The 144,179-nt window shown below is 35.1% G+C and overlaps 1 protein-coding gene across 3 annotated transcripts; it reads left to right on the top strand.

Moving 5' to 3' along the window:
• Positions 1–25,134: 25,134 nt before the first annotated feature.
• Positions 25,135–115,658, top strand: Pcdh17 (protocadherin 17). 3 transcript variants are annotated; one of them, XM_057786087.1, is made up of 5 exons: positions 25,135–29,940; positions 59,704–59,762; positions 59,896–60,068; positions 99,764–99,847; positions 113,273–115,658. In XM_057786087.1, exons 1-5 carry the CDS (start codon positions 27,586–27,588, stop codon positions 113,953–113,955), a joined length of 3,354 nt encoding a protein of 1,117 aa, XP_057642070.1. In that variant the 5' UTR covers positions 25,135–27,585; the 3' UTR covers positions 113,956–115,658. The 3 variants fall into 3 exon arrangements, with proteins under 3 accessions (XP_057642070.1, XP_057642068.1, XP_057642069.1); XM_057786085.1 differs by having other exon boundaries at positions 25,135–30,150; XM_057786086.1 differs by lacking the exon at positions 99,764–99,847 and having other exon boundaries at positions 25,135–30,150.
• The last annotated feature ends 28,521 nt before the right edge of the window (positions 115,659–144,179 follow it).

The following is a 144,179-nucleotide window of genomic DNA, read 5'->3' as shown; positions in this document are numbered from 1 at the left end:
GATATATTTCTGAAATTTAATCTTATTAAATGAAGCAGTTTTGCATCTTTACTTTTTAAAACACAGTGTAACCTCTAAATAGTAATTTTGACTCCTTTGTGACAAGTATATTGCATTTCATGTTTAGATTACATCTGAGTCTGCCCTTCCTGGGTCTTCCAAAATGAAATTTATTTCAATTTCAAGAACACAAAATCAATTCAAATAAAAGAATAAATTTTATTATTTCTCTTTTATTTTTCTTCATAGGCGTGTTAAAAGAGCAGAATTTGTTGGCTACTGATAGAGCTGTCTCAGAATAGTGGTTTCCATTTTTGAATTTTCTCATCTTTCAATTCATGTAATTATTCTTGAAAGTGTTGTTGGAAAGACTGAATGATAAACTTACTTTTAAGTTATATAGCAATAAGCATATGTATATAATATATGCATATGTATATAAACTATCATCAATCCATATCACCTCTTTATATATATAGTTTTATATATAAATTTATATATATAAATTATTGTTATTCTAGTATTGTGTCTTCTCTCTTAATTTTGCATACCATTCTGCACCTTGCTATATTTAAATTCTACTTAATTATATTATGGACGTTTTGACTTTGTATAGAGCATTTTCATAGATATTCCCTCAGAAAGTCTGGCAAGTAGGAGTCCATTATAGTTCCAGTGTGTTTGCTCCCAAACATAGAGAAGATAGGGCCAGGTCTATACAGTTTTTCAGTAGACTCCATCTTTCACCATTATGGGGATAACACAATTTCCTTTTAAAATTTTGTGATTTTTTTTCCAGTAACTATAAAATGACTCAATATAAAATATAAGGTAAGTCTTTAATGCTATTTCTAGAAAATAATTTCTTTAGTACATTTGGGAAAAGACAATAAACAAAATAAAATAAAAATTTAAAAAGACACTTTGGGTATGAGAACAATGTTTATAGACTCCAGTAGAGATTATACCAGCTTAGAAAGTTAGTGCTTATAGATTCTCCTCCAATTGCTATGACGTCGGTAACACTGAGTAATTAGCTGGGTTTCCAGTACCAGGAATAGTTTCCCTCTTGTCAAGTGGATCTTTAGTCCAATTAGTGACGAGTTACCCACAGATAAGTATAGTCTTCACCTGTCATCAAGGAAAATTCTCATTTGAAGAGATAGGGGCCACTGCAAGCAAACAAACCAAAAGAAAAAGAAACACAATCCAACAAAATATGGAGTGATGGAACCTAGTCCCAGTGGATACACCTAAAAACACTCTGGCCCCTAGTGCTCAAGGAACATCGTGAAAGATGGGGTCAAAGGATTGTAAGAGCCAGATGGCCAGGAACTTTGCTGTGAGAGCAGTTTCCAAGTAACATTAGAAGATACACACATAAAGATTCACCAACACGACCACCCAAACACGAGCTGAACAAAAATGTCACCAAAATCATGCCAACCCCAAGGGGAAAACCCCCTGAGGCCCCAACTCCACTCAAAGAACTCCAGGCACCTGAGGATAGCTGAGAACTGAAGAGTCAGCCTTCTCCAGGGACAAACATACCAATTAGTTGTCTAGTGCCAAATAGATGGCCCTGAAAATATTATACAAGTAACATGTGGGCTGAATAAGTTATATTTTGAAATATATATGTATGTATATATGTGTTTATAAGCATGAATTAATGACTAGTTAAAAAGAAGACCATGCCACGCGTTTGAAGGAGGGCAGAAGGATATGTGGGACTGTTTGGAGGGAGAAAAGGAAAGTGACAGATATTTTAATTATTTATATCTCAAAATTTTCTGAAGAAGATATTTTGGTAGGATTATAGCACATTTTTGCTAACTGGCAAGACAAAATGAATTGCAACATGTTCCATTCTTTTACTTATTTATTTATTTATTTATTTTTATTTTTCGAGACAGGGTTTCTCCATAGCTTTTTTTTGTTTGTTTTTTTTTTTGTATAATCTTTTTTTTCCTTTTTATTTATTTTTTATTCTTTTTTAATTAAAATTTCCACCTGCTCCCCGTTTCCCATCTCCCTCCCCTCCTCCCAAATATTGCCCCCTCCCCCCACTCCCATCCCCCTATCCCCACTCCTCTTCTCCTCCCCCCACACCATTCCCCCTCCCTCTCGATACTGAAGAGCAGTCCAAATTCTCTGCCCTGCGGGAAGACGAAGGTCTTCTATCTACGTCCAGGAAGGTGAGCGTCTAAACAGGCTAAGCTCCCACAAAGCCAGTTCATGTATTAGGATCGAAGCCTAGTGCCATTGTCCTTGGCTTCTCATCTGCCTTCATTGTCCGCCATGCTCAGAGAGTCCAGAATCAACCCATGTTTATTCAGTCCCAGACCAGCTGGCCTTGGTGGGCTCCCAATAGATCAGTTCCACTGTCACAGTGGGTGGGTGCATCCCTCGTGGTCCTGATTTCCTTGCTCATCTTCTCCCTCCTTCTGCTCCTCACTTGGACCTTAAGAGCTCAGACCGTTGCTCCAAATTGAGACTCTGTCTCTACCTCAATCCATCGCCAGATGAAGGTTCTAAGGTGATATGCAAGATATTCATCAGTATAGGATAGGGTCATTTCAGGTTCCCTCTCCTTAGTTGCCCAAGGTACCAGCTGGGAACATATAAGTATCTGTTCAACTATGTTCATAGCAGCATTGTTTGTAATAGCCAAAACCTGGAAACAACCTAGATGCCCTTCAATGGAGGAATGGATGAAGAAAATGTGGAATATATACATATTAGAGTACTACTCAGCAGTAAAAAACAATGACTTCTCGAATTTTGCGTGCAAATGGATGGAAATAGAAAACACTATCCTGAGTGAGGTATCCCAGACCCAAAAAGAGAAACATGGGATGTACTCACTCATAATCGGTTTCTAGCCATAAATAAAAGACATTAAGCATATAATTTGTGATCCTAGAGAAGTTAAATAAGAAAGTGAACCCAAAGAAAATCATATAGTCATCCGCATGGAGAGGGGAAGTAGACAAGATTGCAGGGCAAAAACTGGGAACTTGCGGGTGAGATGGCATGGGGCAAAGGGGAAATAGGATGAGAAACATGAGAAGGGGAGGATGGGAGGAGCTCGGGGGACTGGGATGGTTGGGATATAGGAAGGGAGGATACGGGAGCAGCGAAGTATATATCCTATCTAAGGGAGCCATCTTAGGGTTGGCAAGAGACTTGACTCTTGAGGGGTTCGCAGGTGTCCAGGAATATGTTCTCCATAGCTTTTTGGTTCCTGTCCTGGAACTAGCTCTTGTAGACCAGGCTGGCCTTGAACTCACAGAGATCCGCAAGTCTCTGCCTCCTGAGTGCTGGGATTAAAGGCGTGCGCCACCAATGCCCGGCAACATGTTCCATTCTTCAGTGCTTCATACTCTCTGTTCATACAATCAAGTGTTTGGAAGCTGCTTTACTACTTCTAAGGCCATGCACTGAGCTCAGCTGCATAGTGCACACTGCTGATGAAGTAATGGGTAAGCTGACTTCCGTTTTCAGGCCAATTAGTTTTATTCTGTTCACAGACCATAACTCTAACCTAAGGCAAATTGTACTAAAATTAAATGTCTTCTCTTATAAGGCACCCAGAATTGGAATATGTGATTCTTCTATCACAACTAAAGAAAAATCTCAGTATCCACTTTTGTGAAGATCTAGCAACTGTAGTATCACACAACTCATCTTACGTAAATGCAGCACATTAGAATAAAATAAATTGTTTTGCTAAATGTCCATACATTTTGTCAGATTATTTTTAGAAGGATTAGTTTACTGCTATTAAAAATCAGTCTGAATCCTTTTAATTTATTTAATCCCTTAAACATAAATAACACTTGTTTAAATTCTTCTAGTCACATAAATGAGTGTCAGCTTTTACTACAGATATCTTACCTAAATCCAGAGCTCTTACAAAAAAGAAAAAAAGTTAAATTTCCATTCTATTCCCCCTGGGTCCACAAATGAGATATTGTTTGAACTCCTAGTTCAGTTTCTCTTCAGCATTGAGCTTGATGGATGTTCTCTAGCTCCAGCCATGGTGTGAGTGAGGTTTATGATTCCCACCGGGTGTGGAGCCTTTAAAACAGCACGTATACCCTCCACCACTAGTTAGCCCCTAGAAGTCTGACTGTACATTTGAAAACACCTGACAAATCATCACAATTAACAGCCTTCAAACTGCCCATCCAACAGCAACTGGCTCAACACGCCATCTGTTATTTTTCCTTCAGAAGCCTCCAGTCCATTTATCTAAGGCAGGCATTAACATTGAAAATGGTCTTCCTTTTTAAGATGTGTTATAGACTGATGCAGTAAAGCTTTTGTTTTTAATTATCAACAATTACTATGATGCAATATAATTTTGTGGTACTCAGGGCCCTTTAGAAATCAAAAGGAATCCAACTTAAACAGTAATTAATGTCTAATGACGAGTCACAAAAGGCACTATTTAATTAGAAAGTTCTACTCTTTGATTACACCTCCTCATACATTCTACTGATCACAAACTCTTGTTGGAAAAAAGGAATATAATTGGGGACATAGTCTATTGTCTCTCTGAAATGACACCTGAAAATTACATGAAGTGGCTCTGGTGTGCTCAGAACTTGGAAAATCATATTAAGACACATTTTATTAGTTATTTTATCTTTCGTCATCAACCTTTAGAGCATTATTTTTCAGTAAATAATATCTGAGGAATAAATTAAAGATAAAATAAAATGCACAAAAATTTAGCCTATTATTAAGAATATTTTAAGTAGTATATTTCTTACAGTTGAATTTAAAGAATAACTTTATCTTTACAAAATCAATAAAAAAAACTGGCATAAAATGCAATATTGCTTCACTTCGTTATGATATATTTGGGGCTTATTATTAGATCAAAACATGTAAAAAATGCATTCTTGCCGGGCAGTCGTGGTGCATGCCTTAATCCCAGCACTCAGAAGGCAGAAGCAAGTGGATCTCTGGATTTGAGGCCAGCCTGACGTACAGAGAGTTCCAGGACACCCAGAGATATACAGAGAAACCCTGTCTTGAAAAACAAAGCAACAAAATAGAAAATAAACTTACGTTTTCTAAAATCTCATATTCCATATTCTGCTCCATTGAGTTCCACTTATTTATTTCATTATCAGAATCTAATATTTAATTGCAGGAATGTTAAATGTAGACAGCAAAAATGTCTTATTTTATTTATATTACCAAACCTAGGTATATTCCTAAACAGACATGGCAGAAGCCTGCTGGAATATTCCTGGAAGTCTCTACTGTCAAGCAATATACTCAGTTTCATGACAAGGATCTAAACCAGACACTATGCAGAAGCACAGCAATCAAGTGTTAATGTTACTAACAGGCAGGTTAATAAATTTAGTTATTTGGGTGCTGCATACTCTAGAAATATTTTTATCCATAGCCCACAGATTTCAGCCTTATCTCAGTTACTGTTCGAGCGTCACCTCTTAATCTGATCACAACAGCCAGACTAAAATACAGATTTAAGGAAATCTCAAGGAGAAGATTGACAGCTCTAAAGCAGTGGCTGCTGCTTCCTACGTGAGGCACTAGATGGGCATCATTTCCCTTAATGTAGCAATTAGATCATGCACTGGATCATAGTTTAAGTGAAAAACCGATGCAGCACACGCATGACAGAAAATGTCTGAACAACAGAATATACAAATATTGCTATTATACTGATTAAAACTATCTGAAGTGCAATTAAACTTTTTAGCAGCAAATACATTTGCCTAATAAAATGCACCATAGAATGATTTTAATATTAAGATAAAGCTAATGAATACAGAAATAATGTTTTCTTCAGTCTTTCTCTTAAAACAGGAAAAGTAGTTGATTAATTGACACGGCATAACTTTAAATATCTTAACACAGCATCAAGTCACTTATATGTATAGCTTACATACATAAAGCACTGTGCTAAAATTGGTGGGACTGATTGTTTAGTAACAAATGGAATTAACTTTATGGGGATAATTGAAACAATAAAGCAAGCTAAAAAGAATATTACAGTATGATTCAAATTTTATTGTTTGATAATATGAATTTAAATTTTGTTACTTGATCTAGATATGTCCCTGTATTAGATACTATTTTTGTCTCTATGACCTAACCAAAACAACAAAAATGTCTTGTAGCAAGAGGGGTCTATTGGGGTTCACCATTTGAATTGTTGGAATCCTTCAAAGCAAGGAAGGTATGGTGACTGAAGGAAGTACAGGATATGGCAATAGGAAGGTATGATATTTGCTGCATTCCAGCTGGGCATGCATTGGAACCACGAGAGTACAATAGACTATCAAGACCCACCTCTGAGGGATCCACTTTCAGTGAGTTCTGAGCTATTTCTTCCATAACCTCCAAACAGTGCCACCAACTGTGTGCAAAATTTTCTAACTTGTGAGACTGTGGATGATAGGTACTTCATACTAACCCATAATTGTCCTTGATAATATTTTTCAAATTAAGAATTCTTATAAATTTTTAGGTATTACAGATAACTTTTATCTACTGCTATCTTTTCAATTCTTAAACATGTCCATGATTTCTCTTTATTGTTATAAATGCTATTTTGAGGGATATTATTTCCATACCTTCTAGTTGGATATACCTAATTAGTAATATATAGTCATTTTGACATAACTAATTAATTTCTTCCAAGTTAATCTCATTTTTACATTTTTCAAATGTGTAAATATTTTCTAAATTTTTCAAATTTCAATATTTAAAAATTAAAGCATTACACATATATATGTCTATATATATCGTATACAGTAAAGGAGTGAGTTACATAGGTGACAATATATTTTTTGACATATTTTCATCTTGCATATTCATTCCAAAGAACAGTGTTTTCATGTTAATGACATGATAAGTATCTCACTATGTGGAAAATGAATTCTATAGCAATATCATAATATAATATATTTTTCTTGGTAACTAGTGTTATAAAAAGGCAATAACTAGAACCAGATGTGGTGCATACACCTACAGTCTCAGCATTCAGAAGTGAAAAATCAGGCAAATATTTTTTGAGTTAAAGGGCAATCTGGTTTACATATGGAATTCCAGCAAAGTCTATATATTGAAACACTGTTGAAAAGAAAGAAGAATCTATGAATGAAACACACTCTTAAATATGTTATTAATAATTTATATCAAGACATGCAAATTATGAGACTAATATAAATTATTAATTTTATTCTGTACCCTAAAAATAAAAAAATGAGCTATAAAACAATATTGTGATTTATAACATCAGAGCAACATCCAAACAGTATTATAACTTTAATGATTTTTATTAAATAAGCCTTCTTTTAACAAATTCTCTCTAAAAACTCCAGAGGAAAACCAATATTCACTAGTGTTTTGGAATAAGTTTAACTAGTTTAAGTGATTACTGTTAGCTAGTTTAAGTGATAAATTTTGATCATATGTCTATTATATAGTCAGCTAAACATAAATATTAGCTGCATATGTATCAAGTATCTCTCAAAATAGTGTATGAAATTACTCTTAAAATCATCCAGGAAACATTCAACAAAAGTACAACAAGAAATTCCCTGCACAATACAGAACGACATGTCAGTTCCTCCCACCAAAATATGCAATTGCCAGAAGAATATTGGTGTTATTTGGTATATATTTTCTTCAAAGAAAATACTAATATTTCATTCAATGGATGCCAAATTTCTAAATTTTTTAAATTTTTAAACACTCACTGGTAGATGTAATAACCAAGAGACTAGCCAGTGCAAGCAAATTGGATCAGAGAGAAAACTCAGTAGTAGAGAGCTCACCTGATCTTTTATGGAGCCTGGATTCAGTCCTCAGTGCTGAAAATAAACAGAAAATACTCAACATATAAATTACTTTATTTTTTATCCTGTATCTGTTATGAGGATATCTTTAAAATTCTTATATGCTCACAGTACCTGTATTTGTAAATATTTACCAACAAAAGGATAAAAATTGGTTACAATTTGTGAAAATTTCCCTATTATCTGATCCCCACAGAAATGGAAGAGGAAATTGGATATTTTGTTAGCATTTTTGAGAAAATAGTTTTTGTGGTGTTGGCTAACTTGTTTAAAACTAAACATAATCAATAGAATCATTATTACTCTGAACAGCTCACCTATATGCTGTCCCAAGATCATTAGAAAACTATAGGTCATATAGAAATGCCAGTGACCTTTGGACTGACAATGATTCCCCAAAGGCCAAAGACCATTTAATAAATATTCCAACACCAGTCATAAGTAGTTCTCTTTTTTGTTGTTTTTGTTTGTTTGAGAGATTTTCAAAATATTATATGCTAAGGCTACTGCTCTTGTTTGTACATGGGAGATGGAAGGTAAACACCTATTGCTGAGGACACCATGTACTTTAGACATAGGGTATTTAGGCCCCTCAGGTGGAACTGACTCAAATAGTTCCTCTTAGAAAAGTAGTTTTTTAGTACCAGAAGGTACAATGCAAGCTTCCAAAACAACCAACGGTTCTATGTAGCTGTGATTCCTATAAACCACAACAATGACCATTATGACACAATAACCCTAAGGGGCAACAATGGTATGCATATCTTGGTAGCAACCAACAGCTCTCTAATTGGACTTAAAGACCTGCTCAACAGGAAAGAAATCATTCCTGGTGCTGGAAACCTAGCCAACTACCAAAGGCTATTGAAGTCAGGAATTTAAAAACATCTTACCCTCAACCCATCCTATGGCAGTTAGGAAGAGAGGGAGGGTCTTGTCTTTGTTGTTCTGTTGATTTTGTAGGTTTATTCCTTAATATTTATTCCTAAGTTTTATTGTTCAGTAAATGATAAAAAAAAAAAAAATCTGACATCCATTCTGGGGCTTTAAATCACACCTTAGGCAGAAAAACTACCACAGCTGTGCCACCCTTCCACACCTGCTGGCCTATTGGTCTGGCACCAACCTTGTACAGCACTGTACACCTCATACTGAGCCCCAGTCACAAGGCTGTCTCAACCACACTGGGTCCTGCCCTCTGCAGTTAATGGTAGACCAAACAGTCCTATCCTATGCTGCATTCTGGCAGTGTGAATTTCTCCTACTAGTTTTCTTACATTAAATTTTCAGACAGTTCACACTCTTTCCCACATGGCACATGAGCAGCCATATGAATAGGTCTCCAGCCTGAATATAAAATTAGCAAAGCTTGGGACACCCCAAGCATCTCTGCCTATGTTGTCAGCATTATAAGATGTGGTAAAATCCTTGGGAATTTTTAAATGGGGAATTAAATATTGCAGTGAACCGCTTGTTCATCCCAGCCACCTGGCTAGCTTAGCCCCAAATAACCACATGGAAATTGAATTTTAGAAACAGGTTCATCTATTTTTATATATGTAATTTTGGGCATAAGTCTGAATCAGATAACTAAAAAATAAGTTTGTGTACCACAATAATAAAAATTTGTTATTTAATAGATTGTGGTCCTTTAACATTTCTGATATCTGATACATTTGACCTTTAAATTGTTCACGTTTTCCACAATGAACCTATATCATTCATAACAACAGCTTTTAAAGGATGTTGAAGACCCACCCACAATGATTAATACACCCGGATTGTGTTAAAGGCACAAAGCTGACAAAAACCAACCTTGACAAATGATCAACCTTGAGCTAAAAACTGCTCAAGACAACTTCAAGTAGTTAGCTAAGGTGGTCCATCCTCTTAGACTACTCCAGTTGGGACTTTAGGTGAGCCTTGTACCCTCCTATGATACTGAGACTTGACAACAACTAGCTCTCCCAGAATTTGATCTTTATCTCAATTTTTCAGGATCTTCTAAAGATGCCATTGCCAACAGACAACAGTAAGTAATCTTAAAAACATAACGCCATATTCCCAAGAACTGGTTGGTGTTTTTTGGTCATTTGATGGATATTTGTAATCATTTAGGGAGTTTGGTTACAAGTCATTTTTAGTCATGATCAAGGAGGACACTAAGCAAAGAAAATAAGATTTAGGGATTTCATTCTGAAAAGAAAAAGAGGGATACAAAAATTCAAAGATTAAAAAGGACAGATCATTGATTCTATTTTAAATTAAAAATAACTATTATTAATCTCTAATATTTCAAATTGATACAGATTTTTGCATATTTACTTCAAAGTTAAAATTATTTTGCTATTCTGTATATGTGTCTACTCTTCTTTAAGATATTTTTGTATATTGATACAAATTTAGGTTATTTTGTTGTACTTTATATATATTTCTAGTCTTATTTAAGGTATTGAACCTACACAACACATTTTAAAAATGTAATGTAAAGTTTTACTCCTTGAAAGATATTTAGGATAGAAAAAAACCACTGGTTAATAGTCAGATAAATATCAAACATATATGTTTTCAAGGTCATACAGAGATATATTTTAGATATATAGGTAGATGATCTTCAAACACTTCAAAGACCTACAGAATATGGCATTTCAAAATGCTTTATTAACATGAGTTTTTTTGATAGTGAGACGTGTGCTCTTGATAGCACAATTAACTACAAAAAAAGAATCATGGGCATTGTAGAACTTTTAATTGCAGTTTACTTTCCTAGTAGCAAAAACTAGCCATTTGGACAAAAACAAACAAACAAACAAACAAACAAAAAAAAAACCTACCCTTGCTTTGACTTCTGACAGTGTGCTATCCAAACAGAACCAGCAGGACACAAATATGTGACTCCTGAACTTTGCCAAGACAGAGTAGGACAGTCCTTTCAAAAATTTCCTGCTTTACTGAAAAGTTTGTCAGATTCTAGGCCTGTAGGCCAAATATGGATGTTCCACATTACAGAGGAAACTTGGGTGACTGTTCAGGCATTCAGATGTTTTTGTCATTTGGATTGCTTGTTCTGCACTTTCTGTTCACTCAAGTAATATTATATCCCTTTGATGTGGTTAAGGACTAGATAGCTATAGAGTTATCCTGTTTCATGATAGAAAGTTATTTAAGTACAAAACTCTAGACTCATTAAGAAAGGATAGTTAATGGAGTATTTTCTCTGAATTTGCCAGATATTAATGGACTGCAAATTAGAAATGTAATTCTAACTTGATAATTATTCTTTTTGTATATAGCTTCATTTTGTTAAAGTAAATACCTTTCCTTTCTGTTTAGACAACACCTGATAATTGTTCTTATTAAATATAGTTTTACTACATTATAGTTAAAACTCTTGCCGGGCGGTGGTGGCACATGCATTTAATCCCAGCACTTGGGAGGCAGAGGCAGGAGGATCTCTGTGCGTTCGAGGCCAGCCTGTTCTACAAGAGCTAGTTCCAGGACAGGAACCAAAAAGCTAGGAGAAACCTTGTCTCGAAACATAAAAAAATAAAATAAAATAAAAAAAAAACCTCTTCCTTGTTATTTAGACAAAATGGGGAAATATTGGCGGAGATTACCTGGGATCAAAGGGAAAAGTTTACACTCAGTTGACTGCGATAGGCCATTGTGTTCTCTGACCAACTAAGAGGATAAAGAGAGGCACACAGGGAAGGAAGATGTGGGGCCAAAGGGTCGCATGTTCTCTTGGGTTCAGGATATAGAAAGGGAGGATTATGTCTCACTTGCTCTGTGGGATTTTTCAACTTTATTCCTTAATATTTATCCTCAAGTTTTATTTTCAATAAATGATAAAAACCAACATACATATATGTAACAAGAATTAATGAAATATAAGAGGTCATGAATTCAATGGAGAGCAAGGAAAGGTATATTGGAGGGTTTAGAGGGATGAAAGTGAAAGGGGAAACAATGCAATTTTATTATAATCTCAGAAAGGTTAAAAGATTTCTAAAATAGTGCCAGTGACTCTCCGGTATTTTATTATATAGCATAATGTTATTTACAGATCATTGTTGAATGTATTTATTAGCTCATCCAGAAATGTGCATTGTAGGTCCACACAAAATCATCTTTGTTGAAAATATACTAAATCCAGTTGAATACATGCCAGATAATTTTCAATTTGACATATGTGAGGACATTTTGCCAATGAATTTTATGGATTACCACTATTTAACATGAAAAATATTATTTTGTTAACTATAGTTTTAATCTTATTGATATACATAGGTAAATCATGAGGTATTCCAACTTGACATATAAAACAAACATAACAATTTGTTGTTTCTACAGAAAAAAAAGATGTGAAATTTAACACATAACTTTTTGGGAATGTAAAACTACAACATACTAATTCATATGTATTTTTTGTATTGGCCCATAAATTAGTAAATACATTTATTTCTCATTACTTCCTTTCTTAAGACTACTTAAAGAAGTATTATTCAGGAGACTATACCAAGAAAGCCATTATTCTTCTTGAGGTCATTGTTTATTTATTCTCCATCTAATTGTGGGAAATAAGAGAAAGTAGTAAAAAGCAATCAGCTACTTGTAGAACTCTATAATTTTGAGATTAAAGAGAAATCAGTGAAATATATTTTTTCTATAATAAGAAGAAAAGTCTTAAGCAACAATAAAAACAAAGGTTGTCTATAGAAAGTAGCAGTTTAACAGAAATAAAGGTTTTAGTGATGAAATATCATTATAAATTTGTTTTCATGCTTTAACATGAATTAATATGACCAATAATACAACACTTAATAGAACTGATGCTATTGAGAAGTACCACACTACAATGTCATTCAGACAATTATCATTAAACATATTTGGTACTGTTATTTTTTTAATGTATTGCTGTATGTATACAAGCTTTAAGAATATTTTAACATCTTTAACAATTGTTATGTTATATAAATTTAATTTTAACTTATTAAGTTTATTGCTACATAAGTGAAATATCATTATGTGACTATTATAAAAATTTCTTATGCAATTATTTTGCAACTAGACTGTATAGACCCTAGACTGTACATCCCCATAGGGTGTCCAGAACCCAATCTATGGAATATTCTCATATGGTACATTGTGTGAAGAAAAAAATGAATGTTTCAAATATAATTAAGATTAAAATATTGAAATATCATTATTAAAATTGATTGAAAGTCTTAATGCGAACCTCTAGAAGCACAAAAATTTCTTGTACTGAAGGTCAGTGACATTCGGAGCAGAAGTATTTCAATTTCTGTCTTGTGAGAGAACAGATTTTGCCAGTTTAAGCATCCAGGACACCACAGATCCCCAGAAGGCAATTGAAAAACTCTCCTCACTTTATGACCACCAATATGTGAATTTAAGCATATTGGCTCATATCAATCCTGCCCTGTAAGTTTAAACCTCATCTGCTAAGTCAAAAAAGAAATTAATCATCTTCTTTTCTTAATCACTGCTCTTAGGGTCACTCATGGTAGTTTTTCTTTTCCTATTACAGATAATTCTACATGTCTTGAATTTTAAGAGTTTAAAGTTTTATGTTAAATATTTCGCACTGTTAGGATGAGGGATTTAGAACAGGATTCTCTTTTGTAGGAGATAAGGCTGTTAGTATAAGTTACTAAAGGAATTGTTCAGAAAGTATCACCATCAGCCATACAGGTACATCGGGAAGAACTACAGAAATTTTCATCCTTCTGTTGTTTGAATAGGAAAAGGCATAAACATAGAAGCACACAAAGTTCTCAAAAAGGCTGCATCATTCTATGATTCTGGGGACACAAGGACTGTTGAAATGAGTTTTGTACAGTGAAATCATGAAGAAAATGTACGTAATCCACAAAAATAAAATTGATTTTAAGTGATAGAGTTCCTGGGATATTAAAAGACTTTGGATTCTTCCATGCTTGCCCTAAGACTGTATGCACAAATCAAGTAACAAGGGATTGATGCTTCAAGTCTTGCTCTTCTCATCAAATATCAGTGCTGCCTACAAAGCTCACTTGGCCAAAATATAACAGACTTTTCCTGTGTTGATTGGTCAGTTTGTATTATTGACAACTGCAGTCAACTGTGTACCACCACCCAGAATGAAAATTGATACTTCCTTCAGAATTCTTAAATTCCATCATTAAAAGAATGTATCTATGTTAGTTTTTATATTTTATCTGGTACCCAATAAATTATTGTAGTTTACATGACTGGACATATTTTAATCTCTTATCAAATTTTGATGTTCAGTTTTTCATAGTTATACATTTTTCCAACTCTATTGTTTTCTGCCTTTAGAATTTCCTTTATATAGTCCTATACTTTGGTGATAAAAAGCACACAATTGTCTTTGTATTTGTTTTCCTTCTCATCTTCCCGTTCTTTCGAATTGAAGAAAGCACATAAATACTACAACGCTTTCTGATCACTCTTATATGCTACTTCTGTTAAGGTGTCTATTATGTCCCCATCCTTTTCCTAGCCCTTTCCATCCTCAGATTCATGTTTTGGTTGACTTTGAACTATGAGGTTAGTTGTAAACTATTCAGTGTAATCGGGCTACCCTTATCACTGCAGGGCTGATAACGACTTGAGACTAACAGAAACACCAATGGGTACAGAACTAAAGGCAATGACTCCACATGTTCCTTTTAAAACTATATCAAGTTAGCAGTATTACAGAATTATGTTCCCTCCTAGTTCCCGTAACCTCCCCCACAACGGATAATTTTTAATATGTTTACAGTATGAAGCATGAATTCTGTCTGTGAGGATGGTTTCAAACATAACCTGAGTGTGTTTGGTTACCCTATAATATCTGTGTCACTGTTTAATGAGTCACCAAATCATTCCTGGAAAGTTAGAATTTTACTTTATAAGAGTCGTGGCTGGCTAAGTACCTTGGGGCTTTTTTTTTTCCCCAGAAATCCTCATACCCACATAATGGTATCCTGTTCCTGACACTGGCATTTTATTTTTGCAATATCTTTCTGATATTGTTCTGCATCTACTGTGGTTTTAAAATTTGTAGGTCTGGTGTTTTAAATTTTATATTATTGTTCTTTCATAAATGCTAGTTGCTCCTTCCACTTATTCTCTATCTCTAGAATCATTTTGAAAATAACACTTGCAGTGGTTAGATTATGTAAACATCACACAAACTAAAAACACCTGATAAGAGGGAACATCAACAGAAGAATTGCTACTATCAGATTAGCCACAAGCAGGTCTGTGGGAGTGGATTCTCTTGATTAATGGTTGATGTAGGATGGTCCAGCACACTGTGAGTGATACCAGCCCTGGGCATGTGATCTGCACAGTATAAAAAAGCAAGCTGAGCAAGCCACTTGGAGTAACACAGTAAGCAGAGTTCTTTAATACCCTCTGCTAAAGTTTCTGCCTCCAGTTCCCTGACTTGAGCACCTGCTCCTACTTTCTTTGTTGATGGACTTTGACATAAAAGTCTATTATAAATAAACCCCCTTTTCTTCAAGCTTGTTTTGGTTAGTGACTTATCAAAGAAATTAGTGTTGGGGTGAGGTTTTTTCCCCTTTGCCCCAGTACAAAGTAAAATGTTCTTACTTAATTGTACTAATCCCCTTAACAATTACATCTTCTCTTTTTAGCATAAGCCATGGATTCAACACTGTGGTTCCTAGTGTTCCTAGTCTCTCCATACTATGCACTTCTATTTTTTTGTTCCACTTCCTTTACTTGATAGACCTGCATAAACATTATCAGTAATAATTTACATAGATTTAGTATTATGTTGTCTTGAATTGTCTTACATACAATGGGAGAAGATACCATCCACTAATTTTCAATTTAGCCTTAGGTAAGTTTTTAGGAAGGAAAAAAGCAACCAGTTTATTTGCATAAATAACACACAAGTGGTCTCTATTACAATTACTAATGAAACCTGTTGTCGGGGTTTCTGTCCTGTCCAGTTCCCACAATCGTTAAGTTCCAAAGAAATCACACAGAGGTCTACATTAGTTATAAACTGATTGGCCCATTAGCTCAGGCTTCTTATTAACTCTTATAACTTACATTAGCCCAATATTCTTGTCTATGCTAGTCACGTGGCTCGGTACCTTATTCAGCGAGGCAGTCACATCTTATTTCTTCTGTGGCTGGGTGAGGACTGCAGAAAAGGATTTCTTTTTATCCAGAATTCTCCTTCTCTCATTGACCTGCCTCTACTTCCTATCTGGTTGTCCAGCCTATACTTCCTGCCTGACTACTGGCCAATCAGCGTTTATTTAAAATATAATTGACAGAATACAGACCATTATCCCACAGTACTTTTGAGCTGGGCCTTTATAGTCTACCTTGTTCAGAGCATCACTCTCATCCAGATTGACATGAGAATGCCACAGTGATCCCTGCTTATAACAATCAACCACTTTTCCAGTCCAAAGTTCCAAAAACCCTTCCTCATGCCTCAAAACAATTAACATTAACTCTCTGCTACCAACTTCTATATGAATGACTTTTTTTTCTGAAGTCAATACCATGACAAAAAACAACAAGTAGATGAGTATATTTTGGCGTATAATTTCAGAAGAATGAATCATCAAAGAAAGCATGGCAGCAAAAGATAAGAATTGTATCCAGAGATGAGAAATCCTATCTTTATCCAAAAGCACAAAGCAGAGAAAGTTAAGTGGAAGTACAAACCTCTCTTCCAGTGACATACTTTCTCCAGTGTGGTTGTTGTAATTTAGAAAAAGCAACAGGAGAGGGAAAGATGTCATGCGACAGAGTTCAGATGGAAGGGTTTTTATTAGGTGAAAGTGAGTGGGAAAAGGGGAGAGGGAAGAGAGAAGTCAGACCTCTGGGGACAGAAGTGACAGAAAAGAAGAGAGAAGAGAGAGAGAGAGAGAGAGAGAGAGAGAGAGAGAGAGAGAGAGAGAGACAGACAAAGACAGAGAGAGAAAAAAAGAGAGATGGGAGTTGGGCAGGGTCCTTTAAAGGGGAACATAGTGAATGTGCACAGGTGGTGCTCTTAGTGGCTACAACTGAGGCTGTATACCCCAAGGTCAGTCCAGTACAGATGTCTGAATACTAACAGTGGCTGTACCATCTCTCCACAAAACATCACCAATAAGGAACTTGGTGTTCAAATGTTAAAAGCAATGGGGAAATTTTCTCCTTAAAACCACCACACTGGCTTTATTTTTTTATAAGGATTTACTTATATTTCTGTCTTAATTCTGCCTCATAAGAGAATATGTTTTAGATCCTCAATACCTGGCCTTTATAACATATTTTTCTGCAAAGATCCATGTAACTTTTTCATCTTTATAGAACAAGTTAGCACACTTCAGATTCTGGTCAAATATAAATAAAAACAAGGACACATGTCTCCATCATGGTTCATAGAACTACCAGGAAAATATGTACTCGCCCTATTACCAAAACACCTGCTCCTTTATTTTTATTTTGTAACTTGAAATTAATATCTAATTTTTCCCCAGTCTTTCTCCCTTCTAGTCCAGGGAATGTTTATAAGGATTCAAGACTTGATAGATATGCCTCTATCTATACTTTTTATGCCTCTAATCTTAAATCACTGTTAGCTCTGCAAGTGTGTCACTGATATTCTTATCCTAGGAATGGCGAATCTTCTTTGCCTTTGTTTTAGGAGCAAGATGTGAGATGGAAAAAAAAAGAAAAGAAAAGAAAGCATAGCTACACTGTCACCTATTTAGTTTGAAATAAAAGAAAGGACTTGGATGTTGATTGATGTTACATATTTTCTCTATGAATAGATAAGCTTAAAGTCAAGTGTTTTGTCTTCCTTTTCATGAATTAAAACAAGTTAATTATGTTTTGTGTGTTTCATTTTTGTATATGGTTGTGTACCATTTGGATACATGTATTGCAAAAGCAGGCCAAAAAAAAGGACATTAGACCCCCCTGGAACTGGAGTTATAGAATGTTCTTAGCCACTGTATAGGTTTTGAGATATGAGTCCAGATCCTCGGAAAAAGAAGTTGGTGTTCTTAACATGTGAGCCATATTTCTCGCACCTTTCTTAAATTATTCTTTTTACCTTAACTCAGTTGTAGTGAATTAATATTCAAAAAGTCAAAGAGCTTTATAATACACTGATCAGAATTCTGTGTGCTAAAATGACTCCCATTCATTTATTTTGTTTTCTGAACAATCTGGTAAACAATTTTAATGATTAGGCTCACTGTGAAAAATGCTTTAAATGTGTTTTCATATGTAAAAACCCTGCAAAATGTATACATTGAATTTCCATGCACCCTGTTGTTTCTTGAACAAACCCATGACACAAGAATCTAGTTACAAATTTTAGGACAGTGCTGGTCTACATTTCTTCAAATGCTGAAACATGAAATAAACTTCTACATCTTCACAATTGATCATACTCTTGTCTGCTCACATTATCTGGATATATAGAATTATACAGTCCTTCTTCCATCCATGTGAAGAAGAAAGATCTCTGTCTCTCAACAGATATGATGCTATAGCTAGCATCCCAGAGTACTAAAGTGAAAAACTGTAGGCTAGGCAAGCACTTTTGTCCCTCACTGTGTCACATAACTTCTAATTTATTATATATTTTCTACTACTGAGGAGATTCCTGGTCATAGTATAAGAAAATAAAAACCAAATTTTTAATTCTTTGACATATGCTTCATCTAGTGCCACACATTATACAAATTTTCCTCTCTTAAGACCTTGATATTAGCAGAGCAAAGATGCTGTATATTTATGTACTTACTTATCTATTTATTTGAGAGTGGGTACCAAATAAAAATGTGCAGGCAACACTGATCATGTTGTAAAAGTCATAGCTATCTTCCTGCCTCAGCCACGTGAGTGACGGGATGATAGGTATAAGTCAACATGCCTGATTTAAAGACAGCTTTTGATAATTTTCTAAAACTATAGTGATGTTTGCATATAATGCTTATGCCCATCAAGTATATGTGATTCTTCCAGTGTTTGTATAGATATTTGTACAATCCAAATTAGAGATTTCCACCATATTTATTAGGAAGGGGTTCTATAGCAGTCTGTGGATTCCTGAATGGGTCTTTGTCACAACATTGTTTGATTACCACTGCTCTTATTGATAAGCTTTCAAAAGATCATTAATTCACATTTGTACCAATGTCACAGCTGTGTAATAAATGTTATTTTTATTATATCTTTCATTTTATGGCCTTCTCTATTCCTATACCATCAGGAAAGGGAAAGTAGATTTCTCAGGCTCATCTAACTATAATCAATATATTTCTAAATTTAATCTCTATTGTTTTGAGAAGAATCGCCAATATAGTTTTTCTTCAATATGTTTATACTCAAACATATTAATCTTTTCAGTCACTTCTGTATTTACAATCATCACATATCAAACTTCTAAATACTATTTTGTATGACAAATAAAGATATTTCACTCATATTTTAATCAAAGTTGGAGGTACACCCTTCAGTGTTTAATTAAAATTGGAGGTCATTCCATTTCTACCAGGATGGGTAATTTGTAAATGGTTCATGGCCTTTTCCCTGAATATTATCATTCAAAAGGGTATGGACCATCTTGAAATTTCTGAGTTCAGAAGCTCCAAAAAAAAAAAAAAAAATCAATTCAACCTCAGTGATTTTTAATGATGTTTCATTGCATTGATTTATTTAACGTGATTTCAAAACTATCACTCAGGAAAACCCAGGAAGTATTTTCCGGCTATGGACTTGTTTTTGAACAAGAAGAAAGCTAAATAGAGGTGCTTTATGTAAGCAAAACGTGTCCTGTGTCCAGAGTTACAGACAATAACTGTCTGACAGCTCTCGGGTTGCAACTGAAATATTTCTAGCCTTTTAAAAGATGAAAGAGTATGCGTAGTTCACTAAAAGGGGAATTTACATAAAGAGGCCACAATTACCCAAGTAGGACCTTGTCGCAGGAACTTGAGAAGGTTAACCATTTTAAAGGTAATTAAAATGCAGAGGATTTGTAGAACATGTCTTTGTTTTCCTAAGAGCTCAGCTACTTCTCGCATGGATCTCTGTATGATAGCTATATAACAAGCAGGTTAAATATCTCAGGATAATGGAGAAAACGTGTGAGCCCTTAGCACCAGTGCTGATCTGAAGCAGCTGGTGCCGGCCTCACCTGAAAGGCAGGCCCTGTGACACAGCATTTTGAAACATCTTTTCAGGTCACCACTGTAAAACTGACTCTGAGGAAAGAGTGCCACCTACTGAACCGAATTTCCCAGGTCCCCTCCAAGGGCCGATTTCCCAACCTCCTTCAACCCTGCCCTAGCATGTTTAACTCTGAAAAATAATGAGATTGCGGCACAGTGCGTGAAATCATAAAAGCATCTTTTTTTTTTTTTTCAGTGTCAAACCAATTTAATGATATAGCAGTAACATCTATAAATTAACTATTTCACTCAAAAGCTCTGCATTTTAAAACGTAATACACCAATATTAAACAAATCTAATTTTTCTAGGCAGCAAATTTTCCAAATACCCGAATGTCTCTCAAAGTGACCACAAGGGGGAGCTAGTATGTAACTTCTTGTGGGGCAGGACAGTTGAGCTTATGGAATTAATGTATCCTGTTCTTTTTGGCCGGCAAGACAGAAAAGGATATAAATATGCCAGCCACTTTTAAAAGTAACATTACCTTCATTTCAACAAGTTCTCTTAGTGTTAAATGTTAACATACAGAATTTAAGCTAGTCCTCAGCTTTATATGCATTAATATATTTAATATGGAGTAACATTTTGAGATTGCTCCACATCAGTACATTCATATACATTAATATATATTTTAAGTGTGACTTAGTTTACCTACTTACACATACGTACATACACACTTAAATACACACACACACCTTGAACACATATAAATACTCATGAAGAAAAAGAGACATTTTATATTAAATAACTTTTTAAAATAAATAATAAAATTCTCATCTTTAAATTTTGAATTAGTCTCTGAATAATTTAAAATATTTGCCCTAAGATCTGTTAGAGTTTCTCGATTGATAATTGATTATTATTTTTTTCTGACTTAAAAATTTTAAGGAAAATATATAAATGCAAGTCGTAAGTTTGCTTCATTCATGTGCAAATTGTGAACTAATGCCTCACAGGTTCACCTTGTAAGTCTTTGGGCTTAGCTCTAGAGCTTCATTGTTATCATATTGCAGTAAAGAAGGTACATACACCTGAATATGCTTTCATACCATCACAGCTAATAACAAAAATATTATTTAGAAAAAATTTTAAATATAGGATTTTTACTTTACCCATACTTCTTAATAGCAGCATTTCATAATTTTAATAAAATACAAAGTCTTAGAAGTTTTTGCCTTACTATCTTTATATAAATTTTCAACACTTCTAGAATTTATTGTAAATGAGAGAATTCTTTCAAAATATAAAGCATTTCATCTAAAATATAAAATTTACAGTTAATTTACATCACTTGTTCTAATTAGTATTCATCACAAAGTAGGAGAATGTTGAGTAGGGACATTTTATCATTCATTAAAAGACAACGCTTTGATTAAAAGTCAGCCAACAGTCAGCAAGAGTATAAGAAGGGAACCCTACCTTTAAGAGATGAAGAACATTAGCTAAAGATACAGTACTTCATTCTTCAGAGAATTGAAATTTGATTGGAGCTTGGTTTTCTAGTACCTAACCCTTCTGTCATTAAATTTAGTTTGAAATATGTCATACATTAAAAAAAAACTATGAAACCAGAAAGTAAAATGATAGAGACAAAATTATTTTTTAAAAAAGATATTTTACTCATGTAAATAGTGGCTTCAGAGAAAGAAGAAGCTTCTTCTTTTTTCTTAAGAGTTATGTACTATTAAACTCAAAATTATAGCCAAGCAGGAAAAGTTACAGGTGACTGCCACACTAGTGGTTCTGGCTACAGGAATAAACTCTTGAAACTGCGTCTTTAACACCTAATTATGCATTTTTAAACAGTGTCTCTGAGCCAGTTAAATAAATTGTACAAAAACTCCATGAAATCCTATTTTAAGACTTTCCTTCAATACTGTAAAGTCAATTGTTTGAGTAACATTGCAGCCTTTGCTCTTCTTTACTGGTCTGTAAAATTAACACGCAATACTTCTATTTGAAGTCATTATGACACATCAATCAATTACCTTTGCATTCATCTGACCTACACTACTTTATTATTTAACAAAATGTTAAGTCCTTTGTGTGTTCTTGCATAGATTCTAAATAAGCATACGAGATCTTTAGACGATCAGCATACATGCATTTCAAGAGAGAAGGATAAAACATTGGCTTCAGATTCAATCTGCTTTGAAAATACAAACAGTGATTATCATCCAAGGTGCTCCTGTGAAACCTGAGATTGCTTTGCTATCTAGACATCATCAAAGTCCTGCCAACTTAGCATGGTGGCATGTGTAACTTGTATAGCTCCCCCCCCCCCACACTGCCTAATACATCATCTCTTTTTTTCCTAATTGAGCTCAGTATTTTAAGAATAGTTAATAAGGAATCCTTATATAAATATATGGTGAACACAAAACATACATAAGGGGAGGAAAAGGACAGACTTTGACAACTGTTAAAGATTGTTTAAGTTAAATGTGGTTATCACAAAGGATCGAAAGCAAGACAAATGAAACTGAGATATCAGTCAGTCCTATTTCTGGTTTAAAATGCAGTATTTAAGAAAATAAAGATAAAAAAATAGTTACTTAGGATACCAGTCAGTATTCTACAACCATATTCAATTCTAGAGGCACATGAAATATGATTCCTATGTTTCTTTTTTTCTTGGCCAGGTGCCCTAAGGCTTTCACCATATGCATGTAGTTCTTTCAGCAAACACTAGGGGGCAGCGTGGCATAATTACTCCTAAGGGGGGTTGCAGCAAACACAAGCTTCTGAAGAGGAATATTTTTCACCTCATAAAGTTCTTTCTTAGACACTGTGTTTCTAGTATTCCTTCAACTGCATAGATTTATGTTGAATTGAGCCTAATCAATACACTATCATAACCTTCCTTGGAATTGTTTGATGTTTTGTTTTTGCATTATGGTAAAATCCAAAGATAGCTCATTTCTATGTAATTAAAATAACTTTAGAATGGTCCTTTGGAAAAGGTATTTTGCAGTGTTCCCGAGGACAGAGCTAAGAGTTACAGCTTTTGTTTAGTTTTGCAAGGCCCTGGTGTTTATCCTTAAAGCTGGAGCGGGCTGAGGAGAGACAGAAGTAAAAAATAACGATTGCTAGATGAATGTCTGAATGTGTGATCACCACTCTTTATGGCAGCTTCTGCTTTGAACGATTTGAAGCTTCAACTTCTAAAGCCCATGTTTTCGACCAACAGCATTATTAACCCCAGAGACATAAAGCTCAGGCTGTACAAGGCTGTGTGGTTAAAAGACCACTTAGCAAAGCAGCCTAGGTTTTAGCAAGGCTGAGCCCCTATTAAGTAAAAATGTATATATGATAAACTACCTATTTAGAAAAGACAATACAGGAGCATCTTATAATTTGAAGGGCTCACTAAAAAAGAACTCTTTGAATTTTTGAGCTGTTGATCTCCCAAGGGTGTGGTAAATTTGGAAAGAGACCAGATTGCAAAATCAGACTATAGGTTATCTCCTTGAAGCTCCGGGAAATTAATAGCTCCTCTGCCTGAATCTTTAAGCAATTATCCCCAAAACAATCTCCAGAACTTTCTTGTAATTGGTCTGGATTTGATTTTCTTTGAAATCCTGAATGATTCATGTTACAGATTTGTACGTTAGTCATTCACAATTTATAAATGGCAACTTAACTTCAGTATTTATGAATTACAATCAATACTCCAGCAATCAAAACACTCACCTTCTCTATTTCAATGCATCAGTTTCCTTTTTTTTTCAGACTGTCAGATCACAGGCAAACCGGTCTTGACTCGTGGACGTTTGTGATAGTAGTTTAGGCAAAAGCAACTTTTGAGACTGAGTTGTAGAAGATGAGGAATTTAAAGCCAGGGCTGTGTGTGTGTGTGTGTGTGTGTTTATAAAACAGGCATCTTTGAATCATTGATCCCCTAGTGATGTAAATTCTTGCCTAACAGTTCCTTTTTTTATACTTAAGAGATTTTATAAATGACTATTTGATTTGGAAAAATTATCATATTGCTATTCGGAAGTTTAGTAAGATGAACAGAAGTGAACCAGATAACAAAGCTACTGAGTGTTGAGGGACTTTAGGGTATATTCAGTGTGGGCTGTGATAGATGGCTGAAGGGTAGAACCCTAAATAATGTTTAGCAGATTTCAGTTTCATGAAACTGCAAAACATGTCTTGAGAGACGCTTTTTTCCCTCCGAGGAGACACTGCCTCTCTCTCCACCGGCGTCTGCTTTTCTTCTGAAACACTTTCATAATCAAGTGACTTTCCTTGCATGGGTGCCTGGGGACCGCGGGGATTTCTCTGAGGATGGGCAAAGTTACATATTGATTACTGTTGCTTGGGGCGTGTTTGCTCCCTAGCTAGCTGGCACAGTCGGCTCTCCAGCACTGGACTTCACAGGCACTCACTGAAATACACATGGAACTGTGCGAAAACGCGTACACACACACACACACACACACACACACACACGGGCACGCGCGCGCACACACACTCCGCACCTCCTTCAGATGACTGGACGAGGAGTCAGAAAACCTGCAACTCCCTTGGCCTGCGTGTGTGTGTGTGCGTGCGTGCGTGTGTGCATGTGTGTGTGCGTGTGTGTGTGTAAGCTGACGATGTGTGTTCGAACGTGTGTGAACAGAAATGCAGCAGGAAGACCGCAGCTACCTCACTCTGCAAAGTATGCGGTGTTTCTCAAGCCTGACTGTGTATCCGATCCCCAAATAAAATCGAGTCACTGTCCAACTTTTTTTTTTTTTCTTCCTAGAGAAAGACAGCCGAGCTGCCGCGCCCTGTAGCTAAGGCCCGGGCGAGCGTTGGCTCAGAGACTTACAAGGCGCGGGCTCTGCTGGCCGCAGAGCTCTCGCGTCGGACGATGCTAGTCAATGACTCTAAAGCGCTGGGACTTATAGCCCCGCCCCCGCCCGCCGTTTCTCCACCTCCCATTGGGCGTGGACCGAGGAGGCAGGGCCTGGCTCCCCGCGCGGATTGGCTGGCAGAGAATCAGTATCAATGTTTAAGCGGCGGCGTGAGGTGAATAGAGTCAGTCAGCAAGAGACGCTGGGGAGAGAATCCGGACTGCGAGCCCGGCGGCTGCCGCAGCGGCGGAGGGCAGCCCGGAGACGCTACTCCAACTGTTGAATTGAATTTTCACCTTCCATTTCCTCCGCGCCTTGGCTGGCGGAGATGGATTTATTCGGTTTGAAATCGGCACGTCTTTCTCAGGCTTTGGGGTGATTCTGAGAGGCGCCAGACTGAAAGAGACCACCCGTGACTGAAAAAAATAATAATAATAAGGAGGATTTAGAAAGAAAAAGAAAAAAAAAAAACCTCCACAACAGACTGCACAATTAGCTATGCACACCGATTGCTGGACTTTGTGAATAGAGACCTCTGGGAGGAAAATCTTGAACTGTGATCTTGGGCTAAGCCGTGAATCATTACTGGAAACGTGTTTTTCCCCCCTAAGACTGAGAGATTTGGGGGCATCTCACGCCTAACCAAGGTTTTTTTTTAAACAAACAAACAAACAAATAAATATTCGTAAGCAAAGCAGACGCCTTGTTTTGCAGAGCCTCGGACACCGGCCGAAAGAGGTAGAGTAAAGTGCTGCTGGGTTCAGCTTTGCCTTCCTCCCCCGCTCTCTTTTTCTCCTTTTCTCTGCCCCCACCCCCTATGAATCCAGCTTTTTTTTTTTTTTTAATTTTTTTTCTATTGAGTGAGTCAGAGAAAGCGTTAGGAAGAAGCCGCAACTAATGTCTGTGAAGGGAGGCCCGTGAGGGCAGAGTGAATACGATTCGTTCCGCTGCTTCTGACTCATCCGGCAGATCAGAACACCTGCATTTCTGGATGTGTCCTGCCCCTATACCGAGGCGCCTGGAGAAGCAGAAATAATGTGTAGATCGAGCCGTTCCTAACCTCCCTTTGGTGGTGGAGGTACTTTCCCCCGGGTGGGCGCCCTGGCAGAACCCCGGTGGCCGCAGCTCCTCACCCTCTGCCCTCCCCAAGCCGATCAGAGACCGTGAGAGCCAGGCTGCAGAATGCATCACGCCAAACCTTGATGTGTTCCCTCCACCCTACGCCTCCCGTTTAAAATCATAATAATAGTAATAATAATAAGGGGGTTAAAAACCCGCACTTTATTTTCCACTCTTGTTCCTCGCCAAGGTTTTCCTTGCTAGATGAAAAGGACTGGGAGGCTGGGCCACTGGAAGGAGATGCTGAATAGAAAGAAAAGAGCCACTTGACAGCCCAGCCCTGTGAATGCAGAGACTGTTTCCCTTCTAGCGAGAGACAGGGCGAGTGTGTGTGCTAGGGCTGGGAGGATTGCTTCCCCCTCCTTTCTATTCTGCCCTCCCCCCTTCAGATCTGCACGTCTAACCATGAGTTGCCTGTTGATTTCCTTTCGCCTGGCAAGAGAAGCAAACTGGAATTAAACTTGCTTGCAGGAAGAGGATGGGATGGTAGTGGCTGCTCCGGGCTTGGCGTAGATACACCAGAGTGTTCGACGAACCAAGGCGGAGATATAGCACTATATTTTCTCCTCCCAATAGGCTCTCGCCGCAAATGCTGATCAGGCTGTGGCTTTTTTGATTTTGTGGGAGAGCCTTCTCCGAGGAAGAGAGGGAGGAGCTTGGTAGGGGGAGGAAACTACAAATCGGGACACTAGGGGTTTTTTTTTTTTTTTTGCGCTGCATTTCCTCTCCTCCCTTTGACTGCTCGGAAAGGAGAGAGAGAAAGAAAAAAAAGAAAAGAAAAAAAGACTTGGCTCGGAGATGCAGTCCGCTGCCGCCGCCACTGCCTAAACCAGAAATGCAAGATTAGATCTTTAAATGCAGCAATACACTGCCTGAAAGCCGACCATCCTGCACAACGAGCAGACATTTCTCTGCGTTCCAGGGGAAGCCTCAAATATAACTATGTATCTGTGACTCTCTCTTCGTCCCTATTCATTCCCATCAATTTCCTCACCGATTACGAGTAACTAAGGATTCCACTTTCCGATTTGCCTGGAGACACACCTCCCTAAGCCCTCCCCCAACCCGATTCGAAGAGTATATTCTGTAGGCTACCAGAGGGAGTGGATTTTGCAGCGCCTAGCGGGAGCGAAGAAAACCCACCAATTCTTCAGCTCATTATCATCTCTCCCAGACTCTATTTCCTTCTTATCGCCAGCATCATCACGCAAGTTTGAGCCTTCTGAAGTCCAGGCGGAAGAGACAAAGCCTTGGGCTCACCCTTAGCCTTAGGAAGCCGCCGCCTAGCTCCGAGCTGCTGCAGCCTCGCTGCGCGGCTGCTTCTCACCCAATGCGAATGCTGTAGATCAACAGGTTCGGGCAACTTGAGCGGAATAAGGAGAGACTGGTGCCGCAGCCCGGGTGCGGAGGGAAGGAAGGACTCCCAGACTTGTGGCTCGCTCTGAGCTCCGACGCTCCGCCCCGGTTCCAGACTGGCGCGCACCCACCAGCTCGCACCTCCAGTCCGGCTGCTCCTGCTCCCACCCCACCGGTCTGGGATGTACCTTTCCATCTGTTGCTGCTTTCTCCTGTGGGCCCCTGCTCTGACACTCAAAAACCTCAACTACTCAGTGCCAGAAGAGCAAGGGGCCGGCACGGTGATAGGCAACATAGGAAAAGATGCCCGACTGCAACCCGGGCTTCCGCCGGCTGAGCGCGGTAGCGGCGGCGGGCGAGGCAAGTCGGGCAGCTACCGGGTGCTGGAGAACTCCGCACCGCACCTGCTGGACGTGGACGCCGACAGCGGGCTCCTGTACACCAAGCAGCGCATCGACCGTGAGTCCTTGTGCCGCCACAATGCCAAGTGCCAGCTGTCCCTAGAGGTGTTCGCTAATGACAAGGAGATCTGCATGATCAAGGTAGAGATACAGGACATCAACGACAATGCTCCCTCTTTCCCCTCGGATCAGATCGAAATGGACATCTCAGAGAACGCGGCACCCGGAACCCGCTTCCCCCTTACTAGCGCACACGACCCAGACGCTGGCGAGAACGGTCTCCGCACCTATCTGCTCACCCGCGATGATCATGGCCTCTTTGCACTGGACGTCAAGTCTCGCGGCGACGGCACCAAGTTCCCTGAGCTGGTCATCCAAAAAGCTTTGGACCGCGAGCTGCAGAACCACCACACTCTGGTGCTGACTGCCCTGGATGGCGGAGAGCCTCCGCGCTCCGCCACGGTGCAGATCAATGTGAAGGTGATCGATTCTAATGACAACAGTCCAGTCTTCGAGGCTCCGTCATACTTGGTGGAACTGCCCGAGAACGCACCCCTGGGCACCGTGGTCATTGATCTGAATGCCACCGATGCTGATGAAGGTCCCAACGGAGAAGTGTTGTACTCCTTCAGCAGCTATGTGCCCGACCGCGTGCGGGAGCTCTTCTCCATTGATCCCAAAACCGGCCTTATCCGCGTTAAGGGCAACTTGGACTATGAGGAGAATGGTATGTTGGAGATCGACGTGCAGGCCAGAGACCTAGGTCCTAACCCAATTCCAGCCCACTGCAAGGTCACAGTCAAGCTTATCGACCGCAACGACAACGCGCCGTCCATTGGTTTCGTCTCCGTGCGGCAGGGGGCGCTGAGCGAGGCCGCCCCGCCTGGCACAGTCATCGCCCTGGTTCGGGTCACTGACCGAGACTCAGGCAAGAATGGGCAGCTGCAGTGTAGGGTACTAGGTGGAGGAGGGACTGGCAGTGGAGGCAGCTTGGGGGGTCCCGGTTCGGTCCCCTTCAAGCTTGAAGAGAACTATGACAACTTCTACACTGTGGTTACTGACCGTCAGCTGGACCGCGAGACACAGGACGAGTATAATGTGACTATCCTGGCCAGGGACGGGGGATCCCCTCCACTCAACTCCACCAAGTCTTTCGCTGTCAAGATTCTAGATGAGAACGACAACCCTCCTCGTTTCACCAAAGGTTTGTACGTCCTCCAAGTGCATGAGAACAACATTCCAGGAGAATACCTCGGTTCAGTGCTCGCCCAAGATCCCGACCTGGGACAGAATGGGACAGTGTCCTACTCCATTCTCCCCTCGCACATTGGCGACGTGTCAATCTACACCTATGTGTCCGTGAACCCCACTAATGGGGCCATATATGCCCTGCGCTCCTTTAACTATGAACAAACGAAGGCTTTTGAATTCAAGGTACTGGCTAAGGACTCCGGGGCGCCAGCACACTTGGAGAGCAACGCCACGGTGAGGGTGACAGTGTTAGACGTGAATGACAACGCTCCAGTGATTGTGCTGCCCACTCTACAGAACGACACAGCTGAGCTGCAGGTCCCGCGAAATGCTGGCCTGGGCTACCTAGTAAGCACAGTGCGCGCCCTGGACAGTGACTTTGGAGAGAGCGGGCGCCTCACATATGAGATTGTGGATGGCAACGACGACCACCTGTTTGAGATTGATCCATCCAGCGGCGAGATCCGCACGCTGCACCCCTTCTGGGAAGATGTGACCCCCGTGGTGGAGCTTGTAGTGAAGGTGACCGATCATGGCAAGCCCACCCTGTCCGCGGTGGCCAAACTCATCATTCGTTCAGTGAGCGGCTCTCTGCCTGAAGGGGTACCGCGAGTGAATGGGGAGCAGCACCACTGGGACATGTCGCTGCCTCTCATAGTAACTCTAAGCACGATTTCTATCATCCTCCTAGCGGCCATGATCACCATAGCTGTCAAGTGCAAACGGGAAAACAAGGAGATTCGCACTTACAACTGCCGCATCGCCGAGTACAGCCACCCACAGCTAGGCGGGGGGAAGGGCAAGAAGAAGAAAATCAACAAAAACGATATCATGCTGGTGCAGAGCGAGGTGGAGGAGAGGAACGCCATGAACGTCATGAACGTGGTGAGCAGTCCCTCCCTGGCCACCTCCCCCATGTACTTCGACTACCAAACCCGCCTGCCCCTCAGCTCGCCCCGGTCAGAGGTGATGTATCTTAAGCCAGCCTCCAACAACCTGACTGTCCCGCAGGGGCACGCAGGCTGCCACACCAGCTTCACCGGACAAGGGACTAATTCGAGCGAGACCCCTGCCACTCGGATGTCCATAATTCAGGTAGGAGACTTTTAGGGTAAAGGGGACTTCACTTGAAAGCTGTTGGGAGTGCCCTCCCAAGACCTTTGAATAGCAGAAAGCCACATACATGGCCAGCAGCAATGTGTCTGGGGTGGCTAGTAGTTAACTCAACATGGTTCACACCCTTGTCCCTGTGAGCACAGTATTTCCTATTCAGAATCCCTCCTGTGCAAATACTTTAAAATAAATGCCTTACCTCCACGGCATTTTTAAAGTTTATTTTTTACAGATTTTAAAATGATTACAACTGTTAATATTTATACTTCATTCTATCTACAGGACATTTCTTTCCATAATAAGATTCTTATGGTAGAATAAAAAAGTAATTCTCTGGAATGATTTTTCTTCTATTAAAATCTTATGAAATTACTATCCCAAACTGGAGTTAACTTCTGGAGTACAGAATAGTCCCCAAGAAGTACTCGGAATCAACTTGAACAAAGTTTCACCCCCCAGAAATCAGTCTTATACTTTGAAAGTGTTTTAGAGACTTCATCCCCACTTATTCCTTAACTAAACTCTCAGTTGAGGCTTTGGAAGTGTGGCTGACATTCTAAAGTGCTTTGTACGTGTTAGGCACAGTGATCAGGAAACATCTTTGAAAGAATCTCTCTAGTCCCAGTTTCCTTGTAAATTTCCCGTAGTAAATAGGTAATGAACTGTCTACTCCAAAGACTCATAAGGTCATGTTTAGGCTATTGATGACAGGGGATGTAGTTGTACTGAATCCTACATTACTTGTTTCTATTTTTGAAACATATAATTTTAACATAAAATGAAAATAAAATCATTGCCAAAAGCATAGGCATTGATTCCTTTAAAAAAAAAAAAAAGATGACTGGTGTGATGGTCTAGTCACCGTCTGGCTTCCTTTATTCACTACTGAGTGGTATCACGTAGAAATTAATTCTTGGTTATCATAATATTTATAAGCATGTGTTGTTGTAAATTACCCCAAATGAGCAATGCTTGAATTTTCAATTCAGCTTAATCAAAAGTGACACCTGAGGTGGAAGTTACTTTGAAGCAAATGGACAGTCACCTGTCCATATTGTTATGCGGAAAAGTTATTATTGTCCAAATAGAGTGTTGAAGCCCTTTATAGCCCTGCTAATGTAAATCTCCGATGTCCTCATACTTAACAGAAGATATTGCCCATGACAGCAAAGTGAACCAGACTCATCAGGGATGGTGCTGTTGACTAATGAAGTATCAAGTTCCACCTTGTATAGTATTCACTGTATATGGATAATTTTGTAACCATGGATTTAAAGTTTATATAAAACATGAAAGAAATTCTCAACTCTAAAACCTTGGCTGCTAAGAATGTCTTTCTCTAATTGTGTGAAATTGATATTTATGATCACTAACATCTCTACAGAGGGAACTATGATATAATGCTTATTTATAGATGTGCTATAGTCATTTTGGAAGTGTAAATATATTGTATAGCTTTTCTCTATTTATGCACGGGCAAGGTTGTCACAAAGGGCTAGGATTTAATCGTCTACTTTAAGTGCTGTATCTTGCATTCTCATCTAGTTTCCAGCATTAAAACATATCATCAAGTCAAGTTGGTACTTTAAAACTCTCAACAAGTCTGGATTCTCAGCCAGACAAGTGGAGAAGACTCTTGAATAGAAATATCCAAAGCTTTGGAGAGAGGTGGTGCTTATACTGTGTTAACAACATTGCCCTTGAAGCTGGTCTTTGGTTATGGGTGGTAGTCATAACGTCTCCCTAAGAGTAAAACTCATGCCAAGAAAATTGCAAAAACTATCCAACCCCTTACATAATTTAATCAGAAAATAGAAAACTGGCTCAGTATCTTTTACTTTTAAATTTTAATCTATTCCACTAAAGTACAAAATGAACTTTAGAGCTTACATTTTTCCCCCAAAGAGTCTTACTTTCTCTTAAAAATATCTCAATGAAATATCTCAATGTAAAAAGTTAACAGTTATTTCCTATTTCATTAAAGGATAAAGTATAAAATCCTGATTAATGAATCTCCTTGGAAATGAACAATATTGATATTATGAAAACCATAATAAATTAGCCAGTCGCTATGCCCCCCTTTCTTTGCCTTAACAATTGTACTGCAAACACCTTTTGCTCAGAGGAATTATGAAAATCTACAGGAATCCCATTTGTCAGTGTGTGCATAATTTAACCTGAAGAATAAATATGCTACTAATTTCATGTCTCTTTCTAGAGGTATATTCTTATTCCACAAAATCAAGTTGGACCAACAGCCAGTAGCTCTGTTTTATCTTTATTTTCCAGTACCTTGCATGGCGTTTTGAAGGTGCATAGTGTTCATTTATGAACGGGTTATTTATGAAAGTTTCATAGCTGTGCTTTGTACAAGATAATATGAAATATAGGAACTTTGGAGCTGTAAGCCTCCCATTACAGTTAAAGCAAAAACTGGCTTAAGTCTGAAAGTATTTTGTTCGCCAAACCTAAGGTTTATACTTGCAGTTTTTGTTTCATCGTAGGTGCATGTATACTTATTAACAAAGAGTTGTGAAAAGATATTTTATTTTTATTAAACTTGGTGGATTTGTACAAATAAAATCAGGTTGTAAAGTGTTTAGACTTATAGACATGTTTCAAAAAAAAATCCTTAACAGCACAGGAGTCATAGTATTAAAGTGACAGTGAAAATTGTGTTTATTTTAAGGTGTAGATATTGTTTTGAAGAATAGAAACACAGATTTTTAGTAGGTAAGATAAACTATTGTATAAACATAACATCATTTTCCATTGCAGTTTTTCCATGTGTATTATTTCATGGGGAGATGTAAAATATAGCATTAACATAGAAATATTTACCAGTTCTGAATGATTGCTATCGTGGCTTACTAAGAACAAGCCCACCCTTGTAATAGCAGGGGTAAGGGAGATGAAGGCAGGAAATCAGTCAATCAGAAGTTCGAAGTCATTCTTGGTTATACCCAGAGTTTGAAGCTAGCCTGAGATATATGAGCCCTTGCCTTGTGGAAAAAAAAAAATAGTAAGTTAAGTCTCTGGAGATTTCTCAACAGGTGTTTTCAGTGAAGTCCTCACTGAGAAGAAAGGAAAAGGCAGTGACATCTTTTTGATAATAGGGTCCCCTGGATTTTGCCCTGTTTCTTTTTATTTTAGATATCTGTGCACTCCTACAGGACCTACTAAAGTCAGTTTTAATATAGTCTCATAGAAGAAAGTATACCAGCCCAGAAAAATTTTTTCCTAAAATAAAATTTCAAAACCATGTAATTTTACAAATCAACCTAAAAAAATAATCATGCCCATTCACTTCGGAGCTCTCATGAAAAAGCAATAAAGTTCATTTGAAACTTTAAAGCTTATGACAGAATTATAGCAAATATGAATTAAGCACAATATTGAATGTAAATGAAGTAAATAGGGATATGGTAAGTGCCTAAAGCTAGCCCAAATACGTAAAATTGAGATTGAGTTGCAAAAGAACAAGATACCATAAAGAGTTAACTGTATCTTAGAAAAGATGAAGGTTGAAGAGTCTTCAATAATGATGACATCCACTGTCTGTCCTTCTTCCCCTCTTTTCTAACAGGAGATTCTCGAATGTAGATTCCTGTTCATATGAGTCCCCAGGCCCACACAAACTCTTTCATGGCCTGTATTCCCTTAAATTAATGATTTCAGCAAAAGATCCACAGTATAAATATTTTTTTCTGTCACTTCAAATTTTGAAGATATTTTGCTTCAATTTTCATGCTAAGAAGGTAACACTTGATTAATCTCCCGCAGTCATCACTCTTCATAAAGTATATAATCCTTACTTATGAGGATTATGTTGGATTGAGCAGGAAAAGGGTTGGCACTGTCATACTGCTTATCTCCTGAGATATTTTGCGCTTTTCTTTTTTCCCCCTCAAAGATTGCTCAAAACATTGGAAGATTAATTTCTACTTTAGTTTAATGAGCAAGCATACACTATCAAACATCTATGCTTCCTTATGCATTGAAAATACATGGAGTATTAAACAATCTAAAATCTAGCCAAGTATTAAGTGTTTGAAATCTCTTTGTTGGAGAGTTTAAGTTTTTTGTAAAGTCCTAAACTTACTACTAGTGTTCCTATTTAAAAGCCAATATTATTTTTAAGTATGTGTGCTTCTGTGGATACTTGGCCTCCAATGTAAACGTGTATGCATTTCTCTATTCCCCAAAAAGGAAAACAAACACTACAAAACTAGAAGACACAGAAATTTATTTTTAATATCAGGTGGCATAAAGTAAGAAGTAAGAAGTTTATTTCCTAAGATTTCAACAAATTTTCCAAAATGACAGTCAAGTGGATCATCCTCAGACTAAAATGAAAATTCATTACATTTTGATTGATTGTAGAACCAATTCAATTCTTTATTTTACTTCACTTGTGTGGGTGAGTCATGTTATTTTGATACATAGTGTTATGTGCACACTTACATCAAAGATTTTGAAGTTATACCCTTAACACCTTTTCTTATATAAAATTGTATGTTATAAGATAAAAATATGGCCTGAAATCTTACCTCAGCTTTTCAATTTTTTTTTTTTAAAAACAATTTGAATTCCTTGAAACAGAAATAACCATTAATTATATTGTTCACTCGCAAAAAGTTCTGTCTATTAAGTCCGGGTTATAATAGGTAATGTGTAGTCTTCACAAACTTGCAGTGCCTAGAAATAGCTTTATGTGTGCATTTAAAATAATTACTCCTAAAATAACCCCAAACTATCACCTCAGTGAAATAATTATGCTTATTTTAAGAGGGAAAACATTCAACTTTTGGGGGTGAAGGTTAAGTGTGGTGTTTAAGTGCAGTGTCTTACTACATCATGAGGCAGCACTATTGCCAGGTCTGCGATCTGAAATTTCTCATTGTGAGTACTATTTATGTAATGTAGTGCAACAGAAATGCATAAGCGGTGTTAATGAGTTTAAAATATCTGAAGATATTAAAATTAATAAAAGTCTACTTGCCTTTAGTAAGGCTGGCTCTGCCTATGCTTATTAAAATTTGAAGAAATAAACTTTTGGGGAAAGTAGTTATATCTATACTTATGCATTTATTATTATCTATGCATCTGAATATATTCAATACCTAATATGTATAAAACATACAAGCACAAATATCTCATTTTATAGATGTTAATTCAAAGCAATTCACTCTATAAAGTACAGCTAGTACCTATATTTCCCTGTGAAAATATGGCATGATAATTTAAAGCTCATGCGGATTAGGGAAAGTAAAAACAAAAGTCAGGTAAATGTTGTTGGGTACTTTGGGGACTGGTGGGGTGGCTGGAAACGTTAAAAACATATGGTGTAAGGTTGATGATGAAAGACCAAGAGAAAGAAGTCACTACAGCTGGGCTCAGGCCAGTGAGGAAATGAAACTTAACTCCCTGAAGCAGGGAAGTCTTGCAATACACTCAATAGTGGGTACATTCTTACAAATGCACCTTCTAATTATGATATTAGTCATTGCTCTAGAATGTATTCCCCTAGGTAATATGTCTGTTTAATAAATCCCACAGGGCATTCCCTTAAAGTCAGATCTTAGTAAAGCATTAGTGAAGTGATTTCTTTGGATTAAATTCCTTCAACCAATGATATATAATTGTTGGAGAAAAGCATACAGTTCATTTTTTACTTATCATTTTGATGATAGCGTGACTTCTGCCACCCACTTACAAGACACTTTCGAAGTTCATCAGACCTACACTAATCTATTGTCAACCTACTTTAGTAAAGGAGACTTTGACATGAATTCCCCTCAATGGCAGCATACAGTATTTTACTGCAAGTCATAGCTTTCACCGCTAGCTTTGACAGTGATGTATTGCTATCCTTTGGTCTCTGGAAATAAATCATCTATAATAAAGAAGTCCTTAATGGCATCAACATTCTCACTGTGACTAAGCAGAAATATGCTCTTGCTTCTTTGCCGCTGCAGAGGAACCAGCTGAGCATTTTTTGCACAGCATTAAGAGAAAAACTCCCAGCAAGATATAAATGCAAGTTATCGCTTTACAGGAGGCATGTTTCATTTACATGCCCTGCATCCTAATAGACTATGAGGCTGTTTTCAGGTAGTGTTAAAGGGAATTTGTTGATATACATGTGACACAGTATTGTTTATCTGTTCTGGACTTACTGACATTCTGATTACTGGTATGTGTAGGCCTTGCTCTGGATCTATTCCAGACAGTTTTATTGTAGTGAAATGGTTCTTATGGTTCATTGAGCATCTACCATAACTGTGCTGAATATGATTGGCACGTTTGCATATATTTATTCAAAAAATAAGGCAGTTAAACAGCATAATTATGAGAAAATGAATCATGACAATAAAAGACTATTTAAGTTAACAAGCTTTGTGATCAAAGAATAAATACAGGTTGGAAAAATGAAACGTTATATGTAAATAATCTACATAAATAGACTTTAGTCTGATTAGAAGAATGGATTATATTAAAATACTGATTTTAGGAATGCATTTTATTCAGGCATCTTGAAATAGCTCATGACCAATGTTATCTTATTTTCTTTATATTTAAATTTTATGAAATAGTCTCATCAACCATATTAATGCTAAATAAAATTGGTATAATAAAGATAATATAATTTTAAAGATCCTGCTTGATTCAAAAAATACTCTGCCAAAGCAATATTTAATACTTTTAAACTTGTAATATCTTTATTGATTTTTAATTACTGGAGCGCATTAAAGTGACTATTTAAAGGACAATTTCTTGTTTACTTCTTTTATCAGCTAAAAGCCAAAGCTTTTAAATTTGATTTCAAGTTTCAATGGTATACATTCAAAATTGTTTGTAGATATTGACTGTTATTTGTAAGCATTTCTTTTTATGGTTATAAATCATGCTAATAAATGTGTAGGTGATAGTGTTATTTTCTAAAAGGTTCCATTGCAATTTCAACAGCATTCACATATAAAACATGAAATAAAACTTGAGAACTGACCAAATAACTCATGTCCACTGCATAACTATGGTGCTATATACTTGTATCTTTCATCTTTATTTTCATATAATAATTTAAAACATAGTTAATATGTAAGCTATAAATATATACACCTATCATTTTTGCCTGAACTCTTATGATTATATGGGCACATACAATTTTAATATACTCCAGTGAATCTCAACCCAACATTAAAGTTTGATTGTATCCTAAATTAATTTCTGTATAAATTATTTTATTGCTTAAAGGGATCCAGGGATCATAAAGCTCTGTTATTCTTATAATCATAATCTAGACCATCTTTTTAGCAAATTCATAAATTTGTTCTTCCATTTTAAATATTCTTATCCATTTTTTCTCCCTTAATATATAACAGTTTTTCAAACCATTGTTCTCAATATAAATGCCTTTGCTAGAGCTGTTTAGTTTTCAAACACATTATTTGATCACACTCCCATAAGATTATTGTATGACTGAATATTCAATGTTATATTTTGCTGCAGCAGCAGCACAAAAATTGAGTATAGAATTAAGCTACTTTTCATACAGAAAACAAATAATTTCCACTCATGTATGAAGTGGCACTGTGTGCTTCTTATCAGTGATTTATTTTAGTAGATGCTGTAATAATAAGAAATTAAGAAATTTGAGTCAGTTGCCTATAAACTTACCAACAACGTACTAAGAAAACTATCTCACGTCTTTGTTTTGAAAGATAAGAGAATTGGCTTTTATTTAAAGGAGTTGTTTTCTAACCCCAGCCTGACAATTCCTTAATGATACATATTTTCAAAATTGTTAGTCACACAAATATTCTGACAACTTTTAAAATGGGTTGCTTTGAATACTAGGGTTACATTGTGAAAAACTGAAATATATCATTTAAATTTTGGTGATCTCTTTCTTGGCCTTGTTTTCTAGGTTATTTTGCAGTCTTTCATATACGCTAGGAAAGTTTGTCCAAGATAAACTAGTTGCACCAAGAACAAACGTAGATGCATAATAAGTCACCAGAAAAAGTTTTCCACCTTTATTATCATTTTCATTGTGCTTAAATAAAGGATTACAGAAAAAGTCATCTCAACACTTTTTCATGGAAATTATTTGGTTGTTTGCTTAATTTTATTACCACTTGAATCTTTGCACGGCCTTATGTTGTAATAACAATCTCCCTCACTTTTTTTTTTTAAATCTCAAATTGGAATCTGACCTCATTACTTCAAAATACTGTCATTTAAGAAGTCAAATTTCAAGATATACTTGACATTTACCAGGCATTGAATATGAGAAATGCTTCTGTAAACTAAGAAAAGAGTTAAATTATTCTATGGAATTAACTTATACCTAGAATATTGTGCAGAATTGTTGAGAGCAGATATGTATGAAAACAGAAAACAGTTCAGAAGTAAACAGCGCTAATCTTGCACCTTTAATGATATCATGTCATTGTTACTAGTGTTTGGGTCCTGATCTTTGGATGAAAACTGTTAGTTATACCTAGGTGATAATAAGTTTGAAAAGAAGACGTGATCCTTTTAAACAAACCAACACTTAGTGCAATTTTTAAGAGTTGTTATTAGAGGACTGTTCTAAGATGTCGTCCTGATATCCGATGTGCTGATATCAAATGCCTGAATAGTGAGAAATGAAGACAAGATGAGGAATGCATTTAAGTTTTTTTTTCTTTCCGATTTTGAGCAAGAGACTTTCCTTTTTCTGTTTTTTAAAATAATCAAGACAATTACACAGTAATCTGGGTTAGAATGCTTGCCCAGTTCCCCATCTTCAAACCCAATTTGTTACCACCTGTGGCTATTTCTATTAAAAAAAAAAAAGAAACATAATTACTATGAGTCTCAGCAGTCTTAGAGTAAGTTTTTGCAATTACAATACCTCCCTTGGGCAGATGTGTGAAAACGGTAGATTAATTCCTGCCAGGATTTTTCTCTTCCTTGTGCGATTTTAGGTTTGGTGTCTACTTATTAGAGTGAGTGTTTGCTCTGGATAAAGGTCATGTCAGTGTTTCTGTAGCAAATCTCCAGAAATAAAGATCCACAAATCAGCCATTAAATTTTGCCCTAGGCAAAAAGCTGACATGTAACAACTCAGAAATGGAGTGGATAATATGCTTCCGTTCCTGTCCTTCCAGGCCTAAGTTAGGTTTGAAGTAACACAGTAAGAATATCCTGCTGTCCCGAGAAACAGAATCAAAGCCTAATCAAGTGAGTAGAAGCTGTGGTGGAAATTTTACTTTATGCTTGCTCCCAAAGGCTCCCTGAAACCTGAGAGTTTAAAAGACTGATAATAAAGATATTAGAACTCAAGTATTAACAACTTCTTTCTTTCCATCCATATCTTTCCTGCAGAAGTGGTGGTGCTGGGTAAACCCTGTTCTTGATAAACACCTAATTGATCTAAACACAGCTTAGTGAATTCTTTTAAATTCCAGCAGACTTACATGTCTGCTTCAACATTAGAATAATAATATTCAATTAATTTATCTTGTCCAGGTAGAAGAATACTTGATGATAGGTACCAAATCTATATTTTATGACTATATTTGATAGAGCCCATACAGTGTATGATATAAATATAAAATTTAAAAATTGGTATTTTTTTGTAATGAAATCAAAACTTCTTTACTTAAGAAGTTTCCAACAATCACCAATTTTATATGTTAAAGCTTGAACAATAAATATCTAGTCTATAATACATATGTACATATATACATAAGAAGATAAATTATATATGGGAATAGAAATAATATTGAATGATAAATAATTTGAGGGCAATATATTTTGACAGTTTTGTTTTATTTTGTTACTTTTTAAATAAAAGAATTAAGAACTTTTATGTGTTTACACAGATATATTGCAAACTCATAGAGGAAAGTTGGTGTTCAAAGGTTGCAGTTTTTATTCACACCAAGCTTTCTTAGTATTTCTTAATACTATTTATAGTATACATACATACACATGCATTTGTATATGGAATTCAAAGAGACAACAGTGTTGATTATCACTTATTTAAATATTTCTTATTCTTTGCTATAATTTACATAGCATTACAATTATGCCAGTGTTACATGAATTTACTAAAGCTATCTCCATCTAGTTGTAATCAATTAATAATCTGAAATAATCATTTTGTTTATATTTTGAGGTGCTCACACGCAAATACTTTCCTAAATAATTTTTAAATAAGATGAAGTAATGGTTAAACTATAAACATCTATTCGGAATGGCAGAGGTATAATTTTATGGTTTATTGCTTTGGTTAGTACATGATGTCTGTCATTTGATAATTTAAATGGAAAATTATATTAAAATTATCAAATATGCATAAAGTAAGCTCAGAAAAATGTTCACAAAATTTCAGATTCTGCTCACTATGTAGGTGCGGATGTAAATTTTATGCTTATATTAAAAACCATTTATAGGAATTTCATGCTGCCTATTTTCATCTTGTTATTTAACTCTCAGTCACAGCATACACTTCTTTGATTCATAATCACTAATTCAAGGAATAAATTGTAAAATGGTTTTAAAGTTTAAAACTAATTATTTTATGCTATCTTAAAACTTAATTGTTATCCATCTGAGTTCTGTTTGCAAGGTTCATATCAAATCATAAGGGGGTTTGACAAAATAAAAGCTACAAGAAAATTGAATTTTCAAATCATGTTAAAAGTTCATTTAGGACTGAGGGTATATCTTAGTTGTAGAATAGTTTCCTAGCATGCAAGGCCTTTGGTGTAACCTCTAAGCATGAAAAATAAATATATTGTCATGTGTACTTAACAAGAGTACTAGAACAGAAAGTAAAAGAAAATAATGAAAATGGACATATAATTATAATTTTAATGTTTTTGGTATATTTTAAATTTCATACAGATGGCAGAGACTCCTTGGAAGATTAAATTAATAGTTTTAAATATTGCAGGAGGCAAGCCTGCAGATAGTGAACACTCACTGTTGACATTTATGTCCACACTTCTCTAAACATTGTGATCCAAGTCTATCTATGAATTCATTCTTCAACATTGGCCTTTTGGAAAAAAAGCGCATTGACAGTCATCTTACTGAAGGCAGACAACTCAGATGGGTGCTGCCAGGAAGCCTGTTTTCTTTGTTATTCCAAGAGGATTGAAGCAAGTGTTTTACCTAACACTCTAGACCAGAAACCAGACCTGTCGTAACCTCTCCATGTTTTATTCATTTCTCTCTATATGTCTTTTCCTTAAGACATTTCACATATATATTCACACAAACTTTTTAACAAGAATATAGCTGAGTTATCTTCTATATCTGCTAATTCTAATGATTTGGGGAGTACCGGAAACTTTATAAGAACACATGTTTTCAATCATTTGTCAATTTTTTTCACAAGATTTATAATTTTAAAGTTGTCATCTCCTTAACAACAGTGAAAAGCTTTTAATCATTTGGAACTGTCCTTTAAGACACCTATATGGGCATGACTGCAATCTTATTACTTGGACAGTAGAGGCAAGAACATCCCAAGGTTTAGGCTAGGCTGAGTTACAGACTTAGACGTTTTCTCAGCCAGTGTCTGTAGATCTACCTCTGTGCTACAGCACATTTCTAGCATGTCCAAGCCCTTGAGTTCCATCCCTAGCCTCAAGAAAAAAGAAGTGCATAATAACGAGGTAGTTGTATGGAAGTATTGCTTTTGCCTAACATGACAGTTCTTCTCATCTTTGGCATGTTGATCTTTTTTTCTATGACTTTCCAGGGGAACATATGTATTTCATTTATCTTTTAAAGTTTCTTGCATATTTAAATCTATGGAATGCTTTCTATTTGAAGTTCATATATATATAATGACAAAACATGATGGTATTTATCACTAGAGTAGCGTAGCTGAATTATGTTTGTAACAGAGATTGATGTAGTTAATTTTTCAATATAGAGATTAATATATACAGATCGAATTAAAGAGTTTCTTGTATTTTATTTTGATATACACTTAAGTAGACCAGAAAATTTAGAATGTTAATTAGAATAAACAATTTCTCCATTTTTAATATCTAGAAAAGAGTATACATTTTAAAAATAAAATGTTGATTTTTCTTTATATGAAAGCAATAAAATAAATTTTACAATAGGAGTCCCCCTTTTTAATCCTTCCAGCAGGAATGTGTACTAAAAGATAATTGACGACACCCCCATGCAACCTGCCACATGAAAAAAAATTAGGATGTTTACATTAAATTTTGCTTTTTAGTAAACTTTTCTGTTTACAGCTATGCATATCAGTTCATACCAGCATATTCATTTATGATACGAAGAAAGAAAATCCTTTTTAAATTTTGTCAAACATTTCCTACTTTTTAACTTGAAATTTCCCATTGAGTTTCAGTATGCATAAATTTAGTGTTTACATGAAACATTCATGATTTTAATGTAGAAATGAAATTTTCAAGGAAATGTCGGTCCTTTAAGAACATTGTAGTGTGGGTTTGGAATTTCAGGATGGATAATGACACGCTGAAATGGGAAAGAGAAGGAAAGGGTTCCTGGTTCAGTGTCCCCTGGAAATATACTGATTTGAGAAGTGGTTAATTGCAATCCCCCATCATCTTGTTAGGACATTAGGGTGCAATCAGCATAGCTCGGAAAGACATTGACAATCCAATCTTTAGCTTTCATTGCGCCCATCTGCTCGCAGGAAATGTCATTAGAAATTTGAGCCCATGACCTTTCGCTTCCATTTGAACTACAGATTCAGAGCTGGTGTTTTCACATTGAACACTTTATGAAAATTTGGTGAGCACTCTTCCCTCCATGCTTCTAACCTAATTACCTTTTTTTAAAAACTGCTAAACTAAAATCAAATTTAATGACCTGGTGTTTATTTGACGAAGAATTCACAAAGTTGTTCCATCACTCGCCTGGTTAAAAGCAGTTGGTGCTCCTCCTCATGAAGGTCTCTATTAACTAACAGGACTGCTCGAATTGTGTCTGGCATTTTATGACAGACCTCCGCTTCTCTTTAATCATTCTCTGGCTCCATGACTACCTTAATTTATGCTTAAAACATTTAACTACAATAAAATTGCACGCTAACGCCTATGAAAAAAAATCTATTTAGTAATTTATGTAGTTATCATGAGTTTTGAAATTTTACTCCCCCTTGGCCTTTTTTGTCACCATACATAGGATAGTACAGAAACTTCCTAGATTACTTTTGTTTCCTCACTTAGAAGGAAGAAGCATGATAAAATTATGTGCCTATCATAAGAAGTGAATTATACAAATCGATGAAGATTTCCTGTCAACATGCACGCACTTCTTTGCTCAGTGAAATCCATCTAACTTGGAGAAGACTCCTGATAAGATAGGTGATTTTTTTTTCAGTCCATGAGATCAAATTTCTGAAATATTTATATAGTGGCAAGCCAGCTGTACACAGTTTAACCTTATAATCCCATTTCACAGCTTTTCTAAATCCTTCAAAACTTGTTAAGTTAGAGGTTGATTGTTTTGGCAGCCTATCCCCAATAATAGGCAGATATTTCTTATTTACAAACTTGCCCTGTTAATGTAATCCGATATATTAGATCATGGAGATACTGAAACAGGAGATTCCATTCAAGGGATAACTGACATGGAAGCTTCCTATAAAGCTTTTTAAGTTTGGTATTTATTGACTGCATAATATCAAGAGAACACATATCACAAGTGGAATATGTAAATGTTTTGGATGGCATGCTACTACCTTTTATTGTGAAGTGGTTATGGCTCAGATCCCTTGTACTCTTATCATAATCTTGATATAAGCCACGTAAGACCAGGCATCTGCTCTTTAAAATATTCCTTTCCGCGTCCTATCAATGGGAAAGCGTACTGTCATTTGACATGTGGAAGTATTTTAAATGCGCTCGTCTGGATTTTTTAAATGAATAGAGGCAATGCAGAGTAATGTAATAATGTGTCATGATTTTCATTGTGCATATTTACTGGCTCTGCAATAATGGAAAACAAGCTCATTGCTATGCTTTTAGCTTGAGCTATTATGCACTATGGTCCTCATGCTCCATTTTGGTATTTCTGTGATTCTGTTTCCTCAAAGAAATGGTATCAGGATTCTCAAACTTAATGAGATTAGGGTATGTGTTTCATTTTTTTTAATGAAAAAGGCCTAGCATTTATAAACTCATTATGCTTGAAACAACGCATGTACTTGCAGAGAGAAGAAAACCTTATTTTTCAACCTGTATATGACAACTCTAATTTCCCTATTTTGACGAAAAGTCAGGAGAAAGTAGGCTCTGTGGAAAATATTTCCTGCTGTCTTATTTCTTTTTGAGAAAATTGTGTAAACTGTGTTGTGTGTTCTTCCAAAGAAAAGTATAGAGTACTACTAAGAAATTGACAAATTAAAATATGAAATATTAGTTTTAAAACCCATTGAGAACTTCGAGAAGTAGGGGTGAGATATCCATTTATTAGATTTCAGGCTCCGACTTTTGTAAGATGATACATCTACTCCACTAGGAGTTTTGTTTCTAGACCTGCATTGTTCAGACTCGGGTACTTACTAGCAATCTTATGTGCCCAGATTTTAACTACTCTGTCACTGAACTGGATCCTGTAAAATTCCTCGTGGGATGGATGTCCTACACATGAAAATGGGACTAGGTTCTCCTTTTCTGCATAGGCTTGACTAAGTCTTTGAAAGATTGTCTATCCAGAGAAACTTCCTCTAAGGAACACACACTTAGCTATCATAGAGCCCTAATACGCCAACTACATGACTTTCTCCTGAAGTAATTTTCCATTGTTGATAGTTTTCAGTGTCTCCACGTTTCTTTAAACAAAACTAACTCCTCCAATTTAATGAGAAAATCTTACTGTAAAAATTCTACTTAAAAGCCAGGCAGTGGTGAAGCACGCCTTTAATCCCAGCACTCGGGAGGCAGAGGCAGGCGGATCTCTGGGAGTTCGAGACCAGCCTGGTCTACAAGAGCTAGTTCCAGGACAGGCACCAAAGCTACAGAGAAACCCTGTCTCGAAAAACCAAAAAAAAAAAAAAAAAAAAAAAAAATTTTACTTAAAACAACTTACTAAAATTGCTTCTGGAATATACTGAGGTTTCATTACATAATTGTCAACTGAAAATAGAACAGGTTTCATCGTTATTTTCAATTACCTCTAATTTGCTATTCTGACACTAAAGACTACCACTAGCCTCTTATTGTATAAATCTACAGTTTCTTTTGCATTACAAAAATCCACGGGACTCAAATCTAAACAGATTTAAGATTATCTGTATTTTTTTATTGATCCTTCTTATTGCGAATTGACATTTCCCCTGTTGAGAGGTTACTATGTTCACTATTGAGCTGTTGTGCCAGTCCTTGATGGGATGAAAAAATACAAAAAAAAAAAAATGCCTTTTAACATTTATAATGTGAAAGATTTTTAAGGTTTAGGTATGGCCTAGTACAAGGATATAGGGAAGGGACTAATTTCTACTTTATACAAATGCACGTGTTCACAGACAACTTGATTTTTTAATGTATGCTCTGAGTGTATTATATTAAATTGTGGGTGTCTTATAATTGTATGAATAAGGCACAAGCTTCTTTCCATGTTGAAAATGCAGTTTTTTATTGTCTCTCAATAGGGGAATTCTGGGTCAGTCAATGGATATGATTCATTTCATCAGTTACTCTCCATAGACAGATTGTTTACAATGAAGTTCTATTCCCATGATTCCTCCTTTAAAAACATACAGCTCTGAAGTCTAGCCATGGTGCTTCCTTGTTTATGATTTATTTTTGTTTTCTTATGAACTATAACAACATTTTCTCTTCTTATGGTGGATAGAACAATAAAGTTTAATATGATCATGCGTATTAGGAAGCACATTTTCCATACTAACTAGATATTATAGAAATATTAACACATACCACTCTATTCTCAAAAATGATAAAACAACTCTGAGCATCTAAACCTCAAGGAAGAATTATGCAGACATAATTAATAAAAAAGTGACATTACAGTTGACCTAAATCCTAGCAACCATATAAGAGAAAATCAATAATTCATATCATATAAGAAGTTTATTTCAGAACACTTGTGACTAATGTATTAACTTTACTGAAATAATTTGCTGCATTGCAAATACTCATTTTTATATTCCCTAAGTTATGATGTGTCTTTTTTGCTTTGTTTTATAAATAAATATTTTAGGAAAGTAACTAATTTTTTTTAAAAAAAAAAAGACATTGCTTAATTTGGATTCCAGATATCTCAGTTTTCTTAAGCTAATATTAAATGTTGAAGGGAAATAAAATATGTAAGTTTTCTTAATAAACTATTTTCTGTTCTTTAAACAAGGAGGCCTTGAGGGGATAGAAGGTTCACAACATGTCAAAACAGACATTTCTGCGAAAGAATTATAAAACAGCGAATATTAAAAGTATCAGTACAAGAACTAGAAAATTTCTCAGTGGATAAACTGCTTTCTGATCAAGCATGCAGACCTTAGTGTACATCCCTGGTACCCAGGTATAATACCACATGTGACACTTAATGGTACCTGCATTCCCAGCTCTGTTTAGACAGACGAGGGAGAGGTAATGGTGACTGTTGGCCACTCAAACCTAGATGAATCAGGGAGCTTCAGGTACAGTGAATGAACTTCTCTAGAAATACAATGTGGAGAGTTATTGAGCAAGACACTTAGCATACTGGCTTTAACACACAGGCATACACAAACTTGCACAAACCCATGGATACACATTCACTTAAAAATCAAATTTAAAAATAAGATTGCATTTGAAGTCATTCAAATGCCTTTTCTTATTTATAAATTGAAATTTGAAGGTTTTATCAACATGTATACAGGAAGTTCAGCATATTATAAAATTATTTAGCATATTATTTTCAAGAGCATATATGATCAGAATACAATACAGTGTGGATAACTGGTGCTAACTCAAGTGAACCCCTGAGCCTCAGATCAATTTGGAGGAAAATTCTTTACCTCATTTACACACAGTACATTGAACATTTCCAGAACTGGTGTAGAGCACAGGGCCATGGCTTCCTTCTCTAGCTTGCCTTGTATAGTAGAAGTAGTTTCAAATTGGAAACTCCAGAAACAGTCTGTGCTTGTCATTTTTACTCACAGAATTGCTTATTGTTCTTTAAGTCTTATCCAAACTGACATTTTTATACATGGTCATTCAAAGCATAATCATTATAGGAGCAAAGTCATTTGATACTGCTTAGCGCCTGGTATTGGAAAAGAAGAGACGCTTGATCAACAATTATCAACTGGAAAAGAATCATAAGCCCATAAAATACAAATAAACATGATAAATATAAAAGAGCAAAATAGAATAGTAAGTTTAGTACACATAAAAATCAGATGAGTCGTGTATGACATGAGGAATTAAAAGAAATTTAATTCACATTTACTTATAGTGGCTTCAGTCAACTCCACAGAAAGCATTTTCCACTATAAAAAAGCAAGGATAATATCCTTATTGTTACTCCAGGTGAGGATGAGTGGAAATGTTGGACTTGGAGGGGGTTGCTGTACCGTGGTATGATCACCTTGTCAAGCAGGAGAGGAAGTATAGCATCAAAAGAACACACCATGGATGTGAGACAGTGCATTCTTTGAAGTAAGAGAGCTGAGAGCTGTGTCACTGGTGGAAGAGACACAAAAACCCAGTTACTTACGCTTATCATAAGAGTTCTCTAGAGGAATTTGTAATATACTTCAGGAAGCCTGGTGTGTCTAAGTGCATTTTATTTTCAGGTGTTCCCATGGTGGTACTATTTGTCTGGTTTTAAGTACTTCAGAATTGAACATAAACATGCAACAAATCAGCAAACACTGGCTTCCACTTTAAAAATATAAGCAGTTCTTTCAGTCAGGTGCTTTTCAAATGTACACACGATGAGGAACATCTATATCCAAGAGAGAAAAAAGTTATTTATTTTTGTTTTTCTTGGCTATAACCTAACTAAAATAGTGTAAACATCAACATTTCATACCATTTTTAAGTACAGAAAGATATGCTAAATACTTCAATTAACTAAGAATTGAGATATATCTAAAACATTTTTTTCCTGAAGGCTAGATGATTAACCCTTTTGGGTATGTGATTAAAGCAGTCTCTTGTCATGACTCTGTTCTATTACTGAAGCATAAAGGTAGCCATAGGCAGCTTGGGATTACATGGACATGGCAGTATTCTGATAGAATTTTGCTTTTAAAAGGGCAAAGAGCCATAAGTTAAAGGCTATTGTAAGGTACCAATGACTCAGCAATCTTGATGTTTTTAGTTGTTTGTTCTGTTTGAAGTTGTGTATCTGTAAATAACTTAAACCATGTTAATTCTGAAAAGTTTTCAACTGTTTCAACAAAGTGAAACTAGCAGCTTAAAATTCTAAGCCAGAGTTTCAATGATTTGAGCAACTGTTTTAGTAAGTAATTATCATATCAGGACAGTTCTTCCCTTGGAGGAAGAAATTTCTTGGAAAAAAATAACCAGGTAAAGTAAAATCTGCACACTCTTAGGATTGGATATTTAGATGACAGGGTGATAAAAAGCAAGATACTTCAATTTTTTCCTTAACAATATCAGTATTAGCAGTAAACTTGATTTTAATTTCATTATGAGTCCCTAACTAGAAGAGACAGTTCCTTTTGAATGATACACAATGAATTTTACGCTTACTATTATACTTAATAGAAAAATGATATCCTATTAATTCCAGGATACTATATCCTAGTAATATCCCATGAACACTTAGTAAAGTCTGGAAATCTGGAAATATTCCTTGTTTTGTAGACTCCTTCCTAAACAAAAGTCCACCATTGCTTGTATATTTTATCTCCATATTCTTCTATTCTGTCTTAAATTGCTCTTGTCTTGAACCAGAAATTCATTCTTATGGATCAACATTTTGAAAATTCAAAATTCTGCATCCCTTGTGGGACTTGTTTTTGCTTTACAGAAAAATTATCTTTGAAATCCATAAAAAGATTGAAGACTTTATATTACTCATAAGTATTTACTAACCGTGGTAAAATGCATTAATTCCCTCTGCATATGCAGAGTTAGACAAAGGAAAATAAACAGAAATCCATGTACCAATTTCACATTGAATTCCCTCTCTTATTTATTTATTTACTTACTTAAATAAGAATTGAAATTCACCTGTAATGGTGATAACATGAGTTGATGATACAAAATTACACAGAAAAAGAATTCTCCCATTTACTTTTTTCTCTCAGTTACAAAATGCACCCTTATCAGAACAATAATTGACATTATCTATTGACTGATAATTTAATATCCTGTTTCATAAGACGACTGAACTATATTACCTTCTTAACACTTTTACCTTTGGTATCATGATGAAATAAGCAGATAAAATCTGCTCTCCTTTTTAATTATATTTTTGCTTGGGAATTTTATATAATTACTGGTTAAACCTTATGTTTTAAACTTGATTTGTATTTCTAAGGTAAGTGCTTAGAATTGCCCATACTGACAATTTGTTTCAGTACAATGTTGGTAGGCAATTACATGGTTAAGCCTAATACATGCATTTGAGTTTTGATAATAAAACGGCCTTTTAAATTACTAGTCAGAGGAAAACAATCTAGTTATGAGAATTTTGTATATATCTATATATGCATTCAATATATGAAAACACTTTAACATGAAAGGCAGAGGCACTTTTTAAGGATGATAACAGTACTATTTTGCTTAGTGTATAGTAGTATTTTTAAAAGACCTTTAAGGCAAGTTACATTAATTTCTCATTAGCTTGTTTCTAAAAATATTGAGATGGCTCATTATTTCCCATCCTTATCTGAGGGAGACAGCACAGAACTGGAGAGTCACGGCAAGTCTCTGCCAAGTGTCACTGCGTAGAAATGAATTGGGTAGATGACAGGCGACTCCCTGGCAGTCCCTTAGCAGCAGTTTCTCTGTTTAAAATGAATGTGGACAATAACTCCAGTGTGTCTACTCTGGCAATTGAGATGGATGAATAATAAACACCCAATAATACTGTTTCGTAGATCCTAACATGAGACAGCATTCCTAATCCACCACTGCCAAATGTAGAAAAAAATACTCCAGAAAACACTCAAACTCAGTGTCATAGGGTTTACAAGCATCTTCACATTTCCTAAGTGAATTAGATGACTGAAAACTGGTTTGAATCTCTAATTCAGCTCATAAAATGTTTCTGGCCAAATACATTAAAATTAACTAATTCTGATTTTAAGAAAATGCTTATCTATCAAAAGATTTAACATTCATAGAGGTGATAAGTAAAATAATATAACGTATTTATCACCCTCACTTTTCCTGTCTCTGCATGCCTCGATGCCACCGGAAGAAGCTTTTTCAGAATTACAGTACCTTTCTACTATTTCGCATATAATGTTTGAGTGCTTAGTCCTGCAGGCTCAGTTGTAGAGAACCCAGTTTATGTGTCACTTCTAGAGGAAAGCACCCTTAAGTTCTCTTTACAGAGATGGAAAGAACGCAGGCAGGGAAGAACCCAGTCTCTAGAGACTGAGCAATAAAAAAAAGGCAGAATAGAGCAGATGCTGAACTTCCCCTGTCACCTGGACTGCAATTACAAAGGAAGAAGAAGGTCTTCAGAGTGTATTGAATGGAGGAAGGAGAGTGCTAGAAGAGGAACCATTAAATCTGGTTTTGTTTCTTCCATAAGACAGCCAGTAACAGCAAATGTTATACCACTGGCAAGGAAGAAGCACTCCTAGCCTTTAGTGGTGGATCAGTGTCCCTGCGTTCTAGGACTCAAATCAGCAAACCTGTAAAGGGAATGAGTTACATTCTCTGCGCTGTATCTGTCTTTAGATAACAAAATAGCACCCATCTTACCTTTCCAGTATCTCAATTTTACTCTTGTCAAGGATGATCTTCTTAAAGGTTTATAAATTGCATAATTAAATTCTGGCACCTAAATTATTAAAGTTATCAGTGTCATTTATAGAACAGTTAACATTTGCGGAGGGTTTTAACACAGCACCATATTACCTTAAACTAGGCTAAGTCATCCTCACTGAGCAGTCGATGCAAAGTTCTTTTACGGGGTTAAACCATTCCTGTTTTCTTACCTTAAAGAACACAGGCTTTTGCTTAGCATGGTAAAAGTATCCAGTGTTTTATTACCCCTTTAGTAAGAAAGCACAAACGTCTACCACACCATATTTGTGTAAAATGTATTATTCTGAAAACTACTGATAAATGTAGTTATTGCCGTACCTCCTGCACTTTAGAAATTCCAAAGCCATGGGTCCTGTCAGATAACTTTATAAGTAGTGGCTTAAAATGCTGTTGCCTGCTTCAGCAATGTAGAAAGAACTGCACCATATATTCTGTCGAAGGCAAAGCTATCAGAAGGAAAGTCTGTATGAAAAGACTGAAAATGAATTATTTCCCTCTTAAGGCTCCCTGGTGTTTAGTTTGCTGCAAAAAGAATGCTTGTTAGCAGTGTGGAAAGCAGTGCCTTTGTATTAAAGGAAGCATTCAACTTGTTTTGTTTCCAAACCCTTGGCATCAATGTGTACAATCCACCTCGTGTCCCCCATTCAAAGGAATTTTTCAAACTTTCGCTCCCTTGTGACTGAATCCTGAGCATCTAAATTTCACCGCACCTCCAGCGGGATTTAGCTGTGTGCAGAGAGCCACTGGCTTGCAGCAAACGTATGATATGTTGCCTCAACCCCCAGTTAGTTTGTGAAATAAGTTGATTTCTTTATCGTGTTTACCCAGAGTGAAAGACCTACTTTTTTTCACTTACGATTTCATTTTCTGTATCCAGAGTCTAAATGGACAGTCAGCTCATGTGTATTTATCAGAACACAGAAGTCAGTAGAGATGTCAATCTCCCCCAAGTAATCAATAAGTAAAATCTAATTCCATTCAATTTGTAAAAGGAGTCCCTGTAGATACAAGCATGGTAATTCTTAAATTTGTATGGAAACACACTTGAACTAGATGAGCAAAAACAATTTCAGAAAAGAAATCTCAAGATGGAGTCCCACTGCTGTATTGAAACTATACTAATAAGGACACCTCAGCTTTATCCCAAGAATGGAAACAGAGATCAATGGACCAAAAGAGACTGCACAAAAGTCAGCCTGCACAAATATGGCAAATTGATTTTTGACAAAAAATGCAACGTCGATTCAATAGGACATCAGTGGAAATAGGCCTTGATCAACACTTCACAATTTTTACACACACACATGAACACGCACATGCACACGCACACACACAAACACAAACACAGAAAGAGAGAGAAACAGAGAACGAATCACAGATCTTTGCATAAAGCCTTGAACTATAAAAGTCCGGAAGAAAAAAACAAAAATATCTTCATTATTTTTAAGCAGAACTTTCAGACATTACTAAAAAGCAAGGTCCAGAGAAGCTAGAAAAGAACTTTGTTAAATTATAATTGTTAGTTTTGCTAACGACACTTGATGATATTTAAAGACAGGCCACTGACTTGGGGGATACTTATATTATTACAATGAACTCTCAAAATTAAATGACCAGGCCAGGGGGTGGTGTCATACACCTTTAACCCAGCACTCTGGAGGAAGAGGCAGGTGGATCTCTTTGAGTTCAAGGCTAGGCTGGTCTATAAGAGCTAGTTCCAGGACAGACTTCAAAGCTACAGAGAAACCATTTCTCAAAAAACCAAAATAAATAAATAGATGGATAGATACATGAAAAGATAATAAAAAAATTAGAAAAATCCATTCATCGTATTTTATCCATAACCTATATGCATATGAAATGTAACATCTATAATTAGCAATAAGGAGATTCTACTTAAATTCAATTTAAGCATTACTACATGGTCCCTTTACTATATAAAATGTTGAACAGCAATTAACCAATATATTTTATACTCTTTTAAAATTGCAAATATATATAGTTATTCTGGAGAATATATGTTAATTTCTTATAAAATTAAATATATTTTTTAATTCCTAAAATTTTTGCCTCCAGATTTTCCCCTCATCAATATTATAATTACAAATATTTGCATGTGAATATTTGTAGAACATTTTCTCCCAAACTAAAATCAAGCCAGATATCATACAGGGAAATAAACAGCTAGATGTATGTAAAATAAAATAGTTTTTAATTTATTACACTTATTTGTGCCTGTGTTTGTGTGTGTGTAGTTGTGTGTGCACATACATGGTCAAGCTTGTGTTTATGTGTCGGGAAGGGGACAACTTGTAGGAGCTAGTACCCTCCTTTTCCCATTTTTTTCCTTAGGGAAAAAATCTTTAGGCAGCATTTTTAGCTACTGAGCCATCTTGCTTTACTGAAATATTATTTTTTAATAATAAATGAACTACCAATGCAATAAATTAGGTTGAGGTAAGAAAAAAAAACCTAGTTTCCCGATATTGTAAATCATTTGATTTCATTTGTAAAATGTTACTATTATATATAGTATATAATTATGGAGACAAGATCAGTAGTTGTAGGTGAGCAGAAGTGGTCAGGAAGAACAAGAAGAAACTAGAGTGATGCTCAGCTTACTTGCTTGAAGCTACAGATGCTTAAGAATTCATAGAACTATGTGCTCCTGCAAACTTTCATATTGCAGTATAGTAAGTGAGAAGCAAGTGATAACAGCCGGTGCATATCTAGTATCATCATCTGGATAGGTTGTCTGGTGAGGTCGTTTCTTGCTCTGTAGTGGATGATTATACAATTGCACATTATTTGAGTGAACATTCTCAGTGCAGAGTATTTCTGTTTGTGCCTTTTAAAAAGCTGCTGAGTCAAATGCTAAAATCTGTGATGAGAGCCCATATTAATTTGGACAGAAGGCAAGTGTGAGACATAAAGATCGATCTAACAACGTCAGCAAATCAAACAGCTCTAAGATACTCACCTTAAGGTCGTACAGGGATAGAACCTTTAAGCAGAAAACAAACAGAGCTGAAACGTGGAATGCTGAGAGTCATCTTAGGAAGGGGAACATTTTCCAAGTGAATAATGTCTTATAAAATGGCCTCTGCTTTCGGAAATAATTTAGTAGCATATGCTTGTAAGCATTTAAAAATATTTAATGTAAATGTCTGAAGTTTACTGTGCATGCAGAACATTGTCAAGATAATATAATTTGCAACTTTGACAGTGTTACAAGACTAATGCTGTTTAGAGTGCATGGCTACAGTGTTTTATACAAGAATATATGTACCGATTTCTTAGGTAAATGATAAAATTTCCAGTATAATATTTTAATTATTTTAAATACAATTTATAATGTAACAATGAAGGGAATAATAATGAACATGAATTTGGATAAAATTATAAACTAACCTTGTATTCTGTAAAATAGTTTTAAGATGAATAAAACAAAGAGCACACTGTTTGATTGTAATCTCTAATTAATATTTTTTAAAAATCAGGATACTAGTCTTGAGATATGCCCCTGCAAAAAGAAGGGAGAAGAATCATGTGAGCTTTGGGAAACTGGGTTCTGCTGGAAGCTTTCACCACCATTCACACCATATTTGTAAATATTGTTGGAAAGAAATCTGGTGTTATTGTAGTCACATTTTGTTCATCAAATATAAAACAATATTCCCCATGCTTTGTTAGCCAGAATAATTATATACTAACCACAGTGAGTTACCCTTTCCTATTAAGAGGATGATTTTTGAAAACTGAGGCAGGTTATTTCTGGGGACCTTTGGAGGGGACTTAATTGTCCCCGCAAATTGGAAACTATTAGTATTTTCTTGATGGCCTCATACCTTCCTCTTTTTTCTTAACCAAGTGGAAAGCTTGTGAACCTAAGTCCATTTCTCAGATCAAAGTACATGTCACTAGTACTTAGCTGATATCGTAGGTTGCACAAAAAGAAAAATCTAGCCTTCAAAAATCTATAAGCAACAATATCTGAAATTAGAGACATAATTTCATGGTTCTAACATAAATGGGAAAAATCATATTGAGCCAAAAACCAAGTAATAAAATCAATATTTGAGGTGAGAAAATTTCTGGGATTTAGTAAGGACCTTATAAAAATGTAAAGATTAAAAAATATAAAACCATAATGAAACTAAGACCCTACTTAAATTTTTTTTTTTTTTTTTGGTTTTTCGAGACAGGGTTTCTCTGTGGTTTTGGAGTCTGTCCTGGAACTAGCTCTTGTAGACCAGGCTGGTCTCGAACTCACAGAGATCCGCCTGCCTCTGCCTCCCGAGTGCTGGGATTAAAGGCGTGCGCCACCACCGCCCGGGCCTACTTAAATTTTGAGCTCTATCTTTTTTCCTCACCTTAATCTCAACCCTGAAGGAGAAAAAGACATAAAAGAAGACTCCATGTGGAAATTATAAAATAATATTATAAAATTATAAAAGTTTCTAGATTAAAAAATATGCTAGTTGTTATCTGGAGAGAAGTCTCAATAGTTAAGTGAATTTTTGCTCTTGCAGAGGACCCTTATTAGGTTTCCAGCTCCGACATGGTGGCTCATAACCATCTGTAACTCCAGTTTCACAGAATCCTATGCTTTCTTCTGATTTGTGGCAGGCGTGTATATGGCAAAACACTCATCTACGTTATATAAAATAAGTAAACGAGGAGGGTTCCTATTGCAGACGCGCCTCGTCTGTCCATCTAATTCTGAGACCATATTATCACTTTTTTTTTAATGCTCCACATACGTGTATCAAACAAATACTTTAAATATGTATTTTGTTAGTATATATCATAGGGTGCTAAAAGATCATTTTGTTTGTGAAATTGGTTGTGAATAATCCATTATAAAACCAAAAAAAAAATGATCAGTTTTTTATGACATTCTAGAATAAAGTCACCAGGCACAAGTCATTTATTAACTTCAGGGAGTTCAGTTTGTCTAATGTTTTACTCCATCTTAGCTAAACATAAATACAATAATATTGCCTGAAAACATTTTATCTTTTCTTGAATGATCTTTATTTATGTTACATGCCTTACTGAATTTGGTAGGTATTTCAGTTCAGTGATAACCAGGAGATGTGAAAGTTAATCTTATTGCCTGGGAGAAAAGCTTTCACATCATTTTATATGTATGCGACTATAAAGTATAAGGTATATTCATATGTTATATTCGTGTTAAGAACACAACATATAATATATCTGCTCTGTTATTGCAATATATTGATTTTTTTACATTCATATTAATTATGATATAATTATATAGATGTTGATTCATATATTCATTAGATTTTATTAATTTATTAATATATTAGACAGTCATGATTCCCAATTAACGCAAGTGAGGAACATTTTCACACTTACTGAGAAATTTTATAATTGATGTTGATTATTTGATGTTTTCAGAATTTCCATTTATGATAGTAACATAAAATTTTTTCTCCCCGCTTTTGTGATCAACTTGAAGTTCACGTCTAAGATGGATGACATATTTTCTTTCACAATAAAATTTTACTCATTTCGGCCAACATGATTAAGTTTTCCTGTATACACTTTTCAGGCTTCTTTGTTTTGTTTTTCATTTAGGATTTCTGCTTCTTAATGAAGCTAGGATAAACATGCCTTAGAAGGTTGTTTAACTTAGGCATAGCACGTTTTATAAACATGATTTGTTGATGCCATGTACTTTGGTGAGTACATGAATATTATATTCTGCCACATTTAATCAGTCTAAGTGTTTGATTTCTTAGGTGTATTGATTTGTTTATATATTCTAAATGTAAAGTATTATTGTTACAAAAACTAAAAATAGCCATACGAAAAGAAAAAAATGCAAGTCATATTCAGTTTTTTTTTTTTTTTTTTAACTTCAGATCTGTTTTGTTATGACACAATACTGACGGGCTCTGCGGAGAGTTCGAGAGCTGTAAAGTTAAAGGCCTGAGCTCATTTTCATCTCTTCTAAGATTTAAAAGCTTAGAACCATTCCTGTATAAACTGGAACGCAAATTTTAAAGTCCTTTATATGGAAGAGAGTCTCTGTCTAAAGTTAATGATGATGATACTTCTGACTTAATTTTTTTTTCTTTCACAGGAAAATACTTTTGTTTTATAGGCAGACGATTTTAAATGAATTTTCAGTCACCCCCAAGCATTTACAGTCTATATTAAACCTGTGTGTTCTTTTAGAGTGAATTAGTTGTATGTTTGTATAAAAGCCAAAAGACTACTCTGTGCTAATTATACAGAAACTAATACAGTCTCTTCCTTCCCAAGTTACTTTAATGAATAAGTAGACATCATTCCTAAACATTTGCACTTTTTTTCTGATAAAATTGTAAGCTTCTAATTTTGCAGCTTTTAAAGCTCTGGAATTATAAGCAATGCATTCTCTGTCTTTTCTTTTCTTTCTTTCCCTTCCTCTCTCCTTTGCCTCCTTCCTACATACTTTTCTTTCTCATTTCCTTTTCTCCAGTTTTCTCCAGTTTGTCCCCTCTGCTTTTTCTTTTTATCTTGTTCTTTCCCTCACCAAATCATATTTTCTCTCCCTTCCTTTTGTTTCTCCTCCTTCCTCTAAACTTTTGTAGGTAATAGTACAGATGAGTTGTGTTCACACGCACCAATGCATGCATTTATGAACACACAATTTTTTATAATCCTTTATTCAAAGGGAGAATGGATTTTCAGAAGCTGTCCTTAAGATGAGAGAAGAAAAGTTTTCTGTCTTTATCCTATGAATCACTAAACAGGAATCACACTTTAGTTTCACCTAATTAAAACCATTGGAGTCATAATGCTATTTAGAGTGACACTTGTATTTTCTAACTAACTTCCAATTTTACTTTACTCTTTTCCTTTATTCTTAACATACTGGACTCTGTCATTCTGAAGCCTTTTGAAATTATTATATCTCCTTTTTTTTCTGGCAGCAATAATTAACTGGATACAGATTTTCACCATCTTAAATAACAAACTCTATTTTATGAAGTTTATACTATTCTCAAGTTTGTGGATACTCTTAGAATTAGCCAGTACATTTGCAAATATTGTGCCATCTCTTTAGTTTAACCATATTTATTTTACTGGGAGGAAAAGTTTCCTAGAAGTTGTTAGTTTGTCATTATGGGAGTAAAGTGAAGATGCTCCACTGAATCCAGATTCAGGTACATGTTGGTGACAACTACAGGCCTCTGATTGTTCTCTAAGCCCAGTTAGAGTGAAACATGAATCTACCCAGTTCACCTAATCTTGCATGTAGCTTATAAAGGTCACTGTGAGAATCATCAAAATAAGATGGTTACAGATGAGAAAAATTGTGAGTCTCTTTTAATAATCTCATTATAGGCAGACAAACTTTAAAATATTTCCATCAATTTTCCTCAACCCTTTTTATTTTTCCCAGTAACACTTCCTATAAAAAAATAAGTTCAATTGTTGCATAGTAAGCAAAACAAAAACAAAGGTAAATGAAGATTTCCTACTCTTTTTAAGTAGGTTTATTGATAAAGAAATCGTATATTTCACTGCACTGAGCCTTACCTTGGCCCTCTTCTTTCATGGGTTGCATGCTCCGCATGTCTGATACTTGTATGCTGGACGGTCTTGTACTAACCCTTCGCTGCCCCAGCACCTAACTGTGTGATATGAAGGAATGTAGAAAACAGGAGAAGCATTGTCACTAAGTCAGCTGCGCGAAGAAGTAACGCGTGTGAATGTACAGTATCGGGAAATCTATGAAAGATCCAGTCTATTTCTCCCAAAAGACTCTGTTCCAAGATACAAGGAGAATTCAGTTCTTGTTGGCAGACCTCCATGTCAGTTTGGAAGCAGTAAAAAAAACGACAAGACAGGCTTTTCAATGTCTTTACCCTTAACACTTAAGTAACTTTAAACATTTTTTATTTCACCCGGTCTTAAAGACTGAGAAAGTGCTAGCCATTCTCAATCGATTGTTTGCATCTAAGTTTTGTAGTTGGGATGTAGTTTAAGAGTGAATTAAAAATGAATTCAGCCATTCATGACATGCTGTATCTGTTCCGAGTAAAATTTTGAGGAAAGGCCATCTATCTTTTAATGGAACAGATGACTTTACATGATATTATACCAGGAAGGGCATAGACTCCCAGCAGATGATGCAATTATGTATAAAAATGAGTGTTATTAAATAATGCACACTTTTAATATGGAGAAATTAGGTCATTTTTCCACTCCTCCCACAAATATTCAATCTTAATATCTGTGTAATGAAACAACATAGATAGTGTTATCCATCCTGGTACTAATGGATAATGCCAGTTATGACAGGTTCATTGTTTACTTTACCAGGTAATTTGTGGACCGGAATCATTTAATTGTTCTGAATACATAATTACATGTCAGCAATTTCCAATTTAATTAAAATGTACAAATCTGAAGATTAAGGGAATTTTTGAATTATTAATCATTTTTCCACTAGGAAATCTTGTTGCTCTGCAGGAGATTTGTCCAGTGTACAACTATACGTATTTTTTTTCCTTCTCGTTCACAGACAGACAATTTTCCCGCAGAGCCCAATTACATGGGCAGCAGGCAGCAGTTTGTTCAAAGGTAAGGCCTATTAAATAACTTTCTCGGCTTCCCCATTTGCATTTGTGTCAAAATTGCTTTGCAAAAGACTACACTGCAGGTTTAAACTGGTCGAGACAACACTCTCTCCTCTTTTTCTTTATATGTATTTCAGTAGCTCCACGTTTAAGGACCCAGAAAGAGCCAGCCTGAGAGACAGTGGGCACGGGGACAGTGATCAGGCTGACAGTGACCAAGACACTAACAAAGGCTCCTGCTGTGACATGTCTGTTAGGGAGGCACTCAAGATGAAAACTACTTCAACTAAAAGTCAACCACTTGAGCAAGGTGAGTGATGCCTTCCAGTGCTTCCCACGTGTAAAGCTTAAGCCATCTGCATAAGCCTATCGTTACTAGCACAGCTGTTTGTCACAGTGGACTAGACTGTTGATAATCTATCAGAGAAAAGTGTGAAACCCACGGTGATCCTCAATTGCAAAGCTTTTCCTTATCACAGACACAACAGATAATGCCCATGGACCTTCTTAAAATGGGAACTTGTCTCTTCACACTAGGTCTGATTTTACAGATATTTCCTAACCTAGTCTAATTTGGGTTTGACTAACAAGGAATATTTGGCATGCACCAGCTTAATAATTAGGAACATTATCCTATCATTATATATTGTTAAAATTGGAAAACAATTTTAGATTAAAGAACTTGATACGGATTTTATATTTCTTATCCATGCTGGCTTATTTTTAACGTTGATTATACTTTCAAAATACATGTTCAAGAATGCAATAATCCTTGAGAGAGATTTGACTGCTCTGAATTTACATTTATATGTTCTCATAGACATCAAATAAACATAAATTTGTTTACATTGATATAGATGAAAAAAGAAATATAAGGTATTATGTATGGATTACACTTCTAAATGATTATTTTCAGTACCTTTCATATAACTTCATACTAATTTTGATGTTTTAGTTATTTCAGATACTATAAGACATTTGCTAATGATTCCTTCATAGACAACTAAAATACTCTCCTGTGTAAGACAATGTAGAGATTTCAATGTTGTTTTATATACATTGAAAAGAATTGTCCATAAATCAACTTTTATAAATATATGCTAATTAAATTACTTAAATATTGGTTTTCAAGATATCAACAATATTTATGTCTGTTTAAGATATGCTATCATAGATCCTTCTAGTGAGAGAACACTTAAGGGCATGTAGCTTCTAGGTCATTAGTGGTGGTTCTTGCAAAATAAGTTTTTGTCTGCAATGCAGTATTTAGGGATTTTTCAAATCATAATGAAACTTCAATATAAACATGCATTCGCCTACCTGTCAAAATGTCTATGCCTACTTATTTAGATACATTCAAAACCAAAGGAAATGCATATTCAGCACAGAACAAGAAATAATTGCTCATCCCCCAAAATGTTATTGTATTTAAGGATGAGCTCACATAAATCCTGGTTTAAATAATAAGGTTTAGATGAATGGCTATTTCTACGTATTCACCATAACAGCAGGCTGGGTGGAGAAACAACACTGTCTTAAAACTTCTCATTAGAAGCAAATAGAATATTCCCTTAGTATGCACACTTCCTAGAACCAAGGATGATTACCTGAGGAGACTTAAATGGTGATGGTAGACTATGTCTCAACAATTTATATAAACATTTGAGGCACATTTTACTACTGGATTTCATTATACGAGTACACAGCACAAAACTGACCCATTTGTGTGTGTGGTGACTAAGGAGTTCAAGAGGTAACACTGGGAATATAGTTTTCAAGGTGATAAACACTAAATAAAGTTCATATAGGTTGTGATATATTTGTAAGGTATTTATTAACAATAAGCATAACAAAAAACCCAGGAACAACTGCAAACATTAACTCTATTCCTTTCTTAATCCATAACAATAGTGTATTTGGTATATTTTCTCATATAGAAAATGAAATGTCTAGCTAATCATGCCTGAAAATATAAATTATATTAAAATACTGCCTTCACCTTCTATATCAAAAAATAATGTCTTAGGACTATGACTTTCATTCTTAAAAGAAGGTCCAAGTACTCATATATTTCAATGGCCATTACTCATGAAACAATTGCTATGACAAGAGTGAGGTTGCTAATAGTAATGTCTCTTGTAAAGAAAGTCATTTGTACACATTGCTATGAAATTCACAGGAAAACTTCATGATCTGTAGGCAGACTGGAGATCTGTGATTTATGCAGGAGAGAACACTGACTTGTTTTTAAAAGATAATAAGTTTAGCTCTAATATTTCCTTTATTTGTTCATCTATTCATTTCTCTTATTCGTTATTTTAGTAAATATCTATTTTAATATAAAAAATGTTTAAAAATATAATAAGTGGCCCTGGATGCTGACTGCAAATAATCATATGTAACTAGTATAGCTGAGATCTCTCTCTCTTCTCAATCTACCTTATCTGCCTGTCTCTCTGATGTATATGTATGTCTGTTTTTCTTTCCAGCTATTTAGATTCAGAGAACAGAATTAGAATTTACTATGTTTTTACTACTAAGCATATATAATAGAAACTTTATTACAATATAAGAGAATTTGACCTGAAATATCTTTGAAGAACATTCTCCTTTTATCTTACATAAGAAAGTAAAGGTTACTAGAATTTATCAACTTGTTTAAGAGGCTAAAGTTTAATAATAGGAATATATATGAGCAGAAGAGGTATATTTTTATAAAAACTTTTCCTATAAATGGAAGAAATTTGTTTCTGTGGCCATTTTGATTCATGTTGATTGATTTGATGAAGTATCAAAAAACTGTTAATAAATAAGTTAATACCTGAGTTGATGTTTGCTGAGCTAGGGGAAGAAATCAGAGAACCTGGTATGTACTGATTGAGCATGAGACACTCACTTTATTTAATTAAGTATTATCCATTTAACCTTATACATTTATTTTCATAGCACTTACCAATAGCTAAGTCGTACTGCTCACACTAATGAATGTATGTACTTTTAATGCATGCCAGTCATAAACAATGAAGGCAGAACTTGAAGGAAAACTATATAGGACATCAAAAATATGCCTTCAGAGCCGTCCTTTTCATCTGTGTTTCATACAGTTTACATGATGAACACTTTATTCAGAAGAAATTGGGAATGCTGGACAAGTATATTGTTGTTTTCTTGGTCAATATATTCCGCTAATTTATTTGAAAAGCATCATGACAGGCAGTGCCACAAATACTTGAGTGAACACGTGGGGAAAAGACAGCTTTCTTTACTGATGACGACAGCCATGTCCAAATAACGATCTCATGAAGAGTTCAAATATTAAATCCTAATTTTCAGGACACCCAATAATGTCTAAAGAAAACTAGAATAGAAATTACCTAAAAACAACTTATTTACTTCTTTGTCTTACAAAATTTATGATACTACTTTACGTGACTCGAGTTAAAAATCATCATCATATTCTATTCTATTTTCTTGTGTACTTTTCGTTGGATTATTTTCTTGTTTAAGGGATGTATCCTTAGAAAAATAACATTTTATTTCTTAATTATATTATTTCAAACTCATAAATGAAAAGAAATTTCAAAAAACATTCTTTATACTTTCAATGATAATAATGATTTCCTTTCTGAGATGACTTAGACTTCTTGAGATTTTTGTCTTAATTTAAATGATAGTTTTTTCTCCACTTTGGTGGAGTTAATTTTTTTCATCCATCCAATGTACTTCTGATAGTTTTGTGTTTTTGCTGCCATCAGCTTAATAGCAAATAGAGACGTGAGTATGCATTGCCCATTATTTTAACAAAACTACTTGAAAGGATTCAGCAGCTAATTGAAGGTGTGATGTATTATATGGCAGTTGACGATAGCTTTAAGGATTTTATGTTAATAAAACCTCCAGGAGAAATAAGCTATTTTAGTTTTGTTTACCATGCTTTAAAAAATTCTTAAAGAATGTACTTAAGTTCTTTTTATTTTGAACTGCATTTTGTACCTTCCTTCTGCATTTGTTTAATATATTTAATATATTTTCCCTTTCAGAACTTACCAAATAATACAGGTAAACAAGTGAGGGGATGCATAAAAAGATGACAGACAGATAAGCAATTAGCCATGCAAAACAAGCTAGTACAAGTTTAATAGCAAATCTGCTTTGTAAGAGCAGTAAATATTAGTATTATTCTCAATAAGCCATTTTATGAAGAATAACAAGAAATTGACCAAAATACATCATTTTCTTTTCATTGATTAATATTTTAGTATAAAATTACTTATATCAAAGGCCAATAAAGTACACACAGTGCTGGTTTTATTGTAAAGGTGAGCCACATATAGATTTGCTAATAATAAATCTCTTTCAAGAGCTTTTGAAGCAAATTTAGATTTATGTTTCACAATACTAGTCACACTTTGATTTCTTCAAAGAAGTATTTACCTTTGGATTCTATCCATTAGACGTCTTATAAATGGCTTTAATGTTAAAAATAAGGTTTTTTTCATCTCAAATGATTTGTAAACATTATCTAGAGGACAGTCATTTTGTTCCGTTCCTGAATAAATAAACGATGTCTTCATAAACACTTGCTAGTCACATGCCTGCCTGATGTAAGTTTTGAATTTTCCAAGGATAAACAATACATGTGATTTTTTTTTTTATTACTCACTGATGCAAAGTCAGGAGAAGCTATCAGAATAGAATTTTGTTTTGCAATTTTATTGGCAACCTGCTCTAGAAGTGGCAGGGTCCGCATCACAGAATATAAGACCTTATTGGGAGAAGTCCAGCTGTACCAGGTATCCAGTTACTCTTCTAGGTGCTGTTAGGTTGTAGTTTGTTCTCATAGCTCATTTTAGAGGACACTTCCACAAGTTGTCCTAATATACGGATATTCTATCCTTTTTCTACTTATAGAAATCTTGCCTTCTTAACTTGAGGTCTACTAAGACAGACCTCAAACCAGGCAGTGACGGTGCACACCTTTAATTTTAGCACTTAGAAGACAGGGACAGGCAGAGCTATATGGAGTTTGAGCCCAACCTGATCTACAGAGCTAGTTCCGGGACAGTCAGGGCTATACTGAGAAAGCCTGTCTCAAAAGAACAGAAAAACAAAACAAAATTTTAAAAAAGCAGACTTTACAATAGACTCCTTGATCAAGGCAATTATTAAAATTTCACAAAAAAAGAACTGAGACTAAAAATGTCAAATGTCTTCATTTAATACAATTTATTCCATTGTGCAAGCTTAATTGTGTCAATAATTGACTTTCCTCTCCCTAAAGAACATTTTAAAAACTTCAGAAAGTTACTGTTTCTTGTCTGTTTCATTTGGTATTTGAATTTCTCTTGTGGGCTCTCTAATCAAAGTACATCTAGGTTATCTTAAAGAACTTGCCTTTGTTTTCTGATTTTTCAGTTTTGGTGAGACTGATCCTTATCCTATCAAATCACCTACCCTAATTTCCTGAATATGACTGTGTTTTCACTGTCTTGTTAATTATACCCAAAAAGAAGACAGTTTAGGAAGTCTTTAACATGCCCTTTGCCGTAGATAACTAGTCAGGGAAGCTGTACTGGAAACAAGAGGTGGAGTTAAGGCTATTGTTCACATAGGCAAGGACAGAATCCAAATTCAGATTTGGGTAGATTATTAAACCAGAGGAATAGGAGTGAAACATGTATCTAACCTACTTCCAAAATTTTCTCTAACAGGGAACTTTAGTCAGGCCAACAAATCTGTATTCTCAAGTGTTCTGTGTTCTTGTTTCTGTAGTTCTGACTCATAACAAGACGGCTTCCTCTTCCGAAACTTTCCCAGGGGTGCAGAAGCAAATCCACTTCTGCACAGCAAGAAGAGGTCATGACCTAGTCCATCCTCTTAGCAGCCACTTGCCAATCTATGATGCTAATAAAAAGAATGCTGCTATAAACTCATTAACAATAAATTTTTTCTTAGAAAAGAAATTGAAAATTATTGTTTTATACGAAGAGGGAAAAGAAGCCATTGAATATTTAATGCTTGGAAAAAGTCATGTACAAAATTTCAAAGACATTACTTCCTCAAAGGAGACATTTTAGAAATTCTATTATTTGCCAAGACTTGCAAGGACTTTGCACTCATGTAAGATTTTTCTGATACCATTCCTATCCTCCACCTTGTTAGTATAAATAGTCCACATTTCTTGGCTGCCTTCTAGAGATTTCAGCCTTTACATGATCTTCTCTTGTGTAGGAAAAATAGAAAACATCCAGCCTACTGTGGACTTTACACTTTGGCTTTGTTTGTTTACTCGTATAGCTGTGCTGTAGTTCAGTGAACTAAGTTTCAGGGACCGCCTTTCCTCCATGATGTTATCTGCTTCTAGTATCCAGCAGCTAGCTGATATCACACAGGCAGGGTTCATTCTCTTATATTTTTGCTTATTCTAAACACTTCTATGAATAGTGGAAAGACTGATGATAGAGTCAATGTCATTTTGTGAATGTTTTATATATGTATATATATATATATTACTTTTCTAAAGAACCCACTCACAAATTGAGATCAACTACTTCTCTAATCTAAAAGGAAAGCCTCCCTTATTTTAGAATTATTATACTTCGCAAACAGCAGGGGAAAGGCAAAGATCTATTTTTTGAGGGTTTTAAAAATATTATCTTTTATTAATATTCAGTATACTTTTTTGAAATTAAGAGTATGACTTTCACCTGCAAGCATTCACCAGAAATTTTATCTTCTCTGTTAATTTATCAGAAATAAAATAATTTTGCTTAATAAATAGATCTAAAATTCCCCCCATGAAATTTTGCATTTCTTCACTTTGATAACAAAACTCCAGCATAGAGGTTTTCTGATATTTAATAAAAGTGGCACTATCAATCATTAAGTTTAAAAGAAAGCTTCCATGTGGAGTCCTGCTTTTATAAGAAGACAGATCCTCTAGAAATCATAGAAGCAACAAAGATAGTACCTTCAGTTTTACAACTTTTCTAGGCCAAAGCTCTTTCTATTCTACACTGTCATTCTTTAAGACACAATTGAAAACTCAGTCCCTTTAGTCCCATTAGACCTTCTATTTCTTGTTAATGTGAAGATTTAAGTAGTCAAATTTTACAACTTGATTGTGGATTACACAGCATATTACTGTATGAAACTCCCAAGGGATAATGACACGTATTGTTCTAGATGCAGTCATGGACAATACTGTACTATTTATTCCCGAAGACTAGGACTGTGTGCATTTCTTACTGTGCACAACAACTCTACTTTTCCCAACGTTTGGTCTGACATAGAGAAATGGTGCATGGAGAGGGGTTTTCATTCGTTGGCTTACTCATTCTGCTAATGAAAACTAACTCTGCTAATGGGTAAGAAGATGTGTTAAGGTCCAGACTGAATCCTCAAAATCTTACACTATTGAAGAGAATTTGGCATATAAACTATGATATCAGAGTAATGTGATTGGTTTTTCCATGAAGAGTGAAATTTTGGAAGGAAAATCCCATCCAGATTAAAGACCACGAAGGCTTCTGAAGTAGAAGACGTTTGAGCAAATCCTTCTGTTAACCTGGCAGAGTGAAGCTGGAGGAAGGGAGGTGACAGGACACTCTCAGAAACACAGATGAAATCAAGCAATGTGTGAAAAGTTGCTTTTAGGAGCAGGTGGGAAGGAAAGTGGGAGGAGGAGTGGCGGATGTGAGACTGGGGAGCTGGCTGGAAGCCCAGTGACGTGGAGCATGATGGAGGAACGCTGCATCATCAGGAGGTAGCGGTTCAGACTTTCATTTTAGAGAATTTTCTGTTTCGTTTTGTTTTGTTTTCTGGCAATGTCTTGGGAGACAGGAAGACAGCTAGGATGGAAGGAAAAAGATAGTTTAGTCATTGAAGAGGTAACAGGAATGAACACAGAAGAAGATTAAGAAGTTGTGGTGCTTGCATGAGAGCTATAACAAATTATTATTTAATTTTTGTGACCTACATAAAAGCTCAGTACAGCAAACATTTCAGCATCACATTTCTCTAAGTGATCAATGCTTCTTTTAATAGAAATTAGTAAATAGTTAATTAGATGAGACTTTATATTCAGTCTCAACAGTGTCGCCTAAAAATAAATAAAAACTTTCAGACAGTATAGAGAGCCTTCCTAAAGCAGGATGGTAGTTTAAACTCAGTAAATTGTTTAAGTTTATGAGTGTGACTTCTGAGACTCAGTAGGCAATTATTCAGATTGCTAAAGTGGTGAAGAAGGGGTGAATTTACACGGAAAATACTTACATTGGACATAGTTTAGAAACATTTGAGACACTAACATGGAATTATCAGTGCAAGCCTATAAAAAATTTCATTTGGTAATCAGAGAGGTCGAAATATATAAACAGGAAGACATTTGGATAACTTATATTTGAATCCAGTTAACTTGCTGAGAATTTTTGTTGGAAAAGAAACATGAACCAGATTAGAATCTACAGAACTCAATATTTTAAACTTCAGAAGACATAGAATCAAATAATCATTTTCCTAGGAAAGGAAATGATTACATGTGTTCTGGCTGACTCCAACATCTGGGGACATCAACTCAAATGATTTAACTATAGCCTAGAGTTTTCAGAATTTGACAGTTAAATACAATTGGTAATCAAGTCAAATCAATACATTTAGTCAGGCAATGCTGTTTTCTTCAAAAATAAAATGATACTGATATGATTATATTTTATGGGTCACTAACTAAATTTGGACTCAGTTTGAAATGTGTGATTTAGCATCCTGGCCTTATGGGCACCAATTATGCTTTCATTTGAAGACAGGGACAATCACTGAAATATTACCCTTGGAATTTTTAGCACCTCTCTTCGTTGTGTGCACTACCTAGCAAGAACTGCTCTAGCTGCTGTGTTGACTCCTTGGTCAGAATTTAAGGAGTTTCTGGTATGTGGAAGTCACTCTTTCAAACAGGAAGGACTGAGGAGAATAAGCAGTTACGCCAACTCACACAGAACTTGATTCCCGTGAAGATGGTGTTTTCTTGTGACTTCTCCGACATTGTGGAACCTATAGAATAAGGGAAAAGAGTAGATAATTCCATACTTAACAGAATGTGACAAATAAGGATTGTAAATTGAGGGCTGTAAGGCTTGCAAAATGGGCCACACCACCTTGACAGTTGTTTAATATAATTTTAACAAAAAAGAATTTGGGCTAAAATTTAAAGGATGAACACGACTTTTACTCTGAGAGATAATATCAACTCCGTGAGTCATATAAACCGCCACTCGATATGCAAAATGCATCCAGCCTTGAGGGATAATGAAGAGTTTAATGTATTTAAAAGAGAAGGGGCAGGAAGAAGGTATTATCAGTCACAACAGGAAGTTAAAGGTCACTAAGGAAAGGTGGGGGATGTTGGATAGGAAGACGCATTGTCTTAGTGGCTGAAAATAGTAAAGAAGAAACAATGTGAGACACTAGGAAACTCCTCCAAAATGAGGCTCACAGAGCGGCTTTCCTCTGAAAACCGACAGGTCACATTTGATTTCCCTAACAACAGCCATGACGGAGTTTTCAAAAATAAAATAAAGAGACGCGTCAGAAGAATGAACTATGGAAGTGTGGCCAGAAATCGAAGGCCGTGTGTCTGCCTTTGGAGAGACAGGAAATACTAGGGAAGGGGAGGAGGCAGCCCAGTGGGTATGGAAAGAAAGACAACTAAGAAAGAAAACCCCACAGTGAAAAATACTATGATTATTCAGAGTGAAACTGTGATGATGTCAGAGCTCTAATCAGAAGGACACAAATGAAGCACTGGATTAGAGACAAAATACTTGTTGAAATAGTAGGGTTTCGAAGAAAATGTCTTTAACAGAGAGAAAGAAGACACAAATTTGGCAAGGTGGAAATGAAGGTTTAAAAGAAACTCTGCTCATAATGGGTGTTTCTAAATCTTCCCCATAATGTCTGAGGCAGAGTTGATCTTATTTCACTCTGCTTCCTGGAACATTTGTTATATAAGTGACAAGCAGATCTGTGAAAACCCAGAAATAATCAGGGAATTACAAAAGAGTCTAAGATGAGGTACTCATCTGTCAAAACAGGGGGGCTATTGTGTTATACCTGTTAAGAAAAAAGTCGGAAACTTTTATACATCAAATCAGGCATATTAACATGCAAACTTCATTTTTCAATCTCTTATCTTAGAAACTTTTAAAAGCTGATATCGTGATATGCCTTGTAATTCCCAAAATAAGGTAGTTTCTGGAAATAAGAATTTTTCATAACTTTGAAAAGTGATGTTTCCTCTACATATTATTAAAGATTGAGACCACAGCCTGTCACATCATCCCAACTCAACAACTGTGGTTTGTAGTGAAAAGCAGAAATATTTACACTAAATGGGGTGAATAAATAACAGAAATACTAATTCTAGTCACTTTCATCTAACATGAGTATTTTTATTTTTAAATTGTGTATAAGGAATATATATACTTATAGTGAATTTCTGTGCTATAACCTTTTCTTCCTTAAATTCTTCACGATCTGCTATAATGTTGAGCACTCTAGTGTTACTATAATGAAAAGTCATCTTCCCCAGAGAAATTCTTGCAGCCATTGTGCTGTGAAATCATAGTAGACTATAGAGTTGAGGTCAGCATTGGGCTTAATAAAGGAAAACAAATCTGTTGCTTTGTAATAGTTTTAATATGATCAACATCTCTCTCTGGTAGGTTTAAGACAATATTGACCATCAAAATGGTTTAGCTATAGGATCATTCGGCGCAAAGCAGATAGGAATGGCCAGTCAGTAACAATAGCATGTCCCCTGAAATTATTTTTTAACAAGATATATATTTTTTAAGTAAATTGATTTGCCTTCTGTGGATGTTTTTTGCTTTGAGCTTTTGAAATTCATAAAGAGGAAGACATTGATGCTACTTCTTTTCTTTCTTTCTTTTTTTTCTTTTTGCTCTGGGCTTTGAGTATTTCCTTTCTAATTTTAATTGTTTTCTTTGTTTATTACGTACTGTACAGGATTCTTTATATAGACTGCAGAACTTTTACTTCTATATGTTAATAATATTTAAAGAATTAAGAGCTGATGGCAAGAAATGCCCTGGAAAAATTTAATGTTTTATACAGAACAATTTCATGAGACATATAAGTATTACTTTATACTGCTAAAATCAACATAAAGTAAATTGAACCTTAAAGAAATTTCAATTAGATTTTAAATATGGTTTTATGAGGCTATATATGAATTTTGCTCAGGGCTTATCTTATAAACTTTAAATAATATTTCTATAAGTTAACATAGTAAAAAATACTATAGAATTCATGGAGATGATATTCGGACATTCTACCTAAGATTGTATTCACTTAGCTGTACTTTCATGTATATATTGTGCTATGCAAATATAAAAATTAATTTCTGTAGAAATAAATAGAGAATATGTTTGGAACGACAAATTAAATTTTGGTAGTATCTTGATGTGGAGACTTTGAGATTAAAAAGTTATTTGATTATTTGAAGATGGAATAACCATAGCATCAAGTGGCAAGTGGCGGTATAGCCTAGGAACAGCTAACAAGCAGATATCCTTTACCTGAATTGTGGGGAGCTGTTTGTAGTCTAATTGCAGAAAAGCTTTATTGCTATATTTTGGAGTATAAGCCTGATTGTATTAATGGTTAAAGACTTTATTTTGAGACAAGATACTTAACCAGGTTTTAGTTTTAGAACTGTCCAGATTGTGTTTGGAAAGAAAGAGTCCCATGACCAAATAGATCTCACAATAGGTTGCAAAAGTGTAGAGCCATCATTACTTCCCTTTTAGTTTTCGAATTTTAGTTGTGGCTTATAATTGCTTCATTCTAAACAGTAAATAAACTACCTAATAAATAACAAATAACCCAATATCATATAGTAGTTGATATTATCATATATTGTTGATAATACTCAAAGTGACTTTTTTATTTCATTTAATCTTAAATACAAATGGTGCCGCTATCCTTTATATATAAATATATACATACATACACATGTACATATATATGTGTATATATACTTGTATATATATATATAAATACACACACACACACACATATACTTTAGTGTAGCCCAGACTAGCCTAGAATTGTAAAATGACCCACTTGCCTCTGCTTCTTGATTGACAGGATTAAAATCATGTACCAACATGCCCACCTAGGCATGTAATTGTAATTTTAATGCTACTTTAGAAGGATTATAAGTTCAGAACATTTTAAATGTTATCAGATATTATAATCTGGTAGTAACAGGTAACTGAAAAGGAAAATATCAAAACAGAACATATATAGGCATCTGCTTTGAAAGACTGCACAAAGCACCTTTAAACCAGTAAGTCCTGCAGCAGTAGATGTGGGTGCAAAAGCGGTTTGCTGATTAAAAGCCTGAGGTCAAGGGAGCCTGGCATGAGGCATTGCCCTTAACAGAGCCTCAGTTCTTGTAGGATATGAGGCTTTCATCCTTACTTTTTGTCCTAGTTACTTATTTACCAATTGCAATAATAACATGAAAGGCACATTTGAAAGCTAATAAGAATATCAATTCTAACTTAAAAATAGGTTATGACTCTTTAAGAATTAGAACTGATTTATTTCTGCCAACATAAATAGATTTATGAGGAGTACTTCTGTATCATCTATAGTCAACTGATTTAACTCTGTCCATCATCATCATCACCATTATCATAATTATATTAAATTATTTTGCTTAATACAAGTTACAAGGTTTCAAGTTTCTGGGTTTTGCTTGTTCCTTTGTGTGCAAGCAATATCTCCACATGCAGAACCTGTTAGACTTACATGGATGACACTTCTTCTAAATTGAAGGAAATAAATAAAATCTGTTTTTATCACATTTATTAGGTTTTGCCATTAGAGGTATGATTAAGATTAATAAACACAAATCAGTTGTATAAGTAAATTTGACTGCCCTGTTAGAGAATAGAAGGTGTTATATTGTAGGCTACATACATTGAGAAAATTCAGCCCTGAAAACATACATAAAGTAATATAGATCATGACTGTTACCAATAATTAATGAATAAGGAGGTCATGCTTTGAAAGAGAGTCTTTGGAGAGTTTAGAGGCAGGAAAGAGGAAGGATAAATGATATATTATAATCTTAAAAAAAGAAAACAGTTAGAACAACAAGAAAAGAAAATTCAAGATCTTCATGTCCCTGTTCAGTGCCAAAGAAAAAGAATATGCAGCAAAAAAGGTGGTAACAGAACTTGGCTCAACTCTTTGTTCTGTCTACTCCAACTCTGGGAGCGTCATAGCTCCATTTCCAACAGGAAATATCTCCAGCCAGCTCTTCATAATCCTCCCATCTACCTTGTCATTTCAATCTGCTACACACACAGGAATCTATTTTTCTCTTTTCTTTCCTCATCTCAACATCCATCTATCACTGGTGGTCAGCCCTGCTCAGTTCTGTAGAAAATGTCTACAGTTTCTGACCCTGCAGTACTGCACTGCCTTGAATGTCAGCTTTATCTACTAGTATTTATTCACGTGGGCTTAGTTTTTCTCCAGTCTAATTTCCAACCATTAAGAAGATGGGCATCTATCTCCTTGAGATGGAAATTACATTATATATCTCCTCTAATTAACTACTGGAAACAGAAAAGCCAAACCAAAACAATGAAAACTTTAAAACTTATCAGCAGCATATTTGTGTCACTCCCTGAGCATCACTTTAAATCAGAACTAGAGATTTCCTCAGCTTAGGATTCTCTCTCTCTCTCTCTCTCTCTCTCTCTCTCTCTCTCTCTCTCTCTCTCTCTCTTCCTCCCTCCCCCTTCTCTCTTTTCCTTTTTGTTTTCTATATCTATATGCACACTTCTAATGATAAGATTTTTTTTTTTTTGCACTGATTTATTTTCTCCAATAGACTGCATGCACTATATGGTTTGGGGTGATTTCTCTGATCCTCCAGTGTGTTCTCCATGTCTACTAAAATAGCAGGAGAAAATAACAGGCCATAAAGCTGACTACTTACCAAGAATAAAGCACGGGTGGTAACAGATTTTAGAAAGCTGGAAGTCAATGGGTGAATAGAGGAGGATCTTGATTTTATTTATTCATTTATTGCCTTGTTATATTCTTGGGCCTCTTTTGTTTTTGTTTTGTTTTTATTTTAAATTTTATTTTCCATTCCATTCACTCTTCTCCCACCACTCCTCCTCCTCTTACCCCTCCCCTCCCCTCCAGCCCACCCCCTATCCATTCCTCCCAACTGGTAAGAGCTTCCATGGGAAGTCAACTAAGTCTGTCACATTAAGTTGGGGCAGTAGCTCGATTTTATACAGAGGTCATATTTATTCATTCTTCAGCTTCAGGGAGGCCAGTACTAATAGATACAATATGGAAGAGGGTTTTCAAAGAACTTACCTATGTAATTTCCCTATTTTCTAATTTAATATGTACAATTTCATGAGAAAGGCATTATTGTGTCGATTTTGAAGAGAAAAATACTAGAAAAAAGCTAGTCATTGAGATTTTGAGGATACAAATATAAAATTTTGTCAGGATATCTAATTCTAATTTTATGGGTTTTCTATATTTCACAGTGCCTGTAACTCACATGTGCAATAGGGAAGGTTCTAAGCCAAAGTAACCACCCTGGAATACAACAACTAGGGAAAAGGGAAATTAAAGCTGGAGGACTTAGGTATCAAATCCAGCACAAGGATACATCCACAAAAATGGTCTTAAAATATGAAACAAAAGACAAAATAACATTAAAGCACTAAGCAGAAAAGAAAGAAAAATAGAAAATAAAGACATAATGTTACAATCATTTCCCCAAGAATCAGAGAGATGGTCATATGTTAAAACTGTGTTAATGTCAGGCAAATGAATAGTGTTGTTTGGCAAAAATAATATAAAGAGAACATTGTGATACAAAAGGAATGGGTAAGAGAAATGGGAATGTAAAAATGTGCACAATCTACTTCAGAAAAACATGTGGCTGCCTTTAACTAATATGAAAGGACATTCTCAGAGTTATTTTACATTTGATCCTCTGTAAAATAATTTATATAAAGTATATGCAAAACATATAAATGATATAGAATCTAAAGTATTTACAAAAAGCAAGTAGAAAACTGACACACTTGGAAGAACATTTGATTAAATTGATACTTAAAAGAGAAGACAAATCAACAATATAAAAACTCATCCTGTGAGTTAACATGATATAATACTCTCAATGAGTGTCTGGTAACTATGACATGGGACTCAGAAGTAGCACTCATATTACTAGACCCAAAAGACATATTTGCAATGAAATAACCAGATTTTTGAGTATCCATGTAGGAGTGTTCATTTATTTGTGGTAAGTCATATTGATGCAGCCTATCATATATATGTATGATATACACACACATATATTTTTTAAATTGATCAGTTTATGTCCATCCACCAAGAGCAATAGAGATGCAGTAAAAATAATGGTGGAGAAGTAAATGATTTGCCAAAGGGTAAACATCACTAAGAAACAGAACATATGTTTGATTGCTTTTCCTTGGTTTTCAGTCAGAAATTCTTCACTTAAAGGCTAACTGTACCTCTTCAGGGCATGATATGAGATTCCCTTGAGTTTAAGCAGAATATGCACTTTAAAAAAAAGGTTAAAGATCATCTCTTCAGAGGCCAGAGTTTTTCTGCCTTTTTCCTGGATATTTACTGAGAGTAGCAGCCCTGTCTATGGTAGTATATGGAGAAATTAAAAGAAGAAGTATTCTGAAACTCCAGTGGTCAAGTCTCCTCTTACATTTCTTTATTTGAGTTGTGATTTTAGTTTTTGTGTTTAATTACTGAGCATATTCCATATACTGGTCAAATATGCATAATATTTTTGATACATTTATGTTCAAATGTCTAAAGATTTCAACATTGATGATTAGCAACAGTCACAGAGTAGAACTGTGCCACATATATCGTGATGTGTATGGACTGTGTTTCGGATCACTGGAAACTTTTGTTTGAAAGTACAAAATGTATAAACAAATATATAAATGAATTTTCACACAAACCTCCTGGCATGAGACTAGTTAAGTTCTTTATTTATCATCGTAATTATTTTGCATTCACATGCTAATATTTTATTAAACATCATTTTCTAAATAAAATTTAAACAGTAAGAAAAACAACTCTCAGAAAGTTATAGGCAAAAACCTTATTTTATGCCATAAATACTTGTTTTGCTTTTTACAAAGAGAATTTAAGTACTTTCCTTAATCAGTTTTAAAGCTGTTGAGTCATAAATATTAACCTATGCTTTCATTTCATTAAGTTACTTACTTATCCTTCCCCAATTCATTTGAAAGTGCAGTACATTTGTTAGTATTTTCATTTTTGAGCAGATAGCTCTTGTTTTCTTCAGAGAGAACTAAGATTTGTCTGATGTCAGTTCAATGAAGTCAAACCTCTCAAATTCACTTTAATAATACAACAATGTCATTAATACTACCTTGGGGTGTTTATATGCATCATGAATAATTTTAACAAGAAGTCAAATTATTACATGCTTTGATTCAATGTCACAATGAAAGTCAATTTGAGTCAGTACTGTGTCACCCCACAAGCCTTTAATAATTAAATAGACAGCAATTAATACACTTTCTTTACGTAGGAAGTTAGTTTAGTCCCTTCATGATATTAGTATTTCATAGAACTTTGTTTGTGTTTTTGAATACATTGTCTGTTTAAATATTGAGCAATAGAAAATATCTGGAAATAATTATGTTCGAAGGGAAGCTTTTCTGTTTTTTTTTTTTTTCAATGTATAGGGGCCAATTCTTTTTTACCCTCTCAAGTGTGGCTTTGATTGAGAATTCCACAGATATATATATATATATTTTTTTTGACAAACAGGTTGCAAGGCACTAATGATAAAAATACCACAAATAAGATTATCTCTGCCTTTTTTTCTGCTCATTTGCTCAGCTGGTATTTCTGATATTCAAAGCTTTTAAAACATAGTACTTGGCTTCACGCTGTGTTGGTGATACATGCAATCCTTTAAAATACAAAACACAAAAAACAAACACTTAGACTTACTATCTGAGTGGCAATGAGTGATGGGAGCTGATGGTAAACACTGAGTAAAATGAGGGGTGAATGCGAGGATGCTTACAGTGATTAGGCAGGTGGTGTATTTGAAGTTTTTATTACATCTTCTCAAATTTTCTGCAAATATACACTTATGCCACATCTAAAGGTATATCGGAAATGTTATAACAAAAATACATTGAAAGAAAAGTGCTTAGTATTTTTTAATTTAAGATTCTAAACATCTTAATAATTAGTACACAATTACTGAAAATTTTCTGCAAACATAAGACAATTAAAGAAGATAACACGTATGAAGATGCTTTTTATGACTGCACAAATAAATTTAGGAGGCATCATCTTAAGTCAAAACCAGGGAGGATGAAAGGGTATGTGGTAGCTATTATGAGCCTAAAGATATACACTAGAAACTATAAATGACTAACACAGTTGCAGGTGTGCAGAGGGAGCGTGAGAGCTCTTGAAAAGTTACTGAGAAGCCATTCAAGGTGTGGGCTAGTGTCTAAGAAAATCCACAGTCACTGAAGCCAGAAAGCCAGTGATGTCCAGGTGCTTTTATCTTGAACATGAGGAATGAACTTGACAGGAAGGGTGAGGATTTAGGAGTCTATTGTAGGCTCACAAGTGAGAGTTTCACGTTAAGCAAGGAGAGCCCCAGCATAACAAGCATGAGTCTCAAGAAAAGATTGCCATCCAGGTCCCCATGCATGCATTAGAGAAGCTTTAGTGGCTTGGGCAAGGGGTAAGAGGAGCTTGTCAGTCAACTTCCCCATCCAGGAGCAGCTGTCACGTGTGTTAGCTTTATTCACACCATCATGATAGTTCCCAGACAACTGTGCTCTTTGTTGCCTCACAGAAGACTGATAGCAAGACAGCAGACCTGCAGTCGGAACAACTAAGCACCGCTAGCGTTTCTGACTTCCAGTCAGGACAAAACCAAGGACATATCTAGATTTTGGCTTAGGGAAAAATCAGAACTGCTCTTTCTGAAGGTCACTGTCACTAAAACTGCCTCTCCTGTTTTTGTCTCCTCCGGTTCTCATCAACAATATTTGACAAGCCTTTGGTTATAAAGTTATAGGAGAAAATGTCTGGATAATTTAGAGAGGAAATTTGGAACATGATGAACTGGATTTGGAATTGGGAAATAGCATATTATCTTCAGCTTAGAATATACAGTCCCTGATTGGTTCAAACAAGATAGGCTAAAAGAAGATTCATTTGGATTTGCAAGGCTAAAGGAAAACTGAACTTACTCCAAGAGTGTTCTGTGATTAGACAATTTCAAACTTTTTCAGAAGTGATCAGAAATACCTGGAACTTTGAACCTGACCGCTACTGTTTTATGGTCTTTCTGTTATGATGGTGGGACTATTATCTAGAACACTATTTTATTATGAATGCATAATTAGCCTGAGCATAATCAGCTTAACACTAGGCTATCATTCTACCACAAAACTCTATCATACCTCTCCCATATTAATTCTTATAATAATCTAAAGTAGAATACGTTTAATGTTTGAGTTGATGGGAGAGAATGAAGTTTTGATGAGTCAACTTTTACACATATTTTCAGTTTTACTTTTTTATTATTAAAAGCAATTTGGAGCTTTGCATTTTATAAGTGGAAAAAGAATTGCTTCTGCAACTTCCACAGATTGATTATAATGTTGAAATTAGGAAGTGACCCATAAAATACCAGTACTGACTTTGGAAGGGAGCTGACACTACTCGCATGTATGGGAAAGTCCACTAAATGGGGATTTGAAATGTTCTAGTTAAAAGTTTTTAATAATTGAAACAGTCCCAGGTACAGTTAACCTTTCCCCTTATAAAATGAAGTAGATCATTAGGCTCATCCTTTTTCACTTTTATTTCTTTAATTGCTAAATAAAAAGTGTTCATGCATAGGCATACAATGATTTGGTATATGCCTTGTGGTATAAAGTTCAAGAAAAAGTGTGTCTATCATTGATCTCCTCAAACAGTTATTGGTAGGTTGTTATTTTATTTTATTTTTTGTTTGTAGCAATTGCGTGCCTCTTGTTACAGATTTTTTGAAATTCTCAGTGTATTTTCGTCACTAGTTTCCATTCTGGTTGATAGCATCCTCTAGTATATATCTAGGTTCCTACCAACTTACTCATCAACCTGTACTCCTGGCTCACCAACTTCCAATAACTATTTTTACTCCTTTCTTGATTCCTTAAGGAATCTGAGACTTTGTTAAAAAAAAAAAAAAAATCTCGTAACAGTATCAGAAGAGAAGCTGTGAAGAATGTCTTTGGAAAGCAAAGCATTAAAAATGGGTAGGCTTTCATTTGCATGGTAAAGGTCTCTACCTCATCTTTCATTCAGACTCTATGAAATACAACTTATAGCATCATTACTAAAATGGATACTATAGTTAGCCACAAGCACTTCTCCCTAAAGAGGAAGTGTCCTCTAGTTGACTATATGACATAATCACCGAAGGCAGGACAGTGGAAGTGCTCCAAAACTGGGTGTAGGTCCTCACACCTACCAGATGCTTGTCCTTCTCACAGCTGCAAGAATTTCAGCTGAAATCCTTTATGGGCATCCATAAAATCAGCTTCAGAGATTGGTTAAATGTATATCATTGATGCTATAGTGAGATACAAGCATTTTGAAAGTTTTTTTTATCTGGTTTGAACGTGTAATATTATCATTCCACTTCACTCAGCTCAGTTCCTGCAACATTTAGAGAATGGGGGATTCGCTTACAAATGTATAGTATGTACATTTGAGGGATGTCACGTTTTATATAAGTGTAGTAAAATTTTCTCTCTTGGTATTTATAAATACTTACTAATACAATTAGTTCTATCAGTCAGATTAGTGACTGTTTTCACTAAAGACCATGTTTTCCCATAATATATGTTGTTGAATTCTTTCTTAAATTCCTTCTAATAATTAAGTCTCAGATTCATATGGGTACTTTTATAAATGTTATATATTATATCAAGGTATTTTTAATATAACAAATAAGTACACAGAAAAGACTTCAAATGTTCTACATGATTACATTGAATATTAGGAATCAGCACGCTTAACTCCACTGCTGATTTTGTAACAACACCGACTATATAACTCTCTTCAGCTAAGAGCTTCCCTAATTTGACTGTGTCTTAATTGCCTTATCCACATGTAGAAGGAGCACACTAGATTAATTCTGATTTTTCTAAGCACCTCATATTGTGGAAACTGGAAAGTTTGCAACCGTATGACTGATGCGGCAAACATTATTCAAATTCCTGTGGTTATTTTCTTGGTATAGAAAAAGCAGTGATTAATTTCATGAAATTAATCCCTCAAATCTCTTTAGAGAGGAAGCACACTTGTGCTTTTCAGAAGTTTCAGCTGTTCTATTGATGCCATGGAAAATAGCATGACAAATAAGATTATAGACCATTGATCATTATAAATATTTCCCAACCCAAACAATTCATTTCTTTAACAAACCTACTGAATATTGACAATAAGACAGATACAGATTTTGGAGACTAGATGTTTCTCATCAACATATGAAAGCTAAATTGTGATAGGAAGCGAATGAGTGATGGATCCAGAAGCTCTGGGGGAGTTGCAGGGAGAAAGCAGGACCAATGTGACTACCAATTGTCAACACGAGAATGACAAACAAAACAGTCCCACCCAACTTAGCGTGAAATCAAAGTAGAAGACCTGTGGAAAGGAAAGTGGAATGTGTGAAACTGTATGGAAAGTGAGAGGCACATGGGTCCTGCTTATTACCTCAAGTAGCAGTATTTGCAATTTGTTTCCTAGCCTTGTTTCCAAGAAGGAATCATCTAAGTGAGATTTATTCCTCAATAGATATTTTTAATGCATACTTTCAATGCAATTATATATATCGTAATTCTGCATGTGAAATACATATTAAATGCATAGAATATAATGAGCTTTTCATATATGCACTTAGAGAGTCATTCATAATACATATAACCTATGCCTTTTTCTATACAATTCACATTATATTCTGAGCAAATCTTCGATTCTTACGTTTTTTTCTGTCATTCATTAGTCTCACTCAATTTAACAGTCAGAACTGTGATTGAACGTATCTTTGCTGAACTATACTTCAATGTTTTAAGAAAATGTCTGTACATTTTATAATTATTGTTTATAAACACTGGGTTATTCTAGTTACATTTGGCAATAATATACTTCTAAAGATATCTTTTCTAATAATACTCTTTTTATGTTCACAAGATTAGATACTTTAAAAAATTTGCTATTTGAAAGAATATGAATACATTTAAAGTTCTTAATAAAAACTAAAACTTCACAGGATTCCAAAACAAATTAAGATTCTCAAAATTTTCACATGCAGAATTAGGCCAGTGAGGTAAAAGGAATTAAGAAAGAAATATAATTAGAATTCAAAAATCATATTAAAACAATGATTTTTAGTTTGAGACACTTATTTTAGCTATCTTCAAGCTGAATGTTTTATATTGTCTTCATTATTTGGGGACAAAAGATATTTCTTACAAATCAGTTTCTCTAATTCCTATATGCTGCATTTCCATGCAAAGTTTCGAGGATTCTCACTAGAGGTGCTTTATGCAACAAGAATATAAAAGCTCATTTATTAAGTTCAAGATTTGCACCCAACAGTCCAAAAATAACCTTAACGTGACTACAAGAATATCCAGAAGCAAATAGACCTAATTTCAGCAAATTATGAAACTGAAACTAAACAGGACTAGACAAAATTTAACACAATCAGGAATTGCTAGCATGTGGAATTGTTTAGTGTGTACCTGGGATCATAGAATGTGACATTTGAAAAAGACCTGAAAATTCTCATAGTAAGAATGATACAACAATGACCATCAACACAAACCTTTTATTGTAACACTTATATTTGTGTTATTAATCATGTTCCCTTTAGCTATGCCTTGGACAGCTTTCACAGTGATCCAAGAACAATGTGTGTACTAATTGCATTGTGCCAGGTCTACTGCATGCCCTTCATTTGACACAACAACTGCATAACCTTTGAAAATTCTATCCCTTGTGGCTTTTAAATGCAGTATCAACATTTTGGCAGAAGCATTTTGCAGACATTTAGCTTACATGCATTCGAGGTAAAAATTACATCCTCAGAAAAATGTCTGCAGCATGAATTTCCATCTACTCTCACCCTGGAAGTCGCATTAGCTCACCAGTCTTGGCTTATTACTTCTCAATCCATTAGTCAGTTTATCTCCAAAATCAAATAGGAAATAGTGAGAACTACATATTTAACTATTTTAATCAAAACAGTATTATTCAATGAGTTTAAAGACAGGGGAAACAAGGAAAACAGTTCATTCATTTGGATAAGCGTCACAAATTATTCTGTGGTTTTGTAATTCTGGAAGGAGTATAATCACGTGTAATTTACTATCCTAAATAGTACATTTTTTGATGGTTAAAAGAATATTTTTAATATTGCACTGTAGTTCATATATCAGGACAAATCTGAACTACTGTTGGTCAAATACATAAATATTTTTGAGACAATGGGGAAATTAGTGATTTTTCTTTTTGGTTCTCTAGTGAATGTTTTTAATATGAAAACATTTAGTATTTTTATTTTTAAAATATTATTTTAAAATATACTTACTATACATTGATTTAATATGTGTATACATCATTTAAAAATATAATAGCTTTATAATTAGCTTTATGTAAACTTCAAAGGAAATCTATACAAATGATGATAATTTAATTTTGAATTCAGAGATTAAAATGACCTTTTAAGATAAATATTTGCACATATAGGAAGTATATTGAGCTGTATATTTTGCTTTTTCTAAATAATTATGTTATTATGAACTGATAAAGGAATTTGTTACTTTAATTCAAGGCAAACCTATGTTTGAGGGTAGATAAAACAGTGTCTTTCTATTTTGAAAGTACAGTTGAGCTTATTAAATTTTAATACCAGTAAACCAATTTAAGATGACTTATGGTTTAATAAATGCCAATGAGAACAGGAAGTTAAAAGGCTTATAAAACTCAGGAAGATAATTTTGACTTGATAATGTTTCATGGTACAGGCTGACAACATTTTCTCTTTATCATCTGCTCTCTGGGATCCGGACATTGATAGTAAGCATTGTCATGCATTGAATAACAATTTCATGCCTATTTCTAAATTGTTTGCTATGTAATTGAGAAGGAAATTAGAGATATTCAAATTTTTCAGTCATTCTCAGAAAGCATAGTGATAATTTTAAATGATCTCTATATACGTTGATACCATTTCTGGTAACATGGCATACCAAGAGTTAATTTCCTTCAATCTCTTTCTAAGTATAACATGTTCTCAGGTTAAGAAGGGTGACTGACGGTAGTGATCTATTCACACTGAACCAAGACATTTAAGCTTTCCTATTAAAGTGAGTTAAGATGGACTATAAACCTGTTCAACTAGTTCTGTAGTAATTTAAGTGTTTTAATATATAAAAACCTCCTTCTATGCTGTGGAATTTAAAATGTGTTTCACATCTATCTTTTCTTGGGATATATCTTTAAGTACAAAATGAAAAAGACACAATGTTAAGTGTAGAACAGAAGATGAAAGACAAGCTAACTTATATTTTAGCAATCCTTCACTAATTTTAGCTTAAATACAGTGTTTCTTCCTTTTCCATACTTTTTCAGGTTCCTTTCAAGCCTTTGTCTTTAAAAGCGAGGAAGAAATTGCTCATTTAATGAGCCAAGCTTAAGTTATAAAACTTGATCACACTGTCAACGTTATTGTTTCCACTATAAACAAATTATATGAACACATATAAACACTCACTTAATAATTAAATCTACATAATATATTTGAATATAGATTTATTTGAGCTTGTGTTATGATCAAATTATTTTGTGTTAATTTCTCTTATAAACAGAAACACCATAGAATGTTTAAGAATTTTTTCAGTTGAAAAAAAATACTTACGCAAACCTTTCAGTTTTCTGATAACTCAAAGAAATCTATCTGTGAGGCAGTTGAATTGCTGTGATGATCCTAGACTACTGACCTGAAGCATGGTGACGTCACTAGCATAATTAATTCCAAATCTCCAGTTCTCAAACACTAAGAACATTCGTGTTAAGGAAAGGTAAACACTCTAACCTACATCAATATTTTTCATAATCAATATTAGATGCTATTATTAGATAAAATAGTATGTGAAATAGAAAAATTAATTTTGAAAAGCTTGATGTGTTCACTGGATTTTAATGGATATATCAATAATTAAGATCCCACATAATTATCCCATACAACTGTTCAATTTTGGAATTTAGATATATTATGAATTCATATGGTTTCATGTATTATTTTTAATGTTCAGTATGTTATTGAGGGATCACACATGGGCTAGAGTGAGAAAAAATAAAAAAAATAGTTTATATAAATTTGCAAAGTTGAGGGATATCAAATTACTTGGGACTTTATTGTTTCAAATATTATGGCAGGGAAACACAATTATTCAAAAGGGTTTATTTGACGCTTAAAAATTTTTTTAACTATGTATCAGAACATATTCTGATAAGAAAAGTTAAAAAACTGTACAACATTTTATTTCAGTCTAATAAGCATTTATTTAGATTGCATAAGGATTTTGTGTTAATTTTCTCTTGATCTATCTATCTATCTATCTATCTATCTATCTATCTATCTATCTATCTACCTACATATATGTGTGTGTGTGTTTGTTTTTGAAGTGCTTGTATTGCTAGAAAAACAATACAATTTTAAAATCCTTTTTTCTAAATCTTTTGAACTTATGTTTTTAGAGTGCTATTCTTCCTATATACCAATTTAAATTGTGCCTTCAGAGACTATAGACAAACCGTTTGTAAGGATTCTTCCAATTCATGAATTGTGGATGCATAACAACCAAAAACAATACTGCAGCATTGAATGAGGTATATTTTAGACAAATTGCTTAAAGAATGACATAATAAACTTTGAGAAATACATTTTGGGTATTTTATAGTAAAATACATATATTATATATAAACATGTATGTGTATATGTGTGCGTGTATGATTAATATAATATAATATAGTATAATATTATATAATTAATATAATATAATATAGTACTAGTCTACATATAGAGAGATAGGATATATCAGACATGAGGTGATGTTGCCCAGATTGTAGGCCTATGCCATCTTCCAGTCTAAACCTTCCAATCACTGAGCCTATATGCATCTGCTACTATAACTAGCCTTATGTTTCTATCTAGATACAATTATATAAAAAACTAATTTTTTTCTACCTTGATGTTGTTAAAATTGTGTAGTTATCAAGATGTGATCACCAAAAACAAGCAAACCATTTCACTCATGAGAACCATAAGCTGTTCTCTTGACCAAAGATTGTGTTTGTTTTGTGTTGTTTGTACTAAAATGCCCAGTGGGGAGGCTTTATCTTTGTAATACTTTTTAGAAATAATATTATTGCCACCACAACTATCTTATCTCTATCTATTATGTCAGCAATATCTCACAGTGTTACCATAAACAGAATGGTTTAAATCCCATCAGTATTAAATATACAAAGATATTTTGAGAATGTGGGCTTTCTGTTCCTTATACATAGAAGTTTCTTCTATAAGTTAAATGTCCAGAAACTGTAAGAAAAACTGGGGCTTAAGGTCAATGTTAGTTTTCAAAATACAATCTGAGTAAATTCATTTAATACTCTTTTCAGTCTTCAAAATACAGAATACAAAGGTAAGTTATATATACATATATAAATTGTATATGCACACATATTTCACATTCTCTGTAAGTAAAATCTCTGCTCATCAAGCCATCATTTAATATTTTTTAATTTTAACCTTTGCTTTTCTATTTCCGTGCAAAGTATAAAGTATAAGAACAGTTATGGTATGCTGTAACGTGACTGTTCCATTTCGATGGTCTATTTTTTCCTCAGTCCTTAGAGAGGTCCTATGTAGGCCAATGACTGGTGTACAGATGTGTCCTTCTGGAGTTTATTAATCAAGGATTTGGATCCTATGGCAACTCCTGTGTGCCGAAGAAGCTGGGTCAGGATGTTTTTATAATTCCCCGGCGAGGAGTAGCAAGATAGTGATCTTTCGTGCTACATAGAGTGTAATGTTTTGTGTCTTACAAACCTCCTCACTGCTGCAGTATACCTTCCAAGCTAGACCGTCTTCTGTTATTGAGCGAAAGTTTCAGTCATTCAAGTACTGGAAGATGTGGAAGCTTTCTGCTTCCTGAAAAGGAAAAGCAATCAATTACATTTGTCTTTGTAAATTATTAAAATGAGAAGTATGGAGAAGGAAAATCTGAGAAACCTCCCTATTATGAAGAATATGCTACCAACTGGTGATATCAGCTAGGCTGATGAACGTTGCTTCAACATTGTCAATAAGGACAGAAACTGTCATACGTAGCTTGGAAACTGTCACCTTTCATGTAACATTTGAAGCTGAACTCATTGGCTTTGACACAATACCAAAACCAGGATTCCATAGGCATCCAGTCAGTGTATAAGTGAGGCTGAGGAAAACAGAACACGAGGAGAAAATTGATGAACTAGCAAGAGAGAGGGTGGAGTAGAAATGGAAGGAGAGAAAGAAGAAGGGAGTTTTTCTAAAGGTAACCTATGTCTTCATAAGAAATTATTAAAAGATACTTTACTTACTTCAGGGAGAATTAAACTTTTAATTTATTATCTAGTGATAATCTTTTCCTCAAAGTTTAAGTGTGTTTTGTTTTTTTAAATAAACCCATTCTGAGTTAGAAAGTTGTGGTAAACTTAAACCTGTGGACCCTTGGATGTAAAATAATCTAAGGTTTCCCAAGTGTCTGACTCCTCACCTCCATAACATGTAGGTGTTTCCTCCCAGATATCTACTGTGACAAAGAGACTCCCACTCTGCTAGTAAATCCATGGCAGTTACTGGGTATGCACCATGACTCAGCCTCCCCTGCACGTTTTTATTCAATAGAATGGTAGATAATGGAGCAGAAAACTCAAATTCTCATTAAACCCACAAAGTGTTGAAGCACAGAGAGGTTCTGTACCTTTTTAGATTTAGGATCCATTTTTAAAGTCCAGACCTAATATCAATTTCTGTCTTTCTCAAGATACTCAAGTCTATTGCTATAGGAAAGCAATGGATAAACTCTGTAACTCTGTTACGTTGATGCTGATATAAAAGTAGTTGCTAGGAAGAGGGAATACAGATTAACACTTTGTGCTTTGTCCATAGGCTCTACCTTAGCTTTCCAATTGGTTATATACAGCAAATAGAAAAGACAGTGTATCTTGGCTATCAAAAACAGAAAAGAAAAAAAAAATCTTTGTAACTGGCATAGTAAAATAAAAGTAAATATTTATTTTTAGATACCTAAATTATGCTCCTTTTATGTATTCAGAAAGGACTTAAAATTCCAGATAAATGTGCCACATCTTAGATATGATATTTAAAGGAAATGATTGAGAACAGAAACAAAAAAGAAAGGAATTTTTGAAATGGAAAATAGTAGTTATTTCTGATGAAAATACAGAGTTATACTTTTTGAAAACAACGGTTTAAAGAAAATAACTATACTGGTTTTAAATGTCTTTGCAATCTCTCTGAAGCTGTTTCCCTCCAAAAATTATATGTTTCACATTATTAGCAGTGAATTAAGCATATTTTTATCATTAACACCAGATAAAGATGTTAATGATTCTCTTTTTCGAGTAAAACACGTGATTTTACACATCTTGGATACTGACAATAGAAATTATAAAATAATTATATGTTGAAGAGTCACGATGAATACTTAAGCTATTTTCCCCCTTTTAAATGATGGAGAAGCTCCTTATATACTTGTTTGTTTAAAGGAAAAAGTTGAGCATGAAGGATAGCAACAAGAATGTGGACTCATGTTTTTCCCACAGCCAGTTCACTGGAACTCAGCAAACTGATAGTTGCCCACTTGGTTTGCATTAAATGTCAAATTATTTTTGGATTTTTATGTAGGCTTGAGGAAATTAGGGGACTATTGCTTCAGGTGTGATCATTTGCTTTCTCTAATGCAGGAATTTGATATTTAGAGACAATCTGTGCATTGTTACACCTGATATTTTTAGGCCTCTCTTTTTACAGAATTTCAGTATCAAATAAGAGAAAACCTCATGAATTTAGGCTGTTTCAATTATTTCATGCCCATAGTTTTAAGGAAGATCCCCTATTTAACTGATATAATTAAATACTTTTGTTTGGTTAGCAATGTAAGAGAAGTTGAATTAGAAAGTTTTTGCATGATTGTTTCATGGTAGAAACTTAAAATGATTTTTTTCTTCTCTCTGACACTGTTACTGGAGTCATGTTAATATGTTTTGCATCCGATTGCATAATAAACATGTTGATATTTCCCAAAAAACAAAATATGCTAAATATTAAGATGGTAGCTGATTATATATACAGCACGAATAGTTCTCCAGATACACTGTCTGCTAATTTCACCCGTATTGTTGTATTTCTATCAAAAATTAGCTGTAACCCCTGTTTCTAGATCATACTACCTGGATAAAAATGGATCTATTTACATCATTTATATAGATTATGATTATCTTCAGGCCAAAGTCAGTTATTCTTGAAAAATGTAGGATATTGAAATGCAGTACAATCCTTTAACACCTTGCAGCTCCAAGCAAAAATGATTATGGTGAGAGTTACAAAGAAAGTTAGAATAGGGTTAAAGAATCCAGAGTACATGAGCGACTATTATGGGGCTGGTGTGTTATATAAATTGAAATTTCCTCTGTGCCAAATAGTCCAGAACTTTAATTCCTGTTTTCATCAGTTTTTTCAAATATATTAAGACATATTTCAGCATCCTAGCTATTCTTCAGTGGCTATTCTAGGAGACCATTTCATACATTGGGGTACATATCTTTGTAGTTTTAATGATATTTGGGTGTGATATTGTACACAAATATTTTATCAAAATGTAATTTTTCTAAATATGTCACACTTCATATTGTCCTAAATGAAAACATTCTGTGTTGATTGAATTGGCTGCCTGTGTACACACACACACACACACACACACATACACACGCATGCCTATGAAGAGACTGTTTAGAAGGATCTAGAATTTGCAAACTGCTTTGTTTTTAACTGAATGTTTGTTTTTCATGCACTGATTTTAATTAACATTCCTGGAAAAATATTGTGGGGGTAAAACTGTTCTCTTGAGCATACGGGGAAACTGAGGCCAAGCAGTCTATCATGCTATTTTCTGCTTCAAGAAAACCAGAGTTCAAATACTTGTGTTCAGAAGTTCATAGAATCATTCTGCTACTACTTCATTTTCCTGGGAACCCAATATTAAGAACTTTTGACAGCTTCCTGTGTTTGTATTACTGAAAAACAGAAAAGCACATTATGATGGTTTTCAATTACATACTTCGAATCCTATGTAGTAAAGTGAATTTACCTATTACACAGAAATCAGTGCACATTGAAACCCACGAAGAATTCCCCTACATACTCTCTCCCACTCTGAGATGGATTTATTTAAGCCATAGACATATGAGGATCAGGGATGATGTTATACACTAGAGATATGAAAATCAGGGGTAATGCTATACACATCGGTAAAACAGGTGTTTGGAGCTTAAAATTCGAATGAGCAGTCACAAATATTCGTAAGGAAGGAAGAAAAAGAACTTTAGCATCACATCATATAGACCATGAGAAAACACCTCAGTGAACCATTATTGCAGGCATAAAGTTAAAAGAAAAAGTAGGTAATTATACTAGCCTTGACATCTCTCCCCCAAATCAGGTTCAGTTACATGTAAACAGAACTGCATCCTGACAACTGTTTAGCTCCAGGCAAGGATCTGAAGTATTAGAGATAATGGCAGAATTATTAGATTAGCTGTTGCCAGGATCTTTCAGTGTCCTAGATAATTACTAGCTGTGGTAAATCTGAATGACTTCAGTCTGTGTTACTGTTATGTGGGTGCATTCCCTTGAAGGCATTGACGTTGTGTCAAAGAGACATTTGGAAGTTTATATAAACTTCCATTATGTTCCATTGATTTGTGTTTTAAAGTTTGTGCATATAAAACAATCCATACCTCTGTTTTCTCTTTTCTAAATTAGGGGTGGGGGAGATGGAATAATTTCCTGTCTTTAAGAGCGAATTCTCTCAGCTCTTTCTGTAATTTTGATTATTGATCTGTCCTTCTTTGATTATTCAGTGTGTACCATAGGAATTCTTTCCCCATTTGCACGTTGTAGTTTCCTTTTCATTACAAGTGTTTAATTTCAGTCTTTGCATATTTAATATTTTCATTCTGAATCTAATGCCTTTTTCTCAGTTTTAATTTTTGCTGCACATTACTGCTTATCTATTGATTAGATTCTTCAAGACAGAGATTTATTGCTCCATTTTATAATTTTAACTTTTATTTTAAAATATATGATTAGCTTAATATTTTGTATTGTTCTTTGTACCATTTCATTGACTTTGTCTGTGGGTTATCTGTGCTACCCATAAAAATCAATAAAGGTGTTCTTTTTATATTTTGTAAGTACCAAGATGGAAACATTAGTTAATTAATTTTCTAATTATCTTCAATTATAAAAAGTTAAGATTTTATTTTGTTATTCATAAATTTTCATTTTATTATCCATAATATTTAGATTACTAGCCTCAAATGGAACCTGTTTTTTTAATGACATCTTCATATCAAAGTAAGGTTGTTAATAAGCATTGAAATTGTCCTTTCATGTATTACAGTCACTGTAGAATAGCTCTGTACCTATTATTTAGGAATGCTTTTCAATTGTAACTCCTAACTTCTGATATATTACTGGGCAGTGCAAAACCTTATGCACTCAACTTGTTCTAGATGACTGCACCAAAGAGAAACAAAGGGAATGTACACAGATTGATGGTAGATAAGGGAGAGGTGCTTTGGCAGAATAAGTTTTGTTTTGTCACTAACTGACATGAATCTCAATATTTTTATCTGAAAGATGGACCTCCTATTATTATATGACATCAAAAGTTGCCTCTCATTGATGAACAAAAACAATCTCACACTCATTTTAGGATTCAAATAAACCATAGTTTCAAGGGAAGAAGGTCAGTTGTCTATACGTGTTTTTGAGAGACTGGAAAAGCTAGATTGTCTAAATGAATATTCCCCAAATCTCCTTTGTTTGGAGTTATGTTGATATTATTCAAACACGTGTGGAAAAACATAAAATAAATCCGTAACTGCTAATATCATTCTTTGTGTGGGAAATCCATTGTGTTCATGGAAACTTGAAGAAGCTAGGCTAGAACAGCTCAGTGCGAACAATTCTGAAGATAGGAGTTGATCCAAAAAGTTCAATTAAAAAGTAAATAAGATGTCCTTTTTATCTTTGTCATTTCATTGAGTTTTAATGAATGATATGTAGATGATTAGTATTATGTTAAGCCAAAATACACCTTCTTCATTTTTCTCTTTCAAAACTAAGGTGTGCTGGAAGACATATTTTAAATCCAAATATAGCTTACTAAAAAAGTTGTTGGAAAGAGCATGTATCATTATCTTTTATGCTTTACCAAATTTGATTTTTATAGCATTATTTTTTCTCCTCCCTATTTTATGTTCCATATATTACAGAAGGAGAGTGGAACAATTACCTCATAGTATAAATTGACACACATTCTAAATTTCCTCAGATTCTAAACTTTGGGTGTTCCTTATCAAATCCATTGCTTTATTTTCAATAATTTTGACAATTAAGAGAAATTGCTACATTCTTTTAATAATTTTGCAAAAGAAAATGTATAAGCAAAGTATCTCTGTAAATAGTCTTCTGAGAGAAAACCATGAGGACTGGAGAGATGAGATAATATTTAAGAGAACTTGCTGCTCTTGAAGAGAACCCAGTTCAATTCCTAGCACATATGTGGTGGCTCACAAGCACCTACAACTTCAGTTCTTAGAGAAACTGATGCCCTTTTCTGGACTGCAAATGCACCAGGCACCTACATGGTGCACCATCGTACATACAGGTCAACATTCATTCATATAAAACAAACATACATATATTTAGGAACAAAAATAGAAAGTCATGATGAGAGATGATCAATGATATTCCATATCCAATTCTATTCATTACAGATATGAAACAGAAGTAACGAAGGTCACATATATATTCCCATTTTTTTTTTTTTTTTTTTTTTTTTTTTTTTTTTTTTTTTTTTTTTGGTTTTTCGAGACAGGGTTTCTCTGTGGTTTTGGAGCCTGTCCTGGAACTAGCTCTTGTAGACCAGGCTGGTCTCGAACTCACAGAGATCCGCCTGCCTCTGCCTCCCGAGTGCTGGGATTAAAGGCATATTCCCATTTCTTTTGACTATAAATTAAACAGTACCCCAAAACTATACATAGTGCACATTGTATGCTTATGTTAAATGAGCAAAATAAAATTAGTAAGCAACAATAACAAAAATAGAGCTAGAGGCACGAAACAAATGACATCACGAATGGCCCACATTCAGTTGTAGTTTGTCTGAATTACACTGCACTTGCATTGACATGGCAACTTTGCTTTAGCATGGTAGCTTAATACTACATTTCACTGAATTCCAACCTGAGGGCTTGGCACAGGTGGCTGCACTTTGTCTTCAAGACAAGCAAATGAGAATGAATTTCCCCAGTTTATAGATAAGAAAATGAAGCAATACAGAGCTTTGGGAATTACATCAAGAACATATTCCATCAGGTAAAATTTTGAACCCAGTTAAATTCAACCTGCCTTTCTCTAAATTTGCTGCTAAATTTTGTTTACTCAGAATTTTTAAAATCTAAGTCCCAGGATTGTACATTTTAGCTGAAGCACAGAAAGTGGCTGAAGTCTTGAGTCCCCTTTACATACTGCACGAAATCAATGGCATTAAATGCATCTGCATGTGAAAGCAGAAGTGTCTTTGACCTTCAGGTGACTCGTGAACACCAAATAGCCCAATTGTATCCAAATATGAATGACCTATGTGCATCAAGAGTTCAGGACCATGGGCTAGATATATAAATGATCCATATGGATTAAGTATAAATGACCCCTATGCACCAAATTTAAATAACCTACATGAACCAAATGTAAACACTCATTTTTACCAAATATGAATGACACATCTGTATTAAATATAAATGAAGCACATGGACGTTAAAAGGGTGTTCTTCTCCTCTATGTGTAGTTTCTATATCCCAAACCCTTGGTGCTGGCAGACAATTCACAATATGGGAAAAGGGCAAACATATTGGAGATGGCACAGCTAGAGATACTGCTAGTTTCCCTGTGATGCTGGCCTCTTTGCCTCTTTTCCGACAGAAACGTGTGAGGACATGTGCATGGATATAAGTGGGCTCACCCTTATCTCCATTTTCCTATCTTCAGGTTATTTTTACCCAGTTTCATTAATGGAAGAGTCAACCCACTTTTGAGTTGCTCGTCCTTCTTTAGGGCACATATTTTTTGGCCAAGAAGTGAATTTGAAAGTTCAAAACAGGTGTGCTTTCTTGATAGGGCTGCCAACTTTAAAACTAACAATTTAACACATACTTTAATCAGTGTGCTTTTTAGGCCCAGCATTATAGTAACTTTGTGTTGGTAGACTTAAAATGAGGTCTTTAATGGAGGAAAATGCCTTTGGTTTTGGTGGATACAAATGTTCTTAAGTCAGGCTAATAAACCCCAGGTGATGGTTCCTAATTGTGAAAGAAAAGAAAATCAAGTGTAGGGTACACATAATGAGAGTAAAGTGAGGTATAAGAAGGGAAGAGAAATGTAGAGTTGATGAAAGTGTTTCATACACCTTAAGAAAATCACATGTATGACTGAGAAATGAGAGTCTAATAGTTTTCTACCTGACCTCCTAATATATTTTTTGCGCTCTGTTATTAGTACTTAATTATCTTGATCTAATTAGCATTCTAATTTAACAACTGACTAAGTTTACTACGCTTTTGTATTTTTTGAGTTTTTTTTGGTTTGTTTGCGTTTTTGTGTTTTAGGACAGTGTTTCTCTGAGTAATATATGCTGGATGTCCTGGAACTCACTTTGTAGAGCAGGCTGGCCTCAAACTCACAAAGATCCTACTACCTCTGCCTCCCAGTGCTGGGGTTAAACGCATGCACCAAAACCACTCTGCTTTACCTTGCTTTTGTAAACTAATCTTGTTTGCTTCTTGTCTTATTATGATTGTTGATGTATCTTTTTTTCCATTTACAGCTATTACTATGCTGTGTAGTATAAAAATCCACATAGAGAACTTCAGATAAGGCCTTTTTCTGACCTTGTAAGATTTATTTATACCCATAAAAACCTGTTTGCTAAATTCAAGACTAAATGAATGAGAATGTAGTTATATACATTTCTAGTCTTTAAAACTTGATCACAACTCAATGTGAACATATCAATATAACATTTTGTTTTGATAGAAAAATTAAAGGATTTTAGAGATTTCTTCCTACCTTGTAGCCATTGTCAGGGATATTAAGAATAGCATGGCTTTTATGCCTTCCTGACTGTCTAGAAAACAAAACAGATCATGAAATCTGATAACTAAGGCAGCCTAGTCGGCAAGAAAAATCTATAGAAAACCAAAAGCTTATCAAATATGTTCCTTTCGATTATAGTTACTGTAATGTAAATTTTTTAACTCTAACTTTCCATTATATTTCTGGGTCATCATAGTGATTAATAGGCATATATTAGAAATAATTTTAATAGCCATTATTTACTATAAAACTTGGCCCCAGTGACTCAATCCATATTTGCAAACTATTTAAATAAAGATATGAACGGAATCCTCAGAAAACATCATTTGAAATGAAGTTGCAGGGCTAACTTACTATACTATACTATACTATACTATACTATACTATACTATACTATACTATACCATCACATAAGGAAACTGGTATCACACAGTAGACACATTCTACTGTGAGCAGGAACATTAAACAGAAAGTCATATTTTATTGCATCCATGTAATAAATATTATTGGTGGGACACTAGTGATTGACCAGCAGTTAAGAGGGAATTGACTGCTTTTGCAGAGGAGCCAGGTTCAATCCCCAGAAACCAAATGGTGCCCCACAGTTGCCTGCAACTACAATACTAGAGGTTCTGATGCTGTCCTACTCTGTCCTCCGCAGGCTTCCGTATCCTAGTGCCGCATACAAACTTATACGAACTTACCCAAGCTCATACACATACACTTAAAATATCAAACAAACAAACAAACATTTAAATACTGTTGTTACCTTTAAAACACCTCTGGTTCAATCGTTTTGTTGAGTATTATATAACTTGATAGGTTGATAACTGATCCTCACCCTGTCTTTGCAATTACTAGGGCAGGTGAACACTGCACCTACGGTAATTATAAAATAACAAAGCTAACTCCAGTTCACAAAAGGCTAGAAAGATTTTACTCAACTTTTAAATGTTAAATGTATTCCTTGACACTCTGGTACATGTTATGTATTCTGGTATGACACTCTCGTACATGTATGTTATGTATTCTGGTATGACACTCTCGTACATGTATGTTATGTATTCTGGTATGACACTCTCGTACATGTATGTTATGTATTCTGGTATGACACTCTCGTACATGTATGTTATGTATTCTGGTATGACACTCTCGTACATGTATGTTATGTATTCTGGTTGTAGTCATCTGCACGCTCTCTTATTCCTCCTCCCACACTCAGCAACACCATCCTTACAATTTCCCCCTAGATTTCATATAATATTGCTTCGTTGAAAAACTTTTTTGACATTCCATTTTCTTCCTTTTCGCAACATCTAATCAAGCATGGGATACTTGAGAAAAAAAATCTATAGTAATGTATTTATAAATAAACTAAAAAAGAAACAGTCTATATAATAAATTAGCTTATCCATGTTTATTGGACCATTTTAAAGAAACAGCATGTTCCATTCTAAACTGGGCGGACCCACTGAGACTGTGACAAAATGTATAAGACCTCAAGCAAGACAAAATCCCAGTATGGAGAAGGGAATGTGGACAGCAAAAACAAAAAAAACAAAAAAACAAAACAAACAAAAAAAAAAAACAACTAAGCTTAGCCAAGAAGGTAATTGTGATTCATAGGGGAAATCACCATTCTTAACTGGGTAACACTGTGTATGTCAACTCTACAACAGGCCAAGAGACATACCCTGGAGAAATTAGGCAAAACCAAATGGACTCCATGTTTGTTTAGTGACTTTAGTCATTTTGTTTTTCTTTTAATCTTTTTCTTTCTTTCTTTCTTTTTTTTTTTGGTTTTTAGAGACGGGGTTTCTCTGTAGTTTTGGAGTCTGTGTTGGAAATTTTTCTAGACCAGGCTGACCTCGGATTCATAGAGAATGACATTCTCTGCCTCCCGAGTGCTGGGATTAAAGGTGTGTGCCACACCACTAGTCCGTTTTTCTTTTTAAAGAGAGAACATGATCATGAAGTTGGGTATGTAAGAGGGCAGGATCTGGGAGGAGGTGAGAGCTAGAAAGAACACTACAAAATATAATGAAAAACTGCCTAGAGGATAAGGGTTTTATTGTTGCTGATAATTAAAATGTTCATACAGAGATGTGAAAAGACCTTTAGGTACAAATTTTGTTTAATAATAAAGGACAAAGAGACATCTTAAGTAAAGTTCCTGTGGAACTACAAATGTGCTATAATGTCCATAAAATTCAAACACAACAGCAGATGAAAAGAAAATTCAGAACATTTATAAAATAGCAAAAGCAGCTAATTATAGACATTTTAAAAAATAATTCTATATTGCCTCCTTGACTTTCCCTGGGGTTGAACCTTCTGAGTCCATCCTAAAATGGCAATAGCTGTGAACAACATGAACTTCATTCTCCCAACATACTGTTCATCCATGCTAAGCAGCATTGTTACCTGCTGCCAAGGATTTCCAGTTATCAACTTGTTAACAGGGAACTGTGAGTCTTCAAGAGGAAATCAAATCTTTTTTATTATTATCTGAAAGACAATGAAAATGTAGAAAATATGGCATTTTCTTCTGTATTCATGCTAGTTTTTTGCATTCTTATAAGGTCAAAGAATCCTAAGTCAAATGATCATAAATTTATCTGTAATTCAAGGAACTTTTAGAGTTCAAAAAAAAAAAAGATTAATTCTCTGGATGCTTCCCAAGTTTTGTAGTCAGCAGCATATATTCTTAACTCTGGCCATAAGGAATTAGGACTCATTGCATGGAAAACAACAATGAAAGCAACTTTATTTTTTTTATTTTATTTTATTTTATTTTATTTTATTTTATTTTTGTTTTTTTGAGACAAGGTTTCTCTGTGGCTTTGGAACCTGTCCTGGAACTAGCTCTGTAGACCAGGCTGGTCTCGAACTCACAGAGATCCGCCTGCCTCTGCCTCCCGAGTGCTGGGATTAAAGGCGTGCGCCACCATCGCCCGGCATGAAAGCAACTTTAACTTCTCATGATTGTTTTTTTGTTTTGTTTCTTTTTGTTTGTTTGTTTTTGCTTTTGTTTTTGTTTTTCTGAGACAGGGTTTCTCTATAGCTTTGGAGCCTGTCCTGGAAAGTAGCTCTTGTAGACCAGGCTGGTCTCGAATTCACAGAGATCAACCTGCCTCTGCCTCCTGAGTGCTGGGATTAAAGATGTGTACCTGGCTAACTTCTCACATTTTACGTTTGCAGTGGCCAATTTTTCATTTGTCCCTAATTGTTCCGTTCTCCTCTGTCTATATATTTTTCATCTTTGTTTATTTTATGACTGGATGTTTCCTTTTGAATAGGCAGTATTAGTTTGCAAGGGCAGCTGTAGTAATATACTGGTGACTGTGTAGTTTTAAACAACAGTTGGTGAGCTCTCACAGATTCAGAAACAACACACGCAAAATAAAGGATCTAGTTGCACCATGCTCTTGCAGGCAGTCTTCCTTATTTCTTCCTAGTTTCTGGTGGTTATCAGTAATATCAAACCCACTTCTAATGTCTACTGCCAGGGTCCTATTGAGATATTCCTGCTTATCTCTATGTCCCTGCTTTATCTTCATATAACAATTTCTGTATTAGATCAACTGTAATCCAGTATGACTTCATCTCTGGTGATTTCATCCTCAAAGACTCTATTTATAAATAAATTCCTATGTGCTAATACTAGATGGAATTTGGAGGACTTGTTTTGACTCACAGAACACTTATAAACTTACTGAGTTTTTCTAATTAACATCCATCTCTACTTTATATTGCTCTATCTATGCTATTGTGAAACTATACAGTAGTTTGGCTATATCTAAAATGTATTAGATATTGACTGATAAGTTATCAGTTAGAAAAGGAAGTTCTTTTTTGGTTGGTAGGATTGAAATATAAGGAAAGTGAATCATAAACAGAAATGACACTATGTCTAATAAAAATATTAATTAATATTACTAGCTAGACACATTTTTTTTCTGTTTGTGATAAGAACTGATGTCTTTCAAGGATGCTAAAGTGGCCACTGTCATGAGGATACTTCGAGATAGCCTGTGTTCTGCAGGTTCTGTGATGAATATTACATTGACACATGTTCGTGAGGCAGACTTTCTCAGATGTTCCATCTGTTGTTGGAGTTGTGCTTTAAGAGTAGTAAAAATACACAAATTAAAAGGGAAGCTGGCAGGAGATAGAAATATGTGTGGGGCAACAGTGAATAAAATGTTAGAGCTCTTAGTAACTTCTCAGCCTGCATTACCTCCCGGTCTGCATATTCTCATTCCAGGCAAGGGGCTATAAAAGATGTGGAATTTGCCCTGAAACTAAGAAAATGAGATTGTTTAAAAAAAAAAAAATGAAGCTACCTTTGCTCACCAACAGCCATTTACTTTTACTTTTTTGTTGTTGCTGGCAGGACTTTTAGGCAGCAATTAATTCTACTTATTCATTGTACATTTCAGTAATACAAATGCAAAATAAAATGTTCTTTTTTCCTTATTCTAGGGAGTAGGTCAATTATACATGCCCATGATATATCTAAGTCAGAGGCTCATAAAATGAAAAGCAAAAATTTCAAAAGGAAAAAATCGTTGTATTTCTCTAAACTTGTATTGTTACCCTTTTTCACTTTTAACTAAAAGTTACATTCAAAATTTATATATATGTGATTTAACATAAGTATTGTATAGTATTAGAATATATATTTTGGATGAGAACAATATCCATTGCAATATAAAAATGTATATTAGAAGCTATACATAAACGTATTCTTATATATTTCAGAGTACGGATGAATTTATTGATAGATAGCTATTCTAAAACAAATACATTCTTGAGTATTAATTGAGCCTTAAAACGTTAATTATGGATATTATATGATTTGAACTTCAAACAGCCTGCATTGTGGAACTAATAGCAAAATGCAGTGAACAATTTGAACAAGCCTTGGCCTGTGGATGTGTTAGAAAATAGTTTTGGGCTTTAATTTTGGTCATATGCTGGTTTACATCTTCTGTTCACTCAGGTAGAAACCTATTTAGCTCAATGAATGGACGTATCATCATGCTGATAAGGGTTCCATTGACAGAGAGCCTTGCAGTTACTTGGCACTGTTTCCATCACATTTAAATGGAAATCTCCTTTAAAGTAATTTTTCCTGGGATGGCTTCATCTTATGAAACAGGAATTGTCAGTATCCATAGCTTTTTGAAATTGATTATTCTCTGGAATTTAATTTTAAAAAATCAAATTGATAAGGAAGGATTCATGATTCAGTTGGCCCTTTTTGTCCCGCTTGGTCTTTCTATTTGTTAACTAAAAATATTTTATTTTTCAAGCATTCCCGACTTTGCTTTCCTTTGCTATCCTCACCCTACACACCATCACTACTAGACTTCAGTCTGTTGATCCGCTTCCTCCAGGTGAGCAATTTCTTCATCTGCTAGCTTTCTTCTCTGTGGTCCGAATTTTACTTGTTAGATGGTGGCATCCTGTGACTGTGCCTTTGCCATGCAGAAATATGCATTCTTACTTTTTTAAAGGAAAAATAGTAGTGATTTGCTGCTACTTCTACCTCAGCTCTACTAGTATTTCAGGAAGAGTTTTTTGTGTGGAGTCAAAGTGAGAATATAAATAATGCGTGAAATCAGGGTTTCTGTTGCTTTATTATATGTATATGAGTTTAGTGAGCCATTGGCAATGAATTCCTATGTAAAAATCTATCAGTTATACTAATTTTACATTGTGGGCAGTATAGGTTTTGCCAAATGAAAAACTGACGCACTGAACTGGCTTGTGTAGGAAAGCGAGACTTGACTACCACGTACGTTGTGGGTGTAGAGAAAAGTACTTCATAGTCAGTCTGAAAAACTGTTTGCCAGAGAAACTAGTTCCTTGACTTCTTGTGTCTTTATAGACAAACATGTGCTGATCATCTTAGGTAAGATTTCTTTTATTAGACCTATTAGACACTTTTTATTCACTGTTTAAAAATCTTTACACATCACTGTAATATGAATTCCTAGAGGCAAGTCAGAATCCAATTCATATGAATTTTAGTAGCTGGTGGAGCATGACATCACAATCATGTGAAGTGGATGCAATTGGTAAATATATTCTGATCTCTGAGTATGTTCTGGATGTGATACAGATAATCTGAACACAATGAGGTTAGCTATAGCTGGTTTCACTGTGTGGAAGGCCGGAAAGAACATAGGGAGAAGTCTTAGTTCACCATATTATTGGAAAATCTCAGTACTGAATCATTTCAATGTATTTCAGAGACTTGATTGCTTTGAGTACTTTACTGTGTGTATATGAAAAGGCCTAGTCATTGGAGAAGATGCTTATATCGGGCTGTTTGCCATGCTGAAAAAATATATATAAGTATATTCTGGCAAGGTATAAATCACTGTTATATTTATTTGTCTTGCTTTACTTATTCCATAAATAGAGAAAAGGTTGCCTTACTTCCTGTGTGGAAATGAATGGAAATTGGAGCTAAAATGTAATGCTTTAAATGGGTAAAATTTAGTGTGAATTATTATTCTTGTCTCTGATTTGGAGATTTTAAATTAAAATTTAAAACTCAGGTTTGTGTTCACACACATACAGAGTCTATATAAAATCTTCATCTCTCCCTTAAATAATTTCCCTTAAATAGTTCCCTTAAAAGATTGTGATCCATTTTAACCAGTTGAAAAGGAGAGTTTTATTTTTTAATTTACTACAAATTAATTTTAAAGGTAATGTATATGCCAAAATATTCTTAACTTTCAGAATACAAATTTCCCACTTCATTCCCGATGTTTATGTACATTTTTGGCTGGATCTAACATCAACTTTCTGTTGATGCATATCATGTGTGCATATCATATGTGTTATCAGGCACACGGCCACATATTCAAAGACCTATGTGTATTTTGCAAGGCCACTGATGAAATTGAATTTCTGTGATTACTGTGGGCTGTGACTGTGTGCCAGGAAACCCAAAGCTGTAGTTAGGCAGAACAAGCTTTACTTCTATGTCCACTGGTAGTGCTATACTTTTGCCTTTAGGTAAGTTCTTTTCTATACATTTTCATCTGGTATAGGAATTTTATCATGTTTGCAGAAAGTACACACATGTGCCTTATACTTTGTAGTATTTTTGATGATAATTATATGGCAAAGTTAAAGTTATCATTTCAAATATTTTCAGTTTATTGTTGAAAGTATCCAGATAATCAACAGAGTGAATCTTGCAAAGCTCACACATTAACACAAATTATGTAATAATACCACAGTTTAAAATGCAATTACGGAGGCTTACTTAATTTAATCCTTTTCTAACATCTATATGTTTATTTGTATCTATTATTAAAAAGTATCTTACATGACATAATCATTTATCTAATATAATAAAAATAATTAGAATAGAAACGCTTTACAGAAAAAAGTATCTACTATCTTATAAATAAAACATTTATAATTATAAAATGGCAATTCATATTCAAGGGTTTAAGGGTTATGTACTCAACCAGTCAGGTAAAATAAGTTCTGAAGAAAATTGTATCTGGATTCAATATATACATATTTTCTTATCATAATTAACTACATACATTAGAATCACCGTTTACGAAGCATTTACATAGTCTTAGATGTCTGAAGTAACCTAGAGATGATTAAAGTATGTAGGTAGATGTATAAGTTTATTCAGAAATGACCTTATTTTATATAAAAGACTGAGAAATGAGAAATTTGGCTTTCTATAAGGCATGCCAGTCATTCCTATGGATACCAAGCAAGAATTCTATCACTCTTTCTGTTGTATAGGCAATAAGGAAATAAGTAATGTACATAAAATGTTAACTCTAATAATATATCATTTATTATTTAGAAGGTATATGCAAATATATTTCTTTTCAATAATAAAATAAGTTCATTCAGTAAACAAAAGAAATGGGCAGGAAGTCTCTGTCTACCAACTACTTCTGACCTAATATCATTTTCCAGTTTTCAGTAATACTGCAAACACCTAGATTTGTGTCTTTCATGTTCATATACATTTTTATATTCTCAATAAATGAAAACTAAACAATTTATTAGAAAACTACCAGATACAATAGTTAAAATTGTATTCCATTTTGAGGTGAGCCTAGGGATTCCCCCTTGGGACAATTACAGCCTAAAGAATATTCATACCTGAAGCTCATAAAGTAAGGCATGGACGGAATTTAGTTGAGAAGAGACTGCTATTCAAATTTAAGTTGTTATCCCCTTTGAGCAGAAATTTGTGATTCCATCTCTGTGCTCAGGAGGTTTTCATATTCTGACTTTTTGATATTATTTCTAAAATAATTTTTGGCTTTAGTTGAGAGATTGTTGCCATTTTATGACATTGCAAAAAGATGTGCTTAAGGCTGCAGGCAGTATGCTTGTTATTTCCCAGTCTGCTGCCCTTTGTAATACATTGACTAGATATCTCTCTACTAGAGAATGGAGACAGGGAGGGAGGGAGAGGGATTAGCAACGCTAACATGGAGAAAATCTTTTCTTGTGCCTAAAGCTTTATGACAGCATGGTATGAGGCATTTTCAACACTGAGTAGTTAAAATGACTTGCCCTTTTGGTGAGTACCTGTGAAGGAAAAAATTAATATAAAACAAAAACAACAACAACAACCCCAGCTACTTGTGATCAGTTTGGGAAGCAAAACAGATCATTCTTTCTTAAGATTGAACATGCAGTTTTAGAGAAATAAAAATTCAAGTCCTACATGACTGAATTAATGAAGAACATCCTAATGAATTCTCCCTGTGAGGTCAATATGAATTTGTTTTTTAAAATTAGATTTAGATTACAAGTCTGAAGCTTAAATATGTTCTCATGTCGTTTTGAATTTGTTTTCCTAGTAGTATTGCTCAGGGGAAATATGTTTCCCTTTAATCATTTCTTCTTTGTTCTGGATGTGGTTGATTATCAATTAAATAAGAAGTGCTCTCTTAGATAAGGACGTGTTTAAAACCCCATTGCAGATAATTTCTGATGTGTGGCCTGCATTTCATATGGAATTGTCGGGAACCTTTGGCCCTTGATTGGTTACACAGCACCGCAGGCTACTGGGCCACAGCTCTCTGCTTTCTGAATTTCCTGACCTATGTTTCTTTGCCTCTTCATCTCTTCAGTGTGTTTTAATGATTCCAGAATATTAAATCTGTTACTAGAAAAATGGCGTGTCCTTGCCAGTAAAATCCATTACAAGAAGCATTTCAGTATATTTACTCTAGAACATGGAAATTGAATCTATTGATTTTGCTTAAATTTTCATTCTTGGGATGACCCAACTGTGCATGGTAAAAACATCTGCTTCCAATAAAACTACAGCATACTTACAAATACTAACAACAAATGATTTCTGGAAAATATTCCAAGAGCACAGAAAGGTTTTGTGACTCTCACCTTCTTGGAGAATTCTTTCAGTATTTTTTGATTTTAGTGGTAGTGGTGATGGTGGTGTCAACTGACTAGTGATAAGTGACTTGTTTTTATGAAGTGAAGTTGAAATTGTTGGGATTCAAACTTCCAGTATCTCTCTCTGAATTAAGCTTTAGAAACTATCCAGTTTAACACTCTCTTAGAAAGATTTTCTTTAAGACAATGATAATGAAAGTATATATTTCTCATGATCTACATATGTTGTGAGAGTTAACATGTACATGGAAGTATATCCATAGAGCACACTTCATTTTTCTTTTTATCCTTAGTAGAGATGAATTATTATTACAGGAACAGTTTCTGTTATATATATTTTGCATATATAAATACATAAGCTAAACAGTTTTGAAAATACTGATGTAAGCAGGGCAGCTATCTGTTCATTTGGAATTATACACATCTCATTCAGCGGCTGAAACCATACCTGTCTCTGTCTCTTTTACGATGTCATTGAAAAATAATCTAAGCAATTAAAATCCTTCTTAAAAATCCATCCTCTCCAAGAGCCGTATTCTGTTGAAAGGTGTTGATTGGTTCCTAAGTGACAAGCAGAAGAAGATTAGCTACCTCTGACTTAACTCTTTTTCTAAGGATGCTAAGAGTGACATTGATTCTGTTTACTTGTTCCTAGAAATTGAAAACAAAGACATGCTAGAAATGAGCTGAACAACAGGATTTAAATTGGTAAATAGATGTACTTCCCCAAAGAAATCAGATAGCAGGCATGAGAGAGAGAGACACTAATAAGACTCTCTTCCTTGCTGCTTACAGAGTTTGTCTTAATGGGCATGTTTTTATTGACCTTCCTTACAGGATTACCACTTTGCTAGGAAGATGACTTGAATCTTAAATGTATTCATCCATGTCATCAAAAATGGTGCCATTATCAGAGACAGGGTTAGCTTACAGAGGCAATAAAGGCATAAGAAAAGCATCCTCTGGAGAAAAAAGAATAGTAGCATATTTACACAGTCTCTGGTCTGGAGTTCACACAATTATTTAAGTTGCTAGAATTTAAATTTGTCCTTGTAAACTAAACAGCTTTTGCTAACTATTGCATACAAGAGCATAGGTTTCACACTGCATGCAAATTAGGTTCTTCTGGAAACATCTTAACTCTTTCAAGACCCCACAATTATGAGGACATTAGTTTATAGGTAGATGGCAGTTTTCTGATAGAGTCTCAAATACAAAGTCAGATAAGTACAAACAAAAGAGAAGCTTGTTCCGTTAACACAGCACTGCCACAGAAGGTAGAATAATAAAAAGGCAGGAAGGGAAAAGTGAGAGAGGAAAAAGAAACCTAGACATGATGAAGTGCAAGCCTCCCAGATACTCACCAATTCCCTAATTTAAAATCATTATTTAAATATACATTTTGATTTCAAAAGCATTCTCACAGATTAACAGTTTTTTTCATATGAAATATATTCAGACCTACAAATCTGAGTGAATAATACTGCCAGGTAGAATACCTTTTTATCATTTAAAATTGATATCTTTAGAACTTGGGATTTTTATACAAACATGGTATTTGATTATATTGTGAAAGCTGGTTGATGATGATGGGAAATTAGAGAAAGACAGAAGTTGGAATAGGACAATGGCACACTTAATGAATGATTGCAATCTCTATTAGTTCTATACTGAAAAATAAAAAAACTGCTATTTGACTTTTAAATTGTCTTTAAAATAGAAAAGGTAGAGCAAAAATGTTTGGGAACAGAGTGGCCATGCCTGAGAACAGGTTTGGAACCATGGATCATGGTACTGTTAGAGATAGAAAAATTTAAGAGGCAAGACTTTTGAAACCATTGTGATTTGGATAATATCATTGCTTTAGTGCATCTGAGTATTGTAGGGCCATAAATGGTGTTCAGTATCTTCCCCATTTAAGGGTTCAGGTAATTCAGGAACCTTACAAGACACATGGTCAAATGCTCAATCACCATTGTGTTTGTACATTACCTGCTGTACTAAGTCTATAATCTCATTCAGAATTCTTCTATTTTGTTTCCAGGTGATTACTAATTTTGCCAACACAGTTATTTTATTTTGTTTTATTTGTTGTTATTATTTGTTGATGCAGTATACATTCTTAAACTGATGAAGCTAATCTTTCATAGATCTGTGAAATTTACATTTCTATGTGGTTATTGTTTTTGTTTCCACTTTTTTACCTGGAACACATTCTCCCTAAACTCCATTTCAGTACTATTCATCCTTTGAATTGAAGATCAAATAGCATCTTTTGTATAAATTCCTTCATGGTATTATCCTCTACACCATTCTCCAGATTTCTGTGCCTTGACATTACTATGACATAGTTCAAAAAGTAATTGTTCATGAATCATTTCCTTTATGCAGAATTCAAAGCTACTGCATGCTTTCTTGAAATTTAAGCTCCTTGGGGATGAGTTAAAATGTCACAAACTTGTGAATGTAAAAGTGGTTCATTTGCCACAAACCACTACCTGTTATAATACCTAAACGCAAAGTAGTTGCTTAATGCATTGATACATGATGACTCATTAAGCACAACAATCTTCAAAGAAATTGAAGAAGCCCCCACAGAACCTCTATACTGGAACACTGCAATTGCATTGATTTGCTTTTGATGATTCTGCAAAAGTCCTTTCCTCAAAGCATATGCAAACCTGTATCACTGTACAGTACTAACTCTGAGAGCCAGTTCTCCTAAGGGTGCCTGTTAGGAAAACAGTCCCATTTAGCTGTGCCTTCGCATTCAAGCATCTGCTGGTGCCCCAGGTAATAGCTGTGCCTACCATAACAGGACTAAGGGAGGAGGGCAACTAAATTTTAAATGATAATTTCAGAGAGGTGTGCCATGGGATACACTTATATTTGTGCCATAAATTTCCACCATGTGGTTTAGAATCACATTGTTTTATATACCAAGGACTTCAATATCAAATCTCCTAATATTGTTTCATACTTGTTCCATAACGTAAATTTCAATTCAATTTATCTCAGCTTTTCTTCATCTCTGGGCACTTGCTATGCATTATCAATGTATATTCTAAAAGGGCCACTCTGATAGCCATTTTATTATGTCCAAGAGATCAGAGACACTTAAAACCATCTCGGAACGTGAGCAGATGCATTGAATAGTAAGTGCTACTGCTCAGAACAGCTCCAAATACCCAGCTGTGATTGGATTCACTTGAATGATATAGGCCAGTGGTTTCTGGTGTCTGAACGCATCCATGGCACTACATTTAGAAGCATTGTACAATGCAGGGGCATGCTTAAGGATTGGTACTTCAGTGCTGCCACGGTTTGACTATTTGATGGTATTATAATAACCTCCTCTTCACAATGTGCTCTCTACCTATCTAAAGCAGACAGAATGGCAAATCGCAACTAAAATAAAGTATGGAACCTGATTTGGCCATGTGTTCAAATGAAGTCCGAGGGCTCCTTTCATTGCATTTTTGTTGTGTGAATCACGTTTCTAAATTCTTAACATTGATAGATGATTAGTATAAAATAAGTAAAATAACCAAAAGCATTGTTTTTCATATTAAGGATTTTTTCCCCCATTAAATCACTGCAGTGTGAACAGTTACCTTCCAAAATCAGTATATTGTAACAGGGTATTTTATCTCTTTCATGGAAACTAAACAGCAAGATAACATCTCACCTCCACCTATAAACAATATAGTTCCTTGTGCTCAACTGAGAAATACAAGAAACACAAAGCAGTGGGTGAAAGATTGTCTAGCTAAGTAAGTGACTGGTTTCCCCACATCACGGGTTTCCATTTTCATTCCCCTCTTCCCTTGAATAATAAACACACCATGCTTATTAAAAAGTGACTACAATAAAGCAACTGAGTTGTGTGAGTCCTTGTTAACAAAAACCCTATATCTAATACAGGTGTAATATCAGAACATTTATTTTTTATACTATAAGGGAAAAATAATAGTTTTTGAGGCAACATATCTTTACTTCACATTCTTCAGAATAATATTGAAAGTGAAATCTGTATTCCATTCATAGGCAGGAAGAGTGAAACCAGGTTTATTTTTATCAAATATTCTAGTAAACGGGGTCACATAAGTTATAACTGGAATTAATTTGCATGCATATAAATTGTTAAGATTCCTGTTGTTTGTAATGACTCACATCATCACCACAAACTCTAGGGACTTGTAGATGGCAAAGGAAAGTAAGTGAATAATAGCATAGCCAAAAACAGAAGAAAAAAATACTGTTTCTGCTAGAGAAGTGTCATTTCACAGGATGTTGCAAATCATGCCAACTTTGTAAAAGAAAGCCTGCTTTATTAGGCTTGTTGAACAGTATTCTAACAAGATTCCCAAGTTGGCAGTGATAGTTTTTCTGATATGTAAGAATATATTTGAAGATGCATTTTATTCGAAGAGAAGCATGTACACCTTGCTATGTGCATTTATGTATAAGCTTTAAAGATAGAAAAGGGAATCAGTAGGCTGGTATATGAAGCTATATGTCCTGATTTTCAGTCAAATGCTTATTTTTTTTTTGTCAAGGATACAAGTAGGTGAGAATCTGAAATGCACACTGTGTTTACATTCTATACAACTGATCTGAAGAGTTCCATGCCATCTGGAAATACAGATGAATGCTTATTCCACTCCCCAGACAGCTACTATGTGTCATGGAAGCTTACATTGGTGAAATAAAGCAAATTTGAAATAAAAGGAGTAAAATGTAAATAAAAATGGACTTCCCTTCATAGAGTGATCTGCAAAGAAACAACTCTTATGTTGAGATATTCTAAGAAACACTACCAAAAACTGCTGTAATATAAGAGCACTATTCCTATTTAAAGCTGTTTACAGTCAGAAATAAAGACATCTTGTTGGTAGTCACAAAACACAAAAGAGTGTTAAGTATCTATCCCCACAGCACTGTAGAACATCCTCACTGACACCCTGATTTATAGACGGGTTTCAGAACTTCTGTGTCATGTTTATTATTACATCAGTATATATATATATATATATATGTATATATGTATATATATACATACATACATATGTGTATGTGTATATATATATATATATATACATAATGTGTGTATGTATTTCTTAGTAGATCAGAATGGGAGCTGGAAGTATATGCACACTCTGATGCTGGAAATTCTCTCTGCATGTTTTCTCACATAAAAGAACATGCAAACTTTGGAGGTAGCAAGTAAATGTAAAAGTAAGAGCAGAGAATATTTTGATGTCCTCTACTACTATGCCAAGTGGTAACAGGTTAATTGCTAAGTATTTTTTTCTTAAGTGTGCTGTCTTGTTCTCTAAAGACCAAGAAATAAGTTTAAACTTTATATTTGTGCTAAGTTTCTGACTGATAGCAAGACAGAAAAGACTAATGAGATAGACTCAACAAGAATTAATTTTTTCTGGCTGATGATTGTTCAATAGGTTTCCTCTATAATGGATGAACACACACACACACACAGAAAATCACCTGACAAAGGTGTCTAACAATGACTCACTTTTTTTTGTTGACCCTTGCTTGCTCCAATGTCTTGACTTTTAGTTTTAATGTTCACTGTAGTTGACAACACCTTTCACTGAGCATCAGATTGGCTAAGTATGTCTAAAGATATATTGACATTCCAAGGATAATTCTCAGTATAGAGGCTAAATAATGCTGTCCTTTTCACTAAACTTGATAAAACTTCAATGGTCTAAGTATATGTTACAAAAATATAAAGTAAAAATAGTTAAGTTATTGATCTCATCACTGATTTCCTGCTCTTAAATATACAGAAAAGTTGTTAATTAATATGGTATGTATTGATTATTCTTTACGTTTCTATCTATCTATCTATCTATCTATCTATCTATCTATCTATCTATCTATCTATCTACCAATCTTTCTTTCATTCTTTCTGTCCTTCCTTCCTTCCTTCCTTCCTTCCTTCCTTCCTTCCTTCCTTCCTTCCTTCCTTCCTTCCTTCCTTCCTTCGTTTCTTTTTTCTATTTGACAAGATCTTACTTTGTGGCCCAGGCTAAAAGACTGAAGTGGCTATCCTCCTACCCTCAGCTTCCTGAGTGCTGGTTATAATATATTATACACATACACACACACTTGGAATATATACAGTCCAGAATCCCAATTTAGACTGTCCTAAAATTCAGAATGGTTTACAGGCATCTAGCACTACCTTTAACTAAAAATGAGTCTTAATACCAAGTAAATGAAACTTCTTTCTCATGAGGTGTTTCCTTAAATTAGAATTAGATATGAAAGATATTAGTCTCTGTGACCTATATTCATTATTTGTTAATGTTCAGAATTGTTTTGTTTTGGTTTTGTTTGGTTTAGCTTGTTTGGGTTTTGCAATGCTACAGTTTCTGTCATATGTATTTTTTTTTTAGGGTTCTACAGATTTACTTAAAATGATCACTTTCTTTTAAAGGTTGACCATGTTGTATTGAAGTAAGGATGACAATAAACGTGAATTATTTCTAGGTAATCTCAAATTTGAAGGTAAATTGGATCAGATCAACTCTGTTGTGAGAGCTTTTGCCCAAGGCCTCTCTACTTGACTAACACAAACACCAAATCTATATCAATAAAGGTGACGTGCTTCTCCACACTCTCTAGTTTTTTAGTTGTATTCTTCTACATGTCTTTCCTTGGATTATTCCTTTTAAGACACAGGAAACAAATTGATTCTCTTCTTCTATAACTGTAACGCCAGAGAAGACTTTGCATTATTTCCTTTATCACACACACTTAGCTTATTTATGGAGGAGATTTAAAATACATATGATAAAACATGTGGCCCCTCTCCTCCTAGTAGAAGCAACCATGTTTCAGATGTACACCTTCATAAGAACCATCTTTCTAGTTCTATTCCTCTATCACCCCTCTACTGTTAACTCTCTCCTTTCTTAACTCCTTTCCGTTCTTCCGGACCCACTCATTTTCTCCCTCCTCTATCCTTCTTTTCTATTCATTCTCTCTGTACTTTTGGTTGTTTCAATTTTTCTAATAATTCTTTCTAGCTAATTACTCCATGAATATAAAGATGACTCTTTAATGCCTACCCACTTGACTGTTTACTTCTGTTCTTTCAGGAAGATTCCATTCATAAATTCTTACTTGAACTTTGGCAGTTATAGCTTACTTTATGCTCATAGTTTCTGCTGTTTATACACAAATGCCATTCGATTTTTTCTCACTGTCTGTGAACTGCTGGCGTCAAAATTATGGTATAATCACAATGTGAATAGCTTGTAGTGTATCATAATCAATACTCGAAATTTGCTCCCCTGAATGTGACATAAAGGAGTCAAGTACAAAGCTGTGATGTGCAGCGGTGAAGCACAAACAGTCGTTTTAGGTTGGTGGTTTCAAATTCAGGGTCGATTCATGTTTTCTTAAATCTGCATTAGTCTTTCTCTTTCTCTGACCTTAAATCCATGTTGACTTCATTCAGTGCTGGTTATTTAAAAAGCTGAAATGGAAGTCCAGTCAATATTAAAATATAGAGCCATGTCGGCAAATTTCAAAAAGAGCATATTAGTTGTAAATGATTTTAAGATAAAATGCCTGGCTCTAAAGGATACAAAAGATTAACAAAGTCATGATGGCCATTCAGATTAGGTAATGAAAATATCTGATGCTGAACCATTCAGACATTAAAAATACATTGTAACCTGAACTCTTATTTAAATTCATAATGAGGCTTTCCACAATGTTCTGGAGGTCCAGGTTCTTCTCACGTGGTTCATGTTCTTCTTAGCAGGCTTCCAGTCAGAGATTGTATTCTCTATTGGCTCATGATTCAGACTACTCCTCAAGACTCTTGCCTGGTTTACATAAGAAGTTTAAAAGGGAATACTGCATTTATTCCAAGGAAAATATTTATTTAAAAATGGCAAGTTAAAATAGATGCAAGCAGACTAAATACTTTTTAAAAATTCACAAGTGTAAATTATGCATGGAATGAAATATCACAATATTTTGTCTTGTCAAGGTGTCACTCTGATACTTGGTAAAATAACTATTATTTCACGGCTCAAATTTCTTGTGGTAAAATAGTTGCTGGGTATGTTTGGCTGATTGATAAGACATTCTCTATGGGCTTTAAATATAAAATCAGATGTTTTGTGTGCCTTTGAGATATTACCCTATAAATCATTCTAAATTTGCTGCTTCCTATTTCACATGTATTATTTGTAGACTTCTCTTTTCTTGCAGAAGACACCATTTATTTGTAGGGCTCGTCTAGCATCAATTAAAAGGCAATCCCCAGGGCTGCTAAATGTGTAGGGAATTCTCCTCCCATCACATAGAGGTAAATTGTAAATATCCTCTAATCCTAATAGAAGTCCCTGATCTAAAGTGCATCATCAAACAAAAGGGAAGCAATGACTCACAGAGGAAAGAACAACAGAGAAAACGTCATTCACTGCCATAGGTTAAACATATTGGGGTCAATAGGAAGTTCATAGCTACCCGCACAACAAAGGCATTTTACGTCATGTTTCCTCTTCCGTATCTTTAAAACAGTAATCATTAAATAATGTTTCGTATAAATTCTCCATACCTTTACTGGCAAAAGAGAGAAGTACAACTTCCCACAGAAAACATTATTTCTCAGGGTAGGCAATCACCAAGTGTCTTTATTCCGAACTGCACCTTTTGAGTAAATCCATTTTCACCTACTTACAGCAAAAACAAAACCCGAAAGGAAAGGAAATTGATAACAGGATCCACATGCATATATAATAAAACAAGAAAGTACTCTTTTGACAAGCTTATTCATAACATAGTCTGGTAGAAAAAAAATTCCATTTTCTACTCTCAGTGGGGAAAAACTCAGCTTAGAAAGCAACCCTTTTATCTCGTGACTGTCACCAAAATAACAATTACAAGTAAAATAAGGATGAAATATTTGAAAAGTTGCTTAGCACTTTTTATGGAAATTTGTAATCCCCTCTTTACCTGTTATTTGATTTAACAAATTGATTCCTGACCGGCTTTTTTGAGATTCGCTGTTTCCAGGACAGGTTACATAGAACAAAGACTGAATTCCCCAGGGGATTAGGTTACAGTGATTCCACCGAGAATGATTCTCCAGTGGCCGCCTTTTACTTCTTCCCAGGCTATGGGAATTCGTTAATATCTGGAGAATAGTCTTAAATAAAACCATTGTCTCAACCAGCAGGTTCATGCAACCATCCTGAAATGTTATAATTATTGTTTTCTTTTCCTTTTTAATTAAAAGACCAGAGGTCAAGCAAGCCCACTGAGAGCTGATCACAGCCTCAAGTAGAAATGTCAATGAAACTCTAATGATTGGATTTGTTGTTTTCTTTTCTCTTTTTGTTTTGCAGAACCGGAAGAGTGCATTAATTGCACAGATGAATGCCGAGTGCTTGGTCATTCTGATAGGTGTTGGATGCCACAGTTCCCTGCAGCCAATCAGGCTGAAAACGCAGATTACCGCACAAATCTCTTTGTACCCACAGTTGAAGCTAATGTTGAGACTGAGACTTATGAAACTGTGAACCCCACTGGGAAAAAGACTTTTTGTACATTTGGAAAAGACAAGCGAGAGCACACTATTCTCATTGCCAATGTGAAACCTTATTTAAAAGCCAAACGTGCCCTGAGCCCTCTCCTCCAAGAGGTCCCCTCAGCATCTAACAGCCCGACCAAGGCATGCATTGAGCCTTGCGCCTCCACAAAAGGCTCCCTGGATGGCTGCGAAGCAAAACCGGGGGCTCTAGCCGAAGCAAGCAGTTCCTACCTGCCTACTGACAGTCAGTATCTGTCGCCCAGTAAGCAACCAAGAGACCCTTCCTTCATGGCTTCTGATCAGATGGCAAGAGTCTTTGCGGATGTGCATTCCAGAGCCAGCAGGGATTCCAGCGAGATGGGAGCCGTGCTGGAACAGCTTGATCACTCCAACAGAGATCTGGGCAGAGAGTCCGTGGATGCCGAAGAAGTTGTGAGAGAGATTGACAAGCTCTTGCAGGACTGCCGGGGAAATGACCCTGTCGCTGTGAGAAAGTGAGGGGGGAAAGGGCCTTGGCATTTTCTTGTCTCTTCTGTTGATTTAAACATGATTACCCCCCAAGTGACAACCCATTTTACGGGGGTGGACCAGGAACAGTACTGCTTTAAGGCTTTTAGTGAACATCTGAAGTGCCCACAAGTATGTTCTTTTCACTGCTGTTTCTTTTACAGAAATAACAATGGTTTTGACCAAACATATATTAGGACAGAATTAATGACGCTTAAGGAGAAACGAGAAAAGAGAGAGTGAAGAAAACGGAGGAGAGAGAGAAGACAAAGGAGGATGAGGAGACAAGTTACCTTTTGACAATCTGTTAGGAAGGTATTCAGCGTGAGACTTAAAGTATTTCTGATTGCTCTAAGACTGTCCTCCGAGATGGATGCTGACTTAACTGTTTACCTATAAACCCCACACAAAGCAGGGTCTTATTTGTTATCTGTGGTGGGTTTCTAGCTGATATCACAGGCTTCTACTGAAAGTCCTGAATAGACCTTGCAGTAGTCCAAGCTACACCAAACATTAACACATATTTGTGGTAAACATTTCTGTATAAAGTACCTGCCAAGCATAGAAACACAAAGACCATTTCATATCATTAGTCAGAAAGCAAAAGTATATATATAATAATAATAACAAAACAGAAAAAAAATACAACAACGAAAAAAACCTTGGTCATTTGTAAGACACCTCATGTCGTATAAAAGCTCAATGTAAAAAGATATAGTCCGTGTTGTCCTGAACACATGCAGACCTATTCACTTCATTAAAGAAGAAAATTTGAAGACTTAAAAATGTCTACTTAGCATTTTAGTGTCCAACAAAGATATAAATGATGGTGAATTTGTTTTACATTTGAACATATCTGAATCATGGGCTATTATTAAGTGGTAATATTGAGAGAAAATTAAGATGACTTAAATGTTTAATTCATTTTTGGACACTAAAATAGCTCAGAAAAGTGAAAAAATTAGACATAACTGATCACATGACCATTTAAATGTGCAGATGTAAGAAGATTCAATGTGTTTACATCAAATGACATATTTTTATTGATTTATTGCAGATTCCGTGCATATGAGCCAAATTGTTGAGTGTATAAGAGCTATATTGTGTATTTTATTAAATTAATATATAGTTGTGTTGCAAAAATATTTGGGCTTATATTGTAAATGGCAAGTGTTGCCTCGGTAGCTGTCGAACTCTATGAGTTTTGTTTTTTCCTGCTTCCTTTTCCCCATGGAGCGTGGGAAGCAGTGCCTCAGAGCAAAGTCTCTTGTTTAATGTATAGTCTACCAAGTACTACAGTACATAATTCTGTTCAAAACGTGTTTGAGTGAGCTGATGGAGCTAACTGAAAGGTCCAAAAAAACAAAAAAAATACATCTGTCATTCATAGTTCTGTGCAAGTCCTTGTAGAATCTTTGATTAAAGTCATGTAAAATCACAAGAACAAGAACTACATTTTGTACCAATACCTGAAAATTCTTTACCATGTTTTCAATAACATAAAGCTTCTGCCTATGTAGATATCATAGCATTGATTGGTTCTCAAAAGTATCTTCAGTGGTTCAGGTGTATGTGTACATCATATTACTAAACATGACAAATGTTTTAATGCATGTGTAGTACCAGTACTGGTTACATGCATTGTGTACTGTGTTTTAAGTGGTCTTGGTGTTAACAAAATTTGTTTTTCTTTATCTCTGTGTTATTCTGCCTTCTTTTATTGGTGTCCTTTGAGAACAATACTCTTTATTCCATCACTTGGTTACACCTTTTCTTACAACATTTAGCAAGTTTACAACTTCCTTCCTTCTTAAGCTAAGACAACTCTAATTTCAGGAATTGGGAAAAATAAAATTAGCACTCACAGAAGTAGTAGCAGATGGAGAAATGCCTTGATTGACATTTTCCTTCAGCATTTAAATTTTGTTTTTGGCATTTAACCGCTTCATGGCAAACAGTTTGAGCCCATACCTTGGAAAACGTGGTGCTGAGTTAAATAAAGGCTGTTTGTGCACTGGAGCAGAAAAAAAAAGTGATTATTTACAAACTGGGAGAGAATTTTGTGCCTTCTTTTCTGGCCACCAAGCCAGTGTAGAAACAGCATAAATGTCATAAAATCCTTATACTAAAAACAAAAGAAAAAGTAAAACAAACATTGAACTAAATTCAGTTTTGTAATTAAAAAATATCCGCTGGAACTCTTTCCATCATTTCACGGAAGTTTTAGATAGTACCTCACTCGCAACAATTGCTTTGGGGGTAAAAATGGGTGACTCCCAACAGCCTTATTCTCTTGAGAACCGCACTTGGTTCTTTCTTGGTAACAGCCTTTCCACAGCTCTACTCTTGCTTTCTGTTATCCATACATGTTTAAATTAGACAAGAACGGATCTTGTACGTGCGAAACACAATTGACACCATATTTTGGCCAATTTTATGTATCTATAGTGTGTTGTCTCTGTTCTATGATATTGCTTTTTTTCAGGAGACTACAAAATGACTTAGCTTGATAGATAGTTGAAAACTATGACGGAAAACGCTTCCCTTTTAGTCTTTCCCAGCTTTGCCTCTCTCTCACTATTCAGATAACCACTTAGTAAAGTCTAAGCAGTGCGCCAATGAATTCAACACAAAGAATAGGTTTATTTTTTAAAACTTCTTAATTCTAAGTAACCAGTTGTTCCATGTATAGTGTCTGATGACACTGAAACACCCTGCGACTCTCAGAATTGGTTGTGCCAGTATGTGAGGGATAGACAAGAAGCGGCCACCAGTGATTTACTAGTGTTAGCTGTTTAATACCTTCTCTGTATTTAGTAGTGATTATTTATTTACAAGTTGGTGGTAGTTCAAGTCAGGACTCTGAGCTTTTGTAGTTGAGGGAATCTTGCTTTTATTCATCTCCCTGGGACCTGCCTTCATCACAGAACTCTGGTGCTTGGCTTCCAAGGAAGCCTTTGCGATGCCAAAATCATACATTTGGGGAACAATGTCTCTAATGGGTGGTACAGAATCAGTAGAATTGAAGACGTTTCTGGAATGTAGAATGCTTTGCAAACATACATACATAAGATGAGAAATAATGTCTTTTATGTCTCTAGAGCTATTCAAGTAGAGGAAAATTCCATTTTGGGAAATTTAGCAAAAGACTCAAAATACTAAAAAAAAAAAAAATGCTTAATGGTGAACTACAAGTAAAACTTTAGTAGTGAAATCGTTCGCCATCTGTTAATAATGAAAATGTTTTCATTAAAGTTCACAATAGTAAGAATAAGTGTGATACCATATCAAAGTAAACATTTAAGAGCAATGTCTCATGTAATCTCGAAGAAGGTTTTCACATTGTTTCTTTAACCAACAAACTTACCCCCATTGCAAACAACAGACAAAAATTGGAACCTGTGCCATAGATTCACTGAATTCCTGGGTGAGAAATTGATTGTTTCTTTCCCTAAATTAACGGAGTTCTTATAAAATGTGACTTACTTTTTAAAGATGTAGGCACTGCTCAATTAAAAAAAAAAAAAAAAAAAAACCACCACAAAAAATAGTCATGTAGTAATGAGCAGTATGCTTATGAGAACCAGGTTAAAAGCTGTTTGTGGTCTAATGGAGTGGAAGTTGCTGGGGTCAACAAATAGACTAAGGACCAGCATAATATGTACCTACTCATTATTGTCTAATTATAATCTTTTGACAAGAGACAACCTTTATCAGAGCATTAATTCCACGAGAGTTTTGGCTATCAAGTTGTGTTGATTTGAAACCTAATTGATTGAGACCTGATTAAAGTCTGACTCTCCTGGCCCCAGTGTTTTGCAGGTTAGCTATTTCCATTTATCAGTCCCATCATATCATAAGGTTCTTCCTGCACCAAGTGATTGGTGAACAAGGACAGCGACAACAAAAAACAGCATACATTGTATGGATTTATCTCAACGCTAATGTTTAATGGCTGTGTTTCATGTGACCTGTCTGGAAAATGAGGACTCTGAATAAAAAGCTATTACTAATAGTGGTGTTGCCTTCCTGTGAATTCATTAACACAGAAGTGATGTATTCTACACTGCACACCACCAAGGACCCTAACTGTAATTATTTTGGAAAAACAAATATGGTATTATAATTGTCTTTGCTAATTATCTGCTTTCCCATAAAAGGAGATTAAAAAGTTACTTAATGCCTGCCATTAGTTTCTAACAGAAATAAATTAATATTCTTTTAAATATCTTGGATAAGTGAGTTAGTCAAATAATTCCCATGAAACTATGACCTATCTATTGTTATACCTTTTATATTTACATTTGGTGTCACAATAATTTGATATAAGATCCCATAATTATGCAGAAAAGTCACTTCATAAAATTCCTCCCTGTCTCATATGAATGTTTAAGGTATCATTTTGTCAGAACATTTAGAGGAAGTATATGTTTATTTAAACATTTTTAAATCATAAGCCTCTTACCATTTTGGTAAGCATTTGTTGAGCTCATTCATGTGTTTGCCTGACCAGTTTGATATGCCCCGATATTATTCTGTGGCTGCAAGGTGATTCTTGGGTTGCAGTCAGGTGATCAAAACAACTGGGAAAGTTTAAAGCCACCCAGTTCTTCAGAAAGCTAATTGTAATACTCCTGGTTTTCCTGAGTTACCTCAGACACCCTGCATTCTTGCTAATTCATATCAGGTGACAACTTTTACAGTTCACACCCTCATAATATCTTGCTTCATAGGCAGTTTTGTTTTAGTTTTTATGACATCATCCACAATTTTTGTTGCATTAATTTAAATTATTAACACAGATTAAATAATTACCTATCCACACTTTGGTTCATTGATATGTTGGACTTTTTCTTTCCTTGAACATTAAGCTAGATGCTAATGGCTATGGAAGGGTTCTAAGGTTCAGAGAAACAACACATTTTGCATGCAGAGTTCTTACAGTTTGTACCTTAGTGATACCTATGAAGATAGGAAATGACTTGCTCTTTCATAGGAGTAGCAAACACTGTTAGTCAATTTCATTGATTTAAAGTGTAAGGGTAGATCAAGGCACTGATAATTCTGTCATGTGAATCATGTGACGAAGGTTGAGGGAGAATGGAATCATTCAGGTGAAGAACAACCCTCTCTGGCTATGACACAATTAAGAGATCTTGAGCACAGCTTACAGGAACCTCTTAATATATGTCTATGAAATGCCAGTCTCAGAAATTACAGCTACTTTTGAAGATGGCATCAAAAACTGTGGCTCACATAGGCTCACATAGGCATCACCGATTAGCTTAAAAATATATTACTTCGGTTATTTTTGAACAACATAACCTATTTTTTGCTATGAGATATTAGAAGTTTATAGCTCCACAAAGTCACAGAACTTACTCAAAAATTTTCAGCATCTTTTTTTTTTTAGAGGTAAAACACAAATTTTGAGCTTTGGTCCATTTTTCATAGTTTGTATTTTGTTGAAGTAATTGGCATTTGTGACAGTTTACATGAAAAGTATTCTTATTTCTTTCATGGTTTACTGTGGCACTCAGATCAACAAGCAAAATAATTGCACAGACTTATTTGGGATAGGGAAATTCTGGCTCTAGAAGACTTTCTATGTTGCAAAGCTTTATACAATTAATTCACATGGAGTTCCAAAGCAGCAAAATACATCTAAGGAGAAGCAGCTAAGAGGCCTGCACTTAGAAGTAGGTATCTAATTTGAGTGGCCAGTCCAGATTTTCTCAATTCTAAAATCTTGCAGCATTTCATTTCTTCTCCAAATAGTCATCACCTGAAACCCTTTTTTTCAAATTATGCTGCCAATACTAGTTTCCTTTTAATACTCTTATATCTTTACTATGTTGATAGTTCCTAACTTTCTGTGAATAATTTGAACAGGAAAAAAAGTACTTTCAGTCTCCAAGAAAATAAAAGAAACAAACAAACAAGAAAAACACATTACGACAGTCATAGGCATCATTCTTGTCTTAAATGTGGTGGTGTGTGTCTGTCGCCCTAATACTTGGGAGACTGAGGAAGTAGACTCAAGAGTTGCAGGCAGTCCTGGAAGGTGTGTGTGTGTGTGTGTGTGTGTGTGTGTGTAGTGGTAGTGCTTGAGCAGACTATTGAATTGTGTCTGTCTTAATATTACCCTCTTTCTTTCCCTGTTATTGATAATTATTTCCAAATCCTATATTAAAGCTACCAAATGGAATTTACAGAACAAAAGGACATCCTTTTCTAGAATTCGACCTAGAATACAATTGTAGAAGACATCAGACCAAATATTGATAACTGGATAATTTTCATCTTTAAAAGTGCTATACAACTTTTGTGTTATTATCTCTCCCCAGCCCCAAATGATAGAAAATCAGTTTTCTGGTGAATTTAGTATGCATTCACTTGGAAACAATCATGCAGATGTTCATTTAATTATGTTAAATCATGAAATTTGTATATGCCTAACCAATAAGGTCGTTAATTGTTTTCTTAGAAATGATTCTATAAAATTTAGTAATATTAAAAGTTTATATACATACATATAAGTGGATGAGAATCTAATAATTTCAAGAGATAACATAAAATAAAGGACAAGTCAAGCAATTTGATATGCCTAAATGATGGCTAGCATATTTGAACTTGACTCTCTTCCTCCACTCTGACTGTGTAGTATAAACTATGGGTCTCTTCAGAGATCAGACATAAAAACAGCAATACCATAATAGTCAAATTCACTGTAGTTCATCAAAATTGAAGCTGATTTGATTTCAATTAATCAATTAAAATTAATTTCAACTTATTATCTCCCACACAACTCAGAGAAATTCCATCTTATTCTCAAGAAGACCAATTATACCAATACCCCTCTACCACTAATTTATTGCTATATATTTTTAAATCTAAATAAAAATGGATCATATGTGATATTCTTTAATTTCATTAGACAGTTAAGTAGCTCAGTACTTATTATCTATCAATTCTTAAATTATATTTTGAAGCTATTTTCACTTACTCCTACATTTTTAAGTCTATTACATCTAGAAGTTTATGTTAAGAGAGTTTGGAAAGTTTAATTTTTTTAAAAAAAATGATTCATACAAATTACATCTTGTGATAAATTAAATGAACATTCTGTAACATTTGTAAACTCTCTTTTAAGGGATTATCTTATTTTATCTTCTTTTCATAGCTTTCTCTAACTATTACCTAAAATGCTATGTTATCTTTCTCATTTATTTATTAAAATAACCTCTATAAGTCCATATGTTGCAAATTATTTGTGGAGCTACTGAAGACTTATCTTATGATTATATTAAGTGAAAATTTTCCATTTCAATTTTCTAGGCCTATATGAAAACTTGCAATCCTTTTTAAACTCCCACATGGAGTGTTAAGATTGACAAATGCATAATGATTTCTAACACGAAGTACACAAAGTGAAAGTAGGTCAGGAATAGGAATTTTTAGAAAAAATTTCTGTAGGGGTGCTGAGTACTTCATTGGAAGTCTGAATAAGTCATTAGAAAATGCATGATCTTACTATATTATCACCAATTCCTATATATTAAGAAATCTTCTTATTAAGATCTCATGATGTTAAATGTTTGACATTGATGGAAGATAAGTAAAGATCCTCTGAGACTGTTATGATCGGTCTTCCTACACATCTCCCTTAAACATCTCCATAATTCAAATACTATACTTACATTTCATCTTTTTAATTTTGATTAAACGTAAAAAGTTACTCTCTGCTCATAAACCAGAGGAAAGGGAATGAATGAGCATGTAAAAAAAAAAAAAGTAGCTTCTTCTTTTGCAGAATGTGGCATTTCAGAACTTATCTATGGAGCACGGTTTGCATATTTTGGCAAAATGGGACAGATATACATGAACTAAATGCCGCTTCTGCCTCTATATAATTACAATGGCCTGAGAAATTAACAAATTTATAAAAGTCATAGTTTTGTTTATGCTGTGTGAGAAATGTGAGTCACTGGTGCTTAGAAAAGAGAGAGATTGGAACAGAAACATTCTCAGATAAGGAATCTGAAATGCAGCAGCTTCCTGGAGAAAGCAGATTTGAACTGAGCACAGAAGAAAGGGGCAGTATTCTGGCCAGCAAAGCTGTATAGGAAATGAATTTTGGACATAGAGACAGGTGTGTACAAAGCCATTAAAATAAGTCAGAATATTTTCTGATATGGATGGTAGAAGGGGTTGGAGAGACATGTTAGATCAAGTTAGGATGATCCAAATGTGCAGTTTAGGAGATGCCACAAGAATGTCTATTGTAAAGGTGAAGAGATGAAAGGACACCTGAATTAGCATTACTGGCTGGGAGAGTTCTGCCCAAGTCCTGCCAAGCTGAATGTGAATTCGGGACAATAACACTAGGACAGCTTGCTGCTGCCTGGTGATCCATTCTTTATATGATGCTGCCTAATAGCACCTTGTACTTGGGTCTGGTCCAGCTATCGAGAGGCAGCGCCAGCTCTGCTGAATCTTGAAATTCTCAGTTTCAAGACTTCAGCAGAGTATTTATATGTGTTTCCAACTTCCCAGAAATAATTCTTCCTTTCAAATCTGTAATCATTTTCGATACTTTGGAAAGCAAAATGAAGGTGAACATCAAGGATATGGAAGTCTTCCATCCCAGAACTTGTGACGGTGACTCTTAAATATTTCTAGATTCTCTAAGTACCACTTGGAATGTACTGTATGGATTCTGCTGGCTAGAATAACTCCAATGATTGTTCCTGATGTTATCCCAGCCTCTTCAGGCAGACAGAAGTAGCCTATCACAGTGCATACATATTCCAGGAATATACTGACATACATATTTCCAGTCTTAAGTAGAACATCAATGAACATGCAATGGTAATTTCAAAATGGGGTAATTTTCCCCCTTAAGGTTATTTGACAATGTTCACTGATAATGTTTTGTTATTAAATCATAGTGTTATATAGAAGCTGAAGGAGTTGTTAAATATTCTACAATATGCATGGTGGCTATCTACAGACAGAAAAAGAAAACACCCAAATCCCCACGATTCCCAGTTTGAGAAATTCTGTGTATGATATAAACTGATGCAGTTTGAAAAAGAAGAGCAAGAAACTCTGGGGTTTAGATGTTTGATCTTGAGGTTAATTAGATAATGCGTTTTCATTTTGAGTTTAGATAGGAGTCTGGGCGATTTTAAATTCCATAGGACTAAGGACTTCTCTGCCTTGTGTCTTCTGATAATTGACAGCACCAGTGTCTTTCTCCCACTGACATTCTTATCTCTGACTGTAATCAGTGCCAATTGGCTGGGAATGAGAGAAAGCTGTTGCTTTTGTTGTTTTTAATCCTGATAATGGGGCTTAGAACCCATATCCTAAGGCAGAAGAGAATCCCAAATCCCAAAGGCGAAGAAAGGAATCTGCCTGGAGGAACTGTCTAAAAGTTCTTATAGGTCAGTTGCTATGACCCATTTCCATCATCAGGACTTAAGTCGTGTGTGTGTGTGTGTGTGTGTGTGTGTGTGTGTTGAATCTGTCTCTGCCATTGGGATTCGTGGAAGCCACATACAAAAACATGATGATATGAAATGGAGATCAGACAAAGACATTGCTCAAGCAGGAGTTGGTGACCATGTGTAAGCCCGATGCCACAGAATGGATGAGTTTATTGATCTTCTATGCACTGACTTTAGTTCTTTCAAAGTAACACATGAAATGCCAAAAAATTGTCAGATTGACATTCTAAATGAGGTTAGGGGAAGGTGACTGCAAACAGTTTCTTAAAAGTCTTATTTCTCTTGACACACACTCTGTTTTACCCATCTGTAATGCAGGGTAGGCGGTTCCAATGCACATTTTATGAATTTGAACTTGAAATGACTCTAGTTTTAAAATAATAATGGTAATGTGTTAAAAGGGTGACAAGAACTCTGGTGGCAAAGTTGAAAGTCTATGCATTGACAGGCAAATTAATATAAATAGTAATTGCCATAGCCAATGTACATTTGAGATTCCATTTTACTTGGATAAATATGGACTAAGTACATTACACGATAATTGTGCATTATTCACTGTGGTAAATTCCGGGCTTCCATACAGACTAGGATGGCTCTCACAGTTAGGCTTTTGATGAAGAGACTGAAGAAGCAAAACCTCAGTGTTGAGGCTGAACTTTCCAGTGGACACTCAGGAACCTGCTGCAACACAAGAAAGCCTCGAGGAGTGCAGTTTCTCTGATTAAACATTGCTGTATTAGGAAGCAATGCAATTGTGATACACTACTACTGTTCAAGCTAATTTACTTCCTAATGGTCTATTTGCATAGCAGAATTTGCATTTTATTTCACAGAAAATGTTATGACGCCACCTGCCCCATTTGAGATAGAACACCAAGACTAAGTAAATAGAAACCCTCGGAACTGAGAACAAATATTAGAAGCATTGTACCCACTCTTCCTCACTTGGCAGCACTGAATGTAATAGCCAGGATCCAGTTTCCAGCAAACAAAAGTAAAACTGATAATTCTTGCCCTCATATGCAGGTTGCCAGTTTCTGTTTCAACCCCTCCTCCTTCCCTCTGTCTCCTTCCTATTTATTCATTCAGTTCAATGAAGGTAATTTCCCTAAGCCATACTAAGTTCACTGCGAGGGCAAATTTATTTTGGGAAATGTCGAAGACAAGTGAGACATGCCAGCGCAATAACCTAACAACCTCCCAACCGTTAATACCACTGCTCTTATTTAATTTAAGCTTTTGGCCACAGACACCTATCTACACTGAAGACGAAAGCCTAATATAGCAAATTATTACTATCTGACTCTTTCTGTGATCAAGAGCATAGACTTTGTGGATATGTTTTCCCTTTTGCTGAACTACTGCCTGTCTATCAAAATACCTTCTTCAAGGCTCAAATCCTAGGGTGACAGCTGCCATTAAAAGTGACTCATTACAGTCATTCAGAGTCCCCTAACACATGGATAGAAGTTTGCTTCCTAGAGAACACTGGCAGGTTACAGTCCCCAACAACTTTTCCTCATTTCAGCAAATGTACACACATTTGCCAATTACTTTATTTAGTAAAATAAATATTATGGCTGAGAGGTTTTTTTTTAAGTAATAAATGGAAAATGTTCTCATGAAGCAAAGAAATGTATTTAAAAGTCCTTTAAAACATCTAAAATTTAATTTCAAGAATATAGTTAATATCTGTATCACTAATAAAATATATTATTAGTAATTATATAGATTAAAATGTATTAGGAAGAAACCTAGGAAAATATAAAACATAAGCAAAAGTATTTAAAGCTAGTAATTAACCAGATTCACTTTTTCTTTGTAAATTTTGTCTTTGTATCACCCTGATTCTCAAATGAACAGAACTGGGAGTTTTCCAGGTTATGTTTAGGGAAGGGAAGTAGAGGATACTAGATGCTGCCATGAACTCTGCCACTAGGCTGTCTTGGGAGAAAACTAACGTTACTCACCACTCTCCAGTCTTGTGACCTTATACCAGGGTGAACCACATGAAGTCCTTGGGTCAAATCTAGACTTAAGCCTTCATTTCACAAAGAAAGATGTACTGGAAACTGGTTATATCTATATACTTGCATATAGTCTGGGATGTTTTTCTAACTAAAAAGTGGAAAAGTTAGGGGGAAAAAAATCTGTGTTTTAGGAAAGCTTACATAATATTTAATCTTACACAGAAGAAATTAATTGAGCCCTCCCTGAATAATTCACCAGCTTCTACTTGTGTTTTCTTAGTTGTAAAACAGGAATAAGATCCCCCTCACCTCACCCCCCCATCCACTGCTCATAGAAAAGTTTCCCATGAGCAGTAAACAAAGTCTGGAACATCAATTTGAGGCAGGACCAAGCCCCTTTTCCCCATGCCCCATATCTAGGCTGAACAAGGTATCCCTCCAAAAAGAGCAGCCTCGAAAAAGCCAGTTCAAGCAGTAGGGATAAATCCCCGTCCCACTGCCAGTGGCCCCACAGACTGCCCAAGCCACACAACTGTCACCCACATTCAGAGGGGCTAGTTCAGTACTATGCAGGTTTCTGCTGTCAGCCTGGAGTCAGTGAACTCTCACAAGCTCAGGTCAGCTATTTCTGTGGGTGTCCCCATCATGGTCTTGACCCCATTACTCATATTATTGCTCCTCCCTTTCTTCAACTGGACTCTGGGAACTCAGCCCATGGCTCCACTGTGGATCTCTGTATCTACTTCCATCAGTTGCTGGATGAAAGTTATATGATGACAAGATAGTCATCAATCTGATAATAGGAGAGGACAGTTCAGCCACCCTCTCCACTATTGCTAAGGGTCTTAGCTGGGGTCAGCCTTGTAGATTCTTGGGAATTTCCCTAGTGTCAGGTTTCGTCCTAGCCCCATAATGGTTCCCTCAATCAAGATATCTCTTTCCTTGCTTACCCTTTCTGTCCTTTCCCCATCTCAATTAACCATTTCCCTTTGTTCTCCCCCTCCCCTTCTTCCTTCCACCTCTCCTTCCACCATCCTTTTCTCCCAACCTCATCGTCCCAGTTTGCTAAGGAGGTCTTGTCTATTTCCCCTTCACAGGGGGGATCCATATATGTTTCTGTTAGGTTCTTCTTGTTACCTAGCTTCTCTGGGGTCATGAACTATAGGCCGGTTATCCGCTGCTATATATCTAATATTCACTTATGAGTGAGTACATACCGTGCTTGTGTTCTGGGTATGGGCTATCTCACTCAGGATGTTTTTTTCTAGTTCCATCCATTTTCATGAAAATTTCAAGATGTCATTGTTTTTTCACCACTGAGTTATACTCCATTGTGTAAATGTACCACATATTCTTTATTCATTCTTTGGTTGAGGGGCATTTAGATTGTTTCCAGGCTCTGGCTGTTACAAATAATCCTGCTATGAATATAGTTGAACAAATGTTCTTGTAGTATGATTGAGCAACCTTTTGGTATATACCCAAGAGTGGTATTGCTGGATCTTAAGGTAGGTTGATTCTCAATTTTATGAGAAACCACTTTACTGATTTCCAAAGTGGCTGTACAAGTTTGCATTTCTACCAGTAAGTGTTCCCCTTATTCCACATCCTCTCCAGCACAAGCTGTTATTGGCGTTTTTGATTTTAGCCATTCTGACTGGTGTAAGATGGTATCTCAAAATCATTTCAATTTACCTTTTTGTGATGATTAACCATGTTGAGCATTTCCTTAAGTGTCTTTTGGCCATTTGAGATTCTTCTGTTGAGAGTTCTCTGTTTAGATCTGTACCCCATTTTTTAATTAGATTCTTTGGTATTTTGATGTCTAATTTCTTGAGTTCTTTATATATTTTGGAGATAAGTCCTCTATTTGATGTGAGGGTAGAGGAAGATGTTTTAACATTCAGTAGGCTGCATTTTTGTCCTATTGACAAAAAAAACTTCTCAGTTTCAGAAGGTCCCATATATTTACTGTTGCTCTCACAGTCTGTGCTATTGGGGTTTATTTAGGAAGTGGTCTCTTGTGCCTGGCAAATGCATGGAGCAAATGTGATAGCTGATGGAAAGCATCAATACATACAGACGCATAGCAAGTTCCCAATGAATGTTATTGATTATGACAAATGGATGCATGTCAATAACATACATCTATCATATTACCATAGGACATAGCTTCAAACTCTTTTTGAACATCTTTCAAAGAGCAATTATTCTAAAATAGTGTTTGTCAAACCTCCAAATTTTAGGACACTTTAATATGGTTCTCATTCTGTGGTGACCCCAACCAAAAATTACTTTTGTTGCTACTCCATTACTCTACTTTATCCTACTATTATGAAAAATAATGTAAATATTTGTTTTTTTTCTTTTCCAGATGGTCTTAGGTGATCCTGTGAAAGAGTAGTTAAACCCCAAAGAGTTCTCAGCCCACAGGTTGAGGATCTCTGTTCTAAAACAATGCACAATCAAGAAAGCAGCAAGAGAAAACAAATTTTCAAAAAACCACTTTAAGTGTATGCTCAGTTTATTGTTTCTTAGCTGGTTCAAACAACTGCATCTGTCAAAAATTTATAGCCAAGAAGTCAGTTCAGCATTGCCAACATTTCACCAGAAGACTGGAGGCCTTTACCTTGTTTGCCACTAGCTTTTGGAAGTATGTAGTCCATGGTCAAATGCTTTTCAGTAAAGTTAACCAAGTGGCAGCTGGCACCATACAGCTCCATTATAATGAAAACACGAGGTGGCTGCCATTACCCAGTCCTGCACTAATGAGAACAGTAGGAGGCTAGCATCACAATGGTCTAATGAAAACAGGAAATGGCTGGCATTAAATTGGTATAATAAAAACAGGAGGTGGCTAGCATTACACTGGTGGAATAAATAAATTAAGAGATGTCAGATGGTCTCGGTCTCATCTCCATTATATATGACCACACAATACTCACTACTTAGACCTGACCCTCTTCGGACTCAAATATTAATATAGAAGGATGAAGGAGAGGACACGTTTTTCTTGCGTCTCAAGCGTTTCTTCTGCTCTGATATCCATGTCATCACAGAATGTTAGAAAACATCAGTATAGTTTGAGTTAAAATATTTTAGTCCTTAATTTAAAAAAAAAGAGAAGAAGAAAGAAAAGAAAAAAGGAACAGCAGGTTTAGTCAGAAGATGGTCTGTAATAAAAGCCATCAATTCAAAAAGTTTCTAATTCAGGTCTGGGCATTTACTCTCCTTTCTTTTTTAAGTATCCAATGGTAACTAAATACTCCATTGCATAAAACACAAAAGAGGAACACAGAAAGAAGGAGAATGCTACATAGAGAAAAAGTTTACAAAAGAAAAAAAATCAATCACTTAAGTAATGGAACTTTTCATCTCATGAAAAGGGCAGGATTTCTCTTATGCAGAGGTCCCCCTTTAATTGTTACAGTATCTAGAGAATTCTTCTGTATATCTCCCAGAGAAGAGATTTACAAGAATCCTTCACTTTATTACAGCTCACACAGACATAGGCATCTGATTAAGCCATTCATTCTTTTCTTTTTAATCTGGGCTGCAAGTTGAGCAAGTTGGCACAGCGTCAGGTAAGTACATTAGGCCAGCACATTAGGACTTTGCTATTCAGTAGCTCTAACTCTTACTTAAAAATTCTGTATTAGCCACCTCATTTTGCTAAAATTTAAAGCAAATGTGTGTGTGTGTATTTACAAAAGGCATCCAAAGGAGAGTAGTGACAGAGGGGATAAACTTGTATTGGAAGCTGCTAGAATAACAACCTAAGATGAAAGGAAAAGGAAACCATTCTGGTAAGGTACCTAGATCAGGAAACAGAGACATGATTAAGATCACATAAATAATAGCATACTGACATTTAATTGTCAATGCACCCTAATTTTTATTAGTCTTCTTGAAGACTTATGACTTACTTAGGGAATATACATATTTCTAATACATATTAAAATAGCAAACTGATAAGAAAAATAATCTTATATTATTTTATCTTATTCATAAACTCAAGTCAGACTATTTTCTGAATGCTTATAACAATGACTCACCAGAATTAATATGGTAATCAAGGAAAACACTAGGAGAAAGTCAATTAAATCTGGGTTATTTGTTTATTTTCAAAAATGTAGAAACTATGACATACAAGAAGTGATTTTAATTACACATTTAAAGAGATTTAAATAGAGGATACACTGAACATTAATCCATGTGTCTCATGAGATCCGGTGCAGTACTTGCGTGGGTCTCACAGACATGGCTTAATCGAGACACAAAGTGATGTGTGCCATGCATTCCAAATTAGCATCTGGCCTGGGGCCACTGAATTTGGCATCTGAAGAACTGATTCTGTCCTCTGCCAAGTTTCTGCAGGGACTAGACTCACTGAATTCTGAATCACAGACTCATTTCCCTTCAACAGAATCCCTTTGAATTGTGGATCCCGAGAAACTTACAAGTGAACATAAAAATCAAATGGGAAATACAGAACTTGCCAAGGAGAAAGATATTATATGAAAGATATATATATAGACATTGAATATTTCCAATTAACTATTTGTAATGTAGACTGCTTACAAGTCAGCAAAGCTATCTAATCAGTTCATTTCTTTCAGAATACACTCTCTACATTGTCCTTGCTACTTAACACCAAAGAAATTCTTCAACACTTATATATTATGAATACTATAAGTTCACTTAGTAGTCTTTGTGAAATTTTCTTCATTAATTTTGAGTGAGAAATAAGATTTTGCTTAGCTTTCCCATCTGATCATTTTTATCATTGTTTTTATTTTTCTTATATTAAAATATAATAGTCATTATCATCTGGTATAATTGGATCTTGCTATATAATATGGTTGTTAAAACTATCAATTCAAAACGTAGAAAAGTATAGCACTTCAATGAAATTATAAAAAACAGTCACCACTTCAAATATTTCTTATTTAGAATCATAAATGGACCTTTGCTCAAAGTGCACTCAAAATTATTCAGAATTGTGCTCCACTGAAAGTATATGTGGTGAGCATTTGACAAAATACATAATTGCCAGTGTGGGTGGATAAGTAATCCCTGAACCCAAGTGCATCTGAACTTTAAGGAAGTCCCATCAAGATGAGCGACCAAATGCTGGCATATTTACATTTGAGAAGGAAGGAAAGGAGAAAGAACTTGGGGCCTGGAGGAGGGGGAGAAGACAACAGATAGTCCTTTTTCTGAATTGCTTTTGAAAAACGTGAAGGGAACACTGTGCTTCATGGAGGTCAACACATACTTATGTCAAAACAAGTGGAAAGGCTGCTACGGAAGAAGAAAAACACAGACAGAAAAACTTGCAAGTGCTCAGTTTTCTTTTCCTTGCATTCTTCCATTAAAGCGTTTTTAAAATGTCTGTATAAATTTGGAACATTGTACTTAATTAAATGTCTATAGGCTGAGCCAGCACTACTGAAAATACCAACATCTATTCTGGAAAAGGTAGTTTTGTTTCTGATTTCCCTTGAACCCTGAAATTGAACAACTGCTCATTCGTGTCTCTAAATGAAAGCAAAACTTTTTGGATTTTTTTTTTCCCAGGCAGAACAAAATTCCTATGAAATTCTCAATTTTTATAGAGTTTTTAAGACTTTCTTAACAGAAATGTTGCCAATAGCTTACATGGTAGCCATTTGTGATTTACTTTAAATAAATTGAAGTCAGATGAACAGTAAGGTAACTCGAATACATAAAATGATATCTAATCCATGTATCTAGTCATTGTTCTATTGCTGTGTAGAGACCATGGCCACAGCAACCTTTATAAATATATGGGGATTGGGGATTGCTTACATTCTCAGAAGCTTAGTCCACATTAATAATGGTAGGGAACATGATAGCATACAGGCAGACATGGGAGAAGTACATGCTTTTCCATAGACAGAAAGAAATTGAGAGGACGGTATGGGAGGACAGACTCTAGGCTTGGCATGCGATTTTGCAACCTCGAATCCCATTCCAAGTAACACACTTCATCCAACAATGCCAAATCTCCTAATCCTTTCAAATAGTGCCACTCCCTGGTGACCAAGAATTCAAATATATGAGCCTTTTGTGGGTTCATTCTTATTCAAACCACCACAACTTGTTAGTTACTATTAGTTACTTTTCCTTTAAAATAGAAGTATTATAGATTTCTGGCATACCTGATGGTATTTCCAAATATATGCACACAGTACAGTGTCCTTTTGTAGCATTACCCGAGTAAATACATACTTTGACTGATACTCTATGAAATATATTGTATGCAAGCTAATCCAGAAATAGTTACCACAATTTCAATTTAGGAGATTCAAATTCTTTCAAAATGATTTTACTCAATAAGAGCAATCCATTACATGTGTTCTGCTTAAAACTAGATTTCAACTGGAAATGCGAATAGGCATAAAGATGGCCTATTTAGCACCGTTTAGGACTCACTGCAGGTGGCTTCAAGCAGGGCTAAACTGGCATGCACACTTTGCAATGATGTAAATCTCCTGTTGCTTACCTCTTTTTGGCCCATTGTAAGGCATTCATTATTTAGTATACATATACCACTGTCTTTCGCTTGACCGCATTATTTACATAATTTTTTTCTCTTTGGGGCATCACACAAAATATAGTCTTTCTTATATTTGAAGTAACTAGAATGTTTTTGTTATTTTAAAATGAATGTTCTATAATTGAAAAATATGGATAGAAATGTTCCAATATCTAATATTAAAAGTTGCTTAACCAAGGGAACTCATGGAATCGGAGGAAAATGTTTTAAAGAAACTTGTTTTATATTTTGATCAATCTAAAATGGTTAAGTATGAAGTTTTTCTGTTTATCTATCATCTTCCTCACAAAGATTTTCTCTAAAATATGTGAAAAAGATTATCAGGTTCAGGAGAACGAACAATAAAACAATAAGACATGTGATATAACCATAACAATTGTGTTTGATTTTATAATTTAATAGAACTGTGCCCTGTCTGCCATTCAGTAGGTGGCATCAAAACAGTGACATTCGGGGAGACTCCATAACAAGACATATATATTGTGATCATCTTCAAATTATAAAAAGGCCACTGACATAAGGTCCTCCTTATGAATCTATTCATCAACCCAGCCTTGCCAGCTTCTTAACAAGGTGGTAAACAGGGGCATCACCATGTGTCCTCACTTCATGAGTTTGAGTTGTATTTCTCTGTTGTTTTCAATTAAGACACACTGGAAATGTTGATTATTTTCATTTTTATATGTAGCAGACTTATAGTTAAATGATAAGGAATGAATATAGTGATCTAGTGTTAAGGTAAAAACAAATTTAGAGTAATCTGTGTGACTCCCACTTGAAGCTGAGTGACAGAACACTGTGCTAACCTAGAGTGAAAGACTTTCTCTAAGAGGACCGACTTCTTTCCTACATAAATAAATGATTTTCTTCAAAAGGAAGTGATAGCTTGGCACAGTTTCAAAATGAGTTATTTGTAATTCATTCATGTATTATCTGGAGTCTGGAAGAATGGCCATGTCTCATATTACCAAATAAATAGAATTCGGTGCACTAAAATATGGCAAGCAGCTTCCATTTATACCTTAATTGGAAGTTTGTACTATGTGTCGTAATATCTTGTGATATATGTGTGTGTGAATATCTATTGGCTGATTAAGGTCTGCATGGTGGCCAAAAGCAAAACAACAAAACAAAACAAAAAGTGAACTAAAAAACATTGGCAGGAAAAATGATACATATGGATGTGGGTGGTAGTGTTTGAACAACAGATTTGGTCGTCCCTAAGGGAACATTTCAGAAAAAAAAATATTTATACCAAACTAGCACATTGTTTTATAGTAAGTGAAGGTTTCCTCCATGCATTTGCATGCTTTCAAGATTATAACCTTTGACTTGATGCCTTCAGGTCATGTTTCTGAATAAATTTAGTACTGGGCCTTGCTCTCCTTTTAAAAATTTACCTTAAATTCTTTTCTCATATGCTTCATGTACAAATTCTGAACTATCATCTATAAATATATATATTGCACAACAGAGATATTCATGTGCATTCATTTTATGAGTCTTCTCATATGAATACAGACACATGAAAAGAATGAGTATACTTGAGACTCATTGTGTAATGTCTCCTAAAATACCCCGTCTGTTTCTTTATTCCATCAAGTATATGAGTTACATTTAGAAATCACAAATTAAGAACACAAACTTTGACACCAGGATAATATAGAGTAAAATATGTGTTACATTGTTGCAAAATGGAAGACCTTGGGCAATAATTTAAATTATCAGCACCATGCATTATAAATATAAGACTATGCTTTCTTCAATAGATTCCCCTAAAGATAAAAAGGATGGTGTTTCTTTACAATTTATAAACAACACCGAAATCATGTTAAATTGTTTTCATAAGTATTACTGATAAATGAGAAATTTTCTTATGTTTCAAGTTAACTTTGAAACATAAAATATTTGCTGAGATATATTAGATCATATACAAAATAAAATATTATTAATATTTGATACATAAAAATAAATAGAAAAGTGCTTAGAAAAGTGAAAAGATTTACTTATTCTTCCAATTACAGTAACATATTTTAAAATGGAGAAATGACTCAGAGGTTAAAGAATGCTTACAATAGAACCAGAAGAAACTAAACTCTCAGATCTTTGCTCCATGTCCTTGTTTCACTGGTCATAGTCTCTGGCTTCAATCTGTTTGCAAATGTTTCTTACTTGCCTTTCTTGAGCCTATACTTCTTTCTCTAAATTTCAATTCCATGTACCAAGCTCTGTCTTTAGAATACAATACTCACTTTTTACGTTTAATAAATATCTTATACTCGAAGTATCCCAAAATTGATCTTTGAGCGATCAAATTAAACAGAAACAAAACAAAATGATGATCTACAGCTTTTTTAACATAACCAAATGCCAACTTTCTACTTTCAATTACTCAAAACCTTAATAATTAATCTTCCTTGAATCCTTAAAGTGGAGTCTTCCTCAGAAGCGGAGCTGGTGTCTACCTAGAGCCTTAACTCTACAGAATAGTGTTCATGGTACTTGAACACTAGTATAATAACCAGCATAATAACCAGAAAAGAAGCATAAACACCAGCCCAAATGCAAACATTGGGATCTACAACGATGACCTGACTGCAAGAAACACTGGTAAAATAGTCCATAGAAGATGGTGAAGTAACCAACCACTATAAGGCCCACTCCAAGAGATATAATTCATGCCTGCAACTACTCTGGTGGCCAAGAACATGAAAGTAGATAGCCCACGTCCCTAGAAGAATCCAAATATTACTGTTCCACTAAGTAGACTTCTGACAACATTCTTTTAAACTCAGTTTGGTGATTTGGATAAGAACTCCACATACCACAGGCACATATACTTGAACGAGTAATCACCAGGGAGTGGCACTATTTGAAAATATTAAAAGGATGAAGAGTCAGCTTTGTTGAAGGAAGCATGTCTCTGGGGATAGGCTTGCAGGTTTCAAAAGCCCATACCAAGCACAAAGTCTCTCTTTCTCTCTTCTCTCTCTGTTTCTACACATCAGGAAGTGGTTTTCAGCTACTGTTCTAGCATCTGCCTGCACGCCCTCATGCTCCAGACCATAATCACTTTTACACAGATTTATAATGAAGAGGATAAAGTTGGACAAAGAGAATGCAAAATGTACAGTTTGAGTAGAAAAGTAAAAACAGGAAGTGCAATAGAGCTAAGCCCAATGCTCAGGGAGATAAAAAGTTTAAAGAAAAGCCCAATGTTAAATGCAATAAATAGAGGGAGTGGTGACCTCAGGGCAAGACCCATCCAGCTAAGCTTTCAACTTCAGAAAAGGAATTAGAGAAAGGCTTCAGCAGAGAAGGAAACCAGCAACAAAAGCTGAGGCAAATATATTTGAAGCCAAGTTCCAGCCCCATCAAGCCGCAGAACTTGGCAGCTTCTGCCACCTTTTTTCATGGCTTTAGAGTCAAAAATAAAAGAAAGTGGCTATGGAATATCCCAACGCAGTTAAGGAAAGCAACTGAGTGCAGTCATGTGTCAGGGGTGTCCCTGCATGGAGGCTCAGAGAAGCCATTGTTTGAAGCTGTGAAGGTAAAGCCTGGATTTCCTAGAAACCCAAAGATAGTGGAAATGCCACAGTCATGGGATATGTGCCAAGGATAGGTACAGACCAGGTGTATAATCTACCCAGGAAGGATAAGAACAATGCAGTTAACAAAGCTGACAGAAGTTGGAGAGCTGAAGAGCAGTTTGACATCAGGCATAGAGATACAGAGTTTAGCTTCTCTTTCTGATTCTAGGTCTTTCTTCATCTCGGTATTTCCTCACTATGATCCTTTTCCTCCCTTTTGGAATGTAATGCATATTCTATACCATAGTATGTTGTGAGTATGTGACCTGCATTTTGATTTTCATTGTACAGAGGGTTATAGTTTAAAGGTTGCCTTGAGTCTCAGAAGAGATTTTGAACTACTGAATTTTAAGTTGCTGAGATTGAAAAACTCTGGGAGTTCCAAAGTTGAATTAAATGCATTTTGCATTATAGTATGGCTACAAGCCTATGTGGATCAGGGGTGAGATTGTGGTTGTTTGTATAAGAAAGCACCCCATAGATTCATATATGTGAATACTTAATCACCAGGGAGTAGCACTATTTGAATGATTTAGAAGTTTTAGGAGATGTGGTCTTTTTGAGGAAGTATATCACTGGAGGTGAGCTTTGGGATTTCAAAAGTCAACGCCAATCCCAGAGTCTCTCTCTCTCTTTCTCTTTTCTCTCTCACTGTGTAAGAAATAGAATAAAGTTCTCATCTACTGTTCCAAGGCTTGAGCACTTGCCTGCAAGCCACAATACTCCTTGCCATAATGATAATGGACAAAACCTCTGAAACTATAAGCAAGCCCAATTGAATTTTCTCATTTATAGTTGTTGCTTTGGTGATGGTGTCACTTCATAGCAATAGAATGGGGACAAGAAGCTATCTTCAGTTAATAACTGCTCATAAATGAGAAATTAGTTTTCTCCAATTGAGTCTTACTGGTTATACAAATCACATTTAAAGGCAAGTTCCATGCCCAGCAGTAGAAGTAGATAGTCAATGCAAAACAAACTCATAAGTATTTTTTTCTCAGAATGCTAAATCTGTGTATTTCTTCTTCTTCTTCTTCTTCTTCTTCTTCTTCTTCTTCTTCTTCTTCTTCTTCTTCTTCTTCTTCTTCTTCTTCTTCTTCTTCTTCTTCTTCCTCCTCCTCTTCCCCCTCCTCCTCCTCCTCCTCCTTCTTCTTTTCTTTCTTCTTCTTCCAGCAGATCTTTTCTTTACTTATTATGGTTTCCAATTTTGTCTTATAGGTTTTCTCTTTGTACAAATGCGTGTGTCTCAGTGTTTATCTCTCTTTCTTATGCTGTTTCTTTAGCTCCTTTTTATTCTATTTGTTTATTTTTATCTTCTTCTTATTAATATTATTTAAATGCTCCCTTATGTTCTCATGGAAAGTGTATGGTATGGATTTAGATGGCTGTAGTTGTAAGGAGAGTCTTGGAGGAGTTGGGACAAGGGAAATCACAAGCAGAAAATATTGAATGGGGAAAATCCATTTTCAATAAAAAATAATAACAAAGCCAATAGCCTCTTTCTAAATTTTGTTTTCCTTTCAGATCCATATTCAAACTGTGAGTGGATCTTTTGGCTTTTCTTCAATGTTTTCTTTATCCATATACTCCCCAATGTTTCCATTCACCTTCTAATTTAGGCATGAATACTTCCAGATTGGGTTACACTGTAGTGTAATTTACAAGAATTTACTCGAAAATTACTCATGAAGGAATTTGAGGGGGGTTTCTATAATTACAACTGTTCAAAAGAATTTTAAACATTTATTGCATTTATTTGTCATGTGCATATACCATCAAAATATGACCTTAAGAGTGGGTTAGTGTTAATAATAAAGTAGGGTGAATTCTCTTTTTTTGTGATATTAAGCAATTTCTTTCCCTATTAACTCCAACCATTCATTGCCTTCCAACCTGACAAACAAATCAAACATGATGGAGATAGATATTAAGAAATGTGACTTTTTATTCATTAGTATGGAGCTGGCCATGGATATGTTTAGTACGTGAACACTAAGAACAAACTGAAACTGAGCCCCTGATACAGCTTAGAATTACCTGTGAAGGCCTGTCTGTTACCGGGTAATGTATTGTTTACACTGTGCCACATTTCTTTGAAATTTTGTTTGTCTCTTCCTCAATTTCTTTAAGGGAAATTCTCATCTCCTCTTTAAGGACCAATATCATCTTCATAAAGCCATTTCTAAATTCATTTTCTTTTTCATCTGTGTAAGGATGTTCAAGTTGCTGTGTAGAACAACTGGGTTCTGGTGATGCCATATTGCTCTTGATGATGTTAAATGTATTCTTACATTGCCATCTACTCATCTCTTCTTCTAATTGGATTTTTTGTGGTGCTTGGGCCTCTAGGGACTTCTCTTCTTCAACTTGGTTCAGGTCGTGTTTGTGTCTCTAGGGTCTGTTGCTTTTGTGGGAGATGTTTGGCCAGTGGGATGGTGTTGGGTTCAGTGGGTTTGGGTGGCAGAGTGGGTCTTTTTTTTTTTTTTCTTTTTGGTTTTTTGAGAAAGGGTTTCTCTGTAGCTTTGGTGCCCGTCCCGGAACTAGCTCTTGTAGACCAGGCTGGCCTCGAACTCACAGAGATCTGCCTGCCTCTGCCTCCCAAGTGCTGGGATTAAAGGCGTGCGCCATCACCGCCCGGGCTTAGAGTGGGTCTTGAAGTTTACAGTGTCCAATGAATGAAGGCAGTGGTAGAGTACTTTCTCACATGCTATTCCATAAAATATTAAATTAATAACAATTTATGCTTGCCATCTATTTATAAAATTAGAATATGGGTTTCAAAGTACAGGTTGCCTGTAGTTTTGATTTTTATTTGTTTTTATACACTGTTATTACTGTACTCAAATGCACAGAGCAGTATCAGAACAAGGATTTCATCAAAACTCCTTTGAAAATTTTGACCCTCAAAATATTAAGTGCAATAAAGGTGTGGTAATTAATACCACTATGACAGAGAATTCTTTGTGGCATGGTATCACCAAAATCTGTATTTGATTAAAAATCAAGTTCTTATAATGCTCAATACAATGGATTCAGTGAAGTCTTAAAGAATAAATAGACAAATCTAGTAGTTAGTATACTTGCAAGTTACCAAACTTTCACATATGGATTTTAGTGATACAGAGAGCTGAGTAGGAAAACAACTTAGTAAAAAAAAAAAATCTTATTATTTAACAAAATACCTTTATTACCTTCTCTAAAAGTAAACTTTTAGAGGATTTAGAGGACTATGAAGGAGGTATGTTTATGTCACTGGGTAGTGACTTAAAAACATCCTAAGTTTTTCAAAATTAGTTCCACACATTTGAACTCAGAATCTCATGTTTTGTAGACCAAATGGGCCCATCAGCTGAGCCATCCTCCCAGAGAAATAAAAGGAGAAATATTGTGTGCCTTATGAAATGCAAAATAGGTCTCCATCAGATTTCTTAACTTAAGGGTCAAAGCTGGAGAATAAGGATACAATCGAAAGACCTAACAACTGCAATATTAGACAGCTCAACAGAACTGGGAAACAAAATTTGGAGCATCATGACACTCAGTACTGTTTTGTTCCCTTGTGTAGATACGTGCTAGGAATTTTTAAATAAAGTAGCTAATTGCTAAGTTTTAGAGAAGCAGTTGTTACTGGAGAATCTACAATTGTTATTTTACCAAAGCAGTTAAATGTTTAGCAACAATCTCTAAACATTTGTCCTTACACTTGCAGATAAGTGTAGCCTTATTCCTCATCAAGGAAACTGCTTTGCAACAGATGAAAACAGGTACAGAAAGTGACTGCTAATTAAAAGGGAAATTTACAGAGCCCAAACCCAATGGCTACATCTACAAAACACTCCCAGAACCTAAGGCTCAGGAAACATTGCAGAAGAGAGATCAGAAAGATTGTAGCGATGATCCAGGAGTTTGCTGTGAGAGTGTGTCTCCTAGTAATGTCAGAATCTAAACCCATAGTGTCTCATCAGCATTAACACAAAAATGTGACCTGAACAAAGATGACACCAATAAACATTCCTGATTGGATGGAGAAAAGTCCATCTGCACTACCCACAGAGCCTAGGAAATTGGGGAGATTTGGGAACAGGAGAGGCGTCCTTCCCCTTGAGAGAGGAAACCAGATAGTAGTCCAGTGCCAAATGGTCAGACCTGAAAACATAATGTAGATAAACATTATGCAGACGAAACAAATTGGAATTAGGAATATATATGTTATGCATACCCTTATATGCAATAAATAACAATTAGTAAAAAAAATAAGAGGTCAATATTTAAAGGAGAATAGGAATAATTTGTGGGAGGGTTTGGAGGGAAAAAAAAGAACGGAGAAATATCATAATCAAATATAGTTTCCAATAAAGTAGAATAAAATGTCCCACGACCACTCTAGATCTTTATTCTTGAAGGCCAGGAAAACAAGAAAGGAGTATTTAATTAGTTGTCAACTCAGCAGCCTTTTTTTTTTTTTTTTGAAGTACTGTTCAGAGAATCCCAAAAGCACTCATCCCATCTTTCTTTGCCTGTGAAATTGATACAGAGAGTTGTGATACTTTGAGGTTATCTATCAGGCAACATCAGAATTATTCCTGATTTCCTTATTTCTTCCATTGAGTTAATATATCATCTGCTAACATTCAGTAAAGATTATTTAACATTTTCTGTCTTTTAAGATTATGTATTCCTCAAATTAGCATGGGGACATATTATTTGAAACATTGGAATGAGGGAAGCCGAGTAGTTGGGGTTTAATAGGACATATTTATTCAACAGCAGAATAGGTTTTTTTCATTTTTCTTTTTGCAATAATCACTTCATCTCTACTTTGTCTATGTAGACACTCTCACATTAACTTTTATGAACTGTGAAATCAAGCAAACTGGAACTAGTTAATGTATTAGTCAACGATGTACTCAAATTGAATAAAATAAATTAATATGACTTGGTAATAAGTGACATACATGTGCCATTTTAGAGAATCTATTTTTCAAGGTAATCACTGTATTCTACAATATAAGACATGAAGCAATTCTGTCGATTTAAGGATCTATAACTAAACTTCTGTATATATATTCTCTATATATATTCATTAGAATGTATATTATTCTTGTTATACTTTTAGCACTCTAGAAAAAAATAACCTAGTATAATATTGAATAGGCTTTAGAGTAATGAAGAATTAAGTGCAAATTTTATTTTGTAATTTTAGAAAAACTAGTTGATAATTATTTGGCTATCAAGTAAAGGCAATAACTATTTTATAACTTATATAGTTATTTTAAAACAATTTCCATAATAATAACATTTAACTAGGACTCAGTCTACAATGATGTAATGAGGAAACGAGGTTAATTAATTGGTAAGTGATGGAGGAGTTACTTTCATTTAATAAAGAAACTGCCTTGGCCCATTTATAGGCCAGCCCTTAAGTGGGTGGAGTAAACAGACAGAATGCTGGGAGAAAGAAGCCGAGTAAGGAGTCGCCATGATTCTCCCACTCCAGACAGACGCAGGTTAAGATCTTTCCTGGTAAGCCAGCTCGTGGTACTACACAGAATATTAGAAATGGGTTAGATCAATATGTAAGAGCTAGCCAATAAGAGGCTGGAACTAATGGGCCAGGCAGTGATTAAAAGAATACAGTTTTCGTGTAATTATTTCGGGGCATAAGCTAGCCATGCGGGCGGCCAGGTGCTGGGGACGCAGCCCCGCCGCTCATATTACAACAGGTAAGTTCAGCTTAAAACTCTTTATCTACAAAAGTTATCTGCAGTAACTACTGGTTGTGTCTCATTTTTTCAGTCTTATATTCTACTCTAGTTGAACCAATCTAGGGTTCATCAATTGGGCATATTTACCACCTAGAGGATATCAGCAACCCCATTTGGTTTGGGGTTACCTTGACACCAGGGAGAGTAGCTGCTTCTGTCACAAACTGGAAGTGGCCAGATATTCTAAAAGTTCTCTAACATACACAACAAATGCCAATTTAGTCCAACATGACAACACTGCAAAGTTTGAAGAACTGATAATCATGTTTTGGTGTCAATCAATAAGTCAGTATACACTTATTGTTGGCATGTACCAGATTGATCACTGAGTTCAACATGGGTAGTAGAAGACAGGAGGTATTTTTGTCTTTGGTTATAATTTAATTTCTTTAGTACCTTTCTTCTGTTTCTTTTCCAATTCTAACTGAATAGAGTTACCCTTATCTTCTCTGAACTTCTCAGAACACATTGGTAATTTCTCCAATTGTTTCTTTTCTTTTATTCTGCAAATAGACCAGTGCTCTCCATTATGACCTTTCTTATTTATTAATATATAGCAACAGATGGCTCACAGTGATCTCTCTCACACACCAGTGTCACACCCATGTCTACCTTGTAATTGTAACCACAACTATTTTCAAAATTGTTTACTTAAGACTAATTTATGAAGAAAGTATGATTTTTCTATGCATTTCCTATGATACAAATTTAATATTTTATCTAACTAATGTATACATTTCTATATGGATAATTTCATTTGCTTGCAAGTCTCCACAGTGCTTTTAGGATAAATTAGATCAATGGTGTCACCACCATCTGGACACTGGATTAGGTCTCTGGTATAGTATTAGTTTCGAAATGCCTCATGGTTTCCTTATCTTAGCTCAAAGAACATTTAGATTTCCTCACTGAAACCAAGTTCACACCTGGCAGAGAAGAGAACTTCTTAACTCCTTGTTGAGTATCAGATTCCGGGTACCACGCACACCTAACTCACTCTGCTCTGTCATAAATGCACATCTTCACTAATAAAAAGATATCTAATCTTTCCCTAGGGTCACGAGTCACCACCTAGCTACATTATTCTTCTTCCAGTATGATAAATGGACTTTCTATAGCATGTGTAGGTCTGGAATGTGTATACCATACAGAGAAAGGAAAGAGGTAGGCATATGAAGGTTGGTAGATGATATTTGTCCTGTTTGATTATGTCCATGTCTCTCCTGTAGTTGAAATGCTACTTTTGAAATCTATAGCTCAAACATGAATAAATACACATTCTGTGTCTGGTTTCACAACTGATTTCAGTTAAGAGAAAGAACTGTGGCTGATTAAAAAAACAGGAGAACTAATACATTCTAATGTTTCACAAGTTCCCTTTAGCATATGGGATGTTATAGAAAAACTATTAAAATTGCTCACCCTGTTTGATTATGTGCCTAATTATTTTTATGTGTTTCACCTAATGGAGTATTCTTCATGCCAGGAATGTTTAGTTTGTGTCCTTCCTGAGGACATTCTCTGTTTTTGAAAGCTCACTAAAGTGTGTAGGAAATTATTTGCAAATTATTCTATATCTAACCAAAACAATGAATAATATGCATTTAAAGTGCCAGCATTATCTATTTTTCCCCTTCTATTATAAATTTCTGAAATCAGAGCTATTTTCCTCATTATTCCGTAGCAGCTAATACACTTCAGGGACACGATTATCAATTGCATTTATGTAATATATGTAAGTATTATACTTCTAATATAGCCTGCTCTGTGAAAAGAGAAAACACTTGAATTAATTTAGCATGCAATTTTAATACAACTTGGGCAATATCGTGATTTCTGTGTAAATATACAAAACAAAAGTTAAGCATAATGTGGAAGGTGCATGGGGCAGCATTTCTCTCTTTTGAATACATACTTTATGGGCATTCCAAATTCTGCATCTTCACTACACCCATATAATGGTGTCATAAATATTTCAGCACCAATCTGAATCTGTTCATCCCTTTGTACAAGCAATTTCATTTTTCTTTGCTTTCTGGGATAGACTGATTGCCCATCGTCAAATCTTCAAACGTCTTCCACAATTTGTCACCTTGTGCTAGAAATAAGCAGTCAGAAAAAAAAGGGACAGCCTGCTAATGTCATCATTTGCATAACTATTAGTATCCTAGCACACCAATACATCCAAGAATGGGAGGAGGAGTAGCATCATATTTTATTCCATTAAGAAACAATTAGTATCAAAATACTAAATGCCTCAAACTAACCTTTTAATTATAGCTCCTTTCCATGTGAGATGCAATTTTACATAGAGAAGTTTATTCTTCAATAAAATCAAGAAGAGCTTTCATATTGAAACAAAGTTCACAATAGAACTACCCTTAAATATGAGAATACAAAATACTGGCTTCTTTCTCCAGGGAAACTTTGGTCCTGCACGCTCCCGAAATCAAATATTTCTATGAGGGCTCACTGCGGATGTGATTGCCTGTTTTACTGCTAGATTAGGTCAATGCTGCCATTGCAATCTGGCACCGTTCTACCAGCAAGGCAATTTCACACAATTAATTTCCTTCTTTAAAGGAAGCAATAAAGGACAGGCAATTGGAAACCTCACGAACTGCACTAACTAGTGCACACATCTGCAAATACAAATAACTCCCTTTCGCGTGCATTTAAACACACAGGTACATTCACCTTTTAAAAGGCAATGGGATTCTAAAAGAATATATATTACCTTGCTGTGGGTCAGGGAAGAATGAACACGCACGCACGCGCACACACACAAACACACA

Source organism: Chionomys nivalis, chromosome 12 (assembly GCF_950005125.1).
Source record: "Chionomys nivalis chromosome 12, mChiNiv1.1, whole genome shotgun sequence".
NCBI lineage: Eukaryota > Metazoa > Chordata > Mammalia > Rodentia > Cricetidae > Chionomys > Chionomys nivalis.
The sequence above is the reverse complement of the archived record's forward strand: the minus strand, read 5'-3'. Positions and strand labels throughout refer to the sequence as shown.

What these genes read in the sequence shown, in the direction of transcription:
- Pcdh17 (XM_057786085.1), top strand. Translation starts at nt 27,586, where the DNA reads ATGTACCTTTCCATCTGTTGCTGCTTTCTCCTGTGGGCCCCTGCTCTG. An exon ending in CTCGGATGTCCATAATTCAG is followed by an intron (nt 30,151 to 59,703) that starts GTAGGAGACTTT and finishes TCTCGTTCACAG; the next exon opens with ACAGACAATTTTCCCGCAGA. An exon ending in TGTTGATCCGCTTCCTCCAG is followed by an intron (nt 99,848 to 113,272) that starts GTGAGCAATTTC and finishes TTTGTTTTGCAG; the next exon opens with AACCGGAAGAGTGCATTAAT.